Below are 137,917 nucleotides of genomic sequence, written 5' to 3'. Positions count from 1 at the left end.
ACAGAAAGAGCAGTGCTTCAGAGGGGGCCAAGGCCAACAATTCTAGGCCAGCTCACTTAGCATTTGTGGATGTGAATTTTCCTTCTGATGCTTCATGACGAAAACACGTTTCTATCTTTCTTTCTCTACCCTCTTTCTTGTTCATAAATTAGAATAATTACAAAGCTCCATGATTGCACTAGAATTCACCCCAACACGTCTCAGTAATTGCTTAAAAGAAATAAAAGGAAACTAGTCAAAAGTTAAATAAATTATTGAATATCACTATATGATGAGTCCACGCTTTTTTTTCTTTGGCGTGAGTTAAATTTATTAATTAATTATTAATTCGCAATAAATTATAACCGTTGATTGACGGAAATCAACGATTAAGATTATGGTTGTAAAAGATTGTAAACAAAAATAGATTGTAAGTATAACCATCCTCTTCTATTAATCTATTAGTGCATGTCTATAAATATTAAGAATATTCTTCTGTTAATATTAATAACATTTGTAAAATGTTTAGAAATTAATATGAAAAAAATATCCAAATTGAATATTAAAAAAATTCTATATCTATTCTATTTTTTCATAATCTTATTTATTATATTTGATTCTATTTGTATTATTATCATATTCATTAGATTTTTTTAAAAAAGAATTTTACGATGTATCCTATTAAGTATATGACATAATTAGATTTAGAAAGAAAAAAGAACGGTGAGAATTAAACTTACCATAAATATAAACCTTCCCAAAAAATACAATTTTTAATTTGACGTATATATCTATTAAATTACCATAATTAATTTATTCAATTGACATACTTAACTGATTTATAGATGATATAAAAATAGTAATCAATATCAAATTCAATGTTAATATGAATCAATATTTGTAAAACCCGATCAATCAAATATAACATATATTTCTCAATTTTTATATTTCAAAATACTCTTTATAAGGAGTAGAGGCATGAGTGTTAGCCTAACTAGTTTTTCAACTTTGAAGCAAAGGACATCAAAAATACATGGGAGAGGTACGTAAATCCTGCTTTAGCATTCCTTCAATTACCTCTTTGATAGGAGTGTATCAAACAGTTTCTCACATCATAGAGTGTGCTATCTATTTATTCATATGATTCATGCCACTAAAGTTTTGAAGATCTTTAAAGGTTTTATACACATTTACCTTTTGCGTGATAATTTAAAATTTTGATGAAAAAAGAGTACCACATTTTTAAATTTATGGTTTATTGATTTACTTGCTGATAAGATGCTCACCATATGCTGATAATTTTAATTTGCTACTAGCATCATATATTATTGTTCTTTACATTTTCCAACAATCAAAACAAAATAGAAAAACAAAAATGTTGGCCTTTTTAGTTTTTCTTAATAGTTTGCCTCTACCATGTATAATTTATACTGCAGAATGTATAATTGTATATCTAAATTGAGTATCAACTAGTTTTTATTAGTGTAAAGAACCATTTGAACTAATTCACAAATTTAATTCTAATCATGTTATTAGAAACATATATCTTTTGGGTACAAGACTAGTGATCATAGTATGTCAATGTGTTCAAATAAAAGTAGATACTTGAAAAATATTGGAACTAACAATTATTAGAAGTTTCATATTCCCCTTTATAATTGATATAGTCATCATTGTGCCATTTTCTTCAAACTTTGATTTTGTAAAGTTAAAAACAATGTTTTATTAAATCGTTGCAGTTTATTACTGCAAGTTATAGAAGAAGAAGAAAAGGATATCTCTTGCATATTTTTGCATTTGGATAAGATAAACATTAAAATACACTTTGGAGGAAAAGTTTAATTTTCAATTTTTACTACATTATTGAAAATTCTATACACACTTATTCTGCATTTATAATTGTTTATAACCCTCATTTTGTTTTTGTAATACTCAATTTATCATATTACAATTTCTTTCCTTGTACCTTTACCTTTGGTGACATTTGTAGTGATTTATTCAAAAGATTTCTCAGATTCTCATGATTTTTCTTTTTCTTTGCCAGACCTGAGTTGCAATATCGATCCATCCCGTGGGTTTATTTATGTAAGAGGTAATTATACAAATCCAGCATACATTTTGAAGTGGATAAGGAGAGGTGGCAAACATGCTACAATTCAATGGATTCATTATGATATTCCAATAGATGATCCATACCAATTCCTATATCCTGATCCATATCATCAGTCAAGATATCCTCATGTCCCTTATCATCAATTCAATCTTCCTTACAATCCTGGGTATAATAACATGGCACAAAGTGGTCTTCCATATCAATTCAATCCTCCGTATTATGGATCTTACAATCCTGGGTATAACATGGCACAAAGTGGTCTTCCATATCAATTGAATCCTCCATACTATGGATCGAACATGGGACAGGGTAGACTACTTCCCAACAGACAACATGCTCTTGGATATGAATCTAGTGGATCTATTGAAAGCAGCTCGATTAATTCAAGCATTCAGCTAGAAACCAATGATCGAGCAAACAATCTACATACATATAAGCAATCATTTTGGACATCCACTAAACAATTTATTAAGAACTTACAACCGTCATGCTTACGTAATAGTTATTAGGAATTGGATACAATTAGAACCTGTTACCTTCTGCAGACTACCCAACTTAATAGCTTTCATTTGTTATTTTCTTTAATTGTATTGTTGGTTCCCTGTTACTTCGAACCGTTTTATCTGCATTTATTAACTTTGAAATACATCATGAGTATTTTCCTTTCTGCACTTGATGTTTCCCAATATCCGATTTTTTTTTATTTTTCTCTGATTGATTGGCAACATATTTATATTATTATGGCTTGCTCGATCGCTTACAGTATGATTTGGGAATCATTAATCGTGAATTATTTTCTCATTTATTAAATTAAAATATTGGGGCAAAGGCTTTTACTTAGCAAAGATGTTGGGGATGAAGTTTACATTCATCGAAATTTTCTAAATTTTGATGTAATAAAATTCAGAAATTTCCATACAAAAAAAATAAAAACCTAAATTCAAATTCAAATCTTTTTTAGAATACTCAATGAAAACATACCTATAATATATGGTTAGAAAACTCTCATAACGTAGAATAAAAATTTCTAAGTTTTCAAGATCAATTGCAAAAAATTTTAAACTAAAATTTATTATGAACTTTAGGTTCCATATGCAAATTTAGAATTATTTTAATAAATAAAAAAATTGAATATTATAATCATATATACATAGCTCTGATATCAAATAAAAAAGATAATTTTTAACTTATTGATCAAACCAAAGAGCTTGAACGAGAAAATGCTAATATATGAAGGACTAGTATAACTTTAGATATGTAGAGAGCTGTTGTTTAATAATCTTGAATGTCTGTTAAAAATTATATTATATTTTAGTGATTGAAAAAATTATTTTAAGTTTTACTTTTTTTTATTAATATCATTGCATTTCTTTGTAATTTTATTGATTGACTTTTGTAATTTGAATATTTATTAAAAATTTATATGATTTTTTAAAATCTTATAAATCTATATTGTTCTTTTAAATCTTATAAATTCTATTAATATCTTTTAAAATCCAATATTATTAAATCTTGATGGTAAAAAAAATCTTTTTAAAAAATCTTTAAATTCCTTCCAAATCTACATAGTTTTTAAAAATTTATAAGAATTTTTATCTCAAAAAAAGTCCTTAATTTTTCTTCTGCTGGCTTTCGATCAAAAGATCAGTTTTGGCAACCTAGTCAATGACAATTCTAACTTTATACATATAATACTCTGTTACGCATGGACAAACAACTGGATTCGTGAAGTTCTATATATTAATGGAAGAATCGATTAAAATCAATATCCTTTAGCAATTTGAAACCTACGAGATAAACTTTTTCCCTAATTTGCATTTCAAATGTTGCAAAGGCTTAAAATAATGTATACAGAGCTTGTTCTCCTTCTAGATTTTACGATTCATCAACCCAATTTGTGCTTCGAATTTGCAATCCTGTCTGTAGCATATAAAAATTAAATACGCAATTACTTCATCTAAAAAAAGAATTAAATATGCAATTCTAAACAATACAAAGAACCTACATCGGCCAGGTGAAATCAAACTACAAGAAAATCCAGATCTAAATGTGATTTCCCTACAGTCTTAAGCCACTTTGAAACCAGATTGCTGCAAATCATGTTTTGATTGGGGGTAGTGGGTGGGAAGTCCATCAAGCATCAATAAATCGTATATCGAAGGAGTGGGGATGTATCTGCCATACATTTAATGCTGCATACTCCTCTAAACACTCTTTCAACTGGGCTTCGCTGCACCCCTGTTCGAAAGCCAGAAGTTGTGCGATCAGAATATTATATAGAGGTATTGCATTGACGGTAATTAATTCCTGACAGGATCAAGAAATAAGCGGTGCAAAATTTTGGGAAGGTATTTACTCAACCTAGGCTAGCCTAAAAAGAATTCCTGACAATCATCTTATTCGGTTACTCATATATTCGCCAATACTACACAGATTACTGCTCTTCATTCAATGAAATAAAATATTCTTTTAATTGTTTAATGATCTTTTTACTGCTGAAATTCCCGTGTTCCGCAGTCAAACTTAGTCTAAACCCTTCTCAAATTTGACGTCGAAATCGTTTTCTACAATACTACATAATGGACAGTTTTCAACTTTGAGCAGTATGAACTCACCTTCCTAGATATCCAATTCAGTGCATGAGCATAGCTGACATCCATTCGGTTACTTCTAGCAGCTTCATCTCGCAGTATGGAATAAATATCAGATATGGGATCCAGACCAGACCTTTGACGCTCATCAGAGTACAAGGAGAATTTTGACATCTGCATTAATCTCAGTGCTTCGTCCACATCACTCTGAGCAACAGTTCCGGAAAAACGGAGCCTTGCTAGCGCCTGTTAAGAAATTACAAATGGAATAAAAGGTAGAGTCATTCTAACTGATTAGATAACAGTTCTTTAAAGCCAAAAAATATTAACCAACACCTAAATCATTTTTAATTTTAAATACTGCACTTTGAATGATATATGATGGACTGGTGAAGTAAGCACATAAATTATTAACCATAAAAGATATAACCCGAAATGCCTAATTTTTGACCTCCTTCACCTCATCTGAACTTAATTTCTGTGACCCGCTAAAAAAACTTAATAGTATCAACGGGTAAATAAATGGGAAAAAAAGGACTGACAGCTGATATGCGGAGAATACTGAGCAGTGTTCTGACAGTCGTATAGGAATGCGGAATTTTAGAATTTGCTTCTTCTTGACGAATGCCGGAGTATGCACTAGCAATATACTCTTCCAGTTCCCTTGGAACACTAGGAGACCATCTTCTTGCGGATGATATATATGCACTAGATAAAAGCAAAACATAATTTTTTAGTTATCTTTTACTAGCAACAGCAAAACAATGACACAGGCCCATATGTGAAACTATATGAGCAGTCAGAATAACCCTTCAGTCAAATGAAGCAACATATATGCAGTAAACTCCAATCTTGTTAAAAATAAAAAATAAAAAGCAGTTAGCTATTCTTCTGTCCTTACCGGAGAACAGAAGGTTCAAGAGGAGTGAATCCTAGAGCGGGAGACTCTTTATTTTGGTGGACATAGACAACATGCCTAGCCAGTTCAAGATCATTATCCATATCAGCTCGATCAAGAATTAACCACAGCAGATCAAACCTTGATAGGAGGGCAGGTGGAAGATTAATATTTTCAGCGGGAGTTCTTCGTAGATCATATCTTCCCCTTCACAATAAAATATGGATGGAATTAGATTTTAGAAGAACAAGCATGCAGGTCTATAAGACCGTGTCTGCCAACTATAAAGGTGAAAAGAAATAATACCATGCTGGATTAGCTGCAGCAAGGACAGCAGTCCTTGCATTCAGCGATGTAGTGATCCCAGCCTTGGCAATGCTAACAGTCTGCTGTTCCATAACTTCATGTATGGCTGTACGATCCGATTCATCCATCTTGTCAAATTCATCAATGGCGCATATGCCCATATCTGCCAGCACCTGAAATTCAGTGTGTTCTGTCATAATCTCTACTTACAACTGGAAACTAGTTAAAAGTACATAGATTGTATTGACGTAGGAACTAAAGGAGTGATTCAATGCATGACTTAATTACCATCTTAAATTTGCAAGTACTGAAAGCATTTCATGTGTTTTACCAGATTTTTCTAGTTTTTTCAACCTTAAGTATAACATAAGCACAATATGGATGGAAGGAATTGCTACACTAAAGGAAGCTTCCATTACCAGTGCTCCACCTTCTAGAACCATCTCATTTGTTACTGGATCTTTCTGAACAGCAGCAGTTAGACCAACTCCACTACTTCCTCTACCAGTGGTGTACACCGCCCTTGGTGCTACATTGATTATGTGTTTAAGAAGCTGACTCTTGGCAACTCCCGGATCACCCATCAAACATATATGTAAATCTCCTCTAATCTGCAATTGAACGAAGACTATGATATTTAGAAGTTTAATCATGTATACGATATATCACACACTACAAATCAAACAAAATGCAAAATAAGCTTAACAACAGAAAGTATGACCAATAGCACAATAGCATTGGAGTAAGAGGGAGAGAAAAAAACACAATTTCATACTTCAATTTTACTCAAGTCACTAATATTGCTGTAATTTAATAATTGATATCAACATGTCTTAAACCCTACTAATTAAACATGATTTTTATGCAAAGTTTAAGGTCCATTTAAACATGTGTGGTTCAATTTATACAAACATAGTTCATTACCTTCATCCCATCTTTCAACTTCCGATGGGGAGCACCAACAAGGAGAAGAAGCAGAGCCTTTTTAATATCTTCATGTCCAAAAATTTCAGGTGCCAGTGATCGTGCCAACTTATTATAGATGTCACCATCTTCTGCTAAACGTGCAATCTGCTCTTCCTCATCTCCTCTAAGTTCATATCTATGACATAATTAATTGATTAGAGAGCGTGTAAAGAATCAATTCAACCCAAAAGCTTAAGTTGTTGGATGAGGCTACATTAATGATTTTATATATCTCAACACGCCCCCTCACACAAGAGCCCACTGGGCTTGAAGGGTGAACAATGCACAGACCCACCTATCTATGCGAAGAAAGAAATTCCACTAGAAAAAAAGTGGAGGGCGGTAAGGATCGAACCTGCTACACCGAAGCTCTGATATCATATAAAGAATCAATTCTACCCAAAAGCTTAAGCTATTGGGTGAGGCTACATTAATGATTTTATATATCTCAACAGAGCAGCTATGTTCCCACAAACTACTTCAATAAGATTAACAATCAGGTATGGTATGGATTTCATTTTGTGCAAGCAAGTCAAAATATCCCAGTGGACACAAAGCCAAGCAGCATATAGAAGAGCCCGTACAAGACAAACTACTGTACAGGAAGCGGGGTAAATAAAAGGTGCCAGTCTTTATCAATTTTAAATTCTGAAAAGTAGCTTACTCTTCATATTTTTTCTTGAAATGAGTAACAGACATGGCCTCTAAGTAAGTGTCAGCAACTAGGCCGGCACGCATTGCTCTATAACCAGTGTAAGGTATAGGAAGAAAAATCCCAGATAATTCAACCACATCACCTGGAGCCACCTGACAATTTACAACAAGCAAGAGTTAATAAACAATAGAAGAAAATTAACCATTTAAACTTCAAATAGGTACAGAAAATCACTATAATAATCAGTCTGTCCATGTATTTTCAGCAATAAAAAACCACTCCACATTAAATCCCGACTAGCGAGGTTGAGGTAAGGACAATCCTTATATGCAGTCTTACTCTTGCATATAAGCAACAAAGCTGTTTTCCATATTCGAACCCGTGACCTATTTTTAGCAATAACTTTATTTATTTGTAAGGACATGTTGATAATAAAGGCAACCCAACTATGTATTCAACACAATTTTCAGGTACTCGATAACATCCAATGTAGTTACTATTAGTTTAATGCCGATTGGCAGGAAATAGCCAACCTTTCTTGTGAGTTCTCCCCTGAAATGAACAGTCATTGTTCGTGGAATATGGCCTTTTGGAACATGTTCAGCTAACTCTTGAATTTTTGCCTGCAATTTAACCATATCGCAAGTTTCTTAAGCAAATGTACAGAACAACATGAAAAAGAAAGTACTTAAGCACGTATAGACTGAACCGGAGTATAGCACAAACCTCTTGAAATCTCAAAAACTTTGATGCTCTCAGTTGAAGTATGACGTTCCCCTTACTTCTATTCGTGCTACAGCGCCTCGATGGACACTCAAACAAAGGCATAAAGACTCGAGCTGTTACTTCCTGTTTCAGTAGGGAAGAAAGCAACAATGACAATGACTATTGGCAGTAAATTCCATAACACTCCAGACATCCCACAAGAAAAAAAGAAAGATTCCACGACAAAAATCTAACAAAGTATGATAGATAGTTATAATACTTCAAATATTGTAGTTTAACATACTGGCAGTCAAATAATAATGGCAGAGAGAAAATTCATGAATTGTGATGGACTTTTATGAATCATGCCAAGCAAATCTCATGCAGTAGTTCTTTTGTTTCTTGTTTCTTTTCCATAGAATCTTTTTTACATCTAAATTAAGCATTTTGAGCAGTCCTTTCATCGATTACCTGGTAAATTTCAAAACCACAATCCTCACATGTGTATACAGCCACCTGCATCAATGGTTTGACATCCGAGCAACGCGTAACTATACCAGATATCCTTACAAGCTGACCAATGTACGAAGCCTTCACCTCCCTAATTGTAAATGGTCTCCCTTTTGAAGATGCTCTAATATAAACTTCACTGCAATACCCACGAGGTAAGACTAGGACTATCATATAAAAGCTAACGCATAAACACCATACCCCCTCAGATATTTTTGTCATTACACAATACTCATGCCTATAATGAATTTCTTTCCAAACCAAACTTAAGAAATTGGTCTAGTAAAACAAATTGAATGCAAAACAAAGAAGTGAATCTCACTAGTAGCGCTTGATTTCAGGAGGCATCTTCTGAAGCGGGTCAGACTCATCAGCACCTTCTGGTCCTTCGTCAGATCTCTGAGTCATCAATATGTCGTGGTCATCATCGGTGAAGGCCTCGGTGGGCTCCGGCATGAGATCGTCGATTGCATCAGCGAAAATCCCAATATACCTTCGAGTATTCTCAGTCACACGCCTCAGAAATTCTTTGTCTAGATCTTTATACTGAAAAAGAAAAAAGAAAAATAACAGAATCATTGGTTGTGATTAGAAACGTACAATAGAGTACCAGATCAACGTGATACAAAACGATAAATAATTCATCGAGGGAAAAAAGGAAGAGAAATCTTACATTAACAAAGTCCTGAAGATCGATCTGGATTGCTCGAGTTTTGTGGTTTGCAACGTCTTGCTGAAACGGAAATTAGAGAAACGAATTAGGGCTAACCGCCAACGTTCTTTGCTGTTCCGTAAGAGAGTAATAGAAATAAAAGTTGAATCACAATGGAGAACTCACCAGGATGTTCATGTATCTGGCTTCGCCATTGGCATCTGCGAAGTTGGAAAGGAACTCCCTCGCCAGAACTGGAGAAAAAAGGAAAGGATTTAACGGAATAATAAAAAAAAAAACAAAAATATGAATTGATCATGGAGAGAGAGAGAGAGAGAGAGAGAGAGAGAGAGAGAGAGAGAGAGAGAGAGAGGGAAGGGAAGGTTCACCTTTGTCTGTATCGAAATCGATGCCCTTGGTATTCATGGTTCAACGAGGCGAAGATGGCTACACAGAGATGAGGAAAATGTGCTCGAGATACTGAGTCTGAGAATTGGGCGCCAAACTATAGATAAGGAGGCAACTTTTGGCGGGAAAAGGAGCAGTATAAAGGATATGCTGTGATCGGGTACACTGTAACGAATAATGTTATAGAATATAAGAAAAATATAAAATCTGGGAAATAAATATATGAGTATGTACTGCTCTACTAAAAAATAAAAATAGAAAATGATAGAAAAATAATATGGGTGAGTCTTCGACATTTTTATAATACTGAAAATATTTTCGTAGTTAAAGCAATATGAATATCACAATTTATTCAATTTTATTTAAATAAATACTTTTCTCCATGACCCTACCAATCTGAATCTACCATGATAAGAACACCATCATTAATCATTTAATCTTCTCTCTGGTTTTAAACATTAATACATAGGCCCTAGTTAGGTCATTCCAATTGACCTGTCTTTTTTTTAAAAAAAATTGAAAATTTCAAAAATCTTTCTATAAATTTCTTCAGAATCATTTATCCTCTTCTCGAATTTTTCAATCATTTACCTTTCTACTTAAATTTTTTATCATTTACCCCTAACTTAATTTTCCATCCAAAATGATAGTTATCATCGTTAACTTTTTTATAAGATACCAAAATTATCATTTAATTAAAAAACAAACAACACGTTTGGTATTGTTTGTCGTTAATTACGCTTCTGTTTTTCAATCTATTTTAATTGCTTTCTTTTATTATCTACAAAGCTGATATTGATGATAAACGAAAGCAAACTATTTCTGTGTTGTTAATAATTTTTATCAATCTATTCGTCAACACATTTAATTACTTGATATTGAGCTCTTCAAAATTACCATTAGCAAACTATTTTTGTTACTAATGGCACCAAATGAACAACGAAAGCAAATTAAGAAATGAACCTAACATACACAGAATCCATAGTCACATAATTTCATTTCCATTCTTTCCCAATATGACTTTCACAAAAAGAAGTAAATCTCAAAAAGCTTCCAACTAAAACTTGCCTTCAACAAACAAGTTTCAAGTACTAAAAAATAAAAAATAAATAAAAATAGCCCAAAAGATATATATCCGATGCCAATATGATTTCGTGTGTGTAGAGAAAAGGAGAAGCTAAACCGATGTATGTGTGAAGCTCAACGACTGTGGATATCTGCAACTGGCGCAACAGAGGCATAACTGATGACAAAGAGAGGATATGACCACAACTCTCAACACGTAAACACCATCAATGTTTTTTTTAATTAAAGGGTAGTTTTGGTATCTTACTCAACACATAAACACCATCAATGTTTTTTTTAATTAAAGGGTAGTTTTGGTATCTTATAAAAAAATTAACACTGTTAACTATAATTTTGGATGGAAAATCAAATTAGAGGGGTAAATAATAAAAAAACTTTAAGTAGGGAGATAAAAATTTCGGGAAAGGGGTAAGTGATTCTGAAGAAGCTTACGCGGGGATTTTTAAAGTTTTCCCAAAAAAAAAATTATGAAATCATACAAAAGCAATTAAAAAATAACAAGAAATGCAAATTTATATGAAAAAAAGGTCTCTATAGCTAGATTCGAAGGTTAGTATATGAATTCCCTTGTTACTTTATTTCCAAAGCCCCGCCGCATGAACAAGCCAAGTTACTAAGGGCAAACTTCGAGCTAGAACTGATCGCGAGAAACTATGAATATATTTCTAATTAAAGAGCTTAGATGTTTGAAGTTGTCTTATACAATTTCAAAATAACACCCATCTAAAATTTGAGATAAAAACAGAGGACATTTTGAGAAATTTTTATAGGGAAAAAAATTTATGATGTTATTTTAGATAACTTCATCTAATATTCATCGAAACGATATCGTTTTGGGGTTAAAAAATTAAAAAATTAAAGTGAAAAAGACTATTATAATCCTGAAATAAATTAAAATTACAAAAATACCATGATTTTTGTCCCAAAAAGACGTCGTTTTGATGAACATTAGATAAAGTTATCTAAAGTAACATCAGAAAAAACAAACCCATTTTTATAATATAAATTTTCAAAAAATATCCTATATATTTTCCCAAAATCTCTAAAGAATTTGGTTTAGGTAATTTTATCTCGTATGAGATGTTTATTCTTTAGAGCTCGGTGTAATTTTCTCAAAAGGACCTTCCTTGAAGAGTGCATTTAGGGAATTAGGGGATTGTCAAACTGATTAGTGTGCTTTGCAAAAAAATAAATAAATAAATACTAGATTAAGTGCTGTTCGACATATCTTATTTTTAACTTAATTTTTGCTTTACAAAAATTTAATCAAACAACATAATTTTATAAAAAAATTTATTATAAAGAGTTTTTTTTATATAATGAAAAAAAACCCTAAAAATTAAAAGCTCCTATGATTTTTCTTATTAAATTTATGTCAAATTTTTAGATTCTTATATTTATTTTATAGTTTTATTTTTATTCTAAATTTGTATTTATAAATTGTATTATTTATCTTAATAATTCATCGTTATAATAAATTATTTCATCTTTCTTTATTTAAAACAATTAGAACAACTTTATATAATTACTAAATTAATTTTTAACTTTTTTTTTACTTTAACTTAAAAATGACTTTTAACTTAAAAAAATATGCCAAACAAACTTTAAATATTCAGGCTAGCACAATTATAAATGAATTTATTAGTATCTGGCTATTTTTATCTTAATTTTTATCTTAACGCGTTTTATATTTTTAAACACGAACGTCCTCCGTCACAATTCATGAAGAGCCATCGAACACTACCAAACTAAGTTGTCAAGTCATGATTAGGTAGAATTTTCTTGCTATTCAATACTTTCATAGAAAATATCTTCGGGTGTTACGGATATACTGAGTTCTCTATGCATCTTCTACTCACAATATAATACGTGTCTTACTTTTTTTATCAAATCACTCTCTCATTTCATTTTAAATAAAATTATTTATTAATGATTTGATAAAAGTAAAATACATGTCACATTATAATAAAAGTAAGACACATATTACATTATAAATGGAAGATGCACCGAAAACTTCATGCATCTTTTCACTTTCATGTAGGCATGTAGTATTAAATGGAACATACGTGGCCCATCTAGCATGTGCTACAAGATATTTGTTTGTCAAAACTATAACGAACGAAACAACCAGAAAAAAGTATTTGTCCTTTTAAATAACATAACTTATATCCTTTCACTCTCGTAAAGAGATGAGACCTACGTCTTTATGTTTTTTGTCCATTCTCTCTTTCTTTATTTATCTTTTTCTCTCACTTAAAATAACACAACTTTATATCCTCCTTTAAGATGATAGACACCTTTTCGAATCAACAATTATTAAGTGCATGTTGACAGCAAAATCATCCTTTTCTTAAAATCTTTCTTGTATTTTGGACATTAAATATTAAATTTATTATAAAAAAAATGGAAAATATGGTCTCAGAAGTAGATATGAAAGGTCAACATTATCATAGCCTCCAGTTCCATACATGTTCATGAAGAGATTGTATTTTGTTCCTTAGTTTTTGCCACCTTTGCTTGTATTAGTCTATCTAATATGGGAGGCTCCAATGGAATTGGATCAAGGCATCGGTCTGCAGCAGCAACAATCACCTGCGCCCAAAAAAATACATAAAATGCAGAGCAGATAGATAGTGAAGATGGAAGAAGCCAGAGATGCCTGTACCGTATAAAAATTACCAAAAATAATGGTAATATTTTCATAGGAAAAACTATCACACCAATATGAAAAAGTTAAGACCCAGGGCAAGATTATTTTTCCAACCTCATCTAGCAATAAGTCCATTGCAGCTTCATCTTCAACTCTTTCCTTTAGTGGAGTCCTTAAGAATTGAATATCCAACTGAATTTGCTGGAATCCACTCCGGTTAAAAGTCTGGAGTCTAACAAATTCTTGTAAACTTTTAAGGCACAATTTAACTATGGTCATAACGACTGATTCCTGCAGTTTGCAAGCAAAGATTGATAAAATTTGTTTGCAACCAATTGTTTAAATTTTGCATCACTAATATGACAATTATTCAATACCTGTGTATATTCCACTTTTGTGAAAATTTCAACTTTTTGCTTAAAGAGTTTCGCTAGATGAGTTTCCAAAAGTTGCTGGCTCCTTCCCTTTTGAGTACTTGACCGAGTCAATTTCTCCTCCCGGATGGAGTTGCTTCTTGATGAAGCACTACTTCCATTACTTTCAGCCCTGCGGTGCTTCCGCATACCTTGAGGCAAAACCTGCTTCACTTCATTACCTATGACTTTGAGCTGGAACATCAAATAAGAGAGATCAAAATGTAACTCTATATTACTAAACATGCTCATCAAATAGAGATCTATAAGCTTTATGCTCATAATTTCCAGATAGAAAAAAAAGTAAAACAAGACTAGTATTCAAGCACAATCCTCAAACAATTCAATGCAACTTAAAAGACATAAAAAAACGGAACAATTGATTTATAAATAAGATACCAACCTCTTGAAGAAATAAATCAACAAACATATGAACTTCTCTTGGCTCCTTATGCTGTGAAAAGCAAAGCAACAACTTTATATTCCAGCTCTTTCAAAGATAACCACTATTATTTTATTTTTTAAACAAAGGCATATAAACATACTGACCTTAACCCAACTAGGTGTGATAAACCTCTTCTGTAGGAGAAGTGATATTCGCTGAGTTCTCATATTTATGTACTAAAAAGAATCAAATAAAGAATATGTAAATGCTGCTTAACTTGGTATCAAAAAAAAAAAAAAAAATGCTGCTTAACTTGTAGATTGGTTTTAGATAGTAGAAACATTATCAAACAAAGGAAGAAGGGGTCCGGGTAAAAATTAAGAATAAATATTCTCCAAAACACAAGCATTCAAGAAAAAACGCTACAACATAAAAACAGTGCAATCAAGCTAGTCAATCCTCTTGCACACCGGACACGAAGTCACTTAAAGAAACCATGGGCAGAACACCAAAGTGAAAACACACTAATTATGCTATCCCAAGTAAACGAAAGTAAAATATTATTAGAAATACAAGCAATTTACTCCTTACAAATGCACCAAAAAAACAGAACAAACTCTACACTGCCGGAGTCTTGCCCTCCTTATTCATGCCCAAGACTCAAAATAATCAACAAGTAACTGCTCCTAATCTTCCCAAAAACCCCAAACAACTTGTTCTAGATAAAACTTAAAACTGCTTGCTGGAGTGTAAGAATAAACAGGCAACTAAACTAGTTACTTCATCAAAGAGAGTAGAAAACACACAGTGAAATACTGACACAACTATGCTATTCTAGTGAGATTGTACTTCACATACAAACTGACACTGCTATAAGGCCCAAAGACATATGGCTATCCATATTGAAAATCCTCTTTTCCTTTGAAAAAGAGATTTTTTCTGGGAAAAAATTGTTAAAACCAAGCTTCAAGACAGCGAGAAGGCTTGTATATAACTAGATATGTTACCTAAGGAAAAGACGAATACCAACCAGGAAGTGAGAGAAATAAAGACAAGGATAAAATACACACAGTGACACAGTGGCTCCCACAAATTGTACATCTATTGAAAATAAATTATGAACTTGAAAACATACCAGTTGCAAGAACTTGTCTCCAGTTGACCTGAATTTTTTAGAGATCTCTCCAGGAACAAAGGCAAATCCATATTCATAACCTCTAAAACTACCACCAGAAAAGGAAGCTGCTAATTCCTAAACATTACAATGCAATTTTTAAGGTATGCCCTAGGCATTAAATGAAAATGAACCAAAATATCGATTCGTTCTAAGGAATCAAATATAAGTTAGTCAAGTGGATCCTTGCCTCGGCGAGTTTTGGGATGGCAGTTTGTTCGATAAAAGTAGACAGTTGTGCCAACACTAGGACAAGGCTAGGAAAAGCTTTGTCACCTTGAGCCCCCTCTGTCAAACCATGATATTGATTAGTTGAATAATTGTTTCTTCCTGAAAGCAATAGGAACTGAACCTCAAGTTGCCTAAAAAAATCTTGAAATCCTTCTTGAACCCTGTCAATTATTAACTCTCTTAGTTTATCTAGGATCTCTAAGTTGTCATCTAGAATTTTGCGAACATCCTGAAATGATCCATAGAGAGAGAGAGAGAGAGATTAGACCTACATGAAACAACATAAAGTATAAATAATAGGAAATTTTTAACAGTGACATTTTATGCATATACATTCTTAACTATAATCTGATATCTATTGAGTCTATGTACACAAAAGTGGTTACCAGCAAAAAGTTCCTGCCTCCTTGGAGAACTGCTTTTATGCTAGCATCTAAAGCAACTTCCAGCGAGCGCTCCTCTGCTCCATCCCGTTTCAGTACTTTCAAGAGGGAATCTACCAAACGGAAACTATTTCAGAGCACAGTTATTAAGACAACTGTCTGTTAACTATTTTTGTAGCTAGCTCGTAATAGGTGAATATAAATATATTAAACATCAAGCTAAATCTATAAGACTAGAATCCTTGACAATGTAATGTTTTCCGTTTTGTGATTTTGATCATTTTCACGAACAAGATGTCATATTGGCTAAATCCAGCAGTCAAAGAATTTTGTCTTTGTTCTCCTAAAAGTATGAGAAGGTAAATATTACAAACTTTTATGCTTAAATTAAAAATCAGAAGCTTTCTACGAAGACATAAAACTAACCTGAGATATCTTGCATTAGATGAGAGAATGCATTTCGAACATACAGCTTGACAGCAACCTTGGCAGCCTGGAAATATTTAGTTTTAATTGATGAAATCTATTTTTAAACATGAACTTTCATTAGGGTTTATTGTGAGGAGAAAAAGAGAATGATGGCTTGAAAAGCTACATCTATAGATCAAAATCAAATTGGAGCCAATGACTTTGATGGATGACCTCAAGAGAATGATTAGGAAGAGATGCTTCCTGTAAGACTTCATCCATTCGGAGCACATCATTCCAGACAACTCCTGTGCCCAGGTTAAGTGTAATTATACATTTGAAGAAACCAAAATCAGATCCAAAAGCAATTGTATATGTGTTGACATTTAATTTTGAAAAATATTTCTTGGGAACACATTTATATAGTGATTGAAATGCATTATATTACTTCTTGTAATTAATTTGATATAGCACAACGTCTGTTAGAATATATATAGCTGCAATAAAGGGAGATGATGACGAGCTTTTCCTTACAGTCTAATACATTATCCAAGATATAAGATTAGACATATACTGCATTTTAGTAAAAGACTTCCAGGAAGACAACAAAACCAAATAGGTGCATATAATCATTGCTTTTTTTTTTGGTTTCCCATGGTGTCTCCACCCATTTGGATGAGACTTCCCTTCGTGACTTAGAGCGTGAACTAGCCCCAAAGTACTTGGCCTAGGGATCGAACCAGTGATCTTACTTTGGGCACAGCCTGCTGGTAATGTGCCACCCCTTGGGGTTTACAATCATTACTTAGAAGGGAAGAAACACATTGCATACAATCATGAAGACCAAAAACAGTTACATAAATCATGCCTATAAGAATCATAATAGATTTGTTTGAAGGTTATATGAAAAACTACCATGAAATTAAAAAACAAAACAAAACAAGTTCATTCAGCTAATTTAAGAAATTAAATTAACAGAACTAAAAGAGTGAAGTACTAGCAGAGTCATCCTACTTACGAAGAACACCAAGTAGATCTGCCGCACAAATTCGTGTCTTTACGTACTCCTCGATAATTAGAAAGTCCCTAGAAAACAATTAAAAAGTTGATTTGTATATAGTGAAAACTTCTGTACCGTAATAAATTTAACAATACTTTGCGTTGTAACAATAGATACTAACTTGGTAACTAAGTCTTGAGCAAGTTTGACTAATTGCTTTTCTGAATCAGGAAATATTACTCGAAACGCACGAATTGCCTCCACAAACTCACCAATGGCTGCCTACGTTGAGAAATAGAACAGTAACACATGCTCAATTCATCAGTCTCATAACCATAACTATCAAAGAAGATATGTCATATATGTAAAACCAAAAGTAACCAAGATTAAAATAAAAAATTGATCGAACCGAAACAGTATAATGACCAAGCCTTATCTCACTAAATGGAGGGATGACTCTATAAATTGGAACATTCATTTTATAATACATGAGCAACCAATTCAACCCAAAAGTTTAAGCTTAAGCTTATAAGTGATGGCCCATCAATGGTTTTAAATTATAACTCTAACAATTAACTTAATCCTTTATGTACCAAAAAAAAACTTAATCCTTTCTTGCCATTCATATCCTTTTCTGTCACATGAATCTGCAACAGTTTTATGCCACATTTAAACACGGGTTTTTTCACCCTTTTGCCCCTTATTAATTAATTAATAACCATTTTGCCCCTGATTCGAAACTATTTATCAATCTGCCCCTCTTTAGTCGACTACCTTGCATTTTTAATCGACTAAATGGCCAAAACAGACAAAAAATGGCTGCTGGGAGATTTAGTCGACTAAATCTCCCTATTTAGTCGACTAAATCTTCATATTTGACAAAAAAAAAATAAGTCAGTATGATTTTAATCGATTAAGTAGGGAGATTTAGTCGATTAAATCTCCCAACAACCGTTTAGTCGATTAAAAATGTAAGGTAGTCAATTGAAGAGGGGCAGATTGGTAGATAGTTTCGAATCAGGGGCAAAATGGTTATTAATTAATTAATAAGGGGCAAAAGGGTTAAAAAGCCTTTAAACACGTCTTCTCAGATAATATGACACTATATTCCACGAGAATGTATTACCCAACATAGCTATCTCACATTTGTCCTAATCGGCATCGCTTATTGCTTCACAAAAGCATATATATATCTAACCAGATATGTTGTTCTAAGATACATGATTTTGATGTTGTTTGTCACCAAAGGGATGGGTGGCCCTATAGGTTATAGCTATTTAATAGGCCTTTTATTGACGAAAGAGAGGACCTATGAGCAAGAGTTATATATCAGAGCCAGACACACAATGTAACACTTGAACAAAATCCCAAGTAAGCAAAGTTAGGATAGTAAATAAAAGCATATATATGCTTCTGGGGGAAAGGGCATTAAACAAAAGGATAGTTGTCTAACACTACTTACCTCATGGGCAGAGAGTGAAGCATTTTCTATTACTTCAGGGATCAACTGAATGTCTGTAAGGGAATGTTCCAACTTCTCTAGTAGCTTTGCCTTTAAATTGTCCACCTGCCAATAAATGTCCTTTACTAATAACATCAAATATAACATAGTGTTATTTCTCTCCATGAACAAAGACCGCAGGAGAGAGATTGAGACATGGTCAATCCCTATAACTCTCATGAAATGAAAAAGAAAAGAAAAGGATTTACATAAAAAATATCTTTTTCACCATTTACTGCAGATATTCAGAAAATAATTAATGGCTTATAAAAGCCCATCATGTCTCAGCTCTCAACAGTTAGTACAATGCCGTTTCAAGTAAAAGAGAATCAGTACGAACCGGAAAATTCAACTGCTTAAGCAGCACTGCAGCCTCAACTCTAACTTGTATTGATTCAGAATCTGAAAATAGCTTTCCCTGGTTAGAGAAAAAAAATGTCAAATTATGAAGACAAGCTTCTCAAAAACAAAATGACAATCGATTATTTTTTTGGCAAAATATTAGAGACTTCAAGTTCACTGTATTCCATAAACTTTTAGACCATGCTTAGAAAACTGGATTAGAAAAGATGGATAGAACAAGCTAATCTTATCCAATTTTATCATAAATTCTATATACGAATAAGACAGGATATAGCTATCTAAAAAGGACCTCATATCAAGCTATAAGATGATGGAAAGCATAAAACGCGAAAGAAATATACCTGCAAGTTTTTTGCTATGATAGCTATTGCTTCTTCAGATGCTTGCTTACAATCCTGGAATGATGAGTCTCCATATGCCTGACAAAGAGGAGAAAAACAAAGAAAGATATCCCATCTTAAATTTATTGCATTACATGTAAATATGTGTGCGCCCGCAGGGGGGGGGGGGGGGGGCAAATGTAAAAGTAGCCAAGAGAGTTGAATTAGTAATAATGTCAGCCAAACACAACCTTAAAAAGTGGTGTTGCACCAGTGTAGAACCTGACTGCATCTGCATAGGCCTCAGATTTGATGCACTTGCGTAGTCTGTCAGGTAGATCATATATGAACTGCTCATGCACAAGAGTTAAAATCATCAGGAGCAGCAAAAAAATATAAATGAATTCTATCAAAAACTTGGACAAGCAATTATTTAACTGTTAACAGCATTTAGCAAAGAACTGGCATTTTGTACCACTGAATGACATCCAAAAATATAAATATTGCAGAGAACAATCATGCATATATAACTGGAAAACATGTATCATTGCTTTAGTACCTGAATTTTACGAAGAAGATTGCATGTCCGATGTAATTTCTCTATATGCTCCCTTTTTTCAAATAAAGAAGTGTTAACAGTGTCACTTCTTGACTGTACAGACATTATCTGCATTGGGGGAAAAAGTGGATTCCTCATGAACTCTGATCTTTTTCTTTTTCTTTCTCTTCTTTTTCTTAAAGTTCCTGGAGTGAAAACAAGTCTCAAGACGGATTGAATAAATTAATAAATGCTTACCTTCTCAAGAAGCTGTTCCATATTTTCCTCCATCCCCAACATATTACCTTTCATCCTGTTTGAAAAACAAATTTTTGTCATTCTTTTCTCAAATTAAGGATTTGATTACACCACTCTCAAAATAGAACGGACATTAAGAGCATATCACAAAACGAATGTCTGAAAAGAACTAGACCAAATTTTCACTACATAGTGTAACAAATAATGAAATAGAAATTGCATGCGACGTGGCCAAAGATCACAACAGGGGAAAATTATAATAAAACTATACCTCTTTATAGCATCTGTAGCGCAGATGAACTTGTTATAATTCTCATAGACAAGCATTTGCAAATCAGTGTCGAGATTCTTTATTTCAGCTACCATTTCAACATGCCTCTGAAGTAGCCCTTCCAAATTCGACTTATGTGCCTTCATAAGTAATTGTTTCAATATAAACAAATTGTGATAGACTCATTTTTTCACCGTAAGCGACAATGCCATCATATTCAATCTCGAAAAATAAATAAATACAGAAAACGAGAATTACCAATATATTCATGTACTGATCAGGTTCGAAGGAGATAGAGTTGATGTCATCGATGGAGGCGTATTGGGAAAAGCTGTTACCGTGGTTGGAGGACATTGAAGGGTTTGGAGAGTAGAAACTGGATAACAGATCTCTCATTCTCTTTGCTTTTTCGTCTAATGGTGCTTCATCGACATCCATTGTTTTTCGTTTTTCTACTGAATGAGTTCTCCTCCAATCTGTGAAATTAACAAGGGAATGTGGCGAATGAGATGTCTTATTTGTCGTTGCACTCAAGTTTTTCCTAGCCTACTTTGCAACTGCTCCATGTTGTTGTGACATAAGAGAGAGCAGAAAATGTTTCAACTTTGTAACACAAGGAACAATGTTGCAATATTTGTTGTCTTTGTCAATTAATCAATTATTCCTCTAGCTTATGTAATTAAAAGGTCATTTTTTGTCTCAAAGGAACTAGTCACTTAATTATCATCAACCCACTTCTTCAAGATACGAGTATGAAGTTGATGTTAGATGTTTCGTTTCTTGTACCTAAATATTTACACCTTTCACAGAGGTGTTTTTTAATTTTCTTAATTTTTTTAAGAATTTTTCGAAATATATTTGATTAAATAATGAGCGTAACTCCAACTTTTGTCTCATTTATGAGAAAATTATGTTGTATGATGAGGGTTTGATCCCTCACATTTTCATTTTTCATGCTCCTCCTCCAATCCTATACACCTTCCTATAACCCCCAAAAATTAATAGTGTTCGACTTATACTTTACCCTATCAATTTCCATAAAACAAAAAGTTCATGATAGTTATAAATCAGGTAAAATAACTAATCTGGACTGATAATTCGACTTCAAATTCAAATTCGTTCATACAATTTAAAATCTTTCAAAACAGTGTATATAATATTTAAGTAATGCAATATAGTCACTGTTTAGTTCTTGTTTGTTTTAGATTTTGAAGTGTCCAAAATCAATTATAATTGTATCCGGAGATTTTTTGGGTAGTTTCAGCAAATTCATTTTTCATTCATCTTTGTGTAGTGGAATCGAACTTGAAAGAAATATAATTTTTTATTTATGTGATGAATGAAATTAATTTTAGGTATAAAATTCATGCAAAGTCTTAAAGCATACCTATAATTATATTTTTCAAATATTATTATCAAATACAATTAATTCTTTTAATATAAATTGTATATGAAACAGGCTATCATTCATTATACTTTCGCTTTGAATAGGAAATCGTTTTAATTAGGAAAAAAATTAAACTTATTTAAACGGTTTTAAACTATATAAATTAAATTAATCTTGGAGTTATCCTTTATTTTAACTAATTTGAGAGTGAAATTATAACTTATAAGGATAAAAGGAATAATTTATCTTTAAACCTATGCCATTTATCTTTATTTTAGATGATGGCTTTGTGCCTTTGTATTAAATATTTAATATTAATAAATTTTCCAAAAAAATATATTTAATATTAATAATTGGGTAGTATTAATGAGGTTTTATTACTTGACATATTGTTCCCAGAATAACAAAAGCCGTATATTAGTCTTGTGAAAAGTGACATTCACGTTACAATTTCATTTTAGGGGGATAACTTCAGTTTCATCGCATATGTTATATGTTTCATTTATCACTTAGATTTATTATGATTACAAAAATAATTATTTAACCCCTAGTAAGTATTAAATATATCTATTATGATTATAAAAATGCATCACTTAAATTCCTTATAAGCTTTTACAGACACATGCACGCACGCGCACACACATATATATAATATTTATTTAAATATATCATATAGACATTTGATTCATGATGACGATAAATAATTTATTTTATTTGATAAATTCATTAAATTAAATGATATGCATTTAATATTGTGTTCTTATATTTTTATCATAAAAATAAATTTAAGTCTCATATTATTTTATTTATTTATTTTATTTGATATTGTTATAATATTTTTAAAAAATTTAAAATAAATAAATTATATAATTAATACTTTCTTTTTGGGTAAAAAACTAACATGTCTTTAATTTATCTTGAATAATATTCTTAATGTTAAATATATTTTTATATAATTAAAAAATTTAAGATCCCCACCAAAAAAATTTAATTTTTTTTAAAATAATTTCAAAATAAATAAATTTAAATATTTATGAATTTATTTATTAATAATTAATTTTATTACAAGTTTATTTGATAATATCACAATTATATAAAATAAAAGTTAAAAAAATTAAGGAATTTTATATTTATAAAACCATCTAGGTCTAAGTAATATATTTTTATTATTACAATCAGTATAAGTAAATGTTTGAAATTAAATGATAAATTTATTTAAGGGTTTTATATATGTCCTAAAACTTGTAGTGTCACGTTACTCTAATACATTTCATGCGGGTCTCACTTAAAAAGAAAAAAAAAAAAGGTGGGACCATACTCTTTGTGAGAGTGATATGATGTTGCAAGTTTCCTACAACATGATATATATAAAACCTTTTATTTAATCACAATATTAGAAATTAAATGATCCACGTCAAATCACATGGGTAAAAACATCATTTGATTCTATATTATTCCGTCTGTAAATCTGGTTTACTTTTCATTTTTCAAGCAACCGCGAGGAAGAAAAGGTAAAAGCAGTTGAATTAGATTTGTGGAGGAACAAGGTTGTAGCCATTGCTTACGCCAGCAATGACGTAGTTATTTGGAACCCTCGAAATCAGCATTGATTGAAATAACCCCCTTTTAATAATCAATCCCTTACAGCAGTACCTACTCGCGTTTTGATTCCTCTTTCCCTTTCTATAAAACCTAACCTCCCCCTTTATTTCTCACCTTCTTTGCCATATCCCTTTTTTTATGCACCTTTTTTCTTTTCTTCCCATTTTCGTCGATCAACCTCTCCGCCCAGCTAAGATTGTTTCCTTTCTTTCTTCTTTAATCGCTCCTTATTTTGAGTCTTGACAAAATTGTGTCTCTTACAAATTAATTACAATCAGATCTGCTTCTTCAGATCTAGGGTTTCCTAGTCCCTTTATTACGAACCGATTGGATTTGAGTTTTAGGATGAGAGCATAGGGCTTTAGCAAAACACACCAATGTTTTCCGAATTTATATGACCATGCGTCGAATTCGTCTGCTGCACTCCTTCTCAGTGGTGTTTCTGTACTGGTTCTACGTTTTCTCATGAACTTCCTCTCAATTCCTTGATCTCCTCGTAGTTCATCCTTTGTTCTTTATATTGTTTCTTAATAATTAGATCTGCGAATTCTGTTTCCATTATTTTATTTCTGTTATATTTATATTCTGCTCGCAAATCGAATCGCCTTCGAGTTAAACAAGGGAAATGGCTTCAATTCAACGTCTGTCGAGTTCTGGATCCGAAGGGGGAGATCCGCAAATCGATGAGAGGAAAAGGAAGAGGATGCTGTCGAACCGTGAATCCGCGAGGCGATCGCGGATGAGGAAGCAGAAGCAGATGGAGGATCTGGCTGATGACGTCAGCAGATTGCAAGGTGAGAACAAGAAGCTGGTGGAGAGCATAAAGACCAACGAAGAAGCATTCATTGAGATCGAAGCCGCTAACAGCATCCTGAGGGCTCAGACTATGGAATTGGCCGATCGATTGCGCTTTCTTAACTCCATCCTTGAAATCGCTGAAGAAGTCAGCGGATTCTCTGTCGAAATCCCTGCGATACCAGATCCTCTCCTCAAACCGTGGCACATTTCTCGCCAGACACAGCCGATAGGCATGTTCCTGCATTGATCCGAGGCTTTCTCTGTTATTTGGCATCGAGTTCCTCTTGGTCTCTGGCGGTGGATTTCACTAGTTCAATTACCGTTGTAGGGTTCCCGTTAGTGTTATGAATAATGGGGGAACTTCTCGGGGTTGTCCTGTTTTGTGTTATCTTAGCATTTGTAAGATTATGTGTCTATGCTTTGTTTGTTGATGTAAAGGTAATTATTATTTTAAGTATGGTGCACCAAATGCATATCTTAAGATGATAGATTATTTGTCAGACAACTTGTTCAAAACTTTGTTAGGATGATTATAAAAGTTTTTGAGTTTGTGCAAACAAATCAATGTGCAAGTTCATAAAATAGTTTCTTATTGGTTTGTAATTGTTGTGTAATGAAGTTGGTGCCAAAATAATTTAAAAAAAAAAGACTTGGAATCATTTAATTTATTTAAACTTTGTTTAAATAAAACAAAGTTTACTACTATGTATCAAGATTTGTCCTTTTTAAAGATACTAATAGAAGAGACAATAAACAAAATAAAAATTATTATAATAACGATTTTGCTCCGGTGTGTCGTGAAAACATTGTTCATGGAGCTTTTAGTAACTTTTATTAAATTATTTTTAATTATTAAAATAGTGAGAATTAAATTTTTTATAAATATTTTCTTTTTTATTTAAAATATTATACTTGTTTCCTTAAATTTTAGTATATGCTTAAACTGAAAAAGTATTTTTAGAGTTTTTAATATACGTAAAACACTTTATTTTCAAATTAATTTTTTTTAACCATAATCTCAATTCTTATGATATTCCTTAACAAAAAAATTTTAAAAATGGAAAAGTTCACCAATACCCATGTGGTTTACTCCATAATCATCTATGTCTCTGTGGTTTTCTTTTATTATATATGCCCCTGTGATTTGCAAAATGATATATTTTTTATCATATATGCCTCTGTGATTTTTTTATAAATTACAGGGACATATGTGATAAACAAAAAACCACGAGGACATAGGTGATTCTGAAGCAAATCACAAGAATATTGGTGAACTTTTCCCTAAAATTTTTTGAAAGATATAAGAGAACTTATTAAAAGCTTCTTTAGCGAACAATGTAATTATAGATACGTGGTATTGTACACAAATTGTGTCATAAAAAATTGTATTATGAAAGTGACGGACGAGTCATTAGTAAAGAGATAAACAAATACGAGAGAACAATTGCATCTCACCTGTACCTTCACCATATTTGGTGAGCCCTAGTGATTCTGTCTCAATCGAACATGGTTGCATAGAGACTGACGCGTTCATCTTCAATAAACTCTCAAAGGAGAAAATATGTGTGCTGATTGGTTGATCAATTTCATGTTGGAATTAATGAAAGAATTAATGTATAATGATCCATTGGTTATGAATAAGAACTGGGTTAATAAAGAAAAGAGAAGAGGGAAGATGAAGAGGTGTGTGGGTTTAACAAGTCCCACATTGGACAATTAGTAGAAAGTGGGAGAGTATATAAGCTCCCACCTCACTCTCCTAGTTTGACCCTTGGGTCACTACATATTTTATGTAGGGGGAGGAGCTAGGTGGGCTTTGGTCCACCACGCGCGCCGCCGTCCGGCCGGCCCGGATCAGATCATATGTTTTAGTGTGTAATAAAAATAATTTTTTTAATATTTTGTCCAAAAAAGTATCTGTTGCTTCCCTCCAACCCAAACGTTTCTACCCGCCGGTTTTTTGAGCAATGTTGAACCGAACCGGTTCTTCCCTTTCGCGAACCAGTCACCGGTTGTGTCGGTTGTACCTGTTCGTCGAAACGGTCACCGTTTGCCGTCGTCAGACACGGCGGTTCGCCGTCGTCAGACACGGCGGTTCGCCGTCGACGACTGTTCATCGTGACTGGTCGATGTCTATAAATAGACACCGACACCTTTAGAAATTTATCCGATTTTCTGCATTGAAACTCTGCCGGAATTTTTCTCCTTTTGGTTTTGCATATTCCTGTTCATACTCTGGTGTGATTTCCTCTGGCATATTGTTGTGTTCGTTTGGGCTGTTGACTGGTAATGCCGCCACTCTTCAGACGGAATTCGTTCTATCCTGGGAGACAAGTGTCCATCAACCTTGGGCATCAGTGAGGGGGCAAATTGTCTTAAGAAGACACGTTCTGTGGGCTCGAATTTTAATTTCTCTTCTGACATATCATTCTGTCTGTCACATCATTCTGATTCTGTCTACTTCATACGTATCAAGTAAGTCTGTATTTTATATTTATAATTGCACAGTGATAATTCTGATTATCTACCTCCTCTGCTTAATACATGAGTTCAAATCTATTCGTGATATAACATCACCCACTGTCTTCAATAACATTTCATGTTAGATTCTTCTGAGGACGCTGATCAGAGTTTTTTTATGATCCCAAGTGATATTCATTTGCTATATTTGGGTGATCTTACATCAGTAGGTAAGGATCGTATTGTGTCTCTCCTCGAATAGGATTAATTATTTCTTTTCTTTTCTTTCCTAGCGCTTGTAGCCCCTTTTGTTTACCCAAGAAAAGAGAGAGAGATAAACAACTATAAAAAAATGAAAAAAAAAATTCAACAAAACATTAATACGTACAGTTGCTTCATTTTAGTATTGGTAGATTGTTCATTTTAGTATTGGTAGATTGTCTTACGAAATATCATGAGAAGGATTTGGAATTGTTTTACTTATTATTTATTTAATTACTTAACCACAAGTTCTGCAACAAATTTTTTTATTACTTATAAATAAATTGTTTATTACATAAGTTATGTATTTAATCAATCGGAAGTGATAACTGATATGAAATGATGTACGAGAATAAACGCATAGCTTTATCCATAGTTTACGTGTTTCATATGAATCAGGATCATTCCATTTGAAATAGGCAAGACAATTTCTTGAGCTATTACTACCAAGCATCATGATTCATGACTGGCTTCCTTGTGGGACCAACGGGGTATCTTTGACTCTTTCTCAATTTTAATTATGAGCTTTATGTTTTTTATGTTATAGAACATAATTCTATTTTCTTACACACATAATAAGAGAGAGAGAGTGAAATAATGAAAGAGAGAGAAAAATATGTGGCTCCACCTCTTTGATGGATGTGTGTAGGAAAATAGAGTTATGTTATGTAACATAACAAACATAAAACTCTTTAATCATTCCAGTGATCTTTCTTTAATGATATGCTTTTAATAATTCCTTCGCCATGATTGTTAAGGGTGTATTTGAAGTGAGGAGAAAATAAAAAGAACATTATGAAACAAAGAATTAAATCTCACTTTTTATCCCTAATTAACTGAAGTCGTAATTGATAAAATCAAATAAAAAGGTTTTAATGGAAAAGGAAGACTAAAAAAATTGCTTAGATAATCCACTAGGGTTAGCCTAGTAGTGTGGGAGCGTGTAATAGGGTGTGTGTGAGTGTGTGGTTGTGTGTTCTATTCCTTGTAACCTACAAAAAAAAAAATTGCTTAGATATTATAAATTCTCAAATAAAAGAAAACAAGAGGTTATTAAAATTAAATTAATTAGTTATATCGTGGATTTACAATTTTAAATTTTTTTAAAAGAAAAATAATGTGCATACCAAAATAAAATGAAAAATAATGTCATATACTTTTTCTTTCATATTTTTTTTTAAAAAAAATAAATCAAAAGAAGAACTTCTTTCAAATATTCTTTCTGAAAACTTGGAAGTATAATTAAAATATGGATTTGATATTTGTTATTTTAAATGACATAAGCTATGTCATTTTAGGAGAGAGATAGACACATGAAATAAAAATCATGAGAGAGAAAGTGAGTGATTTTTTTATAATTTAAATTTTAAATAAAAAAATATTATTTTAGATCTATCTCTCTCTTAAAATGACATAACTTTATGTCATTTAAAATAACAAACACTTTTCTCTTAAAATATATTTCTTAGAATTTGAATAAGTGTAAATAAACAAATTAATTTATTATTCTTTTAATATTCTCTAACTTAGAATAATTCAAAAAATATTTATAAGAAAATTTCAGAAGGTTTATAAAATATACTCATTCCATTCCGCCCCTTCTACAAGACTTTAAAAACAGAGAATTTTCTATCTCAAAAAAAAAAAAAAAAAAAAAAAAATTAATCAAAAGCCTTTTTGTCCCCTTGGTCCTTCATCTAAAATTCTAAATAAACCATGAAGGACTAAGCCGGAGACGTCGTAAGGGAAGATCTTACTTATGAGGTATCGTTTAAACCTTCCGGGGTGTTTGTTTCAAGTTTTTGAGGAGGATTACCAATAATTCTTCTTTGGTAAATGTAATTACCATGTTTGGTAGAAGGAATAAATTACGATTCCCGGATATCCAAAGATTACCGGTAATTTGATTTATAAAGAAAAGTCACTATTCAGATTACCAAAGATAATATGGTAATTCGGAATACCAATCAGAATACCAAGTAAAGGAAAAACACAACAATAAATTTTGAGATAAAAATACCCCAATACACATAAAAATCTAGACTCAATCTATCAATTACAAAAGTAAAAATAGTTTGGGGTTATTTTTGTAAAATAACCTCATATTCCAAGTCATATTTCGTTCTAAACCAAATATGGAATCAGTAATTTTTACCCAATATTCTCGGTAATATTTTGGCGAACCAAACACCTCTTTCGTAAGATTCCAAGTAAACTCAATTTCTACTGGATTCCCATTAATCATGATTCCCGGTCACCAAAAAATTTCTCTTGTACCAAACACACCCTCCATGGTGATGGGATGCACGACCAACCACAACACACTTGCATATAGTTTCTTGCCAAAAATGATTATAGCGTCAATAATGGCGGATTCATCTGTAAAATTATTTCTAGGTTGGCTAGCGGATAAGATAAGCATCAGGCGCAATGCACATCACAAACCAATTATTTTTAGTGGAAAACTGTAATTTAAGATATCATAAACCAATTATATACATCATGCATATTGTTTAGTTTAAACACAATAAGGATCGAATATATGTTTGGATTGGTTTATTTTGTATTTTAAATAATGGGCGAGGTTATAGTTACTATCTCTTTTTCTTACTACTAAATATTAACCGTTGATTTCCGTCAATTTAATGGTTATAATTTATTGAATCATATTTATTAATTAATTATTAATTTTCAATAATTATAACCATTAGATTGGCAAAAATCAATAGATAAGATTTGACATTAACATGTAGTAAGAAAAAGAAGTAGTAACTATAACCTCGCTCTTTTTATAAAGTTTTGATTTTCTTGTGATTTATCCTTAATTTAAGGGATTATTGTTTCTCATATTGAAGGAGATAATTTTATCTCTTACATACACATAAAAGTGTTTGAGACCATTTGAGGAGAAGAGAGAAAAAGAAAATGGACCTCACATATTTTTTTTATAGATGTGTAGGATATAAAATTATCTCATATAACATGCATAAGAAATACTATTCCCATAATTTAATTATAATCATGCTTTATGTAAAGTGTCCTTCTTTCTATAATATGTATATGAGAAAAAAGTATCTAATGTTACTTACTTTAGACAATTTTGTCTAATGTTCATCAAAACAATTTTTTTTTGGAGTTGAAAAATTAAAAAGTTGTAATGATAAAGACTAATATATCCTTGAAATAAATTAAAATTACAAAATCACTATGATTTTGCCCCAAAACGATATCATTTCGGTAAATATTAGACAAATTTATTTAAAATAAGTTCAGAAAAAATGAACCTATGTACATTTAGTCCTAATTTATAACATATTTTAATGTAAAGTCGTCGTCGATATAAATATATATTTATGTGATTTTATAATTTAATATATTGTAATATAAAACTTTTAGAGATGTAAATATTTGATTATGTATTAAATATTAATACGATATATAATACATAATTAATACGGTATATATATATATATAGAGAGAGAGAATAACATCTGTCATTTTAAAAGATATAAGCTTATATCATTTTAGATCCTAACCGTTGATTTTCATCCATCAACGATTATAATTTATTGGATCAAAATTCCTTACAGCTCGATCATACAAAGTCACAACAAATTTTTATGCAGTTTCTTTCTTTAAATGATCGAGCTGTAAGGAATTTTCATGCCCTTTCCTGAATAACAGAAAAAATAACTCAATAGTCAGGAACAAAAGAAATAAACAAGATTTTTGAAACCCAAAACTATACAAACAAAAACAAAAGCAAAAACAAACAAACCAGTGAATAAGAAAAGAAAATAAATAAGTAAATTCATAAATAAATTAAAATAACATGATAGATTAGGGAATTGACAAACATGATAGATTAGGGCATTGACGAACTATAATAGAATGAGATCAAATTTTTTTTACCTACCGGTGGTGGAGCATGGGCACGCCAGAAAATGGTAAAGGGAGCAGTGAACGCCCAAGAAGGAAGAGGGGAGGGGCTACCAGCGAACGCGAAGGAGAAGGTCTCTGCTCGACGAGTTTGGGAACGATAGTTGCTGTTCTGTTGTTGAAGAGCGTTGAATCTTAGAAAATGATGTATTTTTTTTAATTTTTAGACCAAAACAATGTAGTTTTACTTAGCCGGAGATAAGCTTATCTACAGCGACTGTAGAAATGTTTTTCCCCATATATATATATATATATATATATATATATATATATATATATATATATATAAGGTGTTCAATAAAATCAAGTTACACCTATCACCTCTCCTTCATCTACTTAGGAATAGGAACTAGGGTGTTTGACCGTACTGCCACTTTTCTTATTATAATATATCAGAATGCCACGCTTTTGGAAAAAAATACCACACTGCCACGACACCATAGTCGTTGAGTTACTCAGCTACTATTGCCAGGACACGTGGCAAGTTCCCGGTGGCTGGAAGAGCCTGGGTGGCCTGATTGCCCAAAGTAGCTACCTTATGTAGCGACTTTTGGCTGGCTTTGAACACGTGTCATTCAATTGACGTTAGTAGCCATGGTAGGAAGCGACGATGGTATACTTTGATTCAAAGTCGCTGAGTGTGTAAGCTAATTTGACCTACTAACCATAGCCCTGTCACTTCCAGGGGTTCAGAAATTTGACAAGACCAAAGTAGCTGATATAGGTAGCTACTTTGGTCTAATAAATCCCCTTCCCAGGGAACCAAATTTGTTTAGTGCTCTGTGTCTTATTTTCGTCCGAAGCCTACCCATTTCCGGTAAAAAAAATCCCCTCACCGGCGAATCAAAATTGTTCAGTGATCTTTCTGTTATTTTCATCTGAGGCCTTTCCATTTCGTCTGAGGCCTCACCAGCGACGCTCCACGCCATTCCACACATAAGTGGATATGTGTTTCTCCTGCAAAGTCAGGAGAGTGCGATCAACAGGTCCTGGAGTAATTTGGCAACAAGGAGAACCCGGAGAGCCAGGAGGTGTTACCCTCACGAGGAGGTGAACCAGTCGGAATATCCATGAATCTGTCAAAATTAATTAAACATTAATAGTGCTATTTATAAACATTAATTTAAAATAAAAAATATAATACTAAGTATCCTATAATTTACCTAAACTAATTCATCTAAGAAAAATATTTCATATAAAAAATATTATTGTTTAATCCTATACTAAGAGAAAAAATAAAATAAAAAATTTAAATATTATTTATCCTAATATTTCAAGTACCAAAAAATAATTACAATTAAATTAACTATATATAACACAAATTTTTTAATTCAATATAAATTTCATTTAAAATTATAATTTGAAATTAAAAATATAATATTAAGAATCCTATAGTTTATTTAAACTAATTCATTTAAGAAAAATAATTCCTATCATTCACCTATGGTTTAATCTTATATTAACAGAAAAATAAAAAATAAAAAATTTAAAAATCATTTACCCTAATATTTCAAGTCCCCGATAATAATTTTAATTAAATTAAATATATACACCACAAATATTTAAAAGCAAAATAAAAATCATTTCTAACTATAATTTGAAATTAAAAATATAATATTAAGTATCCTATAGTTTACCCTAAACTAATTCATTTAACAAAAATAATTCATATCAATTAATCTATGGTTTAATCTTATATTAAAAAAATAAAAAAAAATAAAAAAATTAAAAATTAAAAATTATTTATTCTAATATTTCAAGTCCCCAATAATAATTTCAATAAATTAAATATATACAACACAAATTTTTAAATGCAATATAAAGTTCATTTATAATTATAATTAAAAATTAAAAATATAACATTAGGTATCCTATAATTTTCACCTAAATTAATTCATTTTTAAAAAAAATTATTCATATCAATTATATATGTTTTAGTCCAAACTTTTGACATGCAATCACCTGTGATTCTACAAAATAATCTGATCAGTATAATAACCATCTTTAACCATAAGGAATGGCTAGGGTGACAACATGTTAAATTCTTTTTTTACATTTAAATATCATTTTTTCTAAGACTCAGTAAAGGTAAATAAAAAAATACTGATTGTAAAAACTCATAAAATAAAAATATACATTGTAAACTCAAGAAAGATGTGATTCATTATTCAGTCATTATATACGGTTAATCGTTTTCCATGTATTGTCAAAGTTCAGTTTTGATTATTTTCCAAAAAAAAAAAAAAGTTCAGTTTTGATTAATAGATGATTAAATAAATTTCATCACGTTAAAAGCATAAGCAGTCATCACTCATGGAGGACGTTCAAACTGAAGAAAAGAGGAAGATAAACAACAAAACATGCACACGTTATGGGAAACAACAGAACACACACATAAAATTAAAGAATGGAAGGACTTTTTTTTTTAACTTACCTTAAGGGCTGTGAACTTCAAGTTTCCAAGTTGGTGAGTTTCAAGCTTCAAACTCGATCTATCACTCAGGTGGAGGACGTTCACCGTTGGGGAAGGAGACTTGATGCGTGGAGGAAGAAGACCGGTTGTGATTTGAAAAAATTACTTAAGTAGCCATACAAGGAAGCCACTTTGGTTTTGAAAAAGTTCCTTTTCTCTACACCAACTGACGCGGATGGGATGGGCTATAGTAGCCATAGTAGGAAGCGACTATGCTTGGCAAAAAAACTGCACCACCGTTTACTTCACTATAGTAACATATGGTGACATATTGTGACTGCGGGATCCAGAAAATTAACGAAGGGTGGGCACTAAGTTTAAGTACATATAGATCTAGGTCTAGTGTGGAATGTAACTTGCGAGCAGCTGCCGACTCTATGGGTCTGATTTAGATCTAGATATGGATAGATTGCGACTCAACTGGATCGATGATGGAGGAAGAAGCAAATGTTCCATCTTCCAATAATGGAGATTGAGGTTTGAGAGGAGATGAATTAGTATCTAGATGCAGGTTTGAATAATGAAGGTGGAGGAGAAAAAAATCACGAAAAAATAAAATAAAAGGAGGAAAATTAAAGGGGTAGAATATCGTAACAACCAACTAGGGTTACTACCAATCAATTTCACCGTTAGATCGATTATGTGGATCAAACGGTTATATTTATTTTCATCTTTGTATGGTTAAAATCCCTATATTTAATGTAAAAATATTAAATATGGGAAATCATAACCATACAAAGTTGAAAATAAATATAAAGTATTAAATATGGGGAATCATAACCATACAAAGATGGAAATAAATATAACCGTTGGATCAATATAATCGATATAACGGTGAAATTGATTAGTAGTAACATTGGAAGTAACCCTAATTGGTTGTTATAATATCCTACCCCGAAATTAAATTGGAAAAACTTCAATTTTAAGAGAAGGATATTTTTGTATTTTTACATCAAATTTTAAGGGTGGGCAGTTGCCCCCCTTCTCTTGTATGTGAATCCGCCTCTGCATATTGTTCTACATGGTTCTGGAAAAGTGCAAGAACTGACAAGGCTAGGTAGGCTATAGTATTGGAAATCGACAACACATAAATCGAGAACGGAAAGAGAGAGAGAGAATAGACACAGCGATTTACTCTGGTTCACTTAATTTAGGCTACGTTCAGCTTGTCTGTACTATATTCACCTCACCGCCACTAGTTACAAGTCTCTCGATTTACAAGGCAAATATAAATAGGATTACAAAATCCTAACAACAGCTATTCATGGGCCCAAGCTCAAACTGCTAAGAAAATTACAATAAAACAGAGGCCCACAACAGTACCTAGCCTTTACGAGCCTGGAGATGCTGCCCCCCGGACCCCCGCCGGGGCGGCTCCCCCGGACCCCCGCCCGCTCACCTGGGAGCGGAATCCCAGTTGCCTTTCTGCTGACCCTGATAATTAGGGCCCTCATCAGTATGCGAAGTATGAGCCATACCCAACATATAGTAGCTGCAGACATGAGCGACTTTGGTAGCGTGTTATCCTGCCTCCGCCGACAGTCATTTATTGGGTTTTTAGTATGGGTGTTCGCGGTCCGGATTGGATCGGTTTTGGAAGCAAAAATCATCCGATCCAATCTATTTGGTTTGATCATGTCATCATCCATTCGGTTTGAATTTTTTTCAAATCCGATCCAATTCAATTTTTTTCGATTTGGATTGGATCGGTTTTCGGTTTTTTGAAAATCTTAAAATTTATTTTATGGTTATTGTGCAAATAACAATTTTTGTATAATAGGCTTTGTAAAAAAAAAATTAAACAGAAAAGTAAATGATAATATAGTTTTTTTTTTACAATGAGATATGAAACTTTACACAATTAAATTTTTGTTGATGAGATGTGACTGGGTTTTTCTTGGGTTTAGTTGATGGGTTAATAGGTCTTGGGTTTAAAAAATTTTGGGCTATGATGGGAGGAAAGACCCAAGTAGGTAGAGGGGAATTAATATATTTGATCGGTTTGGATTGGATCGATTTTCATCAACCCATCCGAAAACTGATCCAATCCAATTAAAATTTGCGATTTTTATTCGATTCTCGGTTTTTCGGTTCGGTTACCGCGGTTGGAATCGGTTTGGATCGGTTGATGAACATTGAACACCCCTAGTTTTTAGTAGTCTTTAGTCGCTGCTGAAGGAAGCTACTATGCTCAAAGAGTGAACCAGGCCTCGCAGGCTTTTCCAGCAACGGGAGAAGCGGCACGTGTCGGTCCAAAGTAGCTGAGATAGTCAGCAACTATGATGGTGTGGCAGGAAAAATATTTTCCCTTCGTGACATTCTGATATATTATACTAAAAAATGTGGTAGTACGGTCAAACACCCATAGGAACTAGCCATTCTACCTAAAAACTATAACCGCAACTCTCCTTTCAATCTGAAAGTTTAGGAAGAGAATTTGAAGATCTCCTTTCGGTGGTAGTCCTCTTCCCCTTTCATTGTCTGTATTTCCTTAATTCAGGAGTAAGGACTCAAGTCATGTTTACTCTCTTTCCTTTGCTTTGTATCTTAAGGATACCGGAGGCTCGTATCTTATTACATATATTATAGGTGTGTAAAGTTAAATAAAAATATTATTGGTTGAAATAATATTTTTTTAATAAATAGCTAAAAAAGTAATAAAATTTAAGTGTTACAAATCAATTAAACTAATAGTTGTAGAGATTGAAAAGAATATTACGGAGTAAAATTTGGTGATTGTTATTGGAAAGCAAAAAGACAACAAATTGCAATTATTGAAATTTGGAAGGTATTATATGATGAGAAAATATCATATTTATCCGATGAATGTAAACTTTATCCGCGACATGGTTGCTAAGTAAGGGAGATATTTAATATGGTCTAGGACCACTAAATCTTTTGATGCTCTCTCTCACATCATTAATTTTTCTTTCCCTTTTTACTCTTGTTATTTTTCTTCTTTTCCAATTTTACCCTCCTATTTACACTAAGGGATCACTTAAAAAATAGTGGTCTCGGTTCACAATAAATTATCTCCTAAGTAAGAGCCTTTGCCCCAATAATTTAATTTAATAAATGAGAAAATAATTCATGATAATGATTCCCAAATCATACTGTAAGCGATCGAGCAAGCCATAGTAATATAAATATGTTGCCAATAAATCAGAGAAAAATAAATAAAAATCGGACATTGGGAAACATCAAGTGCAGAAAGGAGAATACTTATGATGTATTTCAAAGTTAATAAATGCAGATAAAACGGTTCGAAGTAACAGTGAACCAACAATACAATTAAAGAAAATAACAAATGAAAGCTATTAAGTTGGGTAGTCTGCAGAAGGTAACAGGTTCTAATTGTATCCAATTCCTAATAACTATTACGTAAGCATGACAGTTGTAAGTTCTTAAAAAATTGTTTAGTGGATGTCCAAAATGATTGCTTATATGTATGTAGATTGTTTGCTCGATCATTGGTTTCTAGCTGAATGCTTGAATTAATCGAGCTGTTTTCAATGGATCCACTAGATTCATATCCAAGAGCATGTTGTCTGTTGGGAAGTCTACCCTGTCCCATGTTAGATTCATAGTATGGAGGATTGAATTGATATGGAAGACCACTTTGTGCCATGTTATACCCAGGATTGTAAGATCCATAGTATGGAGGATTGAATTGATATGGAAGACCATTTTGTGCCATGTTATACCCAGGATAGTAAGGAAGATTGAATTGATGATAAGGGACATGAGGATATCTTGACTGATGATATGGATCAGGATATAGGAATTGGTATGGATCATCTATTGGAATATCATAATGAATCCATTGAATTGTAGCATGTTTGCCACCTCTCCTTATCCACTTCAAAATGTATGCCGGATTTGTATAATTACCTCTTACATAAATAAACCCACGGGATGGATCGATATTGCAACTCAGGTCTGGCAAAGAAAAAGAAAAATCATGAGAATCTGAGAAATCTTTTGAATAAATCACTACAAATGTCACCAAAGGTAAAGGTACAAGGAAAGAAATTGTAATATGATAAATTGAGTATTACAAATACAAAATGAAGGTTATAAACAATTATAAATGCAGAATAAGTGTGTATAGAATTTTCAATAATGTAGTAAAAATTTCAAATTAAACTTTTCCTCCAAAGTGTATTTTAATGTTTATCTTATCCAAATGCAAAAATATGCAAGAGATATCCTTTTCTTCTTCTTCTATAACTTGCAGTAATAAACTGCAACGATTTAATAAAACATTGTTTTTAACTTTACAAAATCAAAGTTTGAAGAAAATGGCACAACGATGACTATATCAATTATAAAGGGGAATCATGAAACTTCTAATAATTGTTAGTTCCAATATTTTTCAAGTATCTACTTTTATTTGAACACAGTGACATACTATGATCACTAGTCTTGTACCCAAAAGATATATGTTTCTAATAACATGATTAGAATTAAATTTGTGAATTAGTTCAAATGGTTCTTTACACTAATAAAAACTAGTTGATACTCAATTTAGATATACAATTATACATTCTGCAGTATAAAATAATACATGGTAGAGGCAAACTATTAAGAAAAACTAAAAAGGCCAACATTTTTTATTTTCTATTTTGTTTTGATTGTTGGATAATGTAAAGAACAATAATATATGATGCTAGTAGCAAATTAAAATTATCAGCATATGGTGATCATCTTATCAGCAAGTAAATCAATAAACCATAAATTTAAAAATGTGGTACTCTTTTTTCATCAAAATTTTAAATTATCATGCAAAAGGTAAATGTGTATAAAACCTTTAAAGATCTTCAAAACTTTAGTGGCGGACTTTTCCCACCCAGGTGAAGTATCAATTTTAAGTAAGCATTCCTTATAAAAGATATAAAACAAAATTAAAATGAATCACAGTAATTTTAACCGAAACAATTAATAAATAGAGTTGGTGAAGTGAAAGAAAACATTTTACCAAAAAAAGAGAGGGGGAAAGTACTTCTTATGTGATTGCAGAAAGGAAAACTTGCAGCAACACAGGATACGCGTTCAAATCCTTGTTTTTTTTGTTTTTTGTTTATAGAATCCGCACGTGTATCCTAGGATCCGCACATGTATCCTAGTGTTAAAAATTTGCTGCAACTTTTCTCATCAGCAGTCACATGAGAAGCGACGGACCCAAAAAAAAAACATGTTTGGTAATTCGCAAAACCAGAGTGATAAAGTTAGAATGAAAACCATTTTTCTGACGCGTTTGCCATTAAAGTCCATGCTTGGCCCCTCGGGGATGTAGTTTGTATAAATCTGAAAATTGAGAAAATAAATAAGCAAAAACGTTACTATACCAAAAATATTAACACAATTTTAAAGGAAGGGAGAGAGGCATGAATCATATGAATAAATTGATAGCACACTCTATGATGTGAGAAACTGTTTGATACACTCCTATCAAAGAGGTAATTGAAGCAATGCTAAAGCAGGATTTACGTACCTCTCGCATGTAATTTTGATGTCCTTTGCTTCAAAGTTGAAAAAGTAGCTAGGCTAACACTCATGCCTCTACTCCTTATAAAGAGTATTTTGAAATATAAAAATTGAGAAATATATGTTATATTTGATTGATCGGGTTTTACAAATATTGATTCATATTAACATTGAATTTGATATTGATTACTATTTTTATATCATCTATAAATCAGTTAAGTATGTCAATTGAATAAATTAATTATGGTAATTTAATAGATAGATACGTCAAATTAAAAATTGTATTTTTTGGGAAGGTTTATATTTATGGTAAGTTTAATTCTCACCGTTCTTTTTTCTTTCTAAATCTAATTATCTCATATACTTAATAGGATACATCGTAAAATTCTTTTTAAAAAAAATCTAAGGAATATGATAATAATACAAATAGAATCAAATATAATAAATAAGATTATGAAAAAATAGAATAGAAATAGAATTTTTTTAATATTCAATTTGGATATTTTTTTCATATTAATTTCTAAACATTTTACAAATGTTATTAATATTAACAGAAGAATATTCTTAATATTTATAGACATGCACTAATAGATTAATAGAAGAGGATGGTTATACTTACAATCTATTTTTGTTTACAATCTTTTACAACCATAATCTTAATCGTTGATTTCCGTCAATTAACGGTTATAATTTATTGCGAATTAATAATTAATTAATAAATTTAATTTACGAAAATAATAATCGTTGATTGGCGGAAATCAACGGTTAAGATTATGGTTGTAAAGATTGTAAATAAAAATAGATTATAAGTATAATCTTCCTCTTAATAGAATACATATATCTTTAATTGGAAGCATACATATTATTTTAATATAGAAAGAATATATACATATAAGATTAAAATATTAATAAAAAATAGACGTATAGAATTTATTCTAATTATATTTTCTTAATAATAAGAATTATTTCAATATTTAATAAATTAATTTAAAATATTCATAAAAAAATTCTATAATTATATAGAATATAGACGATATGTCTGCATATATCATTCTTCAATAGTTTGCGTAGCAAAGTTACATTATTATTATTATTTTAAATATTCTCCGGATTTTTAAGATTATTGTTAAAAGAGCAAAACTAATCTTATGTTGCATAAGATAATGTATCTCATGTTGTGAAATAAAATCAAGGTGGGACCCACTAAAAAAAAATCAAGATGGGTCTCACCTTATAATTAATTTTGTTTCACAACATAAAATACACTATCTTATGTAACATAAGATTAATTTTACACTTGTTAAAATGTGTGGCTATACGCCATATCTTTTGAAGAGTCCTAGATGAGAGAAATTGCTAAGGATGTAATACTGCTTAATTTGATAGAGAGTGATACAAGTGTTGCATATGGTGATTACCCATGAATCAAGACTCCTTCTATCTCTTAGTATACAATGTTTTTCAAAAATAAAATAAAAAAATGGTCAGTACAATACAAAAAGGAATAACCTTTGGAAAAAGAAAGAAAGGCACGTCAGAAGAGTACCCGAAGATTGAGAAAGGCGAGGTGCGCAGCGAACCTTAGAGCATGTCAACGACGGCGGGTCAGTCTCGTTCCTCAGAGGAGGAGGATATTCTTCAAAGGAGTACAAAAAAAAGCAAGGGGGAGATGGAGTTTTTTACGAGGACCAGACCAGGGCTCCAAGGGATGAAGACTGGATGTCTGGAAACGCATCATTCAAGGAAATCCTAATGCGTCACAATGGAGAATGGGAAGATGATTTTGAAAAGGAGAATGAAGAGAAAATGGAGGAACAACCAGAAGAGCCAAATTTTGAAAATCTGAAGGACAAACCAGATGTTATGTGTGAGGAAGATGCGGATGGCATGATGAATTTCAGATTGTCGACTGAATTTAAAAAAAGAGCTTGGAAGAATTGGCATCAAGCCATATTCGTGAAGTTATTAGGAAAGAAGGTATCTCTAATTTTCATGAGGAAAAAACTGGAAAATATGTGGGTAAGGGAGGGTCAAATCTTTGTGACTGACCTGGAGAATGAATATTCCTAGTTCGGTTTGAGAATAAAAAAGATATGGAGTTTGCGTTCACGGCAGGGCCATGGGTAATCTTTGACCACTATCTAGCAATTAGATCTTGGGAACCTGATTTCCAACCTTTTCATGCTACGATCAACAAGGTCATAGCTTGGATTCGTCTTCCTGAGTTTCCTATAGAGTACGTGAATACGGAGTTGGTTAAATGCAGTGGCGGAGCCAGAGAAAAAAGTTAGGTAGTGCCAAAAGATTCAGCCAATAGAATTAGATGGTGCCAAAGTTATATTGTTTTTAAAAATCCAACTAATATAAAGGCTGTATGAAAAAAAAATTTAAGAAAATCTATACCATTTTAAAAAATTAGGTGGTGCCAAGGCACCACCTACCTTTCAAGTGGCTCCGCCACTGGTTAAAAGCATTGGTAACTGGCTAGAGAAATTTGTGAAGATTGACGCAGCTACCACATCACTTGCTAGGGGAAGGTTTGCGAGATTGTGTGTTGAGTTGGATCTCACGAAACCTCTTCAAGGAGAGTACAAAGTGGAAGGAAAAATAAAGAAGATAGAATACGAGGGCTTACATCTCATCTGTTACGGTTGTGGAAAATATGGACATAGAATGGAGAATTGTCCAGATATTCCCACTAAGGAGCCAGACCAAGGATCCAACATATTAGGTTTTCATTCCAAAATTATTGAATAATAAACGAATTACACAAAAGTGAATGGCAAACGCTGAGCTGCTAAATAGATCTTAACTTCGCACATCTGATATCTCTTTTCGTCAATTTGACCTAACCACAGATACCATGTTCTTCGACATCATAACACTAAAAAAAAAAAAAAAAAAAAAACAAACAAACGACAACACAATTGATAATTTCCCTTTGATTAAAACAGAAGTTCCTAGGAATCTATGATGAGAGCTGGTACACTTCTTAAGATGCCATGGATCATGCTAAAAAAAACATTACAAATCTGGTTCATAATCATATCATGTAACAGTTTTAGTTAAAAATAGGACTCTCAGATCAGACTCAGTTATCATGAGTTTTGCACTCAATGGTCTCCGGGTTGTCCTTGCAGTAATCCTCAAGCGGGTCGGATTCCTTCTTCTTGTCCCTTGCATGACTAGCCGCCGCGCTCAGCTCTTCCACCTCATCCCACGCCGCCACGCATTCGCCGCTACTCGGGTCTTCCGCGCACGTCTCCTTCGCATTCTTAATGCTCTCCTCAACCTTCTCCGATATTCTCTCTGGCGCAGCACGAACGGGTCGTGCCACCACCATCCGACCCGACCCGATCATCCCTCGCCTGAGTAGTGGTGGTGATAACTTGATGGCCTGGGCATTTTGCAGCGAACCTGATGCCTTGAAGGTAACCCTGGGGTTTGACAGGCTCAGACCTGCTATCGTTGCCATTTCTTCTTCTTCTTCTTCTTCTTCTTCTTTTCCCTCTGTGCTGTTCGTTCACCTTCTTCTTCTTCTCTTGTGGGTGGGTTTATGATGATATTTCTGGATCAGATTGGATCAGAAGGACCGAACATATTATAAATTGAGGCTGGTAAGGATTTGTGTACACATGTTTCTTATCCGATTGCAACCAATTATGATATTCCACGTAGAATCCAGAATAAGATAATTTTGTTACATTCGAAATTATCTTTAAATAAAAACTTTACAATTTTGAAATGGATCTTCTTATGTAAAAAATTACATGACCATATCACGTGAAAAACTCACAATTATATAAAATTTATCAACAGTTATGATTTTATAATTTTCTAATATAACATTTTAGATCCACCTTTGTATCACATGATATAGTCACGTAAGAGAATCCAGATCCATACAATTTAGGATGTAATATTTCTATTTTTGCTCTGTAAAATTTTTTTTTGTCACACGTAAAAAAAAATAAAGTGAATTTCATTATTTTCTTCTATATATAATGAGACTTGCTTATTTTTATATAAATATGGCAGAAAAAGAATTTCTATTCAAAAGAAGAAATGTTTTTTCATATAATTTATTACTATTTTTATAAATTTTATAATATTTTCTGGCTGCATTGGGCCAAACGAAAACATGACCGAAAATTGATAAAGAAAAAAAAACTCATGTTTTATAACCTGAAACTGATTCAATTAGCATTGGACCAAATCAAGTTATCTGGTAAGCATCCGTATGCTCATATTTTTAATATTTTTCTCGTCTCTACCATCTACAGGTTCACATACATAAAAATATTGAAATGGTTAAGGTAAACAAAGACACAAGTACACAAAATATTAAAATGGACAACAACAATACATATGTACACAACACAGCGCAAAGTTCTGAGAGGATGAATAAATGAGGAATTTACCTGACTGGAAACTAAGAAACTGGACGAGAAGTGGAGGAGCAATTGGACGAGCCGAAAAGATTGTGGTTTGAAATTAACAATGAATGTTTGTTATATAAAAATATATCTCTTGTAATGCAGACACATGAGCTATCCGTCCTTGTTGCCGGTGTTGTGATCCAGGCTATTCTAGATCATGGGAAGTGGAGGAATGTGTGGGCTTATGTCTGAGGGTTCGAGGATTATTTATATGTTGTAACTTCTAACCCAAAATTATTTGGACTATTATCGTATTACTAAAATATAATTGGACTTTTGATAAAAGAATATAAATCCAAGAATTCGAAATCGTAGGAGCTAGTGACAAATAGACAAGTTTTCGGATTCATCAGATTTAACGGATAATTTATATGGCCTACCTCTTTTTTTAATTAACAAATTGACCTTCAAACACATTCAAAGATGGGGTAGGAGATTGTAAGAACCAATTAGGATTACTATCAATATTATTATCAATCAATTTCATTTTTAGATCGATTATCTTGATCCAACAGTTATATTTATTTTCATCTTTGTATGATTATGATTTTCTATATTTAACATTAAATATAGAAAATCATAATCATACAAAGATGAAAATAAATATAACTGTTGGATCAAGATAATCAATCTAACGGTGAAATTGATTGATAGTAATATTGATAGATAGTAATCGTAATTGGTTGTTACAATATCCTATTCCTTCAAATATAGACCATTTAAAAAAATAAAAAATATTTATTCAAGTTCTAATGAAACATGCAAAAACTTAAAACATAATTATTTGGCCATCGAGTCAAGCCTAAAGCTAGAAATTAGACATGCTTATTGAGCCTAGGGTTGACAAAACGGGCTAACTCGGCCCGGCCCAGCCCAACCCGTATTCAACCCGAAAAAACGAGTCGGGTTAGGGTTGACTCGAAAAAAAAAAATGAGTCAGAAAATCCAACCCAACCCGACTCGAGTCGGGTTAGGTTGGATCGCGGGTTGATTTGAAAAAATAGCTCGCGAGTTGGCTCGAAAATTGGCTCGCGGATTGACTCGAAAATAGCTCGCGAGTTGGCTCGTTTTCAGTCTATTTAAATGACCCTATTGTATTAATGCACCAGCTATGTGGCTTCCATCAGCTTAAACAAAGGGTTACAAAATGAGAAATAAAAGTAAAATATTTTAGTTTCAAATTTTCTTCACAACAAATTTGCATCAACATCAAGAAACAATCAGAACCACTTGCTACCAAGTGGATAAGATATTTGAATCAAACAGAGCCAACACAACCTAACAATATAAAAATGGCAGGGATGTGAGAAGATTAGGGACTTAGGTTTAGAGAAGGAAGAAAAATGATAACAATATGTATGAATTTTGTCCATTTTTGTATAATATATTTTGGGGTTTTTTTATATAAAAAGAAACCCAACCTGCGAGCTGGCTCGTTTGACCGCATAAGTAAAGAACATCCCATAATGTTTTTACCAAAAAAAAGAAAAGAAAAGAACATCCCATAATGTGCAGTATCTTGATGGGCTAAAGTAAAGAATAAGTAAAGAATAATGGATTGATTTATTAAAATAAATAAATAAATAATGGATTGAGTAATTTTTGTGTCACAATCAATATGGGTAAGAACATCCCATAATGTTTTTACCAAAAAAACAAGAAAAGAACATCCCATAATGTGCAGTACCTTGATGGGCTAAAGTGCTAAACCGCTAAATTATAGAGAATACAGATTTATGAGATTCCAACAATACTTTTTAATTTAAAAGAGGATTCATCCACCAAAAAAATAAAAATAAAAATTAAAAGAGGATTAAAATAAGGCCTAATCAACTTACAAAGATTAGTAAACAAGTTTCATTTAAAATTTAACATTTTTTTAAAATATTTTTTTGAATTGCACTATGTAAACAAATTATAAATGACCCAATAGTAAACTTAATAACTTTTTAAGTTAATTTCTTCCTCTACATTTTTGTAGGTTTAAAAAATTATAAATGACCCAATTATTTATTTAAAAAAATAGGATTTTGATGCTTACCCAAAAAAAAAAAAAAAAAGGATTTTGATATTTTTTTATTTTTTTTTATTTTTTGATAACAATTTTGATATTTTTTTTTATAACAAAATGAAAGTTACCACGTATAATCTCGCATCATGCATTACTAGAATATTTTATTACCAAACCATTCTTAATAAATTATTAAACACTTACATTTAACTAAAGTATAGGGCCCACGTTGATTCTCTTTTTAAAAAATACATCACATTCTTTTTAAAATCACAGACATTACATTAAATATTACAAACTTTTACTAATTTATTATTACTTTTGTTATTTAATCTGAAATTAAAAAGTAATACAATATTCGTTTTTTAAAGAGAATATGAAGTTAAAATTACATTATTAAATTATAAATCGAGTAAGATTAAAACTGAATTCATTTTTTCTTAATTTGTTTTTGTATACTTTAATTTTTAATTTTTTTAACTTGCAAAAAAATATTAAAATATTATTTTTAAATTATTAATAATTATAAAATTCAGTAAACATATTTTTTTAATTATTATTTTAAAAAAACAACACAAATAAACTGGCTACACTTTTTATTGAGAATGAATGATTTATTTCATGGTACTTTTTTTTCTTTGCATAGGACCAATTAATTAATTTTTCCATTGTATGTTTTATTTATTTCTAACGGGGTCTCCTTTACTTAGTTAGCATGAGTAGCAGCGTGTATATGGACGGAAATAGAGAGTAGATAGAGAGAGAGAGAGAGAGAATATCAAAGAGGAATAGAATTATTATTTTATCAATGATGCGACTTCAAAAAATATACCATCGCCTCACTCTTGTTCCTTTTTCGCCATTATCGCTTCCTTCAAATTGTTCTCTTCTTCCTCTTGCTTCTTCACTGCGCCTCACACCTCATAACAGAATCGCTCCTAACTTCTCTTCCATGGCTACCTCGCGATTGCGCAATTTAGCACCTCTCGGTGCTATCCCTGCTGAAGACGGCGCTGGCGGTGCCTCCAATGGCTCCACTTCTTCCTCTGCTACCGCCGCTACTTCCCTTGATTACGAAGGTTAGCTCAAGATGCATTTCTTTACTTTTTTACAGTTAGAGGTTTTATTGCAAAACTGATATGCTGATTGGCTTTAAGCGTCAAGTATTGATGATGCTGTTAATCTTTTAATACATGTTCATACTGTTGATCGATCATATGGAGTAAAATTTCTGATAATTAATACACTATTAACCGTATTAGTGAACGATTTAAAATTAGTTAAAATGTTTTACAAATAGTGAAATATTTTATTTAATCCGCTGATGTGTCACCTTATTTTCACTGACAGTGTAGAGTTTTACATCAACAATGTTTAAAGTTTAAACTCCTGAAAAATTTGGCACATGAAGTGATGAGATTCCCTTCATTTTCAGTCAAATACTGCATATAGTATTTTGAGCTTCTGATTGGATTTGAACACAGTTGTCAAATCCATATCCCTCCATATCTATATTATTTCTTAGAACTTTAGATTACATCACTGTTTCTAGTGGCTGACATTTATTTTGATTGATTGATGTTAGATGAGTCAACTTCAGGAGTAAAGTATCGAGATCCTCCACCTGATATCAAGGACATTGTTGATGCTCCACCAGTTCCTGCATTGTCATTTTCACCACGTAGGGACAAGATTATTTTTCTAAAGCGAAGAGCTTTACCTCCACTAGCAGATTTAGCAAGGCCAGAGGAAAAGTTGGCTGGTATACGTATTGATGGAAACTGCAATTCTAGGAGTCGTATGTCATTCTACACCGGTGTAGGGATCCATCAAATTCTTCCTGATGGTACGTTGGGCCCGGAGACGGAGGTGCATGGTTTCCCTGATGGTGCGAAGATAAATTTTGTAAGTTGGTCTCCTGATGGTTGGCATTTATCCTTTAGCATTCGTGTGAATGAGGAGAACAGTGATAGTAGTAAATTCAGAGTATGGATTGCGGATGTGGAAACAGGGAAAGCTAGACCTTTATTTCAGTCACCTAATGTACATTTGAATGCAGTTTTTGATAATTATGTTTGGGTAGGTAACTCTTCGTTGTTAGTTTCCACCATTCCATCATCCCGTGGAGCTCCACCAAAGAAACCTTTGGTTCCCGGTGGTCCAAAAGTTCAGTCTAATGAGGAGAAAAACATTATTCAAGTAAGAACATTTCAGGATTTGCTGAAGGATGAATATGATGAAGATTTGTTTGACTACTATGCAACCTCGCAGCTTGTTTTAGCTTCTTTGGATGGTACTACAAAGGATATTGGCCCACCAGCTGTTTATACTTCTATGGACCCTTCCCCAGATCATAAGTACATTTTGATTAGTTCAATTCACAGGCCATACTCTTTTATTGTACCTTGTGGAAGATTTCCAAAGAAGGTAGAGTTGTGGAGTGCTGATGGAAAAGTAGTCAGGGAGCTTTGTGACTTGCCCCTTGCTGAGGACATTCCAATTGCATTCAATAGTGTTCGAAAAGGGATGCGTTCCATTAATTGGAGAGCGGACAAGCCATCATCACTTTACTGGTACAGATCTGAGTTTTTAACTTATATTTTCAGCTGGGGTACATTTTAAATATGCATTTTTTATTGTTTTCATTATTTTTCTCTTAAAATTCTTAAGTGCTTGAAAACTTAAATTTCCCAGCTGTGTTTTCAGTGATGAAGTTCATTGACATGTAAATAGTACTAAGTGTGCAGTTTATAAGAGCAATCATTCCTGTGCATAGCTAAGTATGCCTGTGTGCATGTATCCTTACACATTCATATTATCCACTTGAAGGGCACAAACAGACTGGATGTGTGTATTATAAGTGTGGAATTGTTTATTGTTATTGATTAAGAGTTTAATTATGACATTTCCAGAATATTTTGCACTCGCACTACTGGAAAGTACATCCATAGCCTCCCCTGCCAAGGAACATAGGATGTTGATCTTGCATCATATATATTTGAGGGTCTGTGCTTATGGAATATTATGTTCAGGCATTCAAATATAGATTTTTGTTATTTTTTTTACTAAAGAACTCATGTTGCTGGTCAATGTTGGTTTACCTAAGGCATTTTTCTTCACTGACCATATCTTCTTTCCCCTTTTATGGATATTTTTTGGTTTTCTCGTTTCATGCACTTTTCTTAACTAGATGTTTCATCCTTCATTCCCAATCAAATTTTAGATTTCCTTTATTCATTATAAGAAGCTGAATGTTTTTCCTTGCATTTACGTTGTTGGTTTTATAGTCACATTTGTTATATGTTCATTTGTTTTGTGTTTTCCTTATCTTTTAAAATTGCTTCATTTGATGTCTCTAGGGTGGAAACTCAAGATGGAGGTGATGCAAAGGTGGAAATTTCTCCTCGTGATATAGTTTATGCACAGCCTGCTGAACCACTAGAAGGTGAACAGCCAGTGATATTACACAAGCTCGATCTCCGCTATGGGTACGGATAAAAATTATTGATTTACATTGGTTTCCTCTCTTTATATTTATCTACATGTCAGTGTATTCACAATGGCATACTTGGAAATTATTGGATCCTTTTCCAAAATCAGTTGTTCCTTCTTAGTATTTTTAATGTGCTGCAAACTGCCGAGGTTTATAGTTGACACTGGTTTCAGTGCCATATCTTGACCATTTTCAAATTATCTATCCTAATATTGTACTTGCTATTATATCTATTCTCTTGCCTGATCATCATGACCGACATTTGGTTTGCACGCCACTTTAATACACTGGACTCATAATCATTCTTGCAAAGAATAGTCTGGCTTGTTATTTGTATTTATATCCATCTCATGCCATGAGCATCTATGTAGCATTTCTTAAGAAAATTCCTTACCATGTTTACGGTAAAATTCTCTCTTTTTGTCCCCTTATTTTTGTTGGTGAGGTTTGAGAGATATGTTGGATGCAGTGCAACTAAAATCTTTCTAAACCCTTTGTAAAGAAAACCTAAAATCTTGGTTGATGTTCCTGTTTGCCATATCTACAGAGGTATTTCTTGGTGTGATGATTCACTGGCTTTGGTATATGAATCTTGGTATAAAACACGCCGAATAAGAACATGGGTAATCTCTCCTAGATCTCAAGATGTGACCCCACACATCCTATTTGATCGATCTTCAGAAGATGTGTACTCTGATCCTGGTTCTCCCATGATGCGGAGAACTCAAGCTGGGACGTATATTATTGCCAAGATAAAGAAGGACAGTGATGAAAGAAGATACATTATACTGAATGGAAATGGTGCTACACCAGAAGGGAATGTCCCATTCCTTGATCTGTTTGACATGTAAGTGTCTTAAATCACTTGTTTCTAGTATGCTCTCACACATTCTCATTTATGCTATTGTGGTTTGAACAACAATGTTACAGTAATACAGGTAATAAGGAACGAATCTGGGAGAGCAATAAGGAAAAGTATTATGAAACTGTCGTTGCTCTAATGTCTGATCAGGAAGAAGGGGATTTGGATTTAGATAAGCTGAAAATACTGACTTCAAAAGAGTCAAAAACTGAAAACACTCAATATTACTTTGTCAGCTGGCCAGATAAAAAATTAGTTCAGATTACAAATTTCCCTCATCCATACCCTCAGCTTACATCATTGCAGAAAGAGATGGTCAGGTATCAAAGAAAAGATGGGGTTCAACTTACTGCTACGTTATACCTGCCACCAGACTATGATCCATCAAGAGATGGCCCTTTGCCATGTCTGGTTTGGTCTTATCCAGGAGAATTTAAGAGCAAGGATGCTGCTGGACAAGTTCGTGGTTCTCCAAATGAATTTGCTGGCATAGGTCCCACATCAGCCCTTCTTTGGCTGGCTAGAAGGTCTGAATTGTCTTTACCAATTATGTGTTGTTTGGCAATTTGTGATTTAGCATTATTTGACTTAGCTGCTCTGTTCCCCATTCAATAATTTTTTATGTTAATTAGCTGGACTGTTCTTCGATGACTTCGAATATTGCAGGTTTGCAATTCTATCTGGGCCTACCATTCCTATTATCGGTGAGGGTGATGAGGAGGCAAATGATAGGTAAGTTGATAATGATATGTTATAGCTGTGGGATCCTTACCATATACTGATCACTAAATTATTGTTCTTAACAACCATCAGTAATCTCCTCATCTTCATTCTCATTTCTCCTCAAACTGGAGTTTGAAATATTGGATGCATGTGATGCTGTGGTTTCTTTTGTGGGTTTCTTCTCCTGCTTGCTCTTTTTTTTTGGTCAAGCTGCATAATTAATAAAGCATTAGAGTTTATCTGATTATAAACTAAATATCTACCAACCAGGTATGTAGAGCAATTAGTTGCAAGTGCAGAGGCTGCAGTGGAGGAAGTTATCCGGCGTGGGGTAAGGTTTTTATTTTACTGTATGGATTATATAAAGTTATCAATCCAATAGAATTATGATCTGAGTCAAGCCTTTTTGGCTTGTCACATCTAGGTAGCTCATCCAAAGAAAATAGCTGTTGGTGGACATTCCTATGGTGCTTTCATGACTGCCAACCTCCTAGCACATGCACCTCATCTTTTCTGTTGTGGAGTTGCTCGTTCCGGCGCTTACAACAGAACGCTTACTCCTTTTGGTTTTCAGGTACTGCCTATAATGGCTTGGTTTATTTCTTCCAATGGCTAGCTTTCCAGGAATTTTTTCTTTTGTCTCACAATTCCTTTTGATCTCCTTTCAAACTTTATTCCTCGTACCACATGTTACCTTATGAGTGTTTTTTAGAAATGAAGGCCTTGCATCTTACATTCCACTTCTTTCTGTAGAATGAAGACAGAACTCTTTGGGAGGCCACTAATACTTATGTGGAGATGAGTCCTTTCATGTCGGCTAATAAAATTAAGAAGCCTATCTTGCTTATCCATGGGGAAGAGGATAACAACTCAGGAACTTTAACCATGCAGGTAAGAGAGGAATTCCCACCTCAGCTATTCTCATAAACTGTCATTAAATAATTGGCTATTGCCGTATTTTGGAAGAAACAATCCTCACTTTAGACAATTGCTTGCTGCTTCTATCCTTGTCCCACAATGTAGTCAGACAGGTTTTTCAACGCTCTGAAGGGTCACGGTGCTCTTTGTCGGCTGGTGATTCTGCCTTATGAGAGCCATGGTTATACTGCCAGAGAAAGCATCATGCATGTCCTTTGGGAAACAGATAGATGGCTGCATAAATACTGTGTGTCAAACAGTTCTGATGCAAGCGAAGATCATGATACTGGCAGAGTCAAAGAAAATGTTAGCAAAGGAACTACAGACGCTGAAAGCAAAGTGGTTGTTACCAGTGGAGGTGGCAGCAGAGAGTTGTCTGATCTTGAGCATGAAGAATTTAATTCTCTGCCAAGGTCATCCTTGTGGTAACCTCTTCAGCCTTTAAATTTTAAATCCAAATTACCTCTTCATTCTCTCTACCTAGTGAAGAGTGTTGCACGAGCATGCCTGTTGCTATTTTTATTCAAGTAATTTTGACATTTCGAAGTGGATCCCTTAGCAACCAAAGAATTTAAACAACAATAGCAAAACATATGAATGATACTTACTGCTTATTCTCTCCATATATATATATTTAACTTGAGCTGTTAATGATGTAGAAGAATTCTCTGATCCTTGACTGCCATGGACTAGAATTGAATCATCCAAATGATGCATGTGGAACACACAGCGGCAAGATGCCCTTCACTTGTAGAATAGAACACGATCAAATTGACAGGAATTATTTACATTGCAAGTACGGTATATTAAATGCACTCCATGATGTCATGTTTTAACAAAGCTTCTATAGTAATAATAGCATTGCTGGTGCGGTGCCAAGTTGCTAAATCATATCTTCATGGGTTTACCGGGATTTTTCATCATCTGTTGCACGTGTTTTCAGAAGGGTTCTTAGCGGCTGGCTTGGCCGAAAAATTGACTAAGCAATTTAAAAATTCTTGAGGAATAACCGAACTACTACTTGTTCTTCCTGTGCAGGGTAGGCTTGCTTCCGATCTTGCCTACCTAGATGTGGATTTGTAATTTTTTTGGTTAAATCTGTGATTGTATTTTAACGGCAGATCAACGTATGATGTCTGTCTACGTAAAACCTACATATTTTTGTGGAAAAGTCTGAGAAATTCAACATTTTTCTGGGCATTTGAGATATTAGACTTGAAAAATATAATTATGATTTCGCTCTGCGGAAACTTCAATTTCACAATTCTCTAAAACGTGGCTTCGAGTTTTCTATTTGGGCGTAAATAAGTCGTTGAATTGCCAGAGAGGATGGCAATAATTTCGTTTTAACGCTGCCTGTAATCCATTTTGTTTCTCCTGAGAGAAGTAATGCTAGTATCGCTAATGGTAGTATGATTGGAAACATTACTGCTGATTTGAAGTGAAGTATTGAAGACTTACTACATCATTTAGAAAAACGAAAGAAAAACATTCCCTACTATACGTATTTTATCCATACTGATATCAGTAAGCTCCGATATAGGCACTAAGAATAATCATAAAAGGTGAATAAAATGAAAAAAATGTTATATTACTTTTTTCTAAATTTAAGAAGGTACTAAATCTTCTATACTACGGACTACTGAATATTTTCGTCGTTAAGATATGCACAGTTTCATATTCCAGAATCCAGTCTGTGTTCTAGAAAATATGTTTTTCTCCTAAAACTGAACTCTGTATTTGTAAAGTTTAACAGAAACACCTGACTTCGTTTGTTACTTCTTGAACCCTTCACAAATACTTTATTCAGTTGTAAAAAGAAGTTATGAATCAACAGAAATATTAAATCATCTCCGCCTGTGCAGCAACAAGAATAAAAGAAAAGCAACAAAACAAAGCTTTATTAAATTTCTTTAGTCCACAATTCAGTGCAAGAATCTTATTCCTCAACTCATCTACATTTTCAGAGACAAATTGAACAGAGGGAAAAAAATGACTAAAAATGGAGAGCAAGACCGTTTTTACTCTTCATACGCGATAACACTAATTTCATCTTTTTCCAGTAAATTATAAAAGGCTCTGACTTTTTTCTGTTCATTCCATTGATGCATCTTCCAGACACTGCCAGCAGCTAAACCGAGTACTATTCCAATACATAACTCCTTCACAACGCTTGGTCCTTTCAAAGTAGCATGAGCAATCCTAGGACCAGCCATTTGCTTTCCTGTCTTTAAGCTTGTCAATTCTACAAGTTACAAAACAATGGCTTTGTAAATATTTAAATATAAAACTGGGATATAGTTATTAGTTCAAACTTCAAAAGGCAGAACAATTCTAACAATCTATTTGACGGTACATTTGGATTCAAGGGAAGGGAAGGGAAGGGAAGGGAAAGAAGAAGAAAAGACTCTCCAATTATTGTTAGGCTGTTTATGAAGTTATTATGGGAAATGTTTTCTACATCCATGCGAGAAATTTTTTATTTGCCAAGGAGAGAAAAAAGGGTAGAGTTCATTAGTAATCATGTTCTCTCTCTCCTTTTTTTTCTCTCCGTGACATACAAAAAAAAAAAAAAAATCTGCCACAGATGCAGACAACATTTTCTGATATATATATTTTGGGGGTGGAGTGGTGGAGTCGACAAAAAAATTACTCCATAGAAAGAAGATGTAGATTATATTTATAAACTTTTTATTTACAAATTACACTCGAGAAGTACACGCTTAAGTGTTTGTGTTCTCTCTGTTATAGAGTGTAATTTGTAAAAATTTATAAATAAAAAAGGGGAAGGATATTGTGACAACCAAGTTGTGTTACTACCAAGTGACTACCAATCAATCTCACCGTTAGATCGATTATGTTGATCCAACGGTTATATTTATTTCCATCTTTGTATGGTCATGATTCCCCATATTTAAAGTGAAAGCATTAAATATGGAAAATCATAACCATACAAAGGTGAAAATAAATATAAAATATTAAATTTGAGAAATCATGACCATACAAAGATGAAAATAAATATAACCGTTGGATCTATATAATCGATCTAACGGATAAAATTGATTGCTAGTCACTTGTAGTAACACAACTTGGTTGTCACAATATCCCTCCCCAATAAAAAATTTGTAAAGACAATCCTATTCTAGAAATAACTATAAAATTTCCCTTCATTACCCTCAAACATCCGTGGGGTAATTAAAATTTTATTAACCTATCCAAACAAATTACTTATAAATACCTAGTAGTAACCTTCCTCTGCCCTTATCTTCTCATCCTTTTCCCTTTCCTTACGAACTTCCAAACAAAGTACATACTATAAATCTCACCAAAGGAATTCACTCAGATTGAAGCCATTAATCAAAAACAAACAACAGTCAAACTGGGGAAGTAAAAAAGTGGGGATAAATCATACAAGCTGACAATTGTATTCAAAGCAAACACACCATCGGGCATCGGAACGAGCCCTGTGTCCAAGCAATTGTCGTTGAAACTAAGCAATCAAATGGAATTTACAGTTATGCATCATCAAAAGCAAGCTTTATCCTTGATCCACTTGTTCATACGAACAAATGTGGTTAAAGTAAAGTTTCTTTTGGTTGCAAAACTTTCTAAAAAAATCAAGTTTAAGACTTCATAGAAAGAAAGAAAAAAATTCCACTTTTATTTTATGACTTCTGTTTCACCCTAATTGATTCATTTGCATCCAATGAAAAGGAAAAGGAACATAAAATTTTAATCTGGCTTCCAATTAACCAATAATTTCCCAAAAATCTGTAGTAAATCAAAAGAAATCAACAGAATGAGAATGAAGAATCCCATCGGTGAAGAAAAAAACTAGTCCCCGTTAATAATTAGATCGAAAAATATACAACTACAACAAGAATCGAAGATCTCATATTATAGTGAAATGAGAGGACTCACCAGAGGCTTAGGATCTCTTCCTCACGAATTCGTCGACGCCTTGATGGTGATGGGAAAGGGAGGGTATTTGCACTTTTGGAGTAACGTCGTGGCAATTCCACTGGGCCCACTCAGCCCAATTCATATGCATTTGGGCTTAAAATGTGGCCCAAATGTTGTGCTTATTACTAAAGGGATAATGAGAATAAGGTTACAACTTACAAGGTTGTTCTACATGAATTTGTGTAAGATGAGGGTTGCATTTTTATTTTACCCTTTTATACAATTAGATCTAAAAGTATTAATTTTAAATAATTTATTTAATTTATTTTTTTGAAAATGAAATTAATTTGAAATGAAAAATTCAAAATTAATTATTATTTAAAGTAAATAAATTTTAATTTATTTTAAAATAATATTTGTAGAAATTTATAAAAATAAAACTTAATAAATATAATGATTTATTGTGATATTTTTAAATTTTTAAGTTAAATCGGCTAATTGTGGATCAACTTTAGGTGAGATAAAATCGGGTAGAATTAAGTTAGATTTTTTTTTTTTTTAATTTTAGTTTTATTAGCCATAACCTACACATCTTATTTGATGATCTAAGTCGACAATTAACATGTTTTAATTGAGATATTTATTCATTTAATGTGATTTTTCACCTCAAAATGATTAATTTTTTATTATCGGCTGAAGAATACATTAAGAAATAAAATTAAAATGACATAATAAAAATGATAAAAGAAAGTACATTGAATAGCTGACAACATGAATTTACATTTTTGACAAAATATCTGGCATTTTTGTGTGCAGGGGACGTAAAATTCCTTCGGAAAACTTAGATGACCTTGCAATGTAAGCAAAGGGGACAACAGCTGTACATTGTGATTAAATACTAAAATTGAAGGAATAAGAAAATAAAGTCCAAAACATAGAAAATTAATTAATTTGAGACCACTGAATCTCGTGGGTCGTGACCTGTAAAGAGGTTCATCGCTGACGCTTTATTCTCATCTTAAAATAATTTAAAGAAATGTACAAAAATAATAATAATTTAAAAAAGGTAGGGTGTGGGTTATATTTAATTATGCACAAGTATGATTGCATAAAGCCACAGACAGTCTAGTTTACATCACATAAGTAGTTTTTATTTTGAGTAAATATTTTTGTTCTTCAAGAAAAAATATGGAATTTATTTTAAAATATTTATATTAGTCTTTTTTGAAAGATTAATATATATTTTCTTTGAATTTGTGAGAAACTACAATTTCAAAAAACTGCATCGACTTTTTTTCTTAAAAAATTAAAATGAATTTCTTTTTTGTTAAGGACTCAAAAAATACTCTCTTTATTTTTTTGATAGACGAGCAATTCTTACTTTTATATGGAGTCAGAATTTTTTTTAAATATTTCATGTCTGAAAATTTACTGAAGAATAAAATTTATTTTCACAAATTATTTGTAACAATTTTTTTAAACATAACATGTATTATAGTAAAAGTTCATAAAATATATATTTAAGAGTTTTATGTTTATCATATAACATAATACTTAAATTATGTTACATAACGTTAATAAAACCCTGTATTTAAACAAATTATACTTGAGATTGGTATACATCAATCTGGAAACACACCCAGACACTAATCATATTAGATAACATCATAGCACCCTACAAAGAAAGTTTCTTTAAATATGACGATAAAATCTAATTCATTTATTAGAGAGATGAATTTGGAAAGTTTCCTTTGAAGTTTGATCATAAAAAAACATGATAATTAATCTGGATCTCACATTGGTTTTTTTCATTAGCTCCTTTATCTAATATTGGGATATATTAATTAATTGTTATCTTGCAAGTTACATTATCAAATCGTGCATGACCCATATGATAACACTACAGAATCTGGTAACTGCTACATTTGACTTTGTTTGGATTGGATGCAAAATTTTCGTCAATGGAGAGGCAGAGAAGTTTCTCCTTCAAACCCACGAGGCTTTTGGTCTTTTCATTCACAATCTTTTCTTCAATCTTCTTCCTTTCTACCTTCACCATCTGGCTCCTCAAGTCCACACCTTCAGTTCACCAGCAGATTCGTCTTCACTTCAACACATCATCATCATCATCATCATCATCATATTCTTCTTCTTCTTCTGTCGGTGATAGCGTCAATGTGGGTCCTCGGTCTTTAACTGTTCAGTCCTTGACTAGCTTTACCAAAAACTTCACTGTAAGTGGTGTCAAAATTCCAACTTCGATCGATAATCGGTTTTTTAGGACCAAGAATACCTTTCTCGGGTCCAAATCTGAAGATGTAAGACATCATGCTGATGCTTCAACTGTTAATTTCATGGCAATGCAAGATAATGGAACTTCACCTCGAAGGAGATTCAGCAACGAACAGAAGAAGGTTCTAGTAGCTGATTTAGTTGGGAAAACTACTCAAGTTCCGGTTTTGAGCAAGATTGAGAACAAGACAGTAAAAGGGTGTGATTTAACAAAAGGGTATTGGGTTTTTGATGAAAACTATCCTCTTTACGCTAAAGATTCATGTCCTTTCATTGATGAAGGTTTTAATTGTGAGGGAAATGGAAGATTGGATAGAAAATACTCTAAGTGGAGATGGCAGCCCAAATACTGTGACCTTCCAAGGTAAGTACACTGTCAAATTCAATCTTTTGGAACTTTTTTTTTTTCCCTTCATCTTGCAAGTATTTAGGAATTATACTTCATTTTTCTACTGAGGCAATATTTAGGAACAAAAGGAAATTGATTTTTTGTTTTTTTGGTACTGTGTTTTTTGGCAAAGGTTCAATGCAACAAAAATGCTGGAGTTGATAAGAGGGAAAAGACTAGTTTTTGTGGGTGATTCGATTAATAGGAACCAATGGGAATCAATGCTGTGCATGTTATTGGGTGCTATTAGAGATCCAAAGAGAGTGTATGAGACCCATGGAAGGAAAATTACCAAAGAGAAGGGAAATTATAGTTTCAGGTTTCTGGTAATTCTACTGAACCTTACTTCGTTTTTGTAATATGGATGGTTCTGGAGTATTACTTATTTGCACTTTCAACCTCGTAGGATTACCAATGTACTGTTGAATACTATGTCAGTCATTTCTTAGTTCATGAAACCAAGGCAAGAATAGGGCAGAAACGAAGACCAACCTTGCGAATTGATGCCATTGATCGCAGTTCATCAAGATGGAGAGGAGCTGATATTTTGGTTTTCAACACTGCACATTGGTGGTCACATTACAAAACAAAAGCTGGGTTAGCACTTCTCTTTATGTTTTTGAGTTGTTAAGGCTTGAAACCTTTGCTGATGTGTGCATCCACTTCAATATTAGTAGCATTTTATACTTTCATTTCATCTCAAAAGCAGGGCATTTCAGTGTGTGTGATTATGTTAAAGAAAATATATGATTCCTATTGCTGAAATATAATGGCTTGAGCTTTATAGAGCCTAAAATGTCTTGCTAACAAAGAATAACGACCCCGCTAGACCCCAAGATTTGATCTGCCCAAAGGGACTAGGATTTGAAACCTAAGAATCGCAATTCCTGTAGATGGTGGAGAGGCACAAATCCAAAACCCGATTAGTCGGGTCCATTTAGACTTCAGACACCAGTTGGTATCTACCAAAAAAGGAAGAAAAAAGAGAGAGAGAATGTTGGCGTTCTATATATTGGGAACATCTAAGCAGCAAAAATTGGAATTAGTTTTGAAAAATGAGCAATCATAGCTTCATTACCAAATCATTTTAGGGAAAAGCAAATGTCATGTTACAGACAATTTTTGTTTCCTCCTGCTCTCAGTTCGTTCTCAGTGCTAGCTTTTTTCTTCATTTTTTTTTTCTAATATTTGGTGGACCCTACAAAAACATGTCTCTGTAAATGATGTACCAATTTTCCTGTTACATGACATTTACAAAACCCATCATTTTATCACATATTTCCAATTTTTCTGTTAGTACTATTTTTAACAAACCTGTGATCGTATGTATAACAGGATTTATTACTACCAAGAAGGAAGTCTAGTTCATCCGCGGCTAAATGTTTCTACAGCTTTGAGGAAAGCTTTAATGACTTGGGCTTCATGGGTGGACAAACACATGAATCCCAGAAAAGCCCAAGTTTTCTTTCGAAGTTCAGCACCATCTCATTTCAGGTTTGCTTCTGATATCCACCCTGCAATTAATTGTTTTTGACTTTTTGTAGTTTCCGAAATCCAAAATGGCTTATTAGTGAATTTGATCCTCTGCAACAGGGGAGGTAATTGGAATTCGGGAGGACATTGTAAGGAAGCCACTAATCCTCTGAATGAAACCTTAGGTACCATTTATCCCGAGAAGAATATAATCATAGAGGAGATTATAAAGCAGATGAAAACTCCAGTGACATTGTTGAATATAACTAGTTTGTCAGAATATAGGATAGATGGTCACCCATCGATTTATGGAAGAAAAACACAATCCTCTAGCTTTCAAGATTGCAGCCATTGGTGTCTTCCAGGGGTTCCAGATACATGGAATGAACTGTTATATTTTCATTTACAAAGTAGATGAGGGTGACCAGTTCAAACTAGTATGCTCTTCATTTTTCTGTATATAGCTTGTGAAATATTCTTCCCCCTCCTCCACCCCAAAACGTATTGCATGTTCTTTTTAGCATTTTCGGTTTACAGTTCACCTTATTATTAAGGTTAACGAAGAGAAACTTCCAATTTTGAAGTACCATAAAATGGGTTAAATTGTAGCTAAGATCCAAGATGGTATGTATTCATTTTCACGGTCAATGAACCGAAATTGCTGAACCCGAGTTATGCACAGAATAAAATAAAATGTTAAGATTTCAGTTATAGTTAATATTGTGTATCTGATTAATATAAGTTAAATTTCCAATTAAAATTTTATTAAGTAAACAAATATGAATTTGGTTTTTTTTAAAGTGAGTAGTTCTTTTTAGAGGATGAAATATAGAGTTATAGACTTGTAGATTAAAAGTTCAATGACTGAGATTGTAATAAATACATATACATCTCTTACAAACAAATTATTAAAATTTTCTTTTTAAATTTTTCAATTGTTATAACTTCGAAATTCTTCGTTTAAAGTGAATTGAGATGTGTCAAATTTTATAATTATATCCTATTTAATAATACAATAAATATTTAAATTAATTTTAAATTTAACAGATAAAAATAATTAACTTATCATTCAAATAACAAAACTTATTTATTCATTTGCATTAAATGAAATTATTTGTAGAGTTGGGTACTGTTCATTTACATTAACTTCACTTAAGTACTGTATGTTTTATTGAAAAAAATATGTATCATTTTAAAGGATACAAAATTAAGTCTTTTTAAGAAAAAGATAGAGATAAATTATGGGAGATAATGATTTTTTTTTCTCTCTTTCTCATGATTTATCTTTCTCTTAAAAGGACCATCATTTTAAATGACATACATTTTCCCCTTCTTTTATATAACAGAATCATAAAAAGATGGTTAATTAATACATTTTTTTTTTGGTACAAGGTTAATTAATATTTAATAGAACCGTTTCATGACCCCGGGCTGATCCATTCGGCCCAATAATTTAGGCTAGCTCAACAAATGCGACCTAGGTTTTCAATATAAGAAACCCTAGCCAGTTCCGATTTGAAAGGTCCGTTTATTTTGGAAATGGATCCTTTCAATGTGAGAAAAAACATGACACGATCGTGTGAGAAGATCACAATCATACAAAGTTAAATCAATGGTTATAATTTTATAACTACCTATTTTATTATTTTTTTTCTCTCCTATCTTATTACCATTGATCCACCTTTGTATGGTTATGATTTTTTACTTTACCATGTCATGTGATCTTTCACATCAGAGGATCCGGATCCGTTTATTTTAGTCAAACCAGTTTCGTCTTTTACAAGCCTAACTGATTAAAGTTATGAATAACGGGTTTATTATTTATTTCTTACATAGATATAGAAGTAGGGTAAAGAATTTCTTGGATCAATGAATATAAATTATCTCCAGTTAACCCAAAACAATGTTATTTAAGGGTAAAAATCAAAATATTTTTGTAATTTTAATATATTACAGGATATTATTAGTCTTTATCATTATGATTTTTTAATCTTATAACCCAAAATAACATCGTTTTGAGTTCACTGAATATAGTAACTTAAAAAATATTTTTCTGTGAAAACCATGTGTCTTCTCTCTCTTTTTTTGTCTTTTTCTCACATGGGTCCCATACTGTGTATGTTAAAGATGAAATTTATATTAATCCTATGAATAAATGATATTGGCCGTCAACATTTTTTTCTAGCTGCTGAAAGGTATCAAAACCATAACGAGTAAAGGGGAAAGAAAAAATGTACCAAAAACAAAGGGGGGGTGGGGGGGAAGAAAACAGGGAGTGGGAATCTGATCTCAGTATTGAATGAATTGAATCTGATACAAGAAGTTACAATCTCACCGTATATATATTGTACACAAGGATATCTACTATGGCTATATTATAACAACACGTGGAACTGAAATCAGTTACAGCTGCTGAAGCTCTTCAACTGCATAACAACTCAACTGTATACGATGAGATCCGGAGAGATTATACTTACTACCAAATTTACCCCCTCTTAATATTTTTTTTATAACACTAGGATAAAATTAAACAAACGGTTATGACTTGATACAAATTTCATTTTTCTCTCTTCAATCACTTCCTCCACTCCCTTTCTCACCTTTCTCTTTCCATCACCTTCCTCTTTCCATGATGCTCTATTGACTACTATATACAGTTATACGAGAAATAAATAGTTAGAGGTGGTAAGTATAATTTCCTTTTTACCCGAAAGAAAGAATTGCTTTCAAACGTGATTTACATAAGGCAGCTGAAACTATGTAGGCATTCTAAGCATTACTAACGGTAAGATTTATGGCATTCAGGAAAATTGCCAAAATTATCATCAAGCACACAGAAAAATGTATATGCCTCAAACAACGACAGGCTAATTTCTATTGATTGCCCTCAACATTGAACTACTTAATCTCTTGTCTATTTATTGTTTGACTGAATCTTCCCATAATCTATCCATATTAGTATTTGTTATTAGTATCCTCATAACAGTTGCTCTTGGGTATGTCCTATGGGATGCCAGAAATTTGTCCCTGGATAGAACATCCTGTCCATCCTGGGTATCACAGCCAAGGGGACCAAGGTCCAAGGATGTTTAGTATCTTCTATCCAGAGACAAATTTCTGACATCCTATGAGAAACATCCAAAGAGCAACTGTCATGAGGATACTAATAACAGATGCTAATATGCATAAAATTATGGTAAATGCAGTCAAACAATAAATAGGCAAGAGATTAAACAATTCAATAGTAAATAGAAATTAGCATCCTGAACCTTCTTTGCTGTGGCTCCATCAATGAGACTGGTGTTTCTTCGCTCTGCCCTGAGAAACTGCTGACTCGTCTCTCTTGGAATTGGAACCCTCAGATTTGATTTTAAGAACCCATGGTGGAGTATGATTTGGATAGAACATACTTTACATCCTGGACTTTGGGAATCACAGCCAAGGACCAAGGTCCAGATGTTGAGTATCTTCTATCCAGAGAAAAATTTCCGACATCCTATGAGAAACACCCAAAGAGCAATTGTCGTGAGGATAATAATAACAGATACTATTATGCATAAAATTATGGTAGATGCAGTCAAACAATAAATAGGCAACAGATTAAGGAATTCAATGATGCGGGAAGTAAATAGAAATTAGCATCCTGAACCTTCTTTGCTGTGGCTCATCAATGAGACTGGTGCTTCTTCGCTCTGCCCTGAGAAACTGCTGACTCGTCTCTCTTGGGACCCTCAGACTTGAGTTTAAGAACCCATGGTGGTGTATGATTTGGACCATAGCGATAGTCATAGAAAAGCTCCTCACCTGCTTCAATGTGCTCATTGGCAAATATGCCTACTCGATGATCCCCAGCTACCAACAAGACCTATGCAACCAATACAATAGGCCAATCATTATGACAATTCCATAATCAAGTTCAATCTGCTAAGATCAAAGGGTACGTTTCATATCATCCCAAAACTTCTGTGGACTGACCTTTGCGTAGCAGTTGGGTTTTGATGAATGGTTCGCAAATTTCAATTTGTCTCCTTTGCGATACGCATCAAGAACGTACTGTAACAAAACATAGTAGGTTCAAGACCTTACATCATCAATTGGAAATCCCAATATATTATATCTTACTATATAAAAAAAAATGTGGGGGAAAAAAGGTAGATTGATGAAAGCTAACAGAAACATAATAAAACAACTAGCACAATGACAGCTAACAGGTAGCAGCAGGTTTAAGATCTTTTACATAATCCTATAGCCCTCCTATAAATAACAAGAAAGCTCAAGTCCATGGAGAAGAGCTAGAAAAGAAAGTTAAAGAGAACATGTAATTGATACGAGAGACTTGCCTGATCATTCAAGTCAAAAAGGAAAGAAAAGTTGGCGCGATCATATATTTTCCCACGCTTTTCTGCTTCTCTGTGAGATATCATTTCACCCGTGTACTCTCCTAGGTAATCATTTTTGTTAACTGGATTCTGAAATGCATCATCATCAATTAGTGAGGAGAACATGCGCTCTCACATTATTTGAAAACAAACAAGTACAGGCATCGAAACCTTTAAGAAGGCACCCCATCCTGCAACATCAGACTTCGCCAAAAGAATCTGACAGATTTAAAAATACGGAAAACAATGTAAGACCACTCGTATTCATGATTTTATTCATGATTATGATACAGATATTTTAAAGAGCAAAAGAATTACTAACCCTCTGTTGTTGCCTTAAAAGAAGCCTCATATTTCCACATTGACCATCTCCACGTCGAGGTGGCTCCCCTAATGAACCATCGCCGCAACTGTATAAACAATGTCATATTTAAAGTCATTGTAAAAGATACAGCTCTGTTCCTTTCACTTATAGCTGAAATGGTTATAACAGAAAATGGAGAATACAGCCAGCTCAACTACATTCACTTGTAGCAACAAAAGATACAAGGCAATTTCCCAAACAGTCCAGATCCCCACGTCAGATATGACGGAAGTGATGGTAGGTCACATTTAATACATTTCTTCACGATGAATCATGAATCACAGCTACTTGCACCCTACATGTTTGAACCCTTTGTTCTTTTGTTTTCAATGTGGTACAACATAGAGATATCCTATGGCCATCTTCAATCATCTAACGTTGGACATTTTTTTTAATTTATAAAGTAAGTTTTATTGAAGCATAGTGTTAGGATACCATCTCTCAAGGAACATTCTAGAAAGAAATGTAGAAAATCAGTCACTCAAGGCACTCATGCTGAGTCACCAAGGCAGTTAGAGGGGGAATATTCTAGAAGGAAAATTTTGTTAAGAGGCAATGAGGTGAGTCACACGTGAAGTATAAGAATGCTTGGTATAAATAGATGAAGGAAAAGAAGGAGAAGGAAGCTGGAAAATTGGGACTTGGGCTGGGAAACCAGATTGGGAGAGAATCATTACCTCTTCAATTGTACTGAACCTATATCATTGGGGTGCAGGATATTTCTTTTATTCTGTTCTAGAAATAGCCATTTACGTTCTGGTACCTTTCCCTCTGTAATAGCTAATATCATAGTTACGTACTGTTCTTGTCATTAATATAGAAAATCCAGTTTACTGGGCCAAATAGTGTGTTAAATCCTTTTATTATTCAGATCTAAAACCAGTTCCTAACAATTGGTATCAGAGCTTCCGATCCGGGAGCTCTGTGAACCATGGCCACGCTTGGAAGAAAATCACAAATAAGCAAAGTTCCCAAGTTCTATGGAGACAGAGAAGATGATGAAGCTTAGGGATGGCTGATCTATTTGTAACAATTTTTCCAGATAAAAATCAATGAAGATGACAAGTTGAAAGAAGCTGTAAGAGGGCTCAGAGGGAGTGCCTTCAGCGGTATCAAGGTTGGAAATGGTTCAATCCTAATGCAAGCTGGAGGGATTTTGAGAAGGCATTAATAGAGAAATATCTACCAGAAATTATTTTGGTAGATGATGCAGATTCATAATGTCAAAAATTAGAATCTAAATTGAAGCAAGAATCTTTGTGGGAAGAGACGGAGAGCATGCCCAAAGAAACGAGCATAGAACAGAATAAGGCTGATGGCATAAACAAGGTAGATGAGGATGAGAAAGATGCTACGAAATCTGATAATGATAAAATAAATGAAGAGGCTAATATCATGGTGGTTGAAGAAAATGAAAACGTCAAAGTTGAGAAATCGGAAATAGGTGTAATGGAAGTAGCGGGTAGCATCAAAGAAGGGAACCTGAGGAGAGAACTGTTGTTGCCACAACCGCTGACTGTGGTGGCCAACCCACCACCACCATCGGATCCGCCAGATGTGATCTTTCATGGCAAGGAGTTAAGTTGCGACTATGTAAAGAAGCAGCCGCAAGAATGTCTTGCAATAGGGAATGAGATAAAGACAGAGACAAAAATTATGTCAATGATGGAGCTGGGAAAAATTTTAGACCCAACGGCACCCTGTGATGATGTGCGTAATAGTGACGCCATTAAGGGGAAGACGAAGTTGCGTAGCAATAAGCATAGGAAAAAGAGGCGAGAATGGGTCATGGCGATTCAGCAGCGATGGTGGTTTCCTAAACGGCAGAAGCAACCATCTTGGTTAGGGAATGAATCACACCAATTGAGCCATGTTACTGAGCAAGGGGCCTGGCCCGAATTGTTACCAAACTGGCCAGTCATGTTTCTGTTTGGGTTTTACTGGAGGAATGGGCCTATAGGTCCAGGGTGCTGACTGACTTAATGAGACCCATTTCTCAATATGATTGCCCAACAAAACTTAGTAAAATTGCCTGCTTAACAACGTCGGTCATGGAGAGTTTCCACTGAAAACCCAACATCTCATTGTGCCCTAATCTAGTGCAACTAATCGTCACTTGCCCTTTCGATTCCAGATACCTCGAACATGATGCAAATGAGACAGGATTGGTTATCTTTTTTGATTACCCCAAGCTTTCGCTCCTTCATCTGGCTGATGCGTCATTATGGGCAGACCAAAAAAGTGAGGTGTCGATTGAGATCGGTAGAAAGCGTTCAAGGTTGGTTAATTTTGAGTTTAAATGTTGCAAGCTGGTCAAACTTGAAACAACAACATCTCTCGTAATTTTGGAGATTGATGATTCTGTCATAAAAAGCAACGGTTTTGGTAACAGGTCGGTAGTGTATGAATTTGCTTTTGTTGATTGTGCTCATCTTAGGGTTTGGGTTGGTTGTATTAAAGATGATGCATCTTGTTCTGTTTTGGGGGCTTTAATGATGCAATTTTCATCCAAGGAAATAGTTATAGCTCAGAAGGTGTTTGATAAATTGCCTCAAAAAAGTGTGAACGCAGCAAGTTAGACAGAATGCGTCCTTCACGCGCTAATTGATCTTGCAGCGAAGGATGTAGCAGTAAGCGATATTTCCCACCATCCAAATGCTAGTGTGCTTGGTTTGCTTTTGACAACCTACCGATGCATAAATCTGATCGCGGAGGCTGAAACGAACAAAAGTTGCAGCATGTATGAGTTCTATTTGGAACAGGCTGTAAGGTTTCTTCATAATTTTCTAATATCAATTTGATTTGCCTACAAATATTGCTGCTAAGGAATATACATCCAAGCATCTATTTGCTATGTTGATCCCTGAGGTCAACCAACTATCACTGAGGTCTATGGACTTAGGTCTATTAAGGGCATTATCTTATTTACTAATGATGGATGCGTCTTCACGGGGTATTGTAGTTGCGCCCATTTTGCTCAATCTTCTTCTACGGCCCCAATTTGGTTCAAAGAGCAATGTTATCAATGTGTTACATGTTTTTTGTATGCTGGTGGAGAGTGATAATAGAGTTCAGGGCAGATGGAAATGGAACCCAGGTGAAAATTATCATGCATTACACATAAGTTGGCTCTTGCAATTCAAGCAATGAGATCCCGGTAGAAAATTATCATGCATTACACATAACTTGAGGACAAGGTGAGTATTTAGGGGGGGGGGGGGGGGGGGAGTATTGTTAGGATACCATCTCTTAAGGAACATTCTAGAAAGAAATGTAGAGAATCAGTCACTCAAGGCACTTATGCTTAGTCACCAAGGCAGTTAGAGGGGGAATATTCTAGAAGGGAAATTTTGTTAAGAGGCAATGAGGTGAGTCACACGTGAAGTATAAGAATGCTTGGTATAAATAGATGAAGGAAAAGAAGGAGAAGGAAGCTGGAAAATTGGGACTTGGGCTGGGAAACCAGATTGGGAGAGAATCATTACCTCTTCAATTGTACTGAACCTATATCATTGGGGTGCAGGATATTTCTTTTATTCTGTTCTAGAAATAGCCATTTACGTTCTGGTACCTTTCCCTCTGTAATAGCTAATATCATAGTTACGTATTGTTCTTGTCATTAATACAGAAAATCCAGTTTACTGGGCCAAATAGTGTGTTAAATCCTTTTATTATTCAGATCTAAAAACCAGTTCCTAACACATAGATACTAATACTAAATAGTAATTAGAAAACACCACCAATGCTGAAATTTATAATTCTTTTAGCTGACTATCAGAAACAAATGCATATTTTCTGTGGCAAAGATATTGATCTAAACCAGCAATAGACAAAATTACTAGAATTGTATTTTTGGTGTCTCAAATCAGGCAAGATATAGAGATGCGAGATCATGGGGAACAAGAAAAAATCAAAAAAGGTTTGCCATTATGTAAAAAAAAGTAAAAATAGTATATGCTATTGAATTATCAGAGCCAAAAATTACTTACGACTTTCTCAATCGGGAGAAGGATATAGTCTGAGACATGTAAAATCAAAAAATAAAAATGACATTACCTAACCCAACAATTTCGACAGACATCCGGATCACATTCACGTCCAGCTGCAAAGCATGGACATTGTCGACTCCTGCATTGACTCTTAGCACAATGACATCCTCTGAACCGGTTTTTGCAGGACTTTGAACACCTGTGAAGGTAGAAAAGTTAATTCATCACGTTAACATAATTAGTTAACATCTCTAAAACAGATCCCAATTTTAGGTTGAAAATGCATTTTGAGAGCATTGCCAAGCATAAAGTCTTTTTAATTTTTTTGAAGAAATAGAATTTTGTGGATAGTTGTATATCTCTTGTAGAACTACAAGATAAATCATTGTTTCTTTCGTTTTTTGACTACAAAGGCTTAGGAGACCATATTTGACAATCTATCCAGATCAACGTCGTTAGACTTGAATCTTCAGGCTAGATACCCCACAAAGATTGTCAACAAAATAATTTAAATGGACCAACACATGGCCATGACAATTAAGAAATATCCTGCAACTATTTCGTCTATTTCCTTAGCAGAAAAGCAACATTATTAAATGAAGATTAACATACCCACAATATTTTTCACAGCAAGTTTCATTATGAACACAAGGACATTGCTTTCCACACATTCCCTGACATCCACAAGGTGTATACTGCTTGTAAAATTGGTTTTTCCCATGAGCAATTCTTCTCCACATAGATGGGAGGCCAGCAGACTTCCGAGAATATTTGAATTTCCTAGTTTTGCTCCTTTTCCGCAGAAACCGTGACCTTGATGGCATCCCTTGGTCCTGGCAGAATAACCCAGGTTCAAAAGTAATTTGATGATATCGAAATAGAAGAGCATTACATAAAGGTAGGTAGAAGTTGTTTAAACAATAATTTGCAAAATTATATTCAAATGCCAAAAGCTGAACGTTCAGAATTATATTTTTCCTTTAATTGATGGCATCCCTTGCTCCTAGCAGAATAACCCTGGTTCAAAAGTAATTTGATGGTATCCAAAAAGCAGAGCATTACATAAAGGTTGGTAGAAATTATTAGAACAAAAGTTTGCAGAATTATATTCAAATCCAAAAGCTGAACGTTCAGAATTATATTTTTCCTTTAATTGACAAAAAAGTTCATCAAGATAACTACAGTACAGGAGTTAGGACTCCTACGTCCCAAAATAACCAAGGGTGCATAGGTTATACACACACACATCAGCTCAAAAGTGCAACCCATTCCCTTTTGCAGTTTTGCATGTCTGACCTGAAAACACCCTTCCTATCAGGCAAGACAGAATATAAAATCTAGAAAGCCCCTACAATCAATGATAATAAGAATTCAAATTTGATCAACTCGTAATGCTGATATTAATTCTTCTACGTGGCAAGACAGAATATATTACTGTTCCCTGTTTATATTTGTTTCTTCAATCATAAATTCCTATTGTACGGAAAAATTAATTTTTCATCTTAATCAACCCCCCCCCCCCCCCCCCCCCCTTTTCTCCAAAAAAAAAATAAGAAGAAGACATAAAGAAGATAGAGAAATGACTGCTGGTCTCACTGTGAACTCTGCATGAATTTTTCCATTTTTGTCCATGATTGAACTTGGTAAGGATCTGCAGCGCATTGACACTCCACCAGCATACATGTAGTTAGCTACTTGCATGCAAGTCTTCAAGCCAAAAAGTAAGTTCCGGGCTATAAGGCAACTGCAGAGCATGAGTTGCACATGAGCACAAACTTAAAAATTGGTCCTACTACATAAAATCAAGGGATTAGTGTTTTCTCATATTGTAGGAGATAATTTTATCTTTTACATACACATAAAAGTATGTGGAGCCTACATTTTCTTTTTCTCTCTCTACTTTTCACATGACCCATGGGTCCCACACATTTTTATGTGTGTGTAAGAGATAATTTATCTCCTACAACACGAGAAATATTAATCCCTAAAATCAAAAGAATGATATTCGTGGCTAGAGAATTTACTCTGCTTTAGTTTTATTTACTTACGGACATACACAGATATTTCAAATCCATGCATTTTAAAGTTGCTCTATTACTGCAACAATGGATTAAACTCCAGTTATCACCTTCACACACACTACAAACTAAATTTGATGCCATCCTAGCATTTTTCATCACAGTAGTAATTTTTTAAAAGAAACGTAGTAACAACCTAAGCACCTAACATGGTCCAGGTGTTTTTAAGTGAGGTAAAAAAGCGCAAAAAGCTCCATACCTGTTTCTCCCAAACATTTCTACCCCCTTCGAATATAAATCTTTCTCCAGAGGTTTCCACTCTGAGAGACATGCCATCTCATCAACTTGTCCTTCAATTGAATCGGACAACTGCTTAAATTCTCTCTCATTTGTGACATCCTTTTGTCCATCCTCAACACCCTTGTCATGCTCACCATGGCAAGTGTTACTAGAAACTATTAATTTATTTGAAGTATGTTCAACAAAACTTTTCAAAGATGCACAAGTACTTGGGTGTTTTTCTTCACCCAAAGCATCCAAATTAAGGTCCCTGACAATATCATCGGAGATTCTTTTCAGCTTTTTACAAGAACCCTGAGAATCATCAGGAGGCCGTGTTGAGTCACAGAGTGCTGACTCTGACAGATTTGTGACCTTCCGTTTCCCCATACTTTCTGATACAGGCACATTTGAATTGAGATCTCCGCGACAACCAACTTCTGTAGTAAAAGGTGTTGCTGTCACATAATTGCATCTTTCTTCCTGCAAGATAGCTTTGGTACTCTGATTACCAGGCTCCTTTGAACTGAAGGGTGCCAATATCCCAGCTTCCTGTTCCATTGTTTTAATTTTGTTATCCTGATAAGACCCCAGAGTTGAATCTTCAGACAAAATATTGACATCCTTTAACTGCACGAAAATGAAATGGAGATCAATCATGCACATTTCCCCCATCAAACATGGAATACACATGAATAGAGGTGTAGCTCTTGTAAGTATATACATAGACAGAATCATTCATCTCAAATGAATTAGAAAGCATGTATTATTGCAGAATTACTGCCAACACAAGTCAACCAATCACTTATGACAGAGATGCCATCATTTTTCTAGGACACCAATCCCCCAGACAATGAAAATGTTTCAAATAGAATATCAGCAGGGCAAAAAATAATTTCACTCGACCATTTTTGTATATTTTGAAACTGAAAACAAGTTAAATATTATTCCCTGGCCCCTGAATCAAAATATAAAATTACTTGAAATCTTAGACAAAGGAGAAGAATAATACCTGCAGGTAACACTGATCACTGCATGGTTTCCTGTCATCTTCAGGTTCAGACCAAACTAGCTGCTTTTCACTCTGTGAAATAAACCATAAGACTATCATATTAATGGAACCACAGATTAAGTTGAAAAGAACATAGAGAACTGATCCTTACAGGATATATTAAAGGTTGAGAACAGCCATGCAGAGGACAGTCAAAAATCTTCTGCAGGAAATTACGTAAGAATGGACATACAAGATATTCAGTATCATATTAGACAAGATAGTGATGGCAAGAATGTTACGAGGATAATGTTTTAGTTTTAGTATGTACAATGCACCGGCGACAGAAAAGGTTATCAAAGGAGTCTAAAGTGGCACTCAAGCTTTTCTCCAAACATATGCCAATATGAGAATCACATCGTCCAGAATCTTCAGAATGCTGGTCCCACTTTCTCATATTCTTTTCCTTGAGATTTTTGTACCTCTCCTGTATATTTAGATGAAAAATATTTCTCCCAGACATAAAAATGGCTACTAAAAATACATTTCCAAGGCGCAACTTATTTTTGCAATAATTGATTAGGATTAACATCCATCAATCATATGGTCATGAAAATAAATTATTCTAGATTACCTGAATTTCTGAACTAGTACCCCCAACAAACTGTCTGACAATATTCAATACCTCCTCAGTTAACCCATGTTCCTCAAATGCCATCCTAAAATATTCAAGAGTCAAGATGGTAGTTTTAGAAAGGAGAAACCTCAAACATTGGATTAAAGCAGATAAATGATACACGATTGAGTTTAAATTTGGTATTAGGTTTAAACATCTTGTCTTGTGTGGTCATGATTCCTGAACAACAGCAAGGAAAACCATTGGAGCTCCAGCAAAGCATCTATCTTACTCAGCAATTGAATATGTCAATTAAGGATTCATATTGCTAAACACAAATGTTGCAATCAGGATCTCTAGCTCTTGTGTCATTTAATCTTTCTTCACAAATAAATAGAACTTCTACATGCAAGTTAGTATAGCATTTCCAATTTAACTCACCAAAGAAGTCGGTCTTCACCCTCAGAAAAGTTGTGTTTAACTTCCTTGGGTACTGATAACTCTTCATCAGAGTCACTGCATACCAGGGCTTCACTTCCATGTTGATCATAGTATATACGTCTTCTTCCAACAACTGATTGATCTTCGGCCATTCTCTGATTTCTGATTTGTGTGAAAGATTTTTATTTTATTTTATTTTAAAAAAAAAAAATACATATCACAATCTGCATATGGATTGATCAATAAAATTTAATATTGACGTTTCTATTTAAAAAGGGAATACAATTCAAGAAGCATGTATTTTCACTTTGGCCAAAGTTGGACATCAGGGACATCTGGACAGTTAGACTTTCAAACTTGAAATTCAAACGCACCTGGCCAAATGTATCCAAAATGTATATGGTGGTAATCTTTCGATGTATGGAATCTTGATACTTGTTTCAGATAATATGTTCCGACTGTTAACGTGGTCTTTGTCTCCTGAACCTTGAGAGAAACCGCTGAACTTACATAGAGGACGGTCAATTCTTGAAGAAAGCATTTGATTGGTATTTTCCTCTGTCTGCAATGGGGCTTTTCTTGATATTGCTGACAAGACTATTGAAACGTGATGTTTTACAATCTTCCCGTTACTCTTAATTCTTTCCTGTGGAATCATAACTAAGATTAACTTAACCAGCAAGGTGTACGGAAGCTTGGTCAAACCTTGCATTTTGCAATTGAGGAAAACAAAATCAAATAATCAATAATAAAGCCGTGCCACCAAAACGCCTATAAAATAAAAGAAAAAGCTGCAAGAAAATACGAGGTTGCTCACCCATATAACCACACAAATCAGAAATTCATCCCATTCTAAAAGCACAAGGAAATAAATGAGTCCCTTACGGTACCCTAATAGCAAATTTGCATGCTCTAGTTTGGATTCTTTGTTTTCAATTTTACCATTATCCAATTCTCCACAGAAAAAGCAAGAAGAACTAGACCAAGAATTCCACAAAAATCAAGTTCACTTTGCACATAGTATAAAATAGGAGATCAATGTGATTTTCCCCCATTTACAGTGAGAGAACAAAGAAACTAACTGTCCAGTATACACATGAACGCAAAACTGGAACCTTTCCAAGCATCAAGCCATTCAATTGGTAACTCACTCTGATTGATTTCATTCGCTTTCCCTGGATTTGCATGAGCAATTTGTTCAACTTCAATAACAAAGTTCCATCAGCGTCTATTTCTGCCTCTCCGTGTTGTCTCTGTCAATATTATATCAAACAATAAACATTACAGATATTGCTTCACAAATCAAAACACAAAACTCCATGCAATTACATCTAAAAAATAAAAAATAAAATGATTCAACTGCTTATGTGATATCATGTTTGATTACAGCAAAAGAAGTTGCTGGCAACAAATGCGAATTTAAATTCTCATTCGATGAAGCAAAGAAACTACATGTCATTTTCAAAAGGAATTATCGGAAACCAAACAGGGAGCCCTACTCACAAACTCAATAGTCGTTTGTGCTATTCGTGTACACAGAGAGATAGAGAAACAGAGACTAGTTTAATTAAAGCGCTTAACTAGCCAATTAGATACAACACAATGTATAATTATCGGAATTTAATTTCCAAATATCGCAACGATAAAAAAAAAAAAAAAAAAAAAAAAAAAACGAGAAAGGAATTGAAAAAAAGTGAGAGAATAAAGAGAAACAGACTTGAAGGTCGGAGGAGGAAGAGCCGGTGGTTTTGGAATTGGAGTTCATGATGCACAGACTTTGATCAACGGTGAAGGTGATGAGAGGAGTGAACTGTGAACTGAGGCAGAAGAAGAGAGCGAGTGAAAGAAATTAGAGTGAGTGAGGGAAATGAGAAGAGTAACGCTTTTTAAAGAAGATTGGCACGCACATTGACGTGGCCTACCGCCAAAACAGCGTTATTTCTGCTGCCGTTTCATGTGATATTCGGTGCTCCTTACACACTACGTGGGGGCCACCATTCTAAACGTCAAGTCGTCAACGTTCTCTTCATGATAATATTTTTAGGAGTTTTTTTTTTAAAAACAAAAATTGTTTTTCTTAAGACATATTTGTAATACTTTTCTTAATACTTAATAAGAAAATGATTTAATATATATATATATTTATTATTATTTTCCTTATTTAATAATTAAAAAATTTATTTTAAATATTTTTTTCAAATTTAAAAAATTATTAAAAGAAATAAAATGTAAAACTATTCTATCTTTAGTTAATATTAATAACATCTGCAACATGAATTCAACCCCATCTTATTATGTGTTGTTATCTTATTCAAAGATTTTTAATGTTTTGTCATAATAATAATTACCGAAAAAGGTCCACTTTTAATGATTACATGGTTGAATTCTTTTTAAATAATAGTATTTCATATTTGAAAATATTTTACTGTTAATACTTTCTTATTCAAATATTAAAAATATATTAGAAATACCAAATTATCTCTACCTGTTAAGTAGAGGTTTTTATTTTTAATTTTTTTGGATATCCTGTAAGTAGAGGTTTAAGTCAATCCATTTTGGCTTATACAGATCTCTACATTTGTGTTTTTTTTCCTCCTGTAATTTATTTAGATATTATTATTTGTTAATAATTCGTGGTTAACTTTCGTCCATAAGTTCTACATACTTTTTTTTTTTTTTTATAAACAATAAGTTCTACATACTTAAATTATATATCTAATTTGACAACAACAAAAAAAACAACATTAGATATCTAGATTATATATTCAATGTTAATTGCTTAATTTTAGAATATTTTAAATTGGTTTTTATTTGACATTTGTTTATTTACAAATAAATTAATTTAAACATGATTAGAAACTTATAAAATACAGTATAAATATTTATATTTTAAAATTGGGTTTGATGTTTGTCTTTTTAAAGCATATATATAGTTGTGTTATTTTAAATGAGAGAAAGACACAAGAAATGAAAATTATGGGGGAGAAAATGAAAAAAAATTAATTTAAATTTCAAATAAAAATTAGTTTATATCTTTCTCTTACTTAAAATGACATGATGTTATGTTCTTTAAAAGGACAAATATTTTTTCCTTTAAAATTTAATTCTCATGTTAATAAATTTTTATTTTATTTATTTGTAACAATATTTTAGGAAACATTCAATAAAGCATTAAATACCTATATGGCGTAAATAAAGTAAAAAAAATAAAAATATTACTTAAATTTTAAATTGCTTTTTTCATGATATGGAAAATGTATTTATCTTTTACTTTTTTTGTTTTGTACTTTTAATAATAAATATCTAATTAAATATTGTATAATAATTACTTAATATATATATATATATATATATATATATATATAATCTCTTCTGTGTTTTTGATAATTAATTAATGGTTGATATTATTAATTGTTCATCGATGTAAATTTGTTAAGATTTTTATCCGTGGAAATAAAAAAGATACTCCTTACAAAATATTTAATTTTTTTCATAAATACTTTTAATTATTAAGAGAATATTATAATTTTTATATTTCTAATGTAATAAATTCTTTGTTTTCTATTTAATTATCCTATCTATTTTTATTTGTCAAGCACTCAAACTTGCTAACAACTTTTTTCTCTTAATATATATATAAACTAGTTGATTACCCGTGCGATGCACGGAGAAAAAAAAATCGGTTTGTTTGTCCCGTAAACGAATTAAAAAGAAAATCGGTTTGTTCGTATGACATAAACGTGTAACTTTTAAGGTAGGAACAAAAAAAAGAATATAATAATTTAAACACAGTAAATTCCATGGTTGACAACAAAATCTCCATTAAAAAAATATAAATGTCATGTTGACATCAATATAATAAGAAATATGCCCAATCGATACTCACAACAGTTGTAAAATATCGTCTGCCATGCACTATTGGTATTTGCTGCTGTTCGAAATGAATCATAAACAATATTTGGAAAAGAAAAAATCATTGAAGGGAATTATATAGTTTAGGCAGATGAATAATTCAGAATTACAATGAAAAACCTTTGACTCTGAAAAATGACAAGGGAATAATATACTGATTGTGCCTCGAATACTGAATCTGCATAACAATAAAAAATTAGCAGAAAAATAGGCATAACAACTAAAGGAAATCAACAAAGAAGATTAAAAAATATTTTCTGATAAAAAATTGGGATCTTACCTGATACCAAACAACAATGTTATCTCTTTGTAGAAATAACCAAGTATACTACACTAATCTTTGAAATACTTCCTTGTAGACGATGTTAAAGGTAGTATTTGTAACGCAACCATTTTCATCAAGTATCAGCATCTTCAATCCATGTCTGCTCTTTACTCTAGATAGTGCCACATATAATTGCCCATGAGTGAAGACAGACCTAGGAAGATAAATGTCAACATAAGACAGAGACTGTCCTTGACTTTTGTTGATAGTCATCGCAAACGAAACTACCAAGGGGAATTGTCTTCTTTGGAAGTTTACTGGAAATGTATGACCCGATGGGCTGATCGTCATTCTAGGGATTAAGACAGTATCTCCTATATTGTTTCCTGTAAGAACAATTGTCTCGACAACATGATTCCCCAACTTTGTAACAAGTAATCTCGTACCGTTGCATAAACCTCTTGATTGATCAATATTTCTCAATAGCATCATCGGTATTTTAACCTTCAAAGTTAATTTATGTCCAGGAATCCCCGAACATGAGAATGTATTTAAGATATCAGGGGAGATTTTGTCATTCTCGAGAGATGAATTACCGTCTTGTTTCAAAACCTTATCTGAACTCAATAATGTCCTTTCTTCACCCGGAATTATATCATATTATTTTTTAAGGGACATTCAATGTCTTGTCTGCCACCACAAATGGTCATTTAATTATTCGATTTAAAGATTAAAATTCGATTTTTAAAAGAATTTCTTTTCCCGCCATCCATATTTAAATTCAAAATTTTAAACCATTTCAAATTTTGAATTTCAGATCAGACGACCAATTCCAACATAAAAAGCAATTAAAACACTTGATTATACAATTAAAATTTTGAATTTCAAAATCATATTTATTAATTAATTATTCTTTTATATCTGCCACCACAAACGGTCATTTAATTATTCAATCTAAAAATTAAAATTCGATTTTTAAAAGAAATTCTTTTCCCACCATCCATATTTAAATTCAAAATTTTAAACTATTTCAAATTTTGAATTTCAGATCAAACGACCAATTCCAACATAAAAAACAATTAAAACACCTGATTATCTAATTTATTTTGTCTGTCAGCTCTCTTGATTCTTGATTGTTATGATATTTGAATCAAATATATAACAAAGATAATGTCTTTGTTATATCATTATTGTGTATATATTATTTAAAAAATAACCATAACGAAATTGTGAATTGAATGACAATCAGGTCTTCAACAATTGTGAAATTTGTTTTTGTGTCTATTGATCTCCATGAATAGAGATCGTGAATGCATGTCCGTGAAAAGAGTTTTCTTTTTATTGAATTTAAAATTTTGAATTTCAGATTGTGAAAAATAAATACATAATTTCGAAATTTAATTGATAAACCATTTAAAATTTCGAATTTCAGATGAGATGACCAATTCCAACATAAAAAACAATTAAAACAGTTGTTTTCTTTTTGGATACCAATGTGATGGGCAGTGGGACATTAAATGCCTTGACTGTCACCACAAATGGTCATTAAATTATTCGATTTAAAGATTAAAATTTGATTTTTAAAAGATATTCTTTTCCCACCATCCATATTTAAATTAAAAATTTTAAACCATTTCAAATTTCGAATTTCAGATCACACAACCAATTCCAACATAAAAAGCAATTAAAACACCTGATTATCCAATTAAAATTTCGAATTTCAAAACCATATTTATTAATTAATTATTCTTTTATGTCTGCCACCACAAATGGTCATTTAATTATTCGATTTAAAAATTAAAATTTGATTTTTAAAAAAAATTCTTTTCCAACCATCCATATTTCAATTCAAAATTTTAAATCATTTCAAATTTTGAATTTTATATCAGGTAACCAATTTCAACATAAAAAGCAATTAAAACAGCTGATTTCTTTTTGAATACCAATGTGATGGACAGTGGGACATTCAATGCCTTGTCTGCCACCACAAATGGTCATTAAATTATTCGATTTAAAAAATAAAAATTCAATTTTTTTCCCACAAATGGTCATCACAAATCAAATCTTTATTTTGTTTTCCTTATTATAATAATTGTTATTTTTTAATTTAAATCACACATCAAATCTTGATTTATTTTTATATTAAATCACAAACTCTGAACTCAGAGGCTTCTGAGTTTAAAAATGTGACACGTGTCAATACCTGACACGTCACCAATGACGTATAAATTGGGTTTCAATCAAGAGGCAATCACGCCTAATTTAGATAATTTTATTTTTGAAAAACATTCATAAACCATAATTAATTTCAGACCACAAATAATAACCCAGAAGCTTATAGCATTAATCATTAATTTCAAAAATAATATCCTTCTTTCTTAGTGATTTAGAGTATTTATTTAATTATTTCCTTTATTTCTACAGATTTTTCAAATTGATTTTTTAGTTTAAATCACAAATCAAATCTTTATTTTGTTTTCCTTATTAATAATAATTTTTTTTATTTTAATTTAAATCACAAAATAATTTTTGTTATAATAAAAAAAATGATTATAAAAAAAATTAAATCACAAATCAAAATTTTATTTTATTTTTATATTAAATCACAAATCCATAACTCAGAGGCTTCTGGGTTTAACCGCTCTTATAATATCATTCTTGCAAATTTAAATTGTGTTTGTGAGAGATAAAATATGTCAGATTAGATGTCATTGCGTAGATCTCAAAAAGTTATGTGGAATCAAAAAAAGAATTACCTGATTTGGATATCCGAGTCAAAAGTTATGGCGTTCAGAAGTTTTATGATTAAATTATTATTTTATTTGAAAAAAAAATATGACACGTGTCAACACCTGATGAGTGACGCCTAAATTAGGCGTGATTGCCTCTTGAGTGACGCCCAATTTAGGCGTCTTTAGTGACGCCCAAATTAGGCTTCATATTGTGCAATAAATGTGTAATTATTTTCAAAACTGTAATAAATGCGTAATTAATTTATTAAAAAGTATTAAATCAATTTTTTTGGCTACTTCGACGCGTTAATTCTAAAAAATATTAGATTTCGACACGTTAAAACATGTTTTGATATGAAATAACATTTTTAATATATATAATATAATTTATATTTAATACATATAATAGTTCATAATAAATTATATAATCAATTAAATATTCAAATTTATAACATAAATATAAATTAAAAATATTTTTTATTCCTTGTTTATTTTTCATGTTAAATTTCATAACAAAAAATATTTGATTTATCAATTAATTTTTCTTGTTAGTTAAAAAAATAAAATAAAAAATATTTGAATCTACATGAACATTGATCGTATATCGAAATATGTGTCAAAGCATAGATCGCATATCGAAACGTGAGAGTGTCCAACACATATTTTTCATAAAAAACAAAGTGTGCGTGCTTCCTTAATTTAGCATTTACAAAAATAATAGGCTACATCCGACTAAAAATATTTTAAATAAATTAAGCCTATTTTGAATAGTTCCGGTCATGAAATAAAAATAAATTAAATTTATTAATTTTTTTTTCAATTGATATCTTCGAATGCTAATAATTTTTTTCTATTGTTTTATTGTAATCACTTTGGATAATTATATAATAAAAATATATGTATCATCATTTCATATTAATTTATATTTTTTCAAATAATTTTCTTAAGAATTTTTTTTTTGTTATGAAAAAAAAAAACTTAGAACATATTATTGTCATGCGCATGTAGTTAAAATCAGAATTTTACTTAAAATTAAAAAGAGGATAAAAAATCATAAAATATAAAATCCTAACCTAAGAAAAATTGTAAAAAATCATAATATCTTCTGCAATTATGATACAATCATTTTGATTGTAAAAAATCTTAAAATCATAAAATCGAAGATTTAAATCGGAATTTTCACGCGTACTTCTATGAGGTCAATATATCTTCCAAACATGGCACTTTCAGAAGAATCAGCAGCAGATGAACCCCTATTTGGTTGTATTAAAAACGCTCTTCTCTGTTTTCGTCATATTTTTCTTTCGCCATCTTCCCCAACCCCAAACCTTCGCCGCACAGAGCAAGGAGGCTAGCTTTCATACTCGCACTGAAGGCTACCCAATTACCTCTAATTGAAGTCACGAAAGAGAAGGCCTTGCTCCAATACCTTCTTCCCCTTTGATCCCACCCCTACGGCTAAGGGCGCTAGCATAAAGGGAAAATTCTGTTACCGAGAACGAGGTCTTTACCCGATTCACCCTTGCTTCTTCTTCTCAATTTTATTGAATCTTTAGTTTTTTCTGTGTTTTTTTTTTTTTTTTTGGCTTCTTAGTACTCTAATCCATGCTTAGGTTTCGAAGGTTTTTGTTCCTAAAAAAAGGAATTTTATAATTCGTATCGGTCAGTTTTGACTGTAAACGGAACCGCAACACTATACACAAATGCCACATGATGCTGCTTCCCTCCTATCGCTTCAAATGTTGTAGTCGATTGAAAAACATGTGAAAAATAAAAAAATTCTTAATTAAAATTCAAAATTGAGTTGCTTTTTTTCAAGTCATTTTTTTTTTTTTAAATAGTAGAAGAAAGCAGTAACAGTTAGGTTAAATTGGAAATTGTATGGTTTGATTTTAAGAATGATCAATATGATTGCTGATGGTTTTATATAACTCAATTGCAGCGGCAATAATTGTGGTTTGTGAGAGTTTTCCCTCAGCAGTAGTTGAAAGGGGCACCAGAAATTCTACCTGTGCCATTATATAATAACAAGTCTTTAATGGAAGATTTAGGGGGTACCCGGTTTGATGGTCTCAGCAATGCTGTGAGGAGGAAGAGGAGTCAAACTTCGCGCAGGCCTCGACCTGATTCACAGCCTGTTTCTGAAGGTCATGACCTGTCTCCCTTGTCATCGACGCCACCTTCAGAGGATGCTGGCAAGGCATCTAGTGATGAGAATGCTGGTTATGACACTAATTCCAAGAGAAAAGAATTCAATCTTAATCATTGTGTTTCTCAGGTCTCCGCAGCTACCGGAGCCGAAGATGATAAATCCCACAAAAAGAGTAAAAAGGATGGAGTGTTCCATGCGTTTTATAATAATGAGCCTGGAAGGAGTGGTTTATATAATAAACGCTGTAGTGAAGGCGTTCTTGCTCCAGCTAATTGGAAAGGTTCTAGCAAATCGAAGGATAGCTTGGATTTAGAGTCAAGAAATGCAGATATCTGTGGTGGAAGGAATCCCGAGAGTCTGAGTTTGGGGCCGTTTGGTGTTTCTCAGGATGGATTGGGGAGTGAGAACAGGGTTAAAAAGGTTAAACTCAAGGTTGGCGGTGTGACGCGTACTATTCAAGCTAACTCTGCATCCAATGGTGCTTCAGGAAGTGGATCGACTATGAAGAGCTCACGTTCATCAGATGCCTCCAGACCCCGTCAAAAGCAACAGGTATTTCTGTTTTGGATGCAATAATAGATTATATTAGAATTTATGACAGCATCCTAGACCTCAACATTTATAGTTATAACATGTGTTAGAGATAAAGCCGCTTAAACTTTTAGCAGTTACTCCATGACATGTTATCAGCGTTTCTATGGCCAAGTAGTTAATCCTTATTGTCTCAATTTTCATAATTAAATTAAATTTTAACGCAAGGTTAAGTGGGCCTGTGCGTTGTCTATGCTCCAAGCCCAAACGACTCTTGCCTAAAGGGGATAGTTAGAGATTTTAAACCATCCGAGTGCTTCCACCTAATAGCTTAGTTGGTCCTTGATACCTTAGTTGGGAGTTGTCCATAGGATGTTTGGCTTTTTCAGAATTAATCACTAGTAGGTGCGAAATTTCTATAAAATGTGTTATTTCACGAGATTATCGAGGCATTTCTCATTCACGAGACTATTGAGTCATATCTTATCTGGCCTGTCTGCAAGGATAGTATCGGTTATTTAGATCTTACTTTTATGGAATAATATCTTTGGTCTTGATTTCTTATCATTAAATGTAATAATTTCTCTTGACTTTTTTGACTTTAGAACCCCATTTGATTGCTCTCATCAAATTGTGTTATTACAGAGTAATTCAGATGATAATAATTCTCCTTCTGATAAGAGGAGTGGTCTGCAAGGCGTTCCGTGGAAGGATTTCTCAAGGGGTGGTTTTGGTCGTGGGAAGGAGGAATCATTGATGGGGAAGATATCTGGAAAGAACGCATCTGGTAAGCAGGGAGACAAGTCGGAACCAGTTCGTAAGAGCAAGAGAGTACCAAAGAGACGTGTGCTTGATGACGAATTCGGTGATGACGACGAGGATGATGAGATCCGATACTTGGAAAAGCTGAAAACATCAAAAGTTTCTGCAGTCTACAGAGATGAAGAAGAATTAAGCAAGAAACGTCGGAAACTCTCTAGTGTCTCGAATATGGAAAATGCATCCTCGTCAAGGTCAGGCAAAGATGGTAAGAAAAGGTCTAGATCTGATAAAATGTATGAGGACACAGATTATGAGGACGAAGAGGAGTCGGTGTCCGATGGTGACCTGGAGGATAAGAAAAAGAAGAAACAGAGGAAGGAATCTGTTGATGTATTGATGGACAGTAAGAGGGAAATGACTCTTACAACACGCCAACGGGCCCTTCAATCAAGCAAAGATGCCTCTGCATCTGGTGCAAGTTTAATTGAGTTTCCCAATGGATTACCACCTGCACCGCCCAGAAGTGAGCATTTACCTGTACTTTATTTTATCAATTTCATACTAGAGTCATTAACCATGGTGCTTTATTTATAATGTTATATCTTAACTATAGAGCAAAAAGAGAAGCTTTCGGAAGTGGAGCAGCAACTGAAGAAAGCTGAGGCTGCCCAGAGGCGTAAAATGCAAGTTGAGAAGGCTGCCAGGGAATCTGAGGTATGTTTTTGTTCTCTCCAAATTGCGCTTTTCCCCCTAATGAAGTTCAATTTTACACAGATAGGCATGTCAATTTGAATTCGTTTTGTAGGAAGAAGCTATCAGAAAAATACTTGGTCAAGACTCCAGTAGGAAGAAGCGAGAAGATAAAATAAAGAAGCGCCAAGAAGAGCTGGCACAGGTTTTGCAGTGCTAAATGAATTTCCTACACTCTATTTCAATATATTTTTTATACAGCTTTCATTTTTTATTGGAATATTCTTTACAGGAGAAGGAAGCCAATGCACGAATGCTTGCATCTAACACCATCAGATATGTGATGGGTCCTACTGGGACAGTTGTGACTTTTCCTGATGAAATGGGGCTGCCTAGCATATTGAACTCCAAACCCGTCAGGTATCAGGCTATGCTAATTTGGTTTATGGTACCTGTTAGACTTTCTTCCTGATTACTCGCTCAGATATGTTTGGCAAATAAAATGAGAAGAATGAAAATTGATATTAAAAAAACAATTGTTATTTACCAAAAAAGGAATGAGTATTTTGCCTTTGGCTTTAGCTGTTTCCGTGATTTTGACGACAATCATTGGCCAGAAGTTAGATTTTTATGCATGTAAGGCATCTGGCTTTGCTAAATGATGTATTAAACCTGTTAGACTGTTTTCCTTATAACTTTTTCAGATATGTTTGGCAAATAAAATAAGGAGGGAAAAAAATTGAGAAGAATGAAATTGATATTAAAAAATAAGTCGTAGTGAGTGCCTTTGGCTTTAGCTGTTTCCCTGATTTTGACAACAACAAACATTGGTCAGAAGTTAGAAACATGTGCTGTAAGTTTGTTTGGCTAACACATCAAAACTTTCTTTCTCTGTTAATGATATCATTGGGTATTGTTTCAGTTATCCTCCACCTCGTGAGAAGTGTGCTGGTCCATCTTGTTCGAATCCATATAAGTATCGAGATTCAAAATCAAAGCTTCCTCTTTGCAGTCTCCAATGTTACAATGCGGTCCAGGGGAAGATGACTGCTGAAACTATCTCTTGATGTTGCCAATGATCCTCAATCACTGGTTTCAGCCAGTTATATTGCACCATTGATGTTTTTGTCTCTGGTAGAGGCTTTAGATTACAGAAATTGTGCGTTGAGCTTTTGGTAGAGAGCTCATTTTGCGGATTGTTCATTTGCTCTATTATACATTTTTCAATGCTGGTATAAGAGTTTTTGCGATAATGGTAATCCAAAACAGAAATACCTGTTGCTTTTGACGGGGTCTGGAGGCATCTGATGACGTGAGCTCTTCGTGGTCGATCCACTTCCTGAAGCACCATTGGATGCAGAGTTAGCTTGAATAGTACGCGTCACACCGCCAACCTTGAGTTTAACCTTTTTAACCGTGTTCTCACTCCCCAATCCATCCTGAGAAAGACTCTCGGGATTCACATCCTTCGATTTGCTAGAACCTTTCCACTGGAGCAAGAACGCCTTCACTACATCGTTTATTATATAAACCACTCCTTCCAGGCTCATTATTATAAAACACATGGAACACTCCATCCTTTTTACTCTTTTTGTGGGATTTATCATCTTCGGCTGCGGAGACCTGAGAAACACAATGATTAAGATTGAATTCTTTTCTCTTGGAATTAGTGTCATAACCAGCATTCTCATCACTAGATGCCTTGCCAGCATCCTCTGAAGGTGGCGTCGATGACAAGGGAGACAAGTCATGACCTTCAGAAACAGGCTGTGAATCAGGTCGAGGCCTGCGCGAAGTTTGACTCCTCTTCCTCCTCACAGCATTGCTGAGACCATCAAACCGGGTACCCCTAAATTTTCCATTAAAGACTTGTTATTATATAATGGCACAGGTAGAATTTCTGGTGCCCCTTTCAACTACTGCTGAGGGAAAACTCTCACAAACCACAATTATTGCCGCTGCAATTGAGTTATATAAAACCATCAGCAATCATATTGATCATTCTTAAAATCAAACCATACAATTTCCAATTTAACCTAACTGTTACTGCTTTCTTCTATTATTTTTTTTAAAAAAAATGACTTGAAAAAAAGCAACTCAATTTTGAATTTTAATTAAGAATTTTTTTATTTGTCACATGTTTTTCAATCGATTACAACATTTGAAGCGATAGGAGGGAAGCAGCATCATGTGGCATTTGTGTATAGTGTTGCGGTTCCGTTTACAGTCAAAACTGACCGATACGAATTATAAAATTCCTTTTTTTAGGAACAAAAACCTTCGAAACCTAAGCATGGATTAGAGTACTAAGAAGCCAAAAAAAAAAAAAAAACACAGAAAAAACTAAAGATTCAATAAAATTGAGAAGAAGAAGCAAGGGTGAATCGGGTAAAGACCTCGTTCTCGGTAACAGAATTTTCCCTTTATGCTAGCGCCCTTAGCCGTAGGGGTGGGATCAAAGGGGAAGAAGGTATTGGAGCAAGGCCTTCTCTTTCGTGACTTCAATTAGAGGTAATTGGGTAGCCTTCAGTGGAGTATGAAAGCTAGCCTCTTTGCTCTGTGCGGCGAAGGTTTGGGGTTGGGGAAGATGGCGAAAGAAAAATATGACGAAAACAGAGAAGAGCGTTTTTAATACAACCAAATAGGGGTTCATCTGCTGCTGATTCTTCTGAAAGTGCCATGTTTGGAAGATATATAGAGGTGATAGAAGTGTACGCGTGAAAATTCCGATTTAAATCTTCGATCTTACGATTTTTAACAATCAAATTGTTTGTATCAAAATTTCAAACCATCATATGATTTTACGATTTTTGTTATGTTAGGATTTTATATTTTACGATTTTTCATTCTCCTTTTGATTTTAGTTAGAATTTCAATTTTAACTACCATGCGCATTACAATAATACGTTCTAAGATTTTTTTTTTCATAACAGAAAAAAAAAAAATTAAGAAAATTATTTGAAAAATATAAATTAATATGAAAGGATGATACATATGTTTTTATTATATAATTATCCAAAGTGATTACAATAAAAACAATAGAAAAAAAAAATTAGATTTCGAAAATATCAATTGAAATTTTTTTTTAATAATTTTAATTTATATTTATTTCATGTCCGTAACTATTCTAAATAGGCTTAATTTATGTAAAAGATTTTTAGTCGGATGTAGCCTATTATTTTTGTATAGGCTAAATTAAGGAAGCACGGTCACTTTGTTTTTTTATGAAAAAGATGTGGTAGATATTGTCATGTTTCGATATGCGATCAACGTTCTCACATATATTTCGATATGTGTTCTGACATATATTTCGATATATAATGTTCATGTAGATTCAAATATTTTTTATTTTATTTTTTTTTATCTAATCATGAAAAATTAATTGATAAATTAAATATTTTTTGTTATGAATTTTGACATGAAAAATTAACAAGGAATAAAAAATATTTTTATTTTATATTTATGTTATAAATTTGAATATTTGATTGATTATGTAATTTATTATGAACTATTATATGTATTAAATATAAACTATATTATATATATTAAAAATGTTATTTAATATCAAAACGTGTTTTAACGTGTCGAAATCTAATATTTTTTAGAATTAACGCGTCGAAGTGGGCAATAAAATTGATTTAATACTTTTTAATAAATTAATTATGCATTTATTACAGTTTTGAAAATAATTACACATTTATTGCACAATAAGACGCCTAATATGGGCGTCACTAAGGACACCTAAATTGGGCGTCACTCAAGAGGCAATCACGCCTAATTTAGGCGTCACTCATCAGGTGTTGACACGTGTCATATTTTTTTTCAAAAAAAATAATAATTTAATCATAAAACTTCTGAACGCCATAACTTTTGACTCGGATATCTAAATCAGGTAATTCTTTTTTTGATTTCACATAACCTTTTGAGATCTACGCAATGACATCTAATTTGACATATTTTATTTCTCACAAACACAATTTAAATTTGCAAGAATGGTATTATATTAGCGGTTAAACCCAGAAGTCTCTGAGTTCTGGATTTGTGATTTAATATAAAAATAAAATATAAAAATAAAATAAAATTTTGATTTGTGATTTAATTTTTATTATAATAATTTTTTTTATTATAACAAAAATTTTGTTTGTGATTTAAATTAAAAATAATTTTTTTATTATTAATAAGGAAAACAAAATAAAGATTTGATTTGTGATTTAAACTAAAAAAACAATTTGAAAAATATGTATAAATAAAGGAAATAATTAAATAAATATTCTAAATCACTAAGAAAGAAGGATATTATTTTTGAAATTAATGATTAATGCTATAAGCTTCTGGGTTATTATTTGTGGTTTAAAATTAATTATGGTTTATGAATGTTTTTCAAAAATAAAATTACCTAAATTAGGCGTGATTGCCTCTTGATTGAAACCCAATTTATATGTCATTGGTGACGTGTCAGGTGTTGACATGTATCACATTTTTAAACTCAGAAGCCTCTGAGTTCAGGGTTTGTGATTTAATATAAAAGTAAATCAAGATTTGATGTGTGATTTAAATTAAAAAAATAACAATTATTATTAATAAGGAAAACAAAATAAAGATTTGATTTGTGATTAAAACTCAAAAATCAATTTGAAAAATCTGTATTAATAAAGGAAATAATTAAATAAATATTCTAAATCTCTAAGGAAGAAGGATAATATTTTTGAAATTAATGATTAATGCTATAAGCTTCTGGGTTATTATTTGTGGTCTGAAATTAATTATGGCTTATGAATGTTTTTCAAAAATAAAATTACCTAAATTAAGCATGATTGCCTCGTGATTGAAATCCAATTTAGACGTCATTGGTGACGTGTCAGGTGTTGACACGTGTTCACACGTGTCACATTTTTAAACTTAGAAGTCTCTGAGTTCTGGGTTTGTGATTTAATATAAAAAATAAATCAAGATTTGATGTGTGATTTAAATTAAAAAATAACAATTATTATTAATAAGAAAAATAAAATAAAGAGTTGATTTGTGATTTAAACTCAAAAATCAATTTGAAAAATCTGTATTAATAAAGGAAATAATTAAATAAATATTCTAAATCTCTAAGGAAGAAGGATTACCTGATTTAAATTTAAATTATGTTTGTGAGAAATAAAATATATCAAGTGAGATGTCATTGCGCAGATCTCGAAAAGTTATGTGAAATTAAAAAAAGAATTACCTGATTTGGATACCCGAGTCAAAAGTTATGGCATTCAGAAGTTTTATGATTAAATTATTTTTTTTTAGAAAAAAATATGACATGTGTCAACAACTGATGAGTTACGCCTAAATTTAAGCGTGATTGCCTATTGACTGACGCCCAATTTAGGCGTCTTTAGTGACGCCCAAATTGGGCGTCATATTGTGCAATAAATGTGTAATTATTTCTAAAACTATAATAAATGCGTAATTAATTTATTAAAGAGCATTAAATTAATTTTTTTGCCCATTGAAGTGTCATGTTATATCTTGTATCCCATGTCGGTCTTTATAAATTATAAATGTGATCTAACTTATATTTAATAATAAGAAAATCTGTTCTATGTTTATTAGCCAATTTGATTCTATCATACCTTCAAACCTCAATAAGAATTAGAAAAAGAATAACTGAAATAATAATAATTTTTTATTATTTGATTATATTTGAATAATAATTCTATTTTTAAATTTATATAAATAATATGACATAAACTTATATGAGCTTTTGGTCTATTTTCTAAATAGTCTTTTTAATGCCTGTGTATGTTCTGAGCCAAGCTGGCTAAACCGACCCTTGAGAGATTCTCCGACTAATTTACGCCTCTATTCATAACCCGATCAAATAAAACTAATCTTGAGTGACAATAAAAGGGGTCTAAATGTTTTCAGTTAAATTACATATCAACTACTCAAATATAAAAACTTGGATATGGTGTATTTTTTTTACTTTCAAGCTCGAATTTGCTTTCTCGATCCAACGATTTCAAATATATTTTTATCCTATTTCGGTGCTAACTATTTTTTTTGCATATAGGTGCTAACTAATTTTACCAAACTGTAGTTTCGACCTCTTAGGTGAATATGATAAAATGTGAATGAATATATTAAGAGTAGGAAAGGATATGAGCATGATAATCTCATATTATCTTATCATGTGTTTGTTATGCATTAGATAAATAGTCTAATAATATAATATTATCCTATTTGTTGGTTGAAGCGAATCATATTTGATGTGCACTAGATAATAGTAATAATTTATATATGATTTGTTGGTTAAAATTAACTCATCTACCTTTTATAGTAAGACAATGCTCTCAATATTATTATTATATTATTTAATTATGATTATAATAATAATCTAAGAACTCAAAATCTTTTACATATATTATAATGTATGATTAAACGATGTGCAAAACACTTAAGATCGACAATAGATAAAAATGAAACTAAAAAAATTTAAATCAAATATTGATAAAAAAAATTATATATACTTTAATAATGAAATGCTACGACGACATGCTCCCCCGGAATAAGGTAAGACTCTAACATGTGTAAAATTTATTTAATCATTGTCACTGATTATAAAACTGAATTTTACAATAAATAGCTAGGAGGGATCGATTCATATGGACGTAATACTTAAATTTTATTTTTTTATAAAGAAAACTATTAATTAAACTATTGAATTATAGTCATTCTTCAATTTAATCATCTATGTGAAATTTCAAAAAAGACGAGCATTAAAAAATATATCTTCAGATAATTTTAGTTTTTATAGTAAGGAAGTGGCCTCTCAACGTGATAAATTTGCATAAGTGAAGAAAAGCTTGATCATGAGAGCGGTTCATCCTCAAATTCCCTTGTCTTATTTGGTCATAATGGTCTTGTCTTATTGAAACCAAAGGTAAACATCCTCTTTACTTTATGAGTCGATCTTGTTTGCTTCTTCCTCAGCCCCTCATGTCATTAACTTCGCATTCCTTCTTCCTCATAACCCTGAAACAGACACTCGCACGAATGGGAATCCGGTGACTTTTTTTTTTTTTTTTGGTAGACGAATCCGGTGACTTTTATTTAGTGACTGTTTGGGAGGTTTTTTTTTTTAAAAAAATAAGTACAAGTTAGACGAAGTAGATTTTTACAAAAAAAATTATAATAAAAAGAAATTATAATAAAAAAAACAAAAGTCAAAAACTTCTAAAAGAACTGTTTTTTAAGTTATATCATTTTTTTTAAATATATGTTTTTTTTAAATAAATAGCTTTTAAATAACTTTTAGCTAAAAATTATAAATAACCATCAAACAGAGCTAGTTGAGTTCATTGAATAATCAACCTGTTATACCTATTTGGTTACCGTGTGAATTGTCCTTTCGTCTCGGTTATCCATCCCATTGACCTAGGTTAAGGAAAACGTATCAACCCGTGCGGTCTAGGGTTAGCTTTTGCCGAAACGGGGAATCTTCATTTACGAACTCTAAAAAGCGGGCCATCTCATGACTCTTTTTACTATGCATAGATTTTCGAGTCCCGTAAATGTCATTCCGGTTTCACCGGTCTACGGATAACCTAATCTTTCATAGAGATTGACGAATTCCTTTAGCTTGTCACACTATCCCTGAGTCCTTAGGGCATGCCCAAGAGTATACCTACAAGTCTCCATGTTTCAGGCAGACAAGATATACAATCAAAGCAAGCCTTCCAGAGCACAGGTCTATATGACAATGTCAGGTCTAAGGAAAGACACACCCAACTAATAAGAGACATTACCTATTGATACTATCTGTGAGATTTCCATGTAGTGTCTCTTTGTGGGTCAGTTCAGTGCGAGCTATTCTCCAATAGGTCCACCCACGAGTCAGCTAAGACATTTCCATGTCTGTAGCTCACGAGGACTCTACCTTGCATCTCCATGCAAATAGCTGAGTCGTGCTAGTCTTACCCGAGATAACCAATGCCCATTATCGGTATCTCTAGACTAGGAACATATTTTTGACAATGGACGTGTGGTGTCATTGAGCCCTCATGATCATGATCTCTATCACAGATCCTCAATGTGACACCCGTTCCATTCCATGGGCTTTATCCAGTTACTCATAATCAATATTTGAGACTTGCAATATGAAACAAGATAAATAATGCTTTTATTCATAAAATTTATTCATAACTAATAAAGAAGTACATGGATCCATCTGACTCTCAGATTGTCTCTAGGATACCTATGTACTAACATCATGTACATAGTCCTTTGAATCTGATCTCAACGTTAAGGCCAATTTTTCAAAATAGAAAGGTTGCCCATTTTTCTCTGTTAATAAAATTAATGAAAACCCCATTGAATTGATTATTTTTTAAATAATTTTTCAATGTTGTCACGTTGCAATTTCAATTGCGAAAATATAATAAATTATTTAATAATATAAGAGTACTGAATTTACCCATGAATTTGAATTTTAGGTAACTGATAAATAATTTATCAACACTCAAAAGTCAAATCATACTCGTTTTCTTGTTATATATAATTGTAATTTTTATTTTATCTAAATTTTTTGTCCAAATAATCACAAATTCCAATAAAAACTTGGACCATTTTAATTCTATCATCAATTACCTTAATTTATTTAATTTATGGAAAAGGTTATTCTTATTACTTTTTGTTACTATTTTTTACTATTAAATCTTAATCGTTGATTTTCTTCAATCATTGCTGCAGTAATCCACGAAGTACGCTGGTTGTCTCTTCAACCTATTGGGCCTCTGATTAGCAAGCCCACAGCTTGGGGTTGCTACATCCCCTTCTCCATCAAGACATGCCTTGTCCATGAGGCCTGATGGTCCCAATAAGTCACGGCAAAAAATAGCGCGTGAATGAGGCTGGGCATGGGAACCTGCAACACAAACAGTGGAAGGGATAGTGGAAGGTGAGTTGTCCGACACTAATGAAGAGGGTAGAACCGGCAAAGCTATCTGATTGGCTGAGGGGGAGATAAGAATCTCGTTCCTTGCGTTCTGATTGGGTCTTGTGTCGGTGGAGTGATAAGTGACACTGTTGTCTTTAATGAGGGTAGATGGGATTGACTTAGTTGTGTCCCTGTGAGTCCCTTCTTCGATGTGTGTGGGCGCTGGCACAGAAACCATCTGGGAAGGAGAGAAACCTCTGAGAAGGGACTCATCCTCCCAAGTCGAGTCCTCCGGTAAGAGACCGTGCCACTGTACCAGAACTTGAGAAACATGGCGTCCTTGCCTCCATATGGTTCGGCGAGACACGATGGCCAAGGGTGTATGAGAGGGTGGGGTGGCTGGTAAATCGGGGGTGAGATCATGAACATGGTATGTGTGTGCGGGAAAGAAGCGGCGCAATAAAGAGACATGAAAGACAGGGTGCACCCGAGATCCAACCGGTAAACGCAAACGGTAAGCAACCAGGCCGATGCTTTCCAGAATTTCAAACGGACTATAAAAATGCAGACTCAGCTTGTGAGTGGAGCGGCGGTGGACTGACAGCTGGCGGAAAGGTTGGAAACGTAACAGAACCAGGTCTCCGATTTGAAAGGTAATGTCTTTCCTTTTTTCTGTCTGCGTGTTGTTTCATCAAAGATTGAGTCTTTTTTAAATTGTTTTTCAAGGACGTCAGGATCGTGGAGCGCCGATGGAGAACTGTATCTACTGCTTCCACAGATGTAGAACCCAACGTATACTCCAAGAAGCAAGGTGGTGACCGACCATATGTGGCCTGAAACGGAGAAGTACCTGTGGACCTGTTGTAAGCGGTGTTGTAATGGAACTCGGCACAACTCAGATAACGATGCCAGGCAGAGGGATTTTCATGAACAAAACACCTCAGGTACTGTTCCAAACTCCTGTTGACCCGTTCCGTTGGCCGTCGGACTGGGGGTGGTAGGCCGAACTGTAGTGTAATAGAGTCCCCTGAAGCTTAAACAAAGTCTTCCAGAAATCACTAAGAAATAGTGGGTCATGGTCGGAAACAATTGACTTGGGTGGACCATGGAGCTTGCCCACCACATCCCAAAATATCTGTGCGACCTTCACCGCTGAGTATTTGGTGGGTAAGGCAGCAAAGTGGGCTCCCTTAGTAAGTTTATCAACAACCACAAAAATGGCAGTAAAGCCCCCTGAAGGAGGTAGATGGGTCACGAAATCCATCGAAAGGTCGGACCAGATAAAATCGAGGGTGGATAAGGGCTGTAGAAGACCATACGGGGAATGGTTGGGGGATTTAGCTTTTTGACATATTTCACATTCTTGAATGAATTTTTGAACATCCTGTTTAACATTTTTCCAGGTAAACTTGGCACCTAGCCGTAGCAAAGTATGGCGGACACCAGCATGTCCTCCGAGTGTGGAAGAATGGAATTCATGAAGCAGCAGTGGAATTAAAGAAGAAGCAGCCAGAATGTACAGACGGTTGCGGTGGAACAAAAGGCCGTTTTGTAATAACCAATGAGGCCATTTGGATGAGTCTGTAGATAAATCATGTAATATTTGTGTAGCATAGGGGTCAAGGTGTAACTCGGATTGTATAATGGAACTATACTGTGAAGTAGGAGTACTGATAGCCATGAAGGAAGGGAAAACCATCACCGAATTCCCTTCGGGCAGACGTGATAAGGCGTCCGCCACCACGTTCACTTTACCAGATTTATATTGAATAGAGTAATTAAAACCTAGCAGTTTCGCAAGAAACTGTTGTTGTTCCGGGGTTTGAATCACTTGTGACATCAGGTGGTGTAAACTCTGGTGATCAGTCTTGGTAATAAAAAATGACCCCAATAGATACTGACGCCATTTTGCAACCGCAGCAGTAATGGTATACATCTGTCTGAGATAAGTAGATTTAGATTGCATCAGCTTTGAAAGCTTGCGACTGAAAAAAGCAATGGATGGTTGTCCTGCAACAAGACCGCTCTGACACCTACCCTAGAGGCATCAGTTTCGAGGACAAATGGCAGGGAGAAATTCGGTAAAGCAATGATTGGGGCAGCTGTGACTAATTGCTTCAAAAGTTAAAATGCATTTTCAGCCAAATCTGTCCAGACAAAAGCATCTTTGGCCAGCAAGTTAGTGAGGGGGGAAGCTACCATAGCATATCTTTTAATAAAACACCGATAATAACCGGAAAGGCCGAGAAAAGCTCGAAGTTGAGTCACCGACGATGGACGTGGCCAATCGCGCACAGCTTGAATCTTAGAAGGATTGGGAGCTACACCAGCAGCAGATATAATATGACCCAAGAATTGAATTTCCTGCACTGCAAAGGAGCACTTTGTCAGTTTAACAAAGAATTGTTGGTGACGTAAAGTGGTCAACACCTGCGTTAAGTGGTCTGTGTGGTCCTGGAGAGAATTGTTGTAAATGAGTATATCATCAAAGAAGATGACAACAAAACACCGTAGGAAAGAGGTGAAAATATGATTCATCGTTGCTTGGAAGGTGGAATGGGCGTTTGCCAAGCCAAAAGGCATCACAACAAATTCAAAATGATCACTATGAGTGCGAAATGCAGTCTTATGTACATCGGCTGGGTCCATTTTAATTTGGTGATAACCCGATCGAAGGTCCAACTTCGAAAAAAATTGAGCACCATGCAATTCGTCCAACAGTTCATCAACTGTGGGGATTGGAAATTTGTTAGGAACAGTCAATGCATTTAGAGCACGGTAATCAACACAAAAGCGCCAAGTGCCATCTTTTTTCCGAACCAAAAGAACGGGTGAACTGTAGGGAGATTGGCTGGGCCGAATAACACCAGTGAATAACATCTCCCCCACCATTTTCTCAATTTCATGTTTCAGAAAGTGAGGGTATCTGTAAGGTACCTGGACTGGTTTGGAGTTGGGGATAAGGCTAATACGGTGATTGGACACACGGTCAGGGGGCAGAGAAGATGGCATAGTAAAAATGTCTTGGAATTGGAGCAAGATATCTTGGATAGCAGAAGGGATGGTATGGGCGGGATCAGTTGGTAATATAGTGGGAATAGGGCTGGATAAGCACACAAAACACGAGGAAACCGAATTTTGGCCAATGAGTTTGTGGAATTGGGCATTGGAAATCGGGGTTGGGGAAATGGAATGGTCACCCTTTAAAGTAACAGGAGAGCCACACAGGTTAAAAGTCATGGTCATTTGGGCATAGTCCGTCATAATAGGCCCAAGATTCGCCAACCATTGAACGCCCAAAACAATATCAGCCCCTTTGAGGTCCAAAACGAAAAGATCAAGTAAAAATGAATGGGATTGAAGCGTTAACGATACTGCCATGCAAGATGATGTACTGAGCAGTGCATCGCCGTTACCCACTTGGACCTGAAAAGGAGTAATGTTCTGCATAGTTAAACACAAAAAATTAGCCATGCGTTCAGTAACAAAATTGTGGGTACTATCCCCATCGATTAACACTTGTACTGGTTTTCCAGTGAGCGAGCCTGTGAGACGAAAAGAATGTGAGCTATGATGACCAAATAGAGTGTTGAAACTAATTTCAGGGGTTGCCTCATAGGTCAAAGGTTCGTCTGGAATGGGTGGAATGTTCGAACCGGGATCATCATCAATGCCTTCGAGGTATAATAAAGCAGCCTTTCCTTTGCACTTATGACCAAACGAGTATTTCTCGTCACAATTGTAGCAGAGATTTTTATCTCGTTTTGCTTGTCTCTCTTCAGGTGAAAGGCGACGGATGGGTAAGGCAGAAATATGAGTGGATAAGGGGTTATGGTTTGTAGGGATCAAGGTTGTAGAAGTCGGAGGCTGGGCAAGTGGTCTGGGTATATGTTGCCAAGAGCGGACAGGCTTAAAATCACTAGTCTGATCTTCGTAAACCCGGGCAAGAGAAAAGGCCTCATGATAATCCAGGGGACGGTGTGTGAGGACTGGTCGCTTAATACGAGGCTTAAGGCCCGAAACAAAAATACTGTGGAGTAGGGTATCTGAAAGACCAGGAACTTTACTCACCAATTTCTCAAACCCCAATTGGTATTCCAACACAGAACCAGTTTGGTGTTGTTTGGCCAAGGCACTAGCAGGGTCCTCGAACTCAGAGGGTCCAAAACGACGTTGCAAAGCCATGCAAAACGATCGCCAATCGGTTAACAACCCATTCTGGTCAGATCCATAGAACCATGAATCTGCCGGATCAGTCAAATGAAAGGCAGCCAAATTGACGCGATCTGGTAGAGGTACCTGATAAAACGTGAAATGGCGCTCAACAGCGATAATCCAGGTAGTTGGGTCACCAGAGGCAAAACGCGGAAAGTCGAGTTTAACTTGACGAGATCTGGAGAAATCCGCACCCGTGGAAGGGCCGGAACCAAGAATTCCACGGTTGTCCGGGGTAGCATGAGAGAGTTGTTGCTGAAGCTCAATAAGATGGGTAAGATCGCGTTGAAGATGATTCTCGGAATCATGTAGTTGAGTATGGGACGCCTGTAATTGAGCATTGGACTCTTGAAGGCCGTGGTATTGTTGCTCGTGAACCAAATCAGCAGCACGGAATTGCTGTTCCAGAGTATCTAAACATTGATTTAACTCTCGCATACGGGTATTGTCAGCCATAGCAGGAAGGTTGAGGTGAGTGAAAGCACCAATTGAAGGGGTTTTAGATCTGAGTAGAAGAGAGAGAAGAGAGTTTTGTCCAAATTTTCTTAATTTTCATACGCCCCCTTGGGCCCTTTAATATGGTTTGTGATCAACAATGTTCATTACATGATAGTTACATGAAAGTAAACTGACTACTTATCAATAATGATGAAAATGGGCTTAAGTTACTATTGAAAGTAATCCACTAAGTACGTTGGTCGTCTCTTCAACCTATTGGGCCTCTGATTAGCAAGCCCACAACTTGGGGTTGCTACAGAGTGAGTGAGGGTAAATTTTTAATAAACCCTAAACCTGAATCCCCATAAAAATAAAATAAAATGTAAGAGTAAAATGAAGAGCCTCGGAATTGCATTGAAGAAAATTGAACAAAACAAACAGCTCACCAGGGGAAGCGTGAAAGGTGTGAAGCAAAAGAAAGGTTGTGAGAGTGAGAGTGAGAAGAAGTTGTAGGGGTAAGTAGGAATTAGGAAAGAACAAGAGAGGTGAATCGAATAGAGGATCTCTGCACCTCTAAAGCACGGACTCGTGCATTTAAAAAAAATGTGCGGACACGCTTTGACACGCTCCGACACGCGTCCGACATGTGGTCAATTTTTTGGGACACGTGGTCAACTCACTCTCCGACATGGTCCGACACGTTTTTCGACACGTAGTCAACTTTTTTCGACACGTGGTCAACGCTCGAACACGTTTTTTTTTTAGTCTTAATTTTATTTTATTAACTAAAAATAAAAAAAATCATTTATAAATCAATTTTTTTCTATTATGAAATTTGATATGAAAAATTAACAAGGTACGAAAAATTATTTTTGTTTATATTTATGTTATGAAATTTGAATATTTGATTGATTATATGACTTACATTCGCTCCCAAAACGACGTCGTTTTGGGTTGAAAAATTAAAAAATTATAATGAAAAAGACTATTATAACCCTGAAATAAATTATAATTACAAAAATACCTTGATTTTCGCCTCAAAACGACGTCGTTTTGGGCTCACTGTAGATAAGTTATCTACATTGACTGTAGAAAAAGCGAAACCTTAAAAATATTATTTAATAACAAAACGTGTCCCAGCGTATCAAAATATGACATTTTTTAGAATTAACGTGTCGGCTTGTCATGTCGAATCGTATCCTGTGTCTCGTGTCAGTGTCTGTGACTTCGACACTCGCTATTATTCGATTTGATTTGGTACAAGTACAAACAACTATGCTACTATTATTGAAGTGGCGGCAAGCCCACACAAACACTACCTTGACTTCGACACTCGCTAGTTCTTCATAAAATAATTTTTTTTTTTTTTTTTTTTTTGTATAAACTTCATAAAATATCTCTGATTTCATTGCTTATTGCCTTGTTCCTTTAGCGGGTCCACTTTTTAAAATCTGTACTCTCTTTTTTAGTTTAATATTTTAGCGATAAAATTTATTATATATTTTTTATTAGTCAAATTGTAATTTTCATTATTTAATTTATAGTTTAAAAAAGCTAAAATATTTTTTTTAAATATATATATATATAGAGGAAGGATATTCTAACTCTCAAAATTTTTCACTACTAACTTATTACCTATCTAATCATTATTAAATTAACATTTTCTCTTTTTTCAAAACTTTTTAATATTCTCTTTCTTTGATCCAATGGTGATGTGATGTGTAGTAAGTTAGTAGTGAGAATTTTTGGTAGTTAAAATATCCTTACTCATATATATATATATATATATATATATATATATAAATTGATCCTTTCGTTTTTAAATGTTGTGCTACGTAATTTGGCTCAAGACCGCTACACCTACAGTCAGAGCTATTCATGTAATTGCTGGAGATATTACAAGAGTGTAAGTGATAATTGTTCAGTTTTTATTTTACCTTAGAAAGAAATAATTTTTTTTTTGTGTGTATGAAAAACTTGTTAACTGAAAATTTTATTTGATAATACACAATTTATGTTTCATTCGTTCTGATTTTCAAATTTCAATAATAAATTTTATAATGGATATATTTAATAAATAGTGCGTCCAAAAATGAAAAAAGGAAAAAAAAATTTATTTCAAATTTTTTTTTACTGATTTTTTCAAACATAATTTTTTATTATTCATATTTCCCAAACTAAAAATTGAATAAAGAAATTAAAACGTTGTCATGCCCGCCTTTTAATCCCTTCATCAATATTCTGAGGTGATTTTAATATTAACTATTTTATAACAATCAGCTGACTTCGTTTGAGAACATGACAACGGGCAAAAAAATTAATTTAATGTTTTTTAATAAAATAATTATGTATTTATTATAATTTTGGAAATAATTACATATCTATTGCACAATGTGACGCCCTTTGTGTTAACACGTGTCATTTTTTTTCCAAAAAAAAAAAATTAATTGAAACATAAAATTTTTGAAGGCTATAACTTTTGACTCGGGTATCCAAATCAGGTAATTCTTTTTTTGATTCCACATAACTTTTCGAAATCTACGCAATAACATTTCATTTGATATATTTTATTTCTCATAAACATAATTTAAATTTAAATCAGGTAATCTTTCTTCCTTAGAGATTTAGAATATTTATTTAATTATTTCCTTTATTAATACAGATTTTTCAAATTGATTTTTTGAGTTTAAATCACAAATCAAATCTTTATTTTGTTTTTCTTATTAATAATAATTGTTACTTTTAATTTAAATCACACATCAAATCTTGATTTATTTTTATATTAAATCACAAACCCAGAACTCAGATGCTTCTGAATTTAAAAATGTGACACGTGTCAACACCTGACATGTCACCAATGACGTCTAAATTGGGTTTCAATCAAGAGGCAATCACACCTAATTTAGGTAATTTTATTTTTGAAAAACATTCATAAGCCATAATTAATTTCAGACCACAAATAATAACTCAGAAGCTTATAGCATTAATCATTAATTTCAAAAATAATATCCTTCTTCCTTAGAGATTTAGAATACTTATTTAATTATTTCCTTTATTAATACGGATTTTTCAAATTGATTTTTGAGTTTAAATCACAAATCAAATCTTTATTTTGTTTTCCTTATTAATAATAATTGTTATTTTTTTAATTTAAATCACACATCAAATCTTGATTTATTTTTTATATTAAATCACAAGCGCATAACTCAGAGGCTTCTGAGTTTAAAAATGTGACACGTGTCAACACCTGACACGTCATCAATGACGTCTAAATTGGGTTTCAATCAAGAGGCAATCACGCCTAATTTAGGTAATTTTATTTTTGAAAAACATTCATAAGCCATCATTAATTTCAGACTACGAATAATAGCCCAGAAACTTATAGCATTAATCATTAATTTCAAAAATAATATCATTCTTCATTAGAGATTTATAATATTTATTTAAATATTTCCTTTATTTCTACAGATTTTTCAAATTGATTTTTTTGTTTAAATCACAAATCAAATCTTTATTTATTTTTCCTTATTAATAATAATTTTTACTTTTATTTTTAATTTAAATCACAAACCAAATTTTTGTTATAATAAAAAAAATTTAAATCACAAATCAAAATTTTATTTATTTTTTATATTAAATCACAAACCCAGAACTCAGAGGCTTCTGAGTTTAACCGCTCTTATAATATCATTCTTGCAAATTAAAATTGTTTGTGAGAAATAAAATGTATCAAATGAGATGTCATTGCGTAGATCTCGTAAAGTTATGTGGAATCAAAAAAAGAACTACCTGATTTGAATACCCGAGTCAAAAGTTATGGCCTTTACAAGTTTTATGATTAAATTAATTTTTTTTTGGAAAAAAAATAACACCTGTCAACACCTGATAAGTGACGCCTCATTGGGGCGTTTTCCCTTAGGGTGAGACGCCTCAATGGGGCGTCACATGTGACGCACAAAAGGGACGTCATATTGTGCAATAAATCCATAATTATTTCCAAAACTGTAATAAATGCATAATTATTTTATTAAAAAGCATTAAATTAATTTTTTTTGCCTATGACAACGTTTAGAGTTTTATGAAAAGATCAACAAAAACTAGAAAGGAATTTTATCATTCCACCTAGGCCTATCAAAACGGGTTAACATGATACGAATTTGACACGACACGAATACATTAACACGAACATGATACTAATTTTTATTCATGTCAAAATCTTCAACATAACGACACGAATTTTTTGCGAGTTGACACGACCCGAATAACACGCAAAATAAGGGTCAAAACGATAGAAATAGTTAATATATTCAAGATAATTATGTATTTACAAAATACCGTCTACCCATAATACCGATAAGAAAGGGGAATTGGCTTGACTCTGAAAAGTAAAAGAGCAATATCAGAAGAGTTGTTATTGCTCTGACCACTATTTTTGGCTTTGGATCTTCCAAATCATTCCCGCAATAGGTTCGCAAAAAAAATTAAAAAAATTTAAAAATAATAATAGAATAATAAAAACAAAAAAATTAAAAAAATATGAGAAACATCAACACGAGCACGACACGAATTTTTTGTGTGTCATTTTTTTCAACACGAACACGATATGATTTTTTTGCGGGTCAATCCTAGCACAAATTTTCGTGTCGCGCTGCGGATCAACCCGCGTGTCATAACCTATATTGACACCCATAATTCCACCTAAAGACGAACATGACAGTTGTGGTTATTCTTATATGCTAGCACTTACATCTATTTTAATTTATGAACCAATGATGGTTTGTATTATTATTACTATTGCTGAAATGTATTTTTAAAAATTTAAATTCAGCTTACAAATTATATGAAAACTAACTCCAAAATTGTAATTAGCGAAATATTTTAATAAATCCTTAAAAACATTAAGTAAACTTTTCTCCAAATAAAAAAAATAATCAAATGAATAAGTTAACCATTATCAAACGATTTCTCTGCTCCTATTAAAAAGGATAAAGTAATATTTTATTAAAATAATTGGTAAAATTATGAGATGCCAAAAAGAATGTGCAAGTTCAAACTACTCTATTATCTTTGCCATTTGCTTAATACCTTTCCCTTCTGATGGGCTCCCTTTTAACCTTTTTCAAAGCTCATCACAGAAATAAGTCCTCCCTTAGAAAAAAAAGACAGAGAGAAAATAGACAGAACAGTACACGTTTGAAAATGGACAGAGAAAATTGAGAAAATAAGTCCTCTCCATTTCTAATTAACTTGATAATATTATTACATACCGGCTTTGAAAAAAAATGTATGATGCAGCAAATGGGCAATCTGCAATAGGAGCTCTCAAAACACCATTGCTCTAACCCAAAGCAAATACCTAAAATATATAACGATGGTACCATATAACTAGCATAAACCACTATTGCTGACAAAGGATCATTGGCAACACCAAAGTAAAATAACAATACACTACCAACTATTTAAAAGGGTGTAATCATGCATTGAAAGTATATCATAGAAGTTCCTTTAATTGTCCCCATCGCAAGGTATTGAAAAACTCTTATACCAGCATTGAAAAATGTATAATAGAGCAAATGAACAATCCGCAAAATGAGCTCTCTACCAAAAGCTCAACGCACAATTTCTGTAATCTAAAGCCTCTACCAGAGACAAAAACATCAATGGTGCAATATAACTGGCAGAAACCAGTGATTGAGGATCATTGGCTACATCAAGAGATAGTTTCAGCAGCCATCTTCCCCTGGACCGCATTGTAGCATTGGAGACTGCAAAGAGGAAGCTTTGATTTTGAATCTCGATACTTATATGGATTAGAACAAGATGGACCAGCACACTTCTCACGAGGTGGAGGATAACTGAAACAATACCCAATGATATCATTAAAGTCGTAGTGAGTGCCTTTGGCTTTAGCTGTTTCCCTGATTTTGACAACAACAAACATTGGTCAGAAGTTAGAAACTACAGCACATGTTTCTAACTTCTGACCAATGTTTGTTGTTGTCCAGAGGCTCCAAGTCTGGTTCCTCCTCCTCAATCAGCCATAGAGCGTTGTCGCCAGACACACCATGCTCCACCCCAGTCACCTCCGCGAAGGATCGCAGTTTCTCTTGCGTGGGAGACCCAGATTGAAACTCCTTGATAGCTTCACGCATCACCACCTCCGCTGGGATTTCCTCACCGTTCTTGGTACGCTTCGTACTCTTGCGTGACATGGACAAAACCTCATTCTCACATCCATTCATCGTTTCCAGAAGATTAGACCAAAGAAAACGAAAACACAAAGATCAAAACCCTATCAGAGAGAAAAATATCGCGCGCGTGTCTGTTACGCGTCTAACCCATCGCTCCAACGCAAAGGTAAAACAACAAGATTTCTGCATTGCATTGAATCGTGATGTTTGGCTGGACTATGAGGATGATGGTGTAGTTTCAAGTCTCTTTTATAAACAGTCTAGGTAACTACCTCAGGGCTAAGGCCTTAGAGGATTCCCTTATGCAATCAAAATACTAATTGTAAATAGAAATTGAGAACAACAAACTAGGACAAGCATGTTATAAATTCCACATAATACATGAATCAAACAAGCCATCAAGGGGAATAAGAAAGGAACTTAGCATTGTATTTTACAAATGAATGAAGGTCTCTATCCCGAATCCCTCAACAATTTTGTCAAGGAAACCTCCAAGCTGAGATTGAATGCATTGGGGTACCTTTCCATCCAACTATGAGACACTTCCCATTCCTCTCTATAGTGCATAATTTCCCAAAAGCAAACTCTTTGGCAACCAAATCAGCTTGGTAAAGACATGACTTGCTAAATCCAGTTTCCACCATTCGGTACCTTGCAAAGAACCTTCTCCAAACATCTATCTTCACATTTCTAACCGTCCTTTCCCTGCCTTCCATAGCAACAATGTTTCTTATCCCTGCAGAAAGTATTCTTTCGGTTGCCATTCTGCACTCATTCTCCTGTTTTGTGCAGGTTTCAAGGCAATCAAAAAAAGCTGAGTAGAAGAACAATGCTTCAATGAAGCGATTCACAAAGGAGGGTGAATTATGGTTTGCTTCAACTTCAAGTACTATCATTATAGATGGTTTGATATTTCTAATAACCCCCATCAAGTTTTCCATACAATCAGGCCTAGATATCATGTTCCTCAGTAAATAGGGAGAGTAAACAGCTACAGCTTCATGCCTTCCAACTTCAAAATGATCTTCCTTGAGTTCTGCTATGTCTGTGACAAAAACTGCCTTAAATAAAAAGGGCAAGTTCAAGGATTCAGCAAAACTCGCTAACCTTTTACCAGTCTCTTCTATCTTGGTTTTGCATGTATAAAGTCCAATGGCAGTCATCTTCAAAAGCTCCACTGCACAATCCTGGCGCTCAACCAGTGCTTGCATCAAAGCCGTGCAGTGCACCCCACTATTTATATCAAGATCTATCAGATGGATCTTCGTATCAGATGCAACATGTTCCACTATGGCTTGTATCCCAGTGAATTGCATTACCTGATTAAAAGGGATTTTTTTATGGCATGTAAGGGACAAGATGGTATCCATATTCCGATGTAATTCCCTTTCTTCATTTTTCACCAACCCCTTAATTGTCACCTTTCCTGTTTCTTTGTCTATTCTCGCTCGAAGTGCTTGAGCGAAATGAAAGATAACTCTTTGAGCAGGGTTTGCTGTGGCAGATGAATTCCTTTCACAAACGATAAGTAACCTGCTTGCACGTTCAAATTGTTGACACCCTACTCTCTCAGCTGCAGCAAGGAGAAACTGAGCAAGTTCAACGTCTCTATTTTCTTCCTCAGACAAATCCCCAAGATCAAATCCATAAGGGTGCATGGGGATGAAAAAACTATCATTCCAATGGGCAGATAATTGTACATACCTTGTTCCAGCCACTCTTATTATTTCTTCTGTTGACCTGTTTTGGTGATCCAATGAAGTTTCAATGTTACTTATATTTTGCCCACTTAGCCTATTGAACCTGCTTCCGTGACTTCTTAGGAGCTCCAACGATGCTAAAGATGGTGGCTCTTGTTTATTGTATTCAACAAGTTCTGAACTTGCCACTTCCTGATTCTTTAGCCCTCTAGTTTCGTGAAATGCTTGTGTTGGTTGCGGACCAAAGTCAAAGTTGACCTCTTCTGACATCAAGTTATCAAATCTGAGTTCTTCATGTTGTTGTTGTTGCTGATTTTGGTATTTGAACAAATTGGCTCCTTTTCCACTCTCATTAGGGAGAGGATTAATCTCTCCAAGCAATTCAATTCCAGATAAACTGTGTTTCTCTTGGAACACAACATCTTGTATAGAGCCATAACTCACTTCGACTCCATTGAAATTTAGTGCCGTGGAAGAAAAATGATCAATCTCCATGTCCAATGAAAACAGAAATCAAGATTAATTTCGGTGATTTACACTGAACACAATGTGCTTATATTTTGTAGATAAACATCGAGGAGATTGTATGCATTATCATCATTCAAAGTGGAAAACAAATATTTTAATATATAAATGCTTGAAGAAACTTGATATCTCGAAATTTATAAATGTAACAAGGAACATGTAACTTTGATGGTGAAGTTTTCGATGTTTTCATTGCAGTCATCAGCCAGTAATCATAAATAAAAGGCCCAATAATTTGATTAAACAAAGACGATAGCTTGTTAAGATTTGCCATAACCACTACAGATTAGTATTTAATTATCTATAAATTTGTCGTTAGGGAAACAATGGTAGAGATACACACAAGGCATGAAGTAACATATGGAGTATTATATCTTAAGAGGTTTTCATGAAAAGTTCAGCCCAGGGTGATTAAACGGCTCAAGAAAACAAAACAGGGGACTCCAACAAATTGTCATTGTCTGTTAAAAAAATTATAATACAAGATCTTATCAGTTTATCTGCAAAAAGATACGAGGAATATGCCATGACAACTAATATTATACTAAAAAAAAAACTAAAATTACTACTCTTAGCAAAAGTATTTAAAAAAATAATAATTAAGAGTGAGTTATGGAATTCGGGGGGAAATGTACAGTATCTTCGTTTTTGAAAGTTATTAAATACACTTATTTTAAAAAAAATATAATTACATCTAACGAAATTATTCTTCAGCTCCATTAATTTTTTTTTAAAGAAAAAATATTAATGCCTTCTTATTTTTAAAAATAACAAACAACTTAAATAAAAACAGAGTTAAATTTATAAATTTTTTATTTACAAATTTTTGTAAATTAAACTATATAATTCAAAAAATGCAAATACTTAAGTGTATATTTTTCGCAATACATAATTTAATTTATAAAAGTTTAAAAATAAAAAATTACAAATATAACGTTCTCCTAAAATAAATTGAAATTTTAAATTAACAATTGTTTTTTTTTTTTAAATAATTAACAATTGTTTTAGAACGAAGGAAGAATTTGTATAGAGACTTTTATACTGCTGATTATTAATCTACCAGGCACAATTTGCAATAAAGAAATTTATCTTGGGAAGGACAATATTATGTTCGTGAGGGACAACGATAATGATGTGATAACAGGAAAATGGCTCATGCGCAAGCTCATTTTATGTGATTTGGAACATCACAGTCTTTATCTTAAAATGAAAAGAAAAAAGGACGGATGATTAATTTAAATGGAATTTTTTTTTTCTTTTTTAGAAAAGGTGCACCCAAAAAATTATGCACCGGGTGCATATTAAAAAAATCTTGCACGAGCTTATCTTATGTGATCCGATACTTCATAGTCCTTCCCTTAAAATGGAAAGGAAAAACACGGAGGAGAAATTTGAAAAAAAAAGAGAAATTTAAATTGAAGAAATTTTTTCCTTTTTTGAAAAAGGTGCACCCAAAAGATTATGCACCGGGTGTATATTAAAAAAATCTTGCAATAGCTCATTTTATGTGATCCAGGACTTCATAGTCCTTATCTTAAAATGGAAAGAAAAAGGGTGGAGGAGAAATTTGAAAAGAAGTGAAGGATTTAAATGGAAGAAATTTTTTCTTTTTTTGGAAAAGGTGCACCCAAAAGATTATGCACCGGGTGTATATTAAAAAAATCTTGCAAGAGCTCATTTTATGTGATCCAGACTTCATAGTCCTTATCTTAAAATGGAAAGAAAAAGGGACGGAGAAGGAATTTGAAAAGAATAGAGAGATTAAAATGGAAGATATTTTTTCTTTTTTTTGAAAAAGGTGCACCCAAAAGATTATGCACCGGGTGTATAGTAAAAAATCATGCACGAGCTCATTTTATGTGATCCGGGACTTCATAGTCCTTATCTTAAAATGGAAAGAAAAAAGGAAGGACGGAGTAGGAATTTGAAAAGAAGACAGATTTAAATGGAAGAATTTTTTTTCTTTTTTGGAAAAGGTGCACCCAAAAAATTATGCACCGGGTGAATATTAAAAAAATCTTGCACGAACTCATTTTATGTGATCCGGGACTTCATAGTCCTTATCTTAAAATGAAAAGAAAAAACACGGAGGTGGAATTTGAAAAAAAAAAAAAGAAATTTAAATTGAAGAAATTTTTTCCTTTTTTGAAAAAGGTGCACCCAAAAGATTATGCACCGGGTGTATATTAAAAAAATCTTGCAATAGCTCATTTTATGTGAAGCAGGACTTCATAGTCCTTATCTTAAAATGAAAAGAAAAAAGGACGGATTAGAAATTTGAAAAGAAGATAGGGATTTAAATGGAAGAATTTTTTTTCTTTTTTTGGAAAAGGTGCACCCAAAAGATTATGCACCAGGGTATATTAAAAAAATTCTGCAAGAGCTCATTTTATGTGATCCGAACTTCACAGTCCTTATCTTAAAATGGAAAGAAAAAAGGACGGAGAAGGAATTTGAAAAGAAGGGAGGGATTGAAATGGAAGATATTTTTTGCACCCAAAAGATTATGCACCGGGTGTATAGTAAAAAATCATGCACACTACAAGAAATTCGCTGTTTAGCTACAATGATTTAGCCATACGAACGGTCAATGTCGCAAAATTACTCTTGAGATGAATTAAGACGCATTTTTATTGACCATACAAGGAAACACATTGAGAAATGAGAATGGGCCCTTCGATATTGGGCTGTGAAAAATTGAAAATGGATTTAAGTAGGCTTTTTATCTGTTTCTCCAAGCGCTAAAGTAAAGGAGGAAGGGTTTTGGAGCACGTTACTCATGCGTGGTTCTGCTATGCATTCAGGTTTTGAATTGGATTCTTTCTTAGGGTTTCATATACTTCCATTTTCTTCGATCAAACATTTTCACTTGATCTAGGGCTTATGCTTGGATCAATCTCTACTTGATCTTTCCCCTATTTCTTTTTGTTTTCGTTAATTATAGAATTCCTCCATTTTAATTGTTTCATTTTTGTTGTTGATTTGAAATAATGATGACTTTCCTGCTTGGGTGTGCACAATTCTTATGCTGAGAATAAGGATTCCGAGGAATCTTGCATTTCCTCCGATCGATGTGTCTTCAGCCCTAACAATGTCATCGTCTGCGCGACTTTTTCAATTTTTTTCACTCGTTATTGTGCATGAAATTTTCACTATCTGCTTCTCTCTAGCTCTCTTTTCCCAAATTTATCATGAAATGATTTTTTCATTTTGGCTGGAATGGTACTAGTTGATTGGAATCACCATTTTTATTAGTTAAGTTGGTTCTCTGTTTTTCTTTTCTTTTTAAAATTATGTATTTGATTTGGTTTTTGCAGGCTATAAGGAAAACTAATTGAAACCAAGAATGCGGAGGTATTTATGAGTTAAGTTGAGAATCAAGGAGTTCTGCCATGGTTGATGAACGACAATTTCTATAGAGTTTCAACAAAGAGAGTAAACCAAGATACTATTAACCTGGCCGGATTTGGATTTGTTTAAGTTCAGATTTGGAGCTTTGGGTCATATTTTTTTCCCCTTTTCATGTTTGTGTATAGGGACATCACAGGGGCCAATTTGCTTGTCGATTCTGCTGGTCTTGTTAAGCTTGCTGATTTTGGGATGGCTAAGCATGCGAGTTCTAAGTCTCCCCCTCTGTAATTTACTTTTTTTGTGGTCTTAGTCCTTGTTTCATGCAAAGAATGGTTCTGTCATTTCATTGATTCTTTGTATTTCTAGTTGTTAATGATTAGCTATTTACTGTTGAAAAATTCCCGGAAAAAAATGGCTTTAAAAATGCAGGTTTAATTGAAAGGCTCAAACTTGTAGTTATCAAAATTATTTTCTCTTGGTTGAGATCAGCAATTTTATTAACCCTTAAAGCATATCATTCCGTTGTTTCTAAATAAGGTTCTTGCATAACATCAGGCATTTCATCCGTTTTCATTACTTGAATATGTATCTTTAGGTTGTGGTGCTTATTATGTGCTGTTGAAATGAGGTGCTTCTTTAAGTTTAATCTGAACATCGATTTGAATGCGTGGTGGCATAGAATTATTTGTGTGTCTAGATTTAAATTTTTTTTTTCATTTTTTTATTTCACTACCATGATTGTATTGCTAGTGGTTATTTGTTGCCATTGTGATACTCTTGATTTGATCAGATAATCCTTACATTCGGGTAGAATAACTTGGAATCTCTATGTTCCGAGGCTAACTGGATATGAAGCTAATCTTTCTTTGAAAGGAAGTCCATACTGGATGGCTCCAGAGGTACATTCTTACTCTACATTACTCTGTGCTGTCTCATACATTAATTACTTAGTAACACTTAAATTCTCATTTAGCTTTTGCAGGCTGTGATGCAAAAGGATAACAGCTCTGATCTAGCTTTTGCTATTAATATTTGGAGTTTGGGTTGTATAATCATTGAAATGTTCACAGGGATGCCTCCTTGGAGCAAGTATGAAGGAGTAAAAGCCTGCAGAAAATTCTCTTATGTCTTTTTTGATTTGTTATTCCCAGGCTACTTCAGTAACCATATAGTATAAGATTTCTCGTAGGTTATAGATCCCCAATAATTTTTTGTTCCATTTTCTTTTTTGATTCTCTAAAATAATTTTTACAGATATGTGACATGGTTGCTATTGCAAGATATTTGAATGTCACGCTTATAGTCCTACTCTTTTACAGATATGTGACATGGTTGCTATTACAACTAAAGCATCCTTTTGGGCTGATCCCAGGTGACTCTTTTATTCCATAGCGGTGTTTTTTTAACAACAACCTTATCAATGTTGTTAGGTTTGAAGGATTTCTGCTCCTTATTTTTGAATGAGGATCTTATCTCAACACATACTCTTATCAATTATGCGGTTCCTTTCTATTGTTTTGCGATCAAGTTTTGATGTGTATCTCTTGGTGCAAAAGACATTGCTATGATGTCCCTTTTCAAAAGGTAAGCACCCTAACTTGCTACCCTTACAATTGGAACCACGAGAATGTATTAAATGTTAGCAACATACACATAACCCTAACGTTTAATTTCAATAGTGAGGTCTGCCCAGTGAGGTGTGTATCCTAAACCGCTTTCTGTGTTCAAAAGTAGAACTTTCATTATTTTTAAAAAAAAGTATCCTAAACCACTTTATATTGATTTTATGTTTATATTTATATAAAAAATTTACAGCATATATACTCATCTACTTTCTCAATTAATTTAATTTTAGGTTTGAAACTTTTTTTTTTTTATGGTGTGGAGGCTTGAACCTTGGGACGACGCTCTCAACACTCAGCCCGAGAAGTGGAATGTTATGCTAACCACACCTCACTAACACCTTTTTTTTTTAATTGAAGTTATATTAACGGCTTTGATTTCTTACACTAATTAACCAATACAGTAGCTCTGGTCACATTGGCAAATGGTGCATTTGGGATCGGATCAAATAATCAATCATGCACCTCGTAGACCCTCACTGAACCATGTACTATCATTTGGTCTGGAATTGACCTCGCCAAATTAGTAGCATTCATTAATTCTAAAATTTAATACCCCAATGCAAGTGAGCGGCACCAAACCCCAGTAAATCCTAAATAGTAATCTTTCACTTTAATAAAACCTATATAACTAGCTAGTAAATAAGTAAAATATTGGTATAAATATATAGAACCTTTGTGTAAATAAAAAATAAGAAAAGGTCTAAATAAGCTTTTTTTTAATATTATTTTTGTTACTCACAGGATTTGGAAGAATTGGGTGTAACAAAAAAAATATTGATATATTATTATTATAAAAGTTGGTGTTTAATGAGTGGTAATATTTCCAAGAATTTCTGTTTTTTATTCATTTGTCTGTACTGTGTGACTCAGGAACCAGAGGAGATCCCTTGGACTGAGACTGGAGCTGAAATTATTGTTGAGTCCACTAGAGTTTTCACAGATAAGGAAAAGGCCGCTGCACATTTGAAGGTTTGTATTTCTGTAGCTACCTTTTTCCGTTTTGTTGATTTTTCCATTATCTAATATTGCGTTATTCTATTGTAATTGTTGTATATGATTTATTAGTATCGTATAGACTATGTTTCGTTTGCAGCTTATTGCTTAAACTTGCCTGAGTTCTTGGTTGATTATTGGGACATGAATGACATTGACTGTTTCAACAGCTAAGCGGTAGAGACTGACCTTAGGATTTTGTACATTGGTGTTTTGAGGTTGGTTATCATAATAGCTAATTAATAGTATATTAACATAATATGAAATTGATTTGTGCAGGTATGATATGGTAGATGGCATTTCAAAGGACTAGGATGGCATACAAGAACAAATCCTAAATATAAGGAAAATTTGTACTACCATATTTTTTTATGGAATTGAGAAGATATTTTTTTGTATAGCTGTCCCATAAGTAAACTTTTTATTAGTTATATTTGGCATTTTTTTCCCTCTATGATATTGGTAGAAAGCTTCGTTAGCTTGTATAAATTGAAAACATGATGGGGCTTGTACAAATTCGTCAGCGATAATAGAATATAATGTTTAGTGCTTGGTTCACATTTTAATGTGTTCACTAAATCGTTTGAGCTGTTTTCAACATTATTTTCCTTATAATTGTAATATTTATCGAGTTAATATTTTTAATTTTAAAAAGAAATTTCGTATATTTAGCCACATTCATGAATGTGGCTAAAAAAAGTTTTAGGAACAATCAGCCACATTTTTCTATTGTGGCAAACAAAACAGTTTAACCACATTTATAAAGTGGCTAAAAAAACAATAAATGTGGCTAAAAAAAGGCTACCACACTCGGTCAAAATGTGACAAAGTGAATAAAATAATGTGGCTAAATTATTGCAACACCACTTCTAGCCACATTTAATCAAAATGTGGTAAATTATGTTAGCCACATTTTTTATCAATGTTTGCCACATTTTTAAATGTGGCTAATCGGCATTTTGTTTGTAGTGGCACGAGCTCATTTTATGTGATCCGGGACTTCATAGTCCTTATCTTAAAATGGAAAGAAAAAAGGACGAAGGAGGAATCTGAAAAGAAGACAGATTTAAATGGAAGAATTTTTTTTCTTTTTTGGAAAAGGTGCACCCAAAAGATTATGCACCGGGTGTATATTAAAAAATCTTGCACGAACTCATTTTATGTGATTCGGGACTTCATAGTCCTTATCTTAAAATCGAAAGAAAAAAGGACGGAGGAGGAATTTTAAAAGAAGAGAGGGATTTAAATGGAAGAATTTTTTTTCTTTTTTTGAAAAGGTGCACCCAAAAGATTATCCACCGGGTGTATATTAAAAAAATCCTGCACGAGCTCATTTTATGAGATCTGGGACTTCATAGTCTGTATCTTAAAATGGAAAGAAAAAAAAAATGGAGGAGAAACTTGAAAAGAAGAGAGGGATTTAAATGGAAGAATTTTTTTTCCTTTTTTGAAAAAGGTACACCCAAAATATTATGCACCAGGTGTATATTAAAAAAATCATGCACGAGCTCATTTTATGTGATCCGGGACTTCATAGTCCTTTTCTTAAAATGGAAAGAAAAAAGGATGGAGGAGGAATTTTAAAAGAAGAGAGAAATTTAAATGGAGGAAATTTTTTTCTTTTTTGGAAAAGGTGCACCCAAAAGATTATGCACCTGGTGTATATTAAAAAAATCCTGCACGAGCTCATTTTATATGATCTGGGACTTCATAGTCCTTGTCTTAAAATTGAAAGAAAAAAGGACGGAAGAGGAATTTTAAAAGAAGAGAGGGATTTAAATGGAAGAATTTTTTTTTCTTTTTTGGAAAAGGTGCACCCAAAAGATCATGCACCGGGTGTATATTAAAAAAATCCTGCACGAGCTCATTTTATGTGATCCGGAACTTCATAGTCCTTATCTTAAAATGGAAAGAAAAAATGACGGAGGAGAAATTTTAAAAAAAGATAGAGATTTAAATGGAAGAATTTTTTTTCTGTTTTGGAAAAGGTATACCCAAAAGATTATGCACCAGGTGTATATTAAAAAAATCTTGCACGAGCTCATTTTATGTGATCCGGGATTTCATAGTCCTTATGATAAATGGAAAGAAAAAAGGACGGAGGAGGAATTTGAAAAGAAGAGAGGGATTTAAATGGAAGAATTTTTTTCCTTTTTTGATAAAGGTACACCCAAAAGATTATGCACCAGGTGTATATTAAAAAAATCTTGCACGTTCTAAAAAAAAAAAAAAAACAATCTTGCACAAGTTCATTTTATGTGATCCGGGACTTTATAGTCTTTATCTTAAAAAAGAAAGAAAAAAGGACGGAGGAGGAATTTGAAAAGAAGAGAGGGATTTAAATGGAAGAAATTTTTTTCTTTTTTGGAAAAGGTGCACCCAAAAGATTATGCACCCGATGTATATTAAAAAAATCCTGCACGAGCTCATTTTATGTGATCCGGGACTTCATAGTCTTTATCTTAAAATAGAAAGAAAAAGGGACAGAGGAGGAATTTTAAAAGAAGAGAGAAGTTTAAATGAATTTTTTTTCCTTTTTTGGAAAAAGGTGCACCCAAAAAATTATGCACGGGGTGTATATTAAATAAATCCCTCATGCACAGCAAATTTTCTCACTTATTTTACCTATTTATTACGAGAAAGGATATATTTACAAATTTTTATTTACAAACTCTTATAAGTTATACTATGTATTTCTAAAGTATACTACGTTACAATATGTAATTCTGGGCATAGTTAAAATCTCGATTTATCACTACGATTTTATGTTTTTACGATTTTTTTTCATCAGAACGATTTTACCCATATTTCAAACGCTTATACGTTTTTAAGATTTCTTATGATATTTTTACCTTACGATTTTTCGTTTTACGATTTTTTAATCATCTTTCGATTTTACTTAAAATCTCAATTTTAACAACGTTGCTTCTGGGAGTAGATAATATAATTTACAAAAATTTATAAACTGTTCCTCCCCATTTAATAATGCATAAATTTTTAATTAATAACACATTAGTAATGGATTGTCGTATTGTTACTGGCGTTAATTACATAACACACATTGATAATTTAAAATCTATACATTGTTAACAGGTATAAAAATAAGGATTAAGATCCTTTATTTTATTGTTGGGGATAGAGATGTTCATCAACCGATCCAAACCGATTCAAACCGCGGTGACCGAACCAAAAAACCGATAACCGAATAAACCAAAAATCAAAAAATCAAAAACTGAAAAAAAAAACCGCAAATTTTAATTGGATTGGATCGGATTTCGGATTGATTTATGAAAATCGATCTAATCCAAACCGGTTCAATATATTAATTCCCCTCTACCTACTTGGGTTTTTCTCCAATTATAGCCCAAAAATTTCTAAATTCAAGACCCATTAACCCATCAACTAAATCCAAGAAAAAAAGTCACATCTCATCAACAAAATTTCATTTGTGTAGAGCTTCATATCTCATTGCAAAAAAAAAACTATATTATCGTTTAATGATGCTTTTGTATTTCAAAAATAAATAAATTTACAAAGTCAATATATACCAAAGATGTTATTTGCACAATAATTATAAAACAAATTTTAGGATTTTCAAAAAATCAAAAATCGATCCAATCCAAATTGAAAAAAAATTGGATCGGATTTGAAAAAAATTCAAACTGAATAGATGATTACATGATCAAATCGAAGGGATTGGATCGGATGATTTTTGCTTCCAAAACCGATCCAATCCAGACCGCGAACACCCTTAGTTAGGAGGGAGGGGTGAATAATTGCAGATGATATAGTTTTTAATTCCTTTTTAATTATAATTTTAGTTGATATTTTCTATGAAAAAGATTATATTTATAAATTTTTATAAATTATATTATGTATTCCAGGAAATATATATTACGGTGGAGTTCATATATAAGTGTGTATTCCCCTTACGCAATATGTACTTCTCAAAATATATAGTATAATTTGTAAAAATTTATAAATATAACATTCTTATTTTTCGTACCATAAAATATTTTGTTCCGTTAAGATTTCATGTTAAAACTGCAGGTGTTTCCGCCCCGGGAGCTAAGCAGATAGGGGTGAGAGCATAAGTTTGAATCTCTTCAGTACCACCTTTGAAGGGGTTTAAAGCTTTAATCTTGAATCCGCCCCGAATCGAATTAGTTGCGAATCAATGAACTTATTGAAATATTTCAAAAAAAAACTGCAGGTGGTTTATTTCCAATAAAATAATGAAAGAAAAGAGGATAAGACCACTGTTTAAAAACCCGGCCCGACCGAGGTCAGGGGTCATGGGGTCACAGGTTCAACTGGGGGGTCACTATGCTGACCGAGTTTTATATATATATATATATATATATATATATATATATATATATATATATATATGAGGTAGGATCCTTTGACACCAGTGTCAAATTTGAATTTTGACACCGAGTCTGATAACCGTTAGATAAAAAAAATCAACGACTCTGATTTGTAAGCATGTGACACTATTGATATTTTTTGATCTAATGATTATCAGATGAGGTTTCAAAATTCAAATTTGACACTGGTGTCAAATGATCCTACCTATATATATATATATATATATATATATATATATATATATATATATATATATATATATATATATCCTATATGAAAATATTAAAATATATATTGTCAATCTTCAAAGATTCAAAATATACTTAACATAATTCACCAATTACAACCACAAGTCAATATTAGACAACATAATTAAAGTATCAAGATACCAAAGTACAAAACTCATATTCTAATGTGGTCACTACGGTGACCCGGTTCTGCCTCTTTTGATAAGGTATCTGACAAAGGAAAATTTAAAGGAAGTAAGAATGAGTTTTTGTTTTCCATCAACCGCTGTAAGGATTTCATTTGAATGAGAAAAAATTCGTACCTTTTCTAGAAGATTCACGGAAGCGAGGTGAAGATTGAAGACGTCTAGGTCACTGGGAGAGAAGAGAACGATTAGATTTAGGTTTGTAAGCATTTTTATTTTATTTTTTTAATAAAACGACATTGTTTCAGGGAATTAAAAAAAAAAAAAAAAAACATGCAGTGACTCCCTTTGACCCCTTTGACCCGGGAGTCACTAAAATCCGACCGAATTTTGGGAGTCAGAGGGGTCGATGTGCATATAAGGTCCAACTTGTGACCCCAACCCTCATAAGGGAGGGGTCAGGGTTGACCCGGGTCAACCCGAGGGGTGGGATGGGGTTTTACAACACTGGATAAGACAAGGTTGAGGTTGAGTGCGGTTCCGCTCGACCCAGTCCCAACTGAGTGTTGTCCTAGTTTCGTGGTGCTGTCAAACTTTGTATGTATCTAATTTTAATGCATTGTTATTAAATTTTAGGTTAACGCATTATTAAATTAGGATTTTATTTCTCTTATGTCATATAAAGAAAAATTTTATCTTCTATTCTAACTTCGATTTTTATGTTTATCTTTTCTTTTTCTTTTTTTACTTTAACAAATAAAATGGGTTACACCATTTATTGTGAGAGTATAAGAGAAGATTTGTTTTATGCAACATAAGAAAAATAAAACTCTATTAATAAATGTAGTTATATTTATAATTATATTAAGTGCTAAATTCAATTAAGAATAATTTCGAATATTGATATAATTTTTTACATTAACAATATATATAAACTTAACTTTTATATTACAATAGGTGATTACTTTTAATCTACGCTAAACTTGTGTGCGGATCAAATTTAGTCCATATAACTTAGGGATTTACAATTACATCTATCATGTCACATGACACCAACGATTTTCCTACACACACAATATTTTGTGGGGCCCACACATTCTAAAGCAAAAAAAAAAAACAAAAAAACTAAACACGCAAAACGAATCTCTATAACATTACACAATCACTTTTCCTACAACATAACTCTTATAAAACCCTATAACTTATTGGCTTTGATCATCGTATTCCTATAAACCGTTATATATATATATATATATATATATATATATATATATATATATATATATATGGGTTTTATAATTCTCAAGTAACATCAGAGTTGAAATTTTTCTACACACTCTTCGATTTTTGTGCTGATATGGGTCCCACATATGATTTTTTCTAACATATGAGTCCCACGTACTTTTTGTCTCTATGACATGAGATTTCAATTCTCATGTAAAATGAGAATTATAAAACCCTATATATATATATATATATATATATATTAAACGAGCAGATATTTTTATACTGATATAAGAATAAGAAGTTTATACTAAATTTTGATCATTGATTTATTTGCATCTAACAGTTAAAATATTTAATAAATCAGAACTGTTAGATTTAAATAAAATCAATGAACTGTAAGATATAAATAAAATCAACGGTTAAAATTGTGAGTATAACTTATATTGGTGTAAAATAATTCTGACCATTTTTAAAAATAGATATTTATAGTTTGTAAGTTGTTGCTATTATTATTAAGTTCTTGCTATTGGAAAGAATATTTCTTTTGAATTTTGAATTGAAAAATTTGTAACGAAATATAGAAAATCAGTTTAGGCGGATCGAGTCTGAGCTAATTAGGGATCGGTCCTGAACAAATTTTAAAACAATTAGCATCATAAGGATCATAGTATAATTTTTGGTAAGCTAGGATCATAGTATAATTTATTCGTAAATAATTTTATCATGCATCGCAATAAAAAATAGTCAAATGGATGGTTGAGAAATAAGGAAAACAATATTTATTAAATAAAATAGTGTTTCCTCTTCGAATATGTTATATTGAAAAAATAAATTTGCTACATTTTTTTTTGTTACACTCATAAAAAAGTGATTGAATTCCATTGTAAAGAGAAAAGAAAGAAAAAATTAATAAGACACACTCACTTTATATGAATGTGGCATAATTTTTTTTTTATGACAAACATAAAAATATTATAACAATATTATATTATCATAAACTAAAAGAAAAAATAAATATATTTTTTTTTTTCTAAATTTTTGCGATTCCATCTTTAAAGAGGATTTTTTTTATTAATATTATTATTTGGGTACTCTTTTCGTTGTTTGTCATATTTTGAGTAAAGGAAAAATTCTTATCGTCTTCTTATATGAGGAATTTTCGTTTCATACGTAGAGCTGTGAAGCAATGTTGTTAAAATCGAGATCTTAAGTAAAATCGAGAAGGGATTAAAAAATTGTAATGTAAAAAAATCGTAAAAACGTAAAAGTGTTTGGAATATTAATAAAATCGTTTTAATGAAGAAAAAAAATCATAAAAACGTAAAATCGTAGTGATAAATTGAGATTTTAACAACAATGCTGTGAAGTTGGGTGAATCCATTTTATTAGGTTTTAGTCCGCATGGGTTATGGATAAAAAATTTGTATAGCCTAATGATCCAAAATAAGAGAAAAGTTCATCAATGTCTCTGTGATTTGTGTTAAAATCATCTATGTTCCTATAAATTTTTTTATCACATGTCTCTGCGCTTTGTAAAAAATAAAAAATCACAGGAGCATATGTGATAAAAAAACATACTCTTTTGCAAATCACAGGGGCATATGTGATAAAAAAATCAAAAGAACATAAGTTATTCTAGAATAAACTACAAGAGCATTGGTGAGATTTTGCCCCAAAATAATAAACCCCCACAAGGGACAAGATCATTTAAAACTATAATTTCAAACAAATTTATTTTATTTTACCAAATTCAAATACATTCGAAATTATTTTAACAAATAAATATTTAATTTTTTTGAAATATATTCTATATAAAATATAAAATTTTCATAATTTAATTTTTTTTAAAAATTAATATTTGTACACAAATATACAAGTAAAAATATAAGTAAAATTTTAATCATTTACCTAATAATCCTTGAAAAGTCAGTTTTATATTAAATTTTAAAAATACTCACTTCTTATTATATCTTGAAATAATGGTAGTTATTATTAATTAATACTTATAATTAATATTTTTATTATTTTGTAAAATTTTCAGTATAAGTAAAATATTTAACGGTTTGATTTTTTCAATAAAAATTAGATAAACAAAAATTTGTATAGTCCTCTCAACTTTTACGGTGTAACAAATTAAGATAATGATGAACTTTAAAATAATTTTCTATGATTTATTTTTTTACTATATTTTAATAGTTTTAACATTTTAAAAGATATTCATAATTATAGAAACTATTTTGTGTTGCTATTATAGGTTTTAAAAACCTAGTTATAATTTTATAATTTGTAAATATTTCATTGAAGACTTAGTTAAAATATAAAAAATTAGAAACATAAAAATATATTACATTTTTTTAATTATATGAAATTATTTAAAAATTAATTAAATTATAAATATTTACAATGTAAATTGTCTATTTATAAAATCTTAAAGACAAAAGTCGAGAGTTTATTATTTGTTATTTTGTTTAAAAGAAAAAAGAGCAATATTTAAAAGAATACGGAAATCTATTATCTCATATTTAATTTTAACATGACTAAATCATATGAATATCAATCATTTAATAACATTTAAACGATCAATAATTAATTTGAATATTTTATTTTATTTTATTTTTATAAATTTTGTCAATAAAATTGTAACCATTGTGTATTATTGAATGATTGAGATTCATCACATGACATGATCATATTAAAATTAAATATGAGAGGATCCATTCTCACGTGACTTATTCTTACGCATAATATGAAGTATTAATTGTTAGACAAAAAATATTTTTTAACATTCCAAACTTTTAGACTCAATTTTTTATGATTCAAACAATGGAAATTTATATTTTAACATAAATTTATCTCTTTTGTGTTTTAAATTTGGATAATTGTATTTCTGGTATTGAATTTAGTTTAACTTTTGTAAAAAAAATATTTCTAAAATAAATAAAATATAAAAAGTATTTTTTTTCAAAAGCTCATCCAAACAATAATATAAAAAGAACACACATGGATTTCAGCCAACAGAACCAGATTGTGGTGGACTGCTGCTTGGCTAGGCGTTTCACTTTATGAAACAATGGGTCACAGACCATTGTCCATTGTCAATTTGTCATCTATCTTTCTTAACACAGGCCAACATTCACCCTCTCTTTTTAATTGAACTATGTGAATGCACTCTAATACCGTTCCAAATTGTTGGGGAGTAATGCAAAAAACTGTATATGCTTGCTGGGATTCAGATTCCAGACGTGCTTCTAATTTTCACAATATAAATGTTTGTGACTCGTGAGTCATACTACAAAAGTAGTAATAATGTAATGTCGTCCAAAAACTTGTATTGGAATTAAATCAATTAATGAACTCCGATAACTGAGTTAATTATCATAATGCATAACGTCGTCCAAATGTAAAAGCTACTTACTTTTTTCATCATTTAATAATAAAAAATCATTTAAAATATCGCTTTTCAAAACTGAAAAAATTACTAAAAGAAAAATATTTTAAAGGAAAAAGTTATATTTACAATTTTTTTTCGTTTACAAATTCTTACAACTAAATTTTAATCATTGATTTCTATCTATACGATGAATATAATTTAGTGGGTCACACTTTTTCCTAATAAATTTCAAACACATTTTTGCTTAATATTTTTATTACGTTATAAAAATCATAGTAAGTAGCCCGGGCAAATCCCATCGACGTTAACTCAGTCTAATAAGAAGGCGTCGCCATAAAATGCGGAGAGTTTATGAGGACAGAGTCCAATCCCAAAAGAGAAGAAAACGTCATTGGGGACTTCAGTTTTAACATTTAAATTTTAAAAAATGATATAATTACCACATAATTTTATCTTTATTCTTTAAACTCTTAATTTTAACTTTAGTTTTTTAAAATAGTTTTAAGTTAAAAAAAAAAATAAAAAAAATGGGTCAAATATGTCTTAAAATCATACCATTTTATCGTGTTGTTTGGCTGGGCTATGAGGATGATGGTGTAGTTTCAAGTCTGTTTTATAAACAATCTAGGTAACTACCTCAGGGTTAAGGCGTTAGAGGACTCCCTTAGGCAATCAAAATACTAATTGTAAATGGAGAACAATGAAAATCTGAATTGAGAACAACAAACTGGGACAAGCATGTTGTAAAATCCACATAATACATGAACCAAACAAGACTTCAAAGGGGAATAAGAAAGGAACTTAGCATTGTATTTTACAAATGAATGAAGGTGTCTCTATCCAGAATCCCTCAACAATTTTGTCAAAGAAACCTCCAAGCTGAGATTGAATGCATTGGGGTACCTTTCCATCCAACTATGAGACACTTCCCATTCCCCTCTATAGTGCATAATTTCCCAAAAGCAAACTCTTTGGCAACCAAATCAGCTTGGTATAAACATGACTTGCTAAATCCAGTTTCCACCATTCGGTACCTTGCAAAGAACCTTCTCCAAACATCAATCTTCACACTTCTAACCGTCCTTTCCCTGCCTTCCATAGCAACAATGTTTCTTATCCCTGCAGAAAATATATTTTCGGTTGCCATTCTGCACCCATTCTCCTGTTTTATGCAGGTTTCAAGGCAATCAAAAAAAGCTGAGTAGAAGAACAATGCTTCAACGAAGCGATGCACAAAGGAGGGTGAATTATGGTTTGCTTCTACTTCAAGGACTATCATTATAGATGGTTTGATATTTCTAATAACCCCCATCAAGTTTTCCATACAATCAGGCCTAGATATCATGTTCCTCAGTAAATAGGGAGAGTAAACAGCTACAGCTTCATGCCTTCCAACTTCAAAATGATCTTCCTTGAGTTCTGCTATGTCTGTGACAAAAACTGCCTTAAATAAAAAGGGCAAGTTCAAGGATTCAGCAAAACTCGCTAACCTTTTACCAGTCTCTTCTATCTTGGTTTTGCATGTATAAAGTCCAATGGCAGTCATCTTCATAAGCTCCACTGCACAATCCTGGCGCTCAACCAGTGCTTGCATCAAAGCCGTGCAGTGCACCCCACTATTTATATCAAGATCTATCAGATGGATCTTCGTATCAGATGCAACATGTTCCACTATGGCTTGTATCCCAGTGAATTGCATTACCTGATTAAAAGGGATTTTTTTATGGTATGTAAGGGACGAGATGATATCCATATTCTGATATAATTCCCTTCCTTCATTTTTCACTAACCCCTTAATTGTCACCCTTCCTGTTTCTTTGTCTATTCTCGCTCGAAGTGCTTGAGCGAAATGAAAGATAACTCTTTGAGCAGGGTTTGCTGTGGCAGATGAATTCCTTTCACAAAGGAGAAGTAACTTGCTTGCACGTTCAAATTGCTGACACCCTACTCTCTCAGCTGCAGCAAGGAGAAGCTGAGCAAGTTCAACGTCTCTATTTTCTTCCTCAGACAAATCCCCAAGATCAAATCCATAAGGGTGCATAGGGATGGAAAAACTATCATTCCAATGGGCAGATAATTGTACATACCTTGTTCCAGCCGCTCTTATTATTTCTTCTGTTGAGTGATCCAATGGAGTTTCAATATTATTTATATTTTGCCCACTTAGCCTATTGAACCTGCTTCCGTAACTTCTTAGGAGCTCCAACGATGCTAAAGATGGTGGCACTTGTTTATTGTATTCAACAAGTTCTGAACTTGCCACTTTCTGATTCTTTAGCCCTCTAGTTTCCTGAAATGGTTGTGTTGGCTGCGGATCAAAGTCAAAGTTGACCTCTTCTAACATCAAGTTATCAACTCTGAGTTCTTCATGTTGTTGTTGCTGATTATGGTCTTTGAACAAATTGGCTCCTTTTCCACTACTCTCATTAGGGAGAGGATTAATCTCTCCCAACAATTCAATTCCAGAGAAACTGTAGTGTTTATCTTGGAACACATCTTGTATAGAACCATAACTCAACTCGATTCCATTGAAATTTAGTGCTGTGGAAGAAAAATGATCAATCTCCATGTCCAATGAAAACAGAAATCAAGATTAATTTCGGTGATTTACACTGAACACAATGTGCTTATATTATGTAGATAAACATCGAGGAGACTGTATGCATTATCATCATTCAATGTGGAAAATGAATATTTTAATATATAAATGCTTGAAGAAACTTAATATCTCGAAATTTATAAATGTAACAAGGAACATGGAACTTTGATGGTGATGTTTTCGATGTTTTCATTGCAGTCATCAGCCAGCAATCAAAAATTAAAAGGCCCAATAATTTGATTAAACAAAGACGATAGCTTGTTAAGGTTTGCCATAACCACTACAGGTTAGTATTTAATTATCTATAAATTTGTCGTTGGGAAAACAATGGTAGAGATACACAAAGGCATGAAGTGACATATGTAGTATTATATCTAAGAGGTTTTCATGAAAAGTTCAGCCCAGGATTGAGGGATTGGCTCCTTCCAACAACAACAAACTGTCTTTGTCTGTAAAAAATTTATATAATACATGATCTTATCAGTTTATCTGCAAATAGATTCGAGGAATATGCCATGACAACTAATAATATACTAAATAAATAAAATAAAATTACTACTCTTAGCAAAAGTATTTTAAAATAAATAAATAAGAGTGAGTTATGGAATTCGGGTGAAATGTACAGTTTCTTCGTTTTAAAGTAATTAAAATTTAACATTTTTCACAACAATTAAGAAAGTTATTAAATACACTTAATTTTCTTTAAAAAAAATAATTAATGCATTATTAATTTTTCAAAATAACAAACAATTTAAAATAAATGTAAATTTTAAATTAAAAATTGTTAATTGGCCAAGTCTACGTCAGTGTTTAAATATGTGAGTTTGACCAAGCCTGTTACGAATATAATTATTGACTTATAGCCTGACTTATTTACAAAAAATAAAAGTCTGGTTTAGTCTGTTTAAAAAAAATAAGACAAATTTTTTTTTATCCAAACAGAATATATAATGAACAACACTAATAATTTCATAAATATTCATAAATTCAATGTATAGCACAAAACTACATGATTTGATTTTCGTCTCATATGAGGAATTTTCGTTGCACATGTGAACACTATCATATGATTTGATTTCTGTGGATGTAATGTTATAAAAAAATATATCATAAAACTAAGGGTTTCCTTTTTGTCATTTGACATGACAAGAGCACTTTCCTACACACACAAATCAAGTGTGGGTCCCACGCTTAAAAAAAAAAAGTCAGACCAAAATCATGATACGACGCCGTATCCTTATTGCAAGAATGGACAGTGTCATTCCTGCAACATGATTCTTATATTTCCCTAAAACTAATTATAATTAGTGTAGCATAAGTATACGCCCTGGAATGGAAGCTAGAGTATCAAATGAGTTTATGACGAAGGCCTTAAAAAAGAACACACATGGACTTCAGCCAACAGAAACCAGATTGTGGTAGACTGCTGCTTGGCTAGCGCTTGACTTTATGCAAACAATGGGCCACGGACCATTGTCCATTGTCATCTGTCTTTCTTAACATAGGCCAACATTTACACTCTCTTTTTATTTGACTACGTGAATGCACTCTCCAGTAGCGTTCCAAATTGTTGGGTTGGGGAGTAATGCAAAAAAACTGTATTAGCTTGCTGGGATTCAGATTCCAGAAGTGCTACTAATTTTCTTAATATAAATGTGTACATTATTATGTTGCCTTTTTGTGACTCGTGAGTCATACTACAATATTTATAATAATAATAATGTAATGTCATCCAAAAACACGTATTGGAATTAAATCAATTAATGAACTCTTATCATAATGCATACATTTGTTGTCAACATAAATACACAAAAAAAGGTATAGATGCAATATTTGAATGTCTCTGACCAGACAAGAGAATGAAAAATAAAAATAAATTACAACTACAGGATTTATCAAATTTAATTACACCTTGTCATCGTTGTCACTAGGTTCCACGGTGGAAATCCCTGTTGTCCTTCTTCTACAGAGACAAATCAAGAACATCCACATAAGACACTTTACAACCCTCACCATCCCAATTGTGACAGTCACATAATACAACCACCATCCAACGAAATCACCCATTCCAACATCCATCAATTGCTCTTTCTTTGCCTCAGCCATAATCACCAAATTCTCCACATCCTCCCTTAACCTCCACCACCATAAGCTCCCTAAGCTCGCAGCCATTGCCACCCTTTCAACCCATCTTTCTTTTCTTGCAACCCCAAACACCGTGTCATCCACCACGGGCCTTACCGCAATCAGAGACCAAACTTGCGTTGTCTCGTGCAACCCCAAGAAGAAAATTGTTCTGCTCAAGAGGCTCCTCTCAACGCCAAAGCTCGAGTCAGAGTCATAAACTCCCGCAGCAATGCTTCCCTCAATTCCCAAACCAACACAAACTTGGAAAGTACAAAGTAGAAGCCACGCAGTGTAGAGACGAGGTTGAAGAACAGTGCTTGATGACTCGCTGAAAAGGGTGATTTTTCCTGTTAAGCCATGGATTAAGGAAGCTACGGTTACAATGGACACAAGAACGTAGAGAACACAGGGGTTGATGTGCAGGGCAAGAGATAACACATAGGGAAAGGGTTGTGATGAATGGTTCAAAGTGAGGCTTTGAAGATAGTATTGGGCACCAGAGAGTCTAGCTAGGAGAAGAAACGAGAGGGGTAAGAGGAGGCTGAGAAGTGTGTTGGTGAAGAGGTAGAATAACTCTTTTGGAGTTGAAGCTGCAGAATTGAAGAGTTCTATGGCTTTCTGCTTCCAATCCATTTGTATTGAAGCAACCATATATGAGACTCTCTGCAACAAATTAAATACTCTCTTTATTTACAAGCCACGGGAAGTTCAACATTAAGGTCTCTCTCTATGTATGTGACTTAACAACTAGTTGCTGGAAAAGGAATATAAATGTGGTTGCCACGTCCACTGTTTATTTAGTTGACATTTTACGGGACATGGTCTTGAATATTGATAATAATATATAACCCTAATAAATATGTACATGGATCATTTAATTATATCAACTTCATCCTTCTTTTTATCTTTTCCGCGTTGGTTTGGTACAAAGGAAAGGAAGGGATCTGAACTTTCGAAATTGAATTGGACTCTGGCTGTTTTGCTGCATGTTTGACGGATGAGGGGAACCATTTTGGAAAGTTGGAGGACGCCTATTTTTGGCAGTTCCGTGTCTCCCACGTTCAATTATTTTATATGATTGATCCAAAATCCACATCCATATTTCATTTTTTATAAAATAGTTAAAAGATGGATCATTATTCCACAATTAGGTTGTTAGTAATTAAGTACACGAAAAGTGTGCGTCATTTTAAAAGATGTAAAATTGTGTTATTTTAAGAAAGAGAAAGAGATAGATAAAGGAGGAGAGAGAGTTGACAAAAAAATAAAAATAAAGGTATGAGTTCCACCTCTTTGTGAGAGTGAAAAGATATAAATTGTGTAATTTAAAAGGATAAACATTTTTCTCATTAAGTATATCTTTTACATATTTTCTTTCGTAGATTAAATCCTTTTATATTAAAAAAGGGACAATATTACTTAAAAACGTTTAAGTTTAAAGATGTCTTTTATAAAATTGGTTAATGTTTCTCATATTATAGAAGATAATTTTATCTCCTACATATATATAAAAGGGTATTGGACCCATATTTTCTTTCTTTCTTTCTTTCTTCTCTTCACATGATCTCACATGAATCTCACACACTTTTATGTATGTGTAGTCAATGTAAGAAATAATTTTATTTCCTACAGCATGAGAAACATTAATCCCTTAATAAAAATAACCTAATTGTATCGTTCTGTGTTTAAAGGAATTAGTTTATACGTTAAAAAAAATAATATAAAGATACACTAAAAAGTTAAAAGAAAATTCAAGTAACTTTAATCCTAAATTATTCTATTGATTTATCTTTAGGCATAAAAGCATAATTTATTTAATGAGTTTATACTTGTTAAACAATTAATATAGTTGTGTAATTTGTCGTAGTTGTGACACTTGATGTATGCAATGATCATGTAAAATTTATTATCTTTTTAATTAAATTACCGAACCACATAATTTAATAATGTCTCGATTAATAAGAGTTTTAGTAATGTATTATCTTTGTCCAATGTGTTTATATATTTGTGGTTGTGTGTGTGTGATTCAATCATAATGAATCAAACAGTCCTAAAAGGACTTATTAATTGTCAATCATATATTTTCTAGTGTATGGGAGGGGGAGAAGTGACCAAGTGGATAATTAAATTTGAGTTGTTGAATATTGTTCCAACTTGTGACCGTACTACTAGTTAATCTCATGATTGAATCTTATTTATATCGAGTTTGATTTTTTTGTTTCGAACTCAAAAATCATAGTTTAGCTTCTAAACAAAAACCAAACATGTTATTAGACTATTTCGCTTGCATTTTCACTTTAGGATTAAACTTTTTGGTTTCACACAATAAGCTTTTGGGAAGTTAATAGTTGAGTGCTTATAATAAGGTAAAGAAGGGAATTCGAAAGAAGAAAAGCAGTAACGTAACCTTACATGGTTATATACCATACGACTGAAACTCTTGACGATGGAGAGAGACTGTCAGCAGTTGGTGACTCTTGAAGTTTTAACTACCAAAGTATTAATTTTAAAGGGTGAGCCGTTGGTATACAGAACAAAGGTGGAAAGTCCTTGTTGGGGTGGATTATTTCCTTTTCATTCTTTTCGTCTTGTTTGGGGCTAAAGCATATAAAATATTGTTTAATCATATCTTCGAGCCCAACCATCTAAATTGGACAATCTCTTTCCAGTTATGTTGATGGACACACCTAGTAGCCAGGCCCAATAATATTTGATGAAACTACATTGTCATATCACTGGATCTATGAAAAATTGAGAGACAGGAATGGGGTCCAATCCAAGCACAAAAACGGGGGTTAGGCGTATGCTGGAACGGCGTTATTTTCCTGTGCTGAGTTATACTACAATAATTAATTGAGCATTTATAAAAAAATGTAACAAAACATATTTAAATCTGGACTGAAACTATAGCTCATCATCGAACATGATTTAGCTAATTTTATAATATAATTATAGTTTAGTTCGAATTTAATCCTTGAATTAAAACCAAACCGACCATGAAAAATATAATCTAGTGAGTTCAAATATGTTTTTATCCTTTTTTGTTCTCATAAATAAATTGACTCTGAAACTTTCTATTATTAGGTCATTATAGAACCTTCCAAATATTTCAGAGCTCCATTATCTACCATTTAGTTCCGTATTCTGGTGTGGTCCAACGGTTTTTAACTGTCCAATATTCCTCCAATTCAGGTTTGGCACTCAAACATTACAAATCCAATTGGGCCTTTTTCTCGATTCTGGCCTTAGATTCCCCATTCAAACTAAAGCCAACGAAATTTTATTAATTGTTTTGGTATATAAGGCCAATGGAATTTACATCACGTGAGTGAGGGAATTACCAAATTGGGTTAGACAACTGACAACCTTTGCAATATCAGCCTCAGTATTTGTGGATAGGGAGTAAACATCCATGTAGAAAGCAATCCACGTACAGTAAGAAGAGCTGCATATGCCGAAAGGGGAAAAAAAAATCCCCTGATAAAAAATATTCTCCTCCATCTGTGTTACCTATATATAAAAATTTCGTTCTTTTTCTTTTTTTCATGGAGTTCACTAAACAAGCACTTCACCCTACCAAATCCAGAAACTCAACCTGCAAAGCAATCCATGAGTAATTTGAAAAAAAATTATTAAAATGAATCCACAAAGACATTAACATGTGGTCAAATCAGTCATAAATTAAATTAGGTGAAATTTCAAATTAGCATGAAAAGATCACATTATATGTTCTACAAAATAAAAAAAAGTAAGAATAATAAATTAAATATAATACTTAACAAATATTTCGTTTAGTAAAGGAAAAAGAAAAGATAAACATTCTGTTGATTAGTACTTTCAAGTTTCACATTGAACATTAATTTAACCAATCAAGGATATAACACTTACACATACACATAGAGATGAAAAAACTTTAAAGAGGGGACGAACAACTCACTTTGTCACATCTATATATGTGTGTAGAAGTTAGGAAAGAACAAGTCATTCTCATTCTTTGCTTATATACTAACAAAATATTTTCTGGTGAGTTAAAAAAAAACTAAACCAAAACCAAAAAATTGATTTTATGGGTTGAACGGTCCAAATACAAAGAATTCATAAGTTTTTCTTTCTAATGGAATCCAATTTTGTAATCTATGATTGGAAGTTCTCAAATGGCATCTTTCCTCACAAACGGGATTTCACTGAGAAGGCTCTATTTGGTTTGGCAAATGATATGCATACACGTGGCACTGAGAGATTATCAGTGGTGACTGCAGCCAATTCTGAAAATATCTCTTCATTTAACGCTGTTTATTAGTATATTCACATATTGGAAGGTGGGGTTGCTGAGGGCAGGTGGTAGTGATATGTGCGTAGTTGTTCATAGCTTTATATTAAATGAGTGAAAAAGAAGAAGAGAGAAAGCAACTTGGGGGCTTTGCCATTATCACTTCCCTGTCCTTATTCCTTCTATATTTCTCTCTCTAATAAACCAAAGTTCTGATCTTGATCCTCTTACCTCTGAAAACTCCATATCTCAGATCAAGCTTGCAGCTATGGACAGTAATGCCTCCCCCAAACTTGAGTCAGAAACATCTTCAGAGCTCAAAGCAGAAACTCAAGCATCCAAGAAAAGGTGGGTTAATGCTTGGAAGAAAAGGAAAGTAGACAAAATATACAGTTTCAACTTAAAACATATAGTTCTAATATTTGATTTGGCTGTTATTCTAGTTTTGGTAAACTGCTGTTAACAAGCTTTTTAATATATATGCTGTGCATGTCACACAGGAAAATGGTTGAGAAAACAGTTGTTGCAGTGAGGATAGGAGAGAATGTTAGCAAGTTGAAGAATGAAGGGCTACCTTCTGATTTTTGGTCATGGAGGAAATATGGACAAAAGCCAATCAAAGGGTCTCCATATCCAAGGTGTACATTCTTTCTACTAAATGACTAGAACAAAAAAGGATCAATTTAGAGTGTCTTAGTTCTTGTTACTATTGATAGCATTATAGACAGATAGAATCAATTGGGTATTTTTACCCAACTTGATTCACAAGCCCTGAGACCAGAGAGTTGTCTCTCACAAAACTATTTTGAACACCCAATTTCTGAATCAGCTTATTTTCATTCAAGAGGCTATTACTGAATTTTTTAAACCAGGGTTTCTTTGCAAACTGCAAGATCTCAAAGCTTGCTCTTGCTACAATTATGCAGGGGCTATTACAAGTGCAGTACATCAAAGGGTTGTTCAGCTAAAAAGCAAGTAGAGAGATGCAGAACAGATGCTTCAATGCTCATCATTACCTATACCTCTAACCATAACCATCCAGGTCCTGCAGCACTCCCCACCTCAAATTCACCCCAACAACTAAAAGAATCAGAAACTGAAACCACCGAAGAATTCCCAGTTACCTCGAAAGAGGAAGACCAAGAACAGATAGAAGAACAAATGAATGATAAGTCCACTATGACCAGTGATCAAGTTACAAAAGAAGAAAACTTTCGTTACTTGCAATCTCCAATACGCTGCTCCGAAGAGATCATTATAGATCAAGAAGATCCTTTCAAACTAAACACGGAGAAAAGCCATGACAGAATAGATCTTCTCTTAGAGGAACAGCCCTTTTGTTATGCACAGCTCAAGAACTTCTCAGCATCTAAATCAGAAGAACTTGACTTTTTCGATGAGCTTGAGGAGCTACCCATGTCTTCATCTTTCTTACACTTTACTAGGAGCATTTTTTCCGATGAAAGGATTCCTGTTGCCCCTTCTTGATTCAAGTGTTTTTTGGTGCTTGCCACCCGGAAGAATCTAACTATTGTATTGTTCATATATGTATAGTTTTTCGATTCCGAATCCTTCTTTTCTGTACTTTATTTATATTCGAAACTGTTCCTGAAGAGTGGTTCACAAACATATAATTAATCACTTTGGGGTTGATTTCCCAAATTAATATAAAAAAAAAACTATTTATCAAAAAAATATTTTTAAAAATTTGTTTGCCTACATGTACTGCTGCAACATCCCATCTGTGATATATAGCGTTTAGGGTGTTAACGGGTCGAGTCTAGTTGGGTTTTGGTCTTAAAGGTTAAGTCTATTTTTAAATGTGTTAGTCTGACCTAGCTTGTTACATGTTATGAATATAATTATCGGCATGTGATCTGACTTATTTATAGAAAATAAAAGTCTGCCTTAGTCTTTAACTGTTATACAAAAAATAAGACAACAAAATTTTATTCAAACAAAATATATGATCCACAACACTAATAATTTCACAAAGATTTATAAATTTAATGTATATCCAAAAAATATAATATAAAAAAAAATCATTCAAAAAGTCTGTTTAACTAATAAAATAGGATAAAATGAGTTGAGGAGAAAGAGAAGGCTATTATAAATAATATAAAAAATATAAAATAAAAATAAAAATTAATATATCAAGCCAGCCTAAGAGGCTCTAAGTCCAGGCTTTTAAATGGGTGTCCGAGGCCTTTTTATTAAATGAGTTTTTGTACAAGTTCAAGCCTGGTTTCAACAATCAATTTTAGACATGTAAATCTGGACCTTCACAAGCTGAAACAAAGGCTCCTGATTCATTTAGCACCCCTAGTAGCGTCCTATCAGTATTCGTGATATATCTATACGTACAAAATTATCCTAAACAAGAATATTATTTTTTGGAAAAAATAATTTTTTAAAACATTAATTTGAAAAAACAAACCCCTCTCTTTGACATGTGCAGAGATAGTGGAGAGACAAAATCCCATTCTCTTTGGGATCACTATAGGATGTACAATCTGGTGCAGATCATTTACGAACTACAGCTACTGCAATTAAAGATCAATGGCTCGTAATTAATATATATATATATATATATATATATATATATATATATATATATATATATATATAGACCATAAAATTTTATTAAATTTAATATATATATATATATATTAAATTTTATTATGTCAAAAAGTAATCTAGACCATAAAAATCCTTCCTAATTTATTTTAAAATCTAGAGCATCGTGATCCTCGCACGTGGAGTTGGAGTAAGAATTTGGAAGCCAAACTGAGTGAGAACTGAGGAGTGGGGTGGGGTGTATTGTCGTTTAATTGAACAAATTTTATTAAAAGATAGCCCGAGGTTTGCACCCTGCTGAATGAGGTCTTCTTTTTCTTGGGTGCCTCATTTGATGGAAGAGAAAGTATTACTTTCTTCTTGGCAGTTATGACATGCTTTATTTATTTATTTTGCTATAATGAGTCTTGAGTGCCACACCATCATTCATATATTGATATATAAATATGGACCAGGCTTCCAAAAAGTCTGATACTTTATATGTTATGATTGTACATCCAACGAAGCGTGAAATTGAAGGAAATTAATTAAATAATATGAATTGAAATAAAATAAATTAATAATTACTTAGATATTTCATGTCTGTTCCGGTAGCTGCGTAGGTGCGTGCTTTCATAGTGAAAAATCTAACGACGAAATTCTTTCGATAATCTATCTCGCATGAGTGGACACATAACTGAAATCAACGATATATATTTACTTTGATGATAAAACAATATATTTTAGGTTAATTTATTTTTAACAGTGATTTGACTGTCGAAAAAGAGAAGGATTCAAGGATCATTAGCCAGGAAGTATGGATACAAATACCGGTATGGATACACACCAGGGCATCAATACGTAAATAAAACAAATTCCATAAATCATAGGACACAATATAACTAAGATACAACACATAGAATTAATATAATATTAATCTTAAAACACAAATATTAAACTATAATAATGACATTAATGTTTTAAGTTAACTTTGAACATTGTAGACATGATAAAATTATCATTTATCTCAATATTATAATATTAATATCCCACTTGTATTGGTACAAAAAATTTAAAAAATTAAAAGTTATATGATAAAAGCATTTAAAAGAATTAGAAAAGTATATATGTGAGGTATAAGTGACAATCATTTCAAAGTATATGTTACATGCTTTTGAAGTGCATGGTTACACGGATGTCAACATGAGTAATAAAATAGAGTTGGACTCAGTAACCCAAAAGATCGTTTTTATTTAACACTATACTTTTATGGGTTTTTTTTTTGGTAAGCTTACTTTTATGGTTTTTACATGGCAATGAAGCAATAATAGTTTCAGGTTCAAATGCTAGCCCGGTCTTTACCCTCTGTTGCAGCAGATAATGGCTGGAGAGCTTTGAGAGGATTCATAATGACACCGTCTATGAGTCCATATTCTTTGGCTTCTTTTGCACTCATGAAAAAATCACGGTCAGTATCCTTGTTGATCTTTTCTAAACTTTGGCCAGTGTGATATGAGAGATATATACCCATTCAAGTTTGCCTTATGATGTAGCATTTCATTTGCCTGAGGATCATTTAAAAAGCAATAAAACTAGCCAATCCATCAGGTCTTCCTTCGGTAGTGTAGTCATGTGTGGTATCACTACTTGTAAGATGTTCAAAACAAATTGGAACCCAATCCAACCAAAATCCTACTAACTACAACCAAACAATATAATGATAGGGAATGGAAAAGAAAAGTTAAATTTAAGGTTTTTTAGGACTTCTTTGACTATTTTGTATTCCCATATACCAAAAAATTGAACTTATACAAGATTATTTTTACTTCATTTAATCACTGAAAAATTGGATTGCTTAGATGTGGCTTTTCATAGCTGATTTGGTTGATGAAAATGCAAAAACTGCATCAAACTATCCTCTTGAACAACCTCAAGTATTTTAGAGTTTTAAGGGACTTTCTCAAAATAAGAGATACTCAAGAGCAAGATTGTAACCAGCAACTTAACCCATGACTCTCGTACTAGAACCACAAACAAACCTTAAGAGTTGTGATTTATATCAAGGTTAAGCTGTCATATATATGGCGCATAACTCCGGCACAGAAATAAGTCATTTCTGGCCAGCAAATATCAGATATTAACTTAAATTCCGAACAAGGATTCTCTCTGTACACCGGGGACCAATTCGGTCTATTGGTTACGTAAAAAAAAAATGTACTTCTGTCTATGGAATTTCATCGAGTTCAATAAAGACAAATTTGGGTCTTTCAAAATGCCAGCACACTTATTCAACTTTGACTATCAAGATAGGTTTTAATTTTCAAAAATAAATCCTAAACTATCAGAAGCAAACAAGAGGTTTATGCAATAGATTATGAAATAAAAAGGTCGAAAATGGGGCCTATACCTGAATATCTATGTCAGTTTGCCCTTCGTGAGCTCCACCAAGCGGTTGGTGAACCATTATCCTTGAATTTGGCAAGCTGTATCTTTTTCCTTCAGAAACAAACGAGGAAAGAATACAAAGTTAGAAGAAGCATTTGTCATGTGTGGAGAAAAAAGGGAAATGAGAGACAACATAAAATAAAAAAAGGAACATATACATTATTATTACCAGCTGTAAATGATCCTCCTGGAGAATTTACATACACGACAATATCCTGATCAACATATCACAAAAATAGTAGTTGATTAAGTGCTTGCACTACAAAATTGAGCTTAAGACATACTTGAAAACATGAAAGACAAACTCAGGGTAATAATCACAATAAAAAATGAGGAAAAACAAAAATATAAAGGAATGTAAAGGATTAATTTACATGGGCTACGACATAAGATAAACCATGAGTTTTTTAGTAACTGAAAATGACGAGCAAACCTTGCTAGGATCAACAACATCGAGGTAAAGAAGTTGAGCTACTACGAAGTTAGCCATATCATCATCAACTGCTCCACCACAACGTATTATTCTCTAAATACTGAAACATTTTATTAACCTAGTCTCCTTTAGGAGCAATTACAAAAAAAAAATGTAGAAAATTTATGGGAAAAGTGTGTATAATTTTAAAGGATGTAAAGTTGTGTCATTTTAAGAGAGAGAAAGAGATAAATTAAGGAGGAGAGAGAGTTGACAAAAAAAATAAAGGTGTGGATCTCACCTCTTTGTGAAAGTAAAAGGATGTAAGTTGTGTAATTTTAAATGATAGACACTTTTCCCAAAATTTATTGGTATTGTGTTCCAAACAATTCAAGGTATTATTATCAAAGGGAGTGAGTGCGCGTAAATTTTTAATAAACCCTAAACCTGAATCCCCATAAAAATAAAATAAAATAAAATGTAAGAGTAAAATGAAGAGCCTCAAAATTGCATTGAAGATAATTGAACAAAACAAACAGCTCACCAGGGGAAGCGTGAAGGGTGTGAAGCGAAAGAAAGGTTGTGAGAGTGAGAGTGACAAGAAGTTGTAGGGGTAGCGGAGGAATCAGGAAAGAACAACAGAGGTGAATCGAAGAGAGGATGTGTGCACTACGTAGCACCGATATCGACACGGGGACACGTGACATGATACCACACGATATTCTGATATGTTAATTTTAAAATATGTTAGATTTTGACATGTTAGGATATATTAAATAATATTTTTAATTTATATAGTGTATATTATATTTAAGGAAAAAATATTTTTCATTTTAAATAACATAAAGTTATGTCATTTTAAGAGAGAGACAGACACAGAAAAAAAAAATTATTTAAATTTTAAATTAAAAAAAAACCACACACTTTCTCTCTCCCATGATTTCTATTTTTCTGTGTCTATCTCTCTCATAAAATGACATAACTTGTGTCATTTAAAATGACAAACACCAAACCCTATATTTAATATTCAATAATTAACAAAAAAATGAAACTAAACTTATAATATTCATCAATTTTACAAAGAAACATAAGATATTCTAAATATTTATATTAAACTCAATAAAATGGTAATCGTAATACAACAAATCTAATAGTTGAAACTAAAAACTCAACGCAATGCAACCTTTGAATTTTTCTTTTAAATTTTTATAACGCGTGTTGGAGTGTCGAAGTGTAAGAGATTGTCAAAAAGGTCAGATATGACACATCAAATTTTTTGAAGTATCAGTACTTCATAAGTGTGCACCGTTATTCGATTTGATTTGGTACAAGTAAGTACAAACAACTATGCTATTATTATTGAAGTGGCGGCTAAACCAAGCGCACACACAGACACTACCTTGACTTCGACACTCGCTAGCAGTGTTATGAAACCCGGGTCGACCCGGCCGGGTCGACCTGGGAACCGGTAAATCGGTCATATAACCGGTCCGATTTAAGCAACGGACCGGTTATGCATCAGAACCGGTGCGATCCGGTCCGACCCGGCCGGTTTTCATGAAAACCGGTGACCCGGTCGGTTAACCGATGACCCGGCCCGGTCCAAAAAAAAAATCTAAATTATTTTTTTCAAAAAAAAAAAAATCATAATGGACATATTTGAATATTTTTTTGCTTATTGACTTACATAAGTTATGTACCTACAACACTAATATTATCTCAATTATGCATTATACATAAAATTTTGATTTGATTTATAGTTAGAGATGTCGTTTTCTTAACCTAAAGTCTCGTATCACGATCATTATGTTTTTGTTTGATCTTTTATTGAATAATAATATGTCATTTATTATTTTTTATATTAAAATATTTGAAAGTTTTATCATTTTTTTTAGATATTTGAGTATGTTTATAATTTTTTAATATAAATTATAAAATTGCATATAATTACCGAGTCATGCGGTTGAACCAGTGACCCACTGGTTAAACCACTGACCCAGTAATCCAGTATCTCGACCGAGTCAATGACCGGGCCGGTTCTTCATAAAATATCTCTGATTTCATTGCTTATTGCCTTGTTCATTTAGTGGGTCCACTTTTTAAAATTTGTACTTTCTTTTTTAGTTTAATATTTTAGCGATAAAATTTATTATACATTTTTATTAATCAAACTGTAATTTTCATTATTTAATTTATGGGTTATATTTATCTCATTCAATATAAGATAAACCAAATTTTTACACAATATAACAAAGGTGGATCAAACTTCTATTTTTTTTCTTTCCAATTATTTGTGGAACTCTCTTGTAATTTTATGTCACTAACATGAGATAACTTATTTCCATCAATATAAGAAAAATATTTTCCTTAATTTATAGTTTAAAAAAGCTAAAATAAATT

General features: G+C 32.8%; 14 protein-coding genes and 1 pseudogene across 33 annotated transcripts; 6 read left to right on the top strand and 9 right to left on the bottom strand.

Annotated features, from left to right (window-relative positions):
* Positions 1-4,225: 4,225 nt before the first annotated feature.
* LOC133295333 (DNA replication licensing factor MCM7) lies at positions 4,226-9,840 on the bottom strand. Its single transcript, XM_061494150.1, has 15 exons — positions 9,765-9,840; positions 9,562-9,629; positions 9,397-9,456; positions 9,046-9,269; positions 8,685-8,862; positions 8,235-8,357; positions 8,042-8,131; positions 7,518-7,660; positions 6,812-6,989; positions 6,307-6,498; positions 5,888-6,060; positions 5,585-5,788; positions 5,226-5,391; positions 4,708-4,929; positions 4,226-4,330 (listed from the first exon to the last, which is right to left on the bottom strand). Exons 1-15 carry the CDS (start codon positions 9,799-9,801, stop codon positions 4,226-4,228), a joined length of 2,163 nt encoding a protein of 720 aa, XP_061350134.1. The 5' UTR covers positions 9,802-9,840.
* Positions 9,841-13,341: 3,501 nt separating this feature from the next.
* Positions 13,342-21,202, bottom strand: LOC133295336 (vacuolar protein sorting-associated protein 51 homolog). 2 transcript variants are annotated; one of them, XM_061494152.1, is made up of 20 exons: positions 21,023-21,202; positions 20,765-20,904; positions 20,494-20,548; positions 20,257-20,364; positions 19,949-20,047; positions 19,719-19,796; positions 19,355-19,432; positions 18,925-19,080; positions 17,695-17,795; positions 17,532-17,599; positions 16,748-16,821; positions 16,532-16,598; positions 16,109-16,218; positions 15,682-15,951; positions 15,453-15,569; positions 14,482-14,553; positions 14,336-14,386; positions 13,897-14,127; positions 13,634-13,810; positions 13,342-13,461 (listed from the first exon to the last, which is right to left on the bottom strand). In XM_061494152.1, the coding sequence occupies exons 1-20, from the start codon at positions 21,200-21,202 to the stop codon at positions 13,342-13,344; spliced, it is 2,352 nt and encodes a 783-aa protein (XP_061350136.1). The 2 variants fall into 2 exon arrangements, with proteins under 2 accessions (XP_061350136.1, XP_061350137.1); XM_061494153.1 differs by having other exon boundaries at positions 18,976-19,080.
* A 2,608-nt stretch (positions 21,203-23,810) lies between these two features.
* Positions 23,811-25,119, top strand: LOC133295328 (bZIP transcription factor 53-like). Its single transcript, XM_061494140.1, has one exon. The coding sequence runs from the start codon at positions 24,379-24,381 to the stop codon at positions 24,796-24,798; it is 420 nt and encodes a 139-aa protein (XP_061350124.1). The 5' UTR covers positions 23,811-24,378; the 3' UTR covers positions 24,799-25,119.
* Positions 25,120-42,098: 16,979 nt separating this feature from the next.
* LOC133295327 (calvin cycle protein CP12-2, chloroplastic) lies at positions 42,099-42,746 on the bottom strand. The gene has a single exon (XM_061494139.1). The coding sequence runs from the start codon at positions 42,644-42,646 to the stop codon at positions 42,263-42,265; it is 384 nt and encodes a 127-aa protein (XP_061350123.1). The 5' UTR covers positions 42,647-42,746; the 3' UTR covers positions 42,099-42,262.
* Positions 42,747-46,375: 3,629 nt separating this feature from the next.
* Positions 46,376-52,810, top strand: LOC133295324 (probable glutamyl endopeptidase, chloroplastic). Of its 3 annotated transcripts, none has more exons than XM_061494137.1 (11): positions 46,376-46,700; positions 47,207-48,194; positions 48,981-49,109; positions 49,662-49,961; positions 50,045-50,503; positions 50,643-50,708; positions 50,970-51,030; positions 51,124-51,273; positions 51,453-51,590; positions 51,723-52,042; positions 52,280-52,810. In XM_061494137.1, coding segments are annotated over exons 1-11 (2,883 nt in total). In that variant the 5' UTR covers positions 46,376-46,429; the 3' UTR covers positions 52,281-52,810. The 3 variants fall into 3 exon arrangements, with proteins under 3 accessions (XP_061350121.1, XP_061350120.1, XP_061350119.1); XM_061494136.1 differs by having other exon boundaries at positions 52,277-52,810; XM_061494135.1 differs by having other exon boundaries at positions 51,723-52,810.
* A 729-nt stretch (positions 52,811-53,539) lies between these two features.
* LOC133295323 (probable cytochrome c oxidase subunit 5C-1) lies at positions 53,540-55,580 on the bottom strand. The gene is made up of 2 exons (XM_061494134.1): positions 55,539-55,580; positions 53,540-53,862 (listed from the first exon to the last, which is right to left on the bottom strand). The coding sequence occupies exon 2, from the start codon at positions 53,831-53,833 to the stop codon at positions 53,639-53,641; it is 195 nt and encodes a 64-aa protein (XP_061350118.1). The 5' UTR covers positions 53,834-53,862; positions 55,539-55,580; the 3' UTR covers positions 53,540-53,638.
* Positions 55,581-57,481: 1,901 nt separating this feature from the next.
* LOC133295331 (protein trichome birefringence-like 6) lies at positions 57,482-60,203 on the top strand. Its single transcript, XM_061494148.1, has 5 exons — positions 57,482-58,176; positions 58,334-58,526; positions 58,607-58,797; positions 59,536-59,694; positions 59,794-60,203. The coding sequence occupies exons 1-5, from the start codon at positions 57,482-57,484 to the stop codon at positions 60,089-60,091; spliced, it is 1,536 nt and encodes a 511-aa protein (XP_061350132.1). The 3' UTR covers positions 60,092-60,203.
* Positions 60,204-62,359: 2,156 nt separating this feature from the next.
* Positions 62,360-74,589, bottom strand: LOC133295322 (histone-lysine N-methyltransferase EZA1-like). Of its 7 annotated transcripts, none has more exons than XM_061494128.1 (18): positions 74,468-74,589; positions 73,902-74,003; positions 73,125-73,420; positions 72,751-72,912; positions 72,328-72,412; positions 72,025-72,180; positions 71,866-71,916; positions 71,715-71,786; positions 70,683-71,332; positions 70,002-70,149; positions 69,018-69,238; positions 68,473-68,604; positions 64,375-64,462; positions 64,224-64,271; positions 64,014-64,142; positions 63,649-63,726; positions 63,323-63,538; positions 62,360-63,169 (listed from the first exon to the last, which is right to left on the bottom strand). In XM_061494128.1, exons 1-17 carry the CDS (start codon positions 74,513-74,515, stop codon positions 63,341-63,343), a joined length of 2,664 nt encoding a protein of 887 aa, XP_061350112.1. In that variant the 5' UTR covers positions 74,516-74,589; the 3' UTR covers positions 62,360-63,169; positions 63,323-63,340. The 7 variants fall into 7 exon arrangements, 6 of the variants coding, with proteins under 6 accessions (XP_061350112.1, XP_061350116.1, XP_061350113.1 ...); XM_061494132.1 differs by having other exon boundaries at positions 70,683-71,281; XM_061494129.1 differs by having other exon boundaries at positions 71,866-71,913.
* A 6,320-nt stretch (positions 74,590-80,909) lies between these two features.
* Positions 80,910-85,044, top strand: LOC133295326 (uncharacterized). The gene is made up of 7 exons (XM_061494138.1): positions 80,910-81,162; positions 81,602-82,363; positions 82,988-83,627; positions 83,718-83,818; positions 83,910-83,999; positions 84,087-84,214; positions 84,717-85,044. Exons 2-7 carry the CDS (start codon positions 81,698-81,700, stop codon positions 84,859-84,861), a joined length of 1,770 nt encoding a protein of 589 aa, XP_061350122.1. The 5' UTR covers positions 80,910-81,162; positions 81,602-81,697; the 3' UTR covers positions 84,862-85,044.
* An 18,987-nt stretch (positions 85,045-104,031) lies between these two features.
* On the bottom strand, positions 104,032-105,747 carry LOC133295321 (DELLA protein RGL1-like). Its single transcript, XM_061494127.1, has one exon. The coding sequence runs from the start codon at positions 105,745-105,747 to the stop codon at positions 104,032-104,034; it is 1,716 nt and encodes a 571-aa protein (XP_061350111.1).
* A 2,722-nt stretch (positions 105,748-108,469) lies between these two features.
* Positions 108,470-112,259, top strand: LOC133295329 (uncharacterized). 11 transcript variants are annotated; one of them, XM_061494143.1, is made up of 10 exons: positions 108,470-108,581; positions 109,095-109,212; positions 109,325-109,412; positions 109,919-110,027; positions 110,102-110,217; positions 110,448-110,500; positions 110,657-110,712; positions 111,624-111,722; positions 111,847-111,923; positions 112,026-112,259. In XM_061494143.1, the coding sequence occupies exons 4-9, from the start codon at positions 110,016-110,018 to the stop codon at positions 111,856-111,858; spliced, it is 348 nt and encodes a 115-aa protein (XP_061350127.1). In that variant the 5' UTR covers positions 108,470-108,581; positions 109,095-109,212; positions 109,325-109,412; positions 109,919-110,015; the 3' UTR covers positions 111,859-111,923; positions 112,026-112,259. The 11 variants fall into 11 exon arrangements, 7 of the variants coding, with proteins under 7 accessions (XP_061350127.1, XP_061350126.1, XP_061350129.1 ...); XM_061494142.1 differs by having other exon boundaries at positions 109,314-109,412; XM_061494145.1 differs by having other exon boundaries at positions 109,095-109,412; positions 110,111-110,217.
* A 9,711-nt stretch (positions 112,260-121,970) lies between these two features.
* Positions 121,971-123,677, bottom strand: LOC133295335 (DELLA protein RGL1-like). The gene has a single exon (XM_061494151.1). The coding sequence runs from the start codon at positions 123,675-123,677 to the stop codon at positions 121,971-121,973; it is 1,707 nt and encodes a 568-aa protein (XP_061350135.1).
* Positions 123,678-125,612: 1,935 nt separating this feature from the next.
* Positions 125,613-126,467, bottom strand: LOC133295320 (uncharacterized). Its single transcript, XM_061494126.1, has one exon. The coding sequence runs from the start codon at positions 126,465-126,467 to the stop codon at positions 125,613-125,615; it is 855 nt and encodes a 284-aa protein (XP_061350110.1).
* A 3,769-nt stretch (positions 126,468-130,236) lies between these two features.
* On the top strand, positions 130,237-131,641 carry LOC133295332 (probable WRKY transcription factor 69). Its single transcript, XM_061494149.1, has 3 exons — positions 130,237-130,452; positions 130,605-130,742; positions 131,031-131,641. Exons 1-3 carry the CDS (start codon positions 130,373-130,375, stop codon positions 131,590-131,592), a joined length of 780 nt encoding a protein of 259 aa, XP_061350133.1. The 5' UTR covers positions 130,237-130,372; the 3' UTR covers positions 131,593-131,641.
* Positions 131,642-133,999: 2,358 nt separating this feature from the next.
* LOC133295337 (ATP-dependent Clp protease proteolytic subunit 5, chloroplastic-like) lies at positions 134,000-137,196 on the bottom strand (annotated as a pseudogene).
* Between the last annotated feature and the right edge of the window lie 721 nt (positions 137,197-137,917).

Source organism: Gastrolobium bilobum, unplaced genomic scaffold, assembly GCF_033153095.1.
Source record: "Gastrolobium bilobum isolate Gb01-03AN ecotype WA unplaced genomic scaffold, APGP_CSIRO_Gbil_v1 utg5138, whole genome shotgun sequence".
In the NCBI taxonomy this organism is placed as follows: Eukaryota; Viridiplantae; Streptophyta; class Magnoliopsida; order Fabales; family Fabaceae; genus Gastrolobium; species Gastrolobium bilobum.
The sequence above is the reverse complement of the archived record's forward strand: the minus strand, read 5'-3'. Positions and strand labels throughout refer to the sequence as shown.

Bases quoted from the DNA above. Each gene is read 5' to 3' on its own strand.
- LOC133295327 (XM_061494139.1), bottom strand. From the start codon at position 42,646: ATGGCAACGATAGCAGGTCTGAGCCTGTCAAACCCCAGGGTTACCTTC.
- LOC133295324 (XM_061494135.1), top strand. From the start codon at position 46,430: ATGATGCGACTTCAAAAAATATACCATCGCCTCACTCTTGTTCCTTTT. The intron at 46,701-47,206 runs GTTAGCTCAAGA...GATTGATGTTAG, and splicing joins TACTTCCCTTGATTACGAAG to ATGAGTCAACTTCAGGAGTA. The intron at 49,962-50,044 runs GTAAGTGTCTTA...ACAATGTTACAG, and splicing joins TTCCTTGATCTGTTTGACAT to TAATACAGGTAATAAGGAAC.
- LOC133295332 (XM_061494149.1), top strand. From the start codon at position 130,373: ATGGACAGTAATGCCTCCCCCAAACTTGAGTCAGAAACATCTTCAGAG. The intron at 130,453-130,604 runs GTGGGTTAATGC...CATGTCACACAG, and splicing joins ACTCAAGCATCCAAGAAAAG to GAAAATGGTTGAGAAAACAG. The intron at 130,743-131,030 runs GTGTACATTCTT...ACAATTATGCAG, and splicing joins AAAGGGTCTCCATATCCAAG to GGGCTATTACAAGTGCAGTA.
- LOC133295331 (XM_061494148.1), top strand. From the start codon at position 57,482: ATGGAGAGGCAGAGAAGTTTCTCCTTCAAACCCACGAGGCTTTTGGTC. The intron at 58,177-58,333 runs GTAAGTACACTG...TTTTTGGCAAAG, and splicing joins AAATACTGTGACCTTCCAAG to GTTCAATGCAACAAAAATGC. The intron at 58,798-59,535 runs GTTAGCACTTCT...TATGTATAACAG, and splicing joins CATTACAAAACAAAAGCTGG to GATTTATTACTACCAAGAAG.
- LOC133295326 (XM_061494138.1), top strand. From the start codon at position 81,698: ATGGAAGATTTAGGGGGTACCCGGTTTGATGGTCTCAGCAATGCTGTG. The intron at 82,364-82,987 runs GTATTTCTGTTT...GTGTTATTACAG, and splicing joins GACCCCGTCAAAAGCAACAG to AGTAATTCAGATGATAATAA. The intron at 84,000-84,086 runs GTTTTGCAGTGC...TATTCTTTACAG, and splicing joins GCCAAGAAGAGCTGGCACAG to GAGAAGGAAGCCAATGCACG.
- LOC133295321 (XM_061494127.1), bottom strand. From the start codon at position 105,747: ATGGAGATTGATCATTTTTCTTCCACGGCACTAAATTTCAATGGAGTC.
- LOC133295322 (XM_061494128.1), bottom strand. From the start codon at position 74,515: ATGAACTCCAATTCCAAAACCACCGGCTCTTCCTCCTCCGACCTTCAA. The intron at 71,333-71,714 runs GTATTATTCTTC...ATTTTCGTGCAG, and splicing joins GTGATCAGTGTTACCTGCAG to TTAAAGGATGTCAATATTTT. The intron at 64,143-64,223 runs GTTTCGATGCCT...GATGCATTTCAG, and splicing joins GATGGGGTGCCTTCTTAAAG to AATCCAGTTAACAAAAATGA.
- LOC133295335 (XM_061494151.1), bottom strand. From the start codon at position 123,677: ATGGAGATTGATCATTTTTCTTCCACAGCACTAAATTTCAATGGAATC.
- LOC133295336 (XM_061494152.1), bottom strand. From the start codon at position 21,202: ATGGATGTCGATGAAGCACCATTAGACGAAAAAGCAAAGAGAATGAGA. The intron at 20,905-21,022 runs GTAATTCTCGTT...TTACTTATGAAG, and splicing joins ATCAGTACATGAATATATTG to GCACATAAGTCGAATTTGGA. The intron at 15,570-15,681 runs GCAAGGATCCAC...TGTAATGTTTAG, and splicing joins CCATCCCAAAACTCGCCGAG to GAATTAGCAGCTTCCTTTTC.
- LOC133295329 (XM_061494143.1), top strand. The intron at 110,218-110,447 runs GTATGAAGGAGT...ACTCTTTTACAG, and splicing joins GGGATGCCTCCTTGGAGCAA to ATATGTGACATGGTTGCTAT. The intron at 110,501-110,656 runs GTGACTCTTTTA...TTTGCGATCAAG, and splicing joins TCCTTTTGGGCTGATCCCAG to TTTTGATGTGTATCTCTTGG.
- LOC133295323 (XM_061494134.1), bottom strand. From the start codon at position 53,833: ATGGCTGGTCCTAGGATTGCTCATGCTACTTTGAAAGGACCAAGCGTT.
- LOC133295320 (XM_061494126.1), bottom strand. From the start codon at position 126,467: ATGGATTGGAAGCAGAAAGCCATAGAACTCTTCAATTCTGCAGCTTCA.
- LOC133295333 (XM_061494150.1), bottom strand. From the start codon at position 9,801: ATGAATACCAAGGGCATCGATTTCGATACAGACAAAG. The intron at 9,630-9,764 runs GTGAACCTTCCC...TTTTTTCTCCAG, and splicing joins CGATTTCGATACAGACAAAG to TTCTGGCGAGGGAGTTCCTT. The intron at 5,392-5,584 runs GTAAGGACAGAA...GCTTTTATCTAG, and splicing joins CTTGAACCTTCTGTTCTCCG to TGCATATATATCATCCGCAA.
- LOC133295328 (XM_061494140.1), top strand. From the start codon at position 24,379: ATGGCTTCAATTCAACGTCTGTCGAGTTCTGGATCCGAAGGGGGAGAT.